The 144,179-nt window shown below is 42.1% G+C and overlaps 1 protein-coding gene across 3 annotated transcripts; it reads right to left on the bottom strand.

Annotated features, from left to right (window-relative positions):
* Positions 1 to 73,186: 73,186 nt before the first annotated feature.
* On the bottom strand, positions 73,187 to 136,410 carry hars (histidyl-tRNA synthetase). Of its 3 annotated transcripts, XM_056273401.1 has the most exons (14): positions 136,274 to 136,410; positions 117,759 to 118,188; positions 117,344 to 117,433; positions 100,272 to 100,391; positions 100,082 to 100,177; positions 95,407 to 95,532; positions 93,270 to 93,377; positions 93,036 to 93,134; positions 91,307 to 91,400; positions 90,212 to 90,339; positions 88,614 to 88,898; positions 88,283 to 88,399; positions 77,063 to 77,209; positions 73,187 to 73,855 (listed from the first exon to the last, which is right to left on the bottom strand). In XM_056273401.1, the coding sequence occupies exons 2-14, from the start codon at positions 117,867 to 117,869 to the stop codon at positions 73,796 to 73,798; spliced, it is 1,581 nt and encodes a 526-aa protein (XP_056129376.1). In that variant the 5' UTR covers positions 117,870 to 118,188; positions 136,274 to 136,410; the 3' UTR covers positions 73,187 to 73,795. The 3 variants fall into 3 exon arrangements, with proteins under 3 accessions (XP_056129376.1, XP_056129385.1, XP_056129392.1); XM_056273410.1 differs by lacking the exon at positions 117,759 to 118,188 and having other exon boundaries at positions 136,274 to 136,404; XM_056273417.1 differs by lacking the exons at positions 117,344 to 117,433; positions 117,759 to 118,188 and having other exon boundaries at positions 136,274 to 136,397.
* Between the last annotated feature and the right edge of the window lie 7,769 nt (positions 136,411 to 144,179).

Raw genomic sequence — 144,179 nt, 5'->3', positions numbered from 1 at the left:
ATCGGTTAAAAACCTATTTTAAGGCTCTGAGTGTTTGCAGACATGTACAACAGGAATGTTTAAACTATAACGTTTTTAATGAAATCATGTTTCTCTCGAGGAGAAAACGCGTTTAAAGCCATAAAAAGGATTCACTGTGTTTTGGCATTGGACCAAGCTACCAACAAGCTAAACAATGATCAGGACTGGTGAAATTACACATTGAAATTGGGTGAAAACACGGAACTCTTAAGGATGTGTTGCAGACTTGTGAAATAGATTCATTTTTCTTGTTTTCTTTTTTTTTGATGAAATTGTGCTTTTCTTGTCGAGAAAATGCGTTTAACGGGATAAAAAGGTTTAGTGCTGTCAACATATGGGCTAGGTTACCAAAAGTAAGAATGTGAACTTAATAAGGCCGGTAGTTGTTTTTATTGTTTAAAACAAGATTTCTAGACCAGAATATGCTTTTTTTTAAAAAGCCTTTTTCCTATGTCGAGAGACCCATTTTCTGTGAGAAAATGTATTTAAAAGGAGGGATTTCATCAGAAACGCTAAAAATACATATTGTACGTGTCTGAAAACGCACAGAACCTTGAAATAGAATGTTTCTCACCAAAAAACACATGGGTGAAAAACCTATTTTAAGGCTCTGAGTGTTTGCAGACATGTACAACAGGTATGTTGTACTTTTAATGAAATCATGTTTCTCTCGAGGAGAAAATGTGTTCAAAGCAATAAAAAGGATTCACTCTGTCTGGCATTGGACCAAGCTACCAACAAGCTAAACAGTGATCAGAACTGGTGAAATTACACGTTTAAATTGGGTGAAAACAGGGAACTCTTAAGGATGTGTTGCAGACTTGTTGAAAGTTTCATGTTTGTTTGTTTGTTTGTTTGTTTGTTTGTTTGTTTTTGACGGAATGTGCTTTTCTCGTCGAGAAAATGTGTTTAAACGCAATAAAGTAGGCTTAGTGCTTTACCCATATGGACTAGGTTACCAAATGTAAAAAATGTGAATTAACAAGACCGGAAGTCGTTTTTATTGTTTAAAACACAATTTCTGGACCAGAATATGCTTTTTTTAATAAAAGCCATTTTCCCATGGCGAGAGACTCATTTTCTGTGAAAAAAATACATTTAAAAGCAGGGATTTCATCAGAAATGCCGAAAATACATATTGTACTTGTCTGGAAACGCACAGAACCTTGAAATAGAAGGTTTCTCGTCAAAAAACACATCGGTTAAAAACCTATTTTAAGGCTCTGAGTGTTTGCAGACATGTACAACAGGAATGTTTAAACTATAACGTTTTTAATGAAATCATGTTTCTCTCGAGCAGAAAACGCGTTTAAAGCCATAAAAAGGATTCACTGTGTTTTGGCATTGGACCAAGCTACCAACAAGCTAAACAATGATCAGGACTGGTGAAATTACACATTGAAATTGGGTGAAAACACGGACCTCTTAAGGATGTGTTGCAGACTTGTGAAATAGATTCATTTTTCTTGTTTTGTTTTTTTTTGATGAAATTGTGCTTTTCTTGTCGAGAAAATGCGTTTAACGGGATAAAAAGGTTTAGTGCTGTCAACATATGGGCTAGGTTACCAAAAGTAAGAATGTGAACTTAATAAGGCCGGTAGTTGTTTTTATTGTTTAAAACAAGATTTCTAGACCAGAATATGCTTTTTTTTTAAAAAGCCTTTTTCCTATGTCGAGAGACCCATTTTCTGTGAGAAAATGTATTTAAAAGGAGGGATTTCATCAGAAACGCTAAAAATACATATTGTACGTGTCTGAAAACGCACAGAACCTTGAAATAGAATGTTTCTCACCAAAAAACACATGGGTGAAAAACCTATTTTAAGGCTCTGAGTGTTTGCAGACATGTACAACAGGTATGTTGTACTTTTAATGAAATCATGTTTCTCTCGAGGAGAAAATGTGTTCAAAGCAATAAAAAGGATTCACTCTGTCTGGCATTGGACCAAGCTACCAACAAGCTAAACAGTGATCAGAACTGGTGAAATTACACGTTTAAATTGGGTGAAAACAGGTAACTCTTAAGGATGTGTTGCAGACTTGTTGAAAGTTTCATGTTTGTTTGTTTGTTTGTTTTTGACGGAATGTGCTTTTCTCGTCGAGAAAATGTGTTTAAACGCAATAAAGTAGGCTTAGTGCTTTACCCATATGGACTAGGTTACCAAATGTAAAAAATGTGAATTAATAAGACCGGAAGTCGTTTTTATTGTTTAAAACACAATTTCTGGACCAGAATATGCTTTTTTTAATAAAAGCCATTTTCCCATGGCGAGAGACTCATTTTCTGTGAAAAAAATACATTTAAAAGCAGGGATTTCATCAGAAATGCCGAAAATACATATTGTACTTGTCTGGAAACGCACAGAACCTTGAAATAGAAGGTTTCTCGTCAAAAAACACATCGGTTAAAAACCTATTTTAAGGCTCTGAGTGTTTGCAGACATGTACAACAGGAATGTTTAAACTATAACGTTTTAATGAAATCATGTTTCTCTCGAGCAGAAAACGCGTTTAGAGCCATAAAAAGGATTCACTGTGTTTTGGCATTGGACCAAGCTACCAACAAGCTAAACAATGATCAGAACTGGTGAAATTACACATTGAAATTGGGTGAAAACACGGAACTCTTAAGGATGTGTTGCAGACTTGTGAAATAGATTCATTTTTCTTGTTTTGTTTGTTTTTGATGAAATCGTGCTTTTCTTGTCGAGAAAATGCGTTTAACGGGATAAAAAGGTTTAGTGCTGTCAACATATGGGCTAGGTTACCAAAAGTAAGAATTGTGAACTAAATAAGGCCGGTAGTTGTTTTTATTGTTTAAAACAAGATTTCTAGACCAGAATATGCTTTTTTTTAAAAAGCCTTTTTCCTATGTCGACAGACTCATTTTCTGTGAGAAAATGTATTTAAAAGGAGGGATTTCATCAGAAACGCTAAAAATACATATTGTACGTGTCTGAAAACGCACAGAACCTTGAAATAGAATGTTTCTCACCAAAAAACACATGGGTGAAAAACCTATTTTAAGGCTCTGAGTGTTTGCAGACATGTACAACAGGTATGTTGTACTTTTAATGAAATCATGTTTCTCTCGAGGAGAAAATGTGTTCAAAGCAATAAAAAGGATTCACTCTGTCTGGCATTGGACCAAGCTACCAACAAGCTAAACAATGATCAGAACTGGTGAAATTACACGTTTAAATTGGGTGAAAACAGGGAACTCTTAAGGATGTGTTGCAGACTTGTTGAAAGTTTCATGTTTGTTTGTTTGTTTGTTTGTTTGTTTGTTTGTTTGTTTTTGACGGAATGTGCTTTTCTCGTCGAGAAAATGTGTTTAAACGCAATAAAGTAGGCTTAGTGCTTTACGCATATGGACTAGGTTACCAAATGTAAAAAATGTGAATTAATAAGACCGGAAGTCGTTTTTATTGTTTAAAACACAATTTCCGGACCAGAATATGCTTTTTTTAATAAAAGCCATTTTCCCATGGTGAGAGACTCATTTTCTGTGAAAGAAAATACATTTAAAAGCAGGGATTTCATCTGAACTGCCGAAAATACATATTGTACTTGTCTGGAAACGCACAGAACCTTGAAATAGAAGGTTTCTCGTCAAAAAACACATCGGTTAAAAACCTATTTTAAGGCTCTGAGTGTTTGCAGACATGTACAACAGGAATGTTTAAACTATAACGTTTTTAATGAAATCATGTTTCTCTCGAGCAGAAAACGCGTTTAAAGCCATAAAAAGGATTCACTGTGTTTTGGCATTGGACCAAGCTACCAACAAGCTAAACAATGATCAGAACTGGTGAAATTACACATTGAAATTGGGTGAAAACACGGAACTCTTAAGGATGTGTTGCAGACTTGTGAAATAGATTCATTTTTCTTGTTTTGTTTTTTTTTGATGAAATTGTGCTTTTCTTGTCGAGAAAATGCGTTTAACGGGATAAAAAGGTTTAGTGCTGTCAACATATGGGCTAGGTTACCAAAAGTAAGAATGTGAACTTAATAAGGCCGGTAGTTGTTTTTATTGTTTAAAACAAGATTTCTAGACCAGAATATGCTTTTTTTTTAAAAAGCCTTTTTCCTGTGTCGAGAGACCCATTTTCTGTGAGAAAATGTATTTAAAAGGAGGGATTTCATCAGAAACGCTAAAAATACATATTGTACGTGTCTGAAAACGCACAGAACCTTGAAATAGAATGTTTCTCACCAAAAAACACATGGGTGAAAAACCTATTTTAAGGCTCTGAGTGTTTGCAGACATGTACAACAGGTATGTTGTACTTTTAATGAAATCATGTTTCTCTCGAGGAGAAAATGTGTTCAAAGCAATAAAAAGGATTCACTCTGTCTGGCATTGGACCAAGCTACCAACAAGCTAAACAGTGATCAGAACTGGTGAAATTACACGTTTAAATTTGGTGAAAACAGGTAACTCTTAAGGATGTGTTGCAGACTTGTTGAAAGTTTCATGTTTGTTTGTTTGTTTGTTTTTGACGGAATGTGCTTTTCTCGTCGAGAAAATGTGTTTAAACGCAATAAAGTAGGCTTAGTGCTTTACCCATATGGACTAGGTTACAAAATGTAAAAAATGTGAATTAACAAGACCGGAAGTCGTTTTTATTGTTTAAAACACAATTTCTGGACCAGAATATGCTTTTTTTAATAAAAGCCATTTTCCCATGGCGAGAGACTCATTTTCTGTGAAAGAAAATACATTTAAAAGCAGGGATTTCATCAGAAATGCCGAAAATACATATTGTACTTGTCTGGAAACGCACAGGACCTTGAAATAGAAGGTTTCTCGTCAAAAAACACATCGGTTAAAAACCTATTTTAAGGCTCTGAGTGTTTGCAGACATGTACAACAGGAATGTTTAAACTATAACGTTTTTAATGAAATCATGTTTCTCTCGAGCAGAAAACGCGTTTAGAGCCATAAAAAGGATTCACTGTGTTTTGGCATTGGACCAAGCTACCAACAAGCTAAACAATGATCAGGACTGGTGAAATTACACATTGAAATTGGGTGAAAACACGGAACTCTTAAGGATGTGTTGCAGACTTGTGAAATAGATTCATTTTTCTTGTTTTGTTTTTTTTTGATGAAATTGTGCTTTTCTTGTCGAGAAAATGCGTTTAACGGGATAAAAAGGTTTAGTGCTGTCAACATATGGGCTAGGTTACCAAAAGTAAGAATGTAAACTTAATAAGGCCGGTAGTTGTTTTTATTGTTTAAAACAAGATTTCTAGACCAGAATATGCTTTTTTTTAAAAAGCCTTTTTCCTATGTCGAGAGACCCATTTTCTGTGAGAAAATGTATTTAAAAGGAGGGATTTCATCAGAAACGCTAAAAATACATATTGTACGTGTCTGAAAACGCACAGAACCTTGAAATAGAATGTTTCTCACCAAAAAACACATGGGTGAAAAACCTATTTTAAGGCTCTGAGTGTTTGCAGACATGTACAACAGGTATGTTGTACTTTTAATGAAATCATGTTTCTCTCGAGGAGAAAATGTGTTCAAAGCAATAAAAAGGATTCACTCTGTCTGGCATTGGACCAAGCTACCAACAAGCTAAACAGTGATCAGAACTGGTGAAATTACACGTTTAAATTGGGTGAAAACAGGGAACTCTTAAGGATGTGTTGCAGACTTGTTGAAAGTTTCATGTTTGTTTGTTTGCTTGTTTTTGACGGAATGTGCTTTTCTCGTCGAGAAAATGTGTTTAAACGCAATAAAGTAGGCTTAGTGCTTTACCCATATGGACTAGGTTACCAAATGTAAAAAATGTGAATTAATAAGACCGGAAGTCGTTTTTATTGTTTAAAACACAATTTCTGGACCAGAATATGCTTTTTTTAATAAAAGCCATTTTCCCATGGCGAGAGACTCATTTTCTGTGAAAAAAATACATTTAAAAGCAGGGATTTCATCAGAAATGCCGAAAATACATATTGTACTTGTCTGGAAACGCACAGAACCTTGAAATAGAAGGTTTGTCGTCAAAAAACACATCGGTTAAAAACCTATTTTAAGGCTCTGAGTGTTTGCAGACATGTACAACAGGAATGTTTAAACTATAACGTTTTTAATGAAATCATGTTTCTCTCGAGCAGAAAACGCGTTTAAAGCCATAAAAAGGATTCACTGTGTTTTGGCATTGGACCAAGCTACCAACAAGCTAAACAATGATCAGGACTGGTGAAATTACACATTGAAATTGGGTGAAAACACGGAACTCTTAAGGATGTGTTGCAGACTTGTGAAATAGATTCATTTTTCTTGTTTTGTTTTTTTTTGATGAAATTGTGCTTTTCTTGTCGAGAAAATGCGTTTAACGGGATAAAAAGGTTTAGTGCTGTCAACATATGGGCTAGGTTACCAAAAGTAAGAGTGTGAACTTAATAAGGCCGGTAGTTGTTTTTATTGTTTAAAACAAGATTTCTAGACCAGAATATGCTTTTTTTTTAAAAAGCCTTTTTCCTGTGTCGAGAGACCCATTTTCTGTGAGAAAATGTATTTAAAAGGAGGGATTTCATCAGAAACGCTAAAAATACATATTGTACGTGTCTGAAAACGCACAGAACCTTGAAATAGAATGTTTCTCACCAAAAAACACATGGGTGAAAAACCTATTTTAAGGCTCTGAGTGTTTGCAGACATGTACAACAGGTATGTTGTACTTTTAATGAAATCATGTTTCTCTCGAGGAGAAAATGTGTTCAAAGCAATAAAAAGGATTCACTCTGTCTGGCATTGGACCAAGCTACCAACAAGCTAAACAGTGATCAGAACTGGTGAAATTACACGTTTAAATTTGGTGAAAACAGGTAACTCTTAAGGATGTGTTGCAGACTTGTTGAAAGTTTCATGTTTGTTTGTTTGTTTGTTTTTGACGGAATGTGCTTTTCTCGTCGAGAAAATGTGTTTAAACGCAATAAAGTAGGCTTAGTGCTTTACCCATATGGACTAGGTTACAAAATGTAAAAAATGTGAATTAACAAGACCGGAAGTCGTTTTTATTGTTTAAAACACAATTTCTGGACCAGAATATGCTTTTTTTAATAAAAGCCATTTTCCCATGGCGAGAGACTCATTTTCTGTGAAAGAAAATACATTTAAAAGCAGGGATTTCATCAGAAATGCCGAAAATACATATTGTACTTGTCTGGAAACGCACAGGACCTTGAAATAGAAGGTTTCTCGTCAAAAAACACATCGGTTAAAAACCTATTTTAAGGCTCTGAGTGTTTGCAGACATGTACAACAGGAATGTTTAAACTATAACGTTTTTAATGAAATCATGTTTCTCTCGAGCAGAAAACGCGTTTAGAGCCATAAAAAGGATTCACTGTGTTTTGGCATTGGACCAAGCTACCAACAAGCTAAACAATGATCAGGACTGGTGAAATTACACATTGAAATTGGGTGAAAACACGGAACTCTTAAGGATGTGTTGCAGACTTGTGAAATAGATTCATTTTTCTTGTTTTGTTTTTTTTTGATGAAATTGTGCTTTTCTTGTCGAGAAAATGCGTTTAACGGGATAAAAAGGTTTAGTGCTGTCAACATATGGGCTAGGTTACCAAAAGTAAGAATGTAAACTTAATAAGGCCGGTAGTTGTTTTTATTGTTTAAAACAAGATTTCTAGACCAGAATATGCTTTTTTTTAAAAAGCCTTTTTCCTATGTCGAGAGACCCATTTTCTGTGAGAAAATGTATTTAAAAGGAGGGATTTCATCAGAAACGCTAAAAATACATATTGTACGTGTCTGAAAACGCACAGAACCTTGAAATAGAATGTTTCTCACCAAAAAACACATGGGTGAAAAACCTATTTTAAGGCTCTGAGTGTTTGCAGACATGTACAACAGGTATGTTGTACTTTTAATGAAATCATGTTTCTCTCGAGGAGAAAATGTGTTCAAAGCAATAAAAAGGATTCACTCTGTCTGGCATTGGACCAAGCTACCAACAAGCTAAACAGTGATCAGAACTGGTGAAATTACACGTTTAAATTGGGTGAAAACAGGGAACTCTTAAGGATGTGTTGCAGACTTGTTGAAAGTTTCATGTTTGTTTGTTTGCTTGTTTTTGACGGAATGTGCTTTTCTCGTCGAGAAAATGTGTTTAAACGCAATAAAGTAGGCTTAGTGCTTTACCCATATGGACTAGGTTACCAAATGTAAAAAATGTGAATTAATAAGACCGGAAGTCGTTTTTATTGTTTAAAACACAATTTCTGGACCAGAATATGCTTTTTTTAATAAAAGCCATTTTCCCATGGCGAGAGACTCATTTTCTGTGAAAAAAATACATTTAAAAGCAGGGATTTCATCAGAAATGCCGAAAATACATATTGTACTTGTCTGGAAACGCACAGAACCTTGAAATAGAAGGTTTGTCGTCAAAAAACACATCGGTTAAAAACCTATTTTAAGGCTCTGAGTGTTTGCAGACATGTACAACAGGAATGTTTAAACTATAACGTTTTTAATGAAATCATGTTTCTCTCGAGCAGAAAACGCGTTTAAAGCCATAAAAAGGATTCACTGTGTTTTGGCATTGGACCAAGCTACCAACAAGCTAAACAATGATCAGGACTGGTGAAATTACACATTGAAATTGGGTGAAAACACGGAACTCTTAAGGATGTGTTGCAGACTTGTGAAATAGATTCATTTTTCTTGTTTTGTTTTTTTTTGATGAAATTGTGCTTTTCTTGTCGAGAAAATGCGTTTAACGGGATAAAAAGGTTTAGTGCTGTCAACATATGGGCTAGGTTACCAAAAGTAAGAATGTGAACTTAATAAGGCCGGTAGTTGTTTTTATTGTTTAAAACAAGATTTCTAGACCAGAATATGCTTTTTTTTAAAAAGCCTTTTTCCTATGTCGAGAGACCCATTTTCTGTGAGAAAATGTATTTAAAAGGAGGGATTTCATCAGAAACGCTAAAAATACATATTGTACGTGTCTGAAAACGCACAGAACCTTGAAATAGAATGTTTCTCACCAAAAAACACATGGGTGAAAAACCTATTTTAAGGCTCTGAGTGTTTGCAGACATGTACAACAGGTATGTTGTACTTTTAATGAAATCATGTTTCTCTCGAGGAGAAAATGTGTTCAAAGCAATAAAAAGGATTCACTCTGTCTGGCATTGGACCAAGCTACCAACAAGCTAAACAGTGATCAGAACTGGTGAAATTACACGTTTAAATTGGGTGAAAACAGGGAACTCTTAAGGATGTGTTGCAGACTTGTTGAAAGTTTCATGTTTGTTTGTTTGCTTGTTTTTGACGGAATGTGCTTTTCTCGTCGAGAAAATGTGTTTAAACGCAATAAAGTAGGCTTAGTGCTTTACCCATATGGACTAGGTTACCAAATGTAAAAAATGTTAATTAACAAGACCGGAAGTCGTTTTTATTGTTTAAAACACAATTTCTGGACCAGAATATGCTTTTTTTAATAAAAGCCATTTTCCCATGGCGAGAGACTCATTTTCTGTGAAAGAAAATACATTTAAAAGCAGGGATTTCATCAGAAATGCCGAAAATACATATTGTACTTGTCTGGAAACGCACAGAACCTTGAAATAGAAGGTTTCTCGTCAAAAAACACATCGGTTAAAAACCTATTTTAAGGCTCTGAGTGTTTGCAGACATGTACAACAGGAATGTTTAAACTATAACGTTTTTAATGAAATCATGTTTCTCTCGAGCAGAAAACGCGTTTAAAGCCATAAAAAGGATTCACTGTGTTTTGGCATTGGACCAAGCTACCAACAAGCTAAACAATGATCAGAACTGGTGAAATTACACATTGAAATTGGGTGAAAACACGGAACTCTTAAGGATGTGTTGCAGACTTGTGAAATAGATTCATTTTTCTTGTTTTGTTTGTTTTTGATGAAATTGTGCTTTTCTTGTCGAGAAAATGCGTTTAACGGGATAAAAAGGTTTAGTGCTGTCAACATATGGGCTAGGTTACCAAAAGTAAGAATGTGAACTTAATAAGGCCGGTAGTTGTTTTTATTGTTTAAAACAAGATTTCTAGACCAGAATATGCTTTTTTTTTAAAAAGCCTTTTTCCTGTGTCGAGAGACCCATTTTCTGTGAGAAAATGTATTTAAAAGGAGGGATTTCATCAGAAACGCTAAAAATACATATTGTACGTGTCTGAAAACGCACAGAACCTTGAAATAGAATGTTTCTCACCAAAAAACACATGGGTGAAAAACCTATTTTAAGGCTCTGAGTGTTTGCAGACATGTACAACAGGTATGTTGTACTTTTAATGAAATCATGTTTCTCTCGAGGAGAAAATGTGTTCAAAGCAATAAAAAGGATTCACTCTGTCTGGCATTGGACCAAGCTACCAACAAGCTAAACAGTGATCAGAACTGGTGAAATTACACGTTTAAATTGGGTGAAAACAGGGAACTCTTAAGGATGTGTTGCAGACTTGTTGAAAGTTTCATGTTTGTTTGTTTGTTTGTTTTTGACGGAATGTGCTTTTCTCGTCGAGAAAATGTGTTTAAACGCAATAAAGTAGGCTTAGTGCTTTACCCATATGGACTAGGTTACCAAATGTAAAAAATGTGAATTAATAAGACCGGAAGTCGTTTTTATTGTTTAAAACACAATTTCTGGACCAGAATATGCTTTTTTTAATAAAAGCCATTTTCCCATGGCGAGAGACTCATTTTCTGTGAAAAAAATACATTTAAAAGCAGGGATTTCATCAGAAATGCCGAAAATACATATTGTACTTGTCTGGAAACGCACAGAACCTTGAAATAGAAGGTTTGTCGTCAAAAAACACATCGGTTAAAAACCTATTTTAAGGCTCTGAGTGTTTGCAGACATGTACAACAGGAATGTTTAAACTATAACGTTTTTAATGAAATCATGTTTCTCTCGAGCAGAAAACGCGTTTAAAGCCATAAAAAGGATTCACTGTGTTTTGGCATTGGACCAAGCTACCAACAAGCTAAACAATGATCAGGACTGGTGAAATTACACATTGAAATTGGGTGAAAACACGGAACTCTTAAGGATGTGTTGCAGACTTGTGAAATAGATTCATTTTTCTTGTTTTGTTTTTTTTTGATGAAATTGTGCTTTTCTTGTCGAGAAAATGCGTTTAACGGGATAAAAAGGTTTAGTGCTGTCAACATATGGGCTAGGTTACCAAAAGTAAGAATGTGAACTTAATAAGGCCGGTAGTTGTTTTTATTGTTTAAAACAAGATTTCTAGACCAGAATATGCTTTTTTTTAAAAAGCCTTTTTCCTATGTCGAGAGACCCATTTTCTGTGAGAAAATGTATTTAAAAGGAGGGATTTCATCAGAAACGCTAAAAATACATATTGTACGTGTCTGAAAACGCACAGAACCTTGAAATAGAATGTTTCTCACCAAAAAACACATGGGTGAAAAACCTATTTTAAGGCTCTGAGTGTTTGCAGACATGTACAACAGGTATGTTGTACTTTTAATGAAATCATGTTTCTCTCGAGGAGAAAATGTGTTCAAAGCAATAAAAAGGATTCACTCTGTCTGGCATTGGACCAAGCTACCAACAAGCTAAACAGTGATCAGAACTGGTGAAATTACACGTTTAAATTGGGTGAAAACAGGGAACTCTTAAGGATGTGTTGCAGACTTGTTGAAAGTTTCATGTTTGTTTGTTTGCTTGTTTTTGACGGAATGTGCTTTTCTCGTCGAGAAAATGTGTTTAAACGCAATAAAGTAGGCTTAGTGCTTTACCCATATGGACTAGGTTACCAAATGTAAAAAATGTTAATTAACAAGACCGGAAGTCGTTTTTATTGTTTAAAACACAATTTCTGGACCAGAATATGCTTTTTTTAATAAAAGCCATTTTCCCATGGCGAGAGACTCATTTTCTGTGAAAGAAAATACATTTAAAAGCAGGGATTTCATCAGAAATGCCGAAAATACATATTGTACTTGTCTGGAAACGCACAGAACCTTGAAATAGAAGGTTTCTCGTCAAAAAACACATCGGTTAAAAACCTATTTTAAGGCTCTGAGTGTTTGCAGACATGTACAACAGGAATGTTTAAACTATAACGTTTTTAATGAAATCATGTTTCTCTCGAGCAGAAAACGCGTTTAAAGCCATAAAAAGGATTCACTGTGTTTTGGCATTGGACCAAGCTACCAACAAGCTAAACAATGATCAGAACTGGTGAAATTACACATTGAAATTGGGTGAAAACACGGAACTCTTAAGGATGTGTTGCAGACTTGTGAAATAGATTCATTTTTCTTGTTTTGTTTGTTTTTGATGAAATTGTGCTTTTCTTGTCGAGAAAATGCGTTTAACGGGATAAAAAGGTTTAGTGCTGTCAACATATGGGCTAGGTTACCAAAAGTAAGAATGTGAACTTAATAAGGCCGGTAGTTGTTTTTATTGTTTAAAACAAGATTTCTAGACCAGAATATGCTTTTTTTTTAAAAAGCCTTTTTCCTATGTCGAGAGACCCATTTTCTGTGAGAAAATGTATTTAAAAGGAGGGATTTCATCAGAAACGCTAAAAATACATATTGTACGTGTCTGAAAACGCACAGAACCTTGAAATAGAATGTTTCTCACCAAAAAACACATGGGTGAAAAACCTATTTTAAGGCTCTGAGTGTTTGCAGACATGTACAACAGGTATGTTGTACTTTTAATGAAATCATGTTTCTCTCGAGGAGAAAATGTGTTCAAAGCAATAAAAAGGATTCACTCTGTCTGGCATTGGACCAAGCTACCAACAAGCTAAACAGTGATCAGAACTGGTGAAATTACACGTTTAAGTTGGGTGAAAACAGGGAACTCTTAAGGATGTGTTGCAGACTTGTTGAAAGTTTCATGTTTGTTTGTTTGTTTGTTTTTGACGGAATGTGCTTTTCTCGTCGAGAAAATGTGTTTAAACGCAATAAAGTAGGCTTAGTGCTTTACCCATATGGACTAGGTTACCAAATGTAAAAAATGTGAATTAATAAGACCGGAAGTCGTTTTTATTGTTTAAAACACAATTTCTGGACCAGAATATGCTTTTTTTAATAAAAGCCATTTTCCCATGGCGAGAGACTCATTTTCTGTGAAAAAAATACATTTAAAAGCAGGGATTTCATCAGAAATGCCAAAAATACATATTGTACTTGTCTGGAAACGCACAGAACCTTGAAATAGAAGGTTTGTCGTCAAAAAACACATCGGTTAAAAACCTATTTTAAGGCTCTGAGTGTTTGCAGACATGTACAACAGGAATGTTTAAACTATAACGTTTTTAATGAAATCATGTTTCTCTCGAGGAGAAAACGCGTTTAAAGCCATAAAAAGGATTCACTGTGTTTTGGCATTGGACCAAGCTACCAACAAGCTAAACAATGATCAGGACTGGTGAAATTACACATTGAAATTGGGTGAAAACACGGAACTCTTAAGGATGTGTTGCAGACTTGTGAAATAGATTCATTTTTCTTGTTTTGTTTTTTTTTGATGAAATTGTGCTTTTCTTGTCGAGAAAATGCGTTTAACGGGATAAAAAGGTTTAGTGCTGTCAACATATGGGCTAGGTTACCAAAAGTAAGAATGTGAACTTAATAAGGCCGGTAGTTGTTTTTATTGTTTAAAACAAGATTTCTAGACCAGAATATGCTTTTTTTTAAAAAGCCTTTTTCCTATGTCGAGAGACCCATTTTCTGTGAGAAAATGTATTTAAAAGGAGGGATTTCATCAGAAACGCTAAAAATACATATTGTACGTGTCTGAAAACGCACAGAACCTTGAAATAGAATGTTTCTCACCAAAAAACACATGGGTGAAAAACCTATTTTAAGGCTCTGAGTGTTTGCAGACATGTACAACAGGTATGTTGTACTTTTAATGAAATCATGTTTCTCTCGAGGAGAAAATGTGTTCAAAGCAATAAAAAGGATTCACTCTGTCTGGCATTGGACCAAGCTACCAACAAGCTAAACAGTGATCAGAACTGGTGAAATTACACGTTTAAATTGGGTGAAAACAGGGAACTCTTAAGGATGTGTTGCAGACTTGTTGAAAGTTTCATGTTTGTTTGTTTGCTTGTTTTTGACGGAATGTTCTTTTCTCGTCGAGAAAATGTGTTTAAACGCAATAAAGTAGGCTTAGTGCTTTACCCATATGGACTAGGTTACCAAATGTAAAAAATGTTAATTAACAAGACCGGAAGTCGTTTTTATTGTTTAAAACACAATTTCTGGACCAGAATATGCTTTTTTTAATAAAAGCCATTTTCCCATGGCGAGAGACTCATTTTCTGTGAAAGAAAATACATTTAAAAGCAGGGATTTCATCAGAAATGCCGAAAATACATATTGTACTTGTCTGGAAACGCACAGAACCTTGAAATAGAAGGTTTCTCGTCAAAAAACACATCGGTTAAAAACCTATTTTAAGGCTCTGAGTGTTTGCAGACATGTACAACAGGAATGTTTAAACTATAACGTTTTTAATGAAATCATGTTTCTCTCGAGCAGAAAACGCGTTTAAAGCCATAAAAAGGATTCACTGTGTTTTGGCATTGGACCAAGCTACCAACAAGCTAAACAATGATCAGAACTGGTGAAATTACACATTGAAATTGGGTGAAAACACGGAACTCTTAAGGATGTGTTGCAGACTTGTGAAATAGATTCATTTTTCTTGTTTTGTTTGTTTTTGATGAAATTGTGCTTTTCTTGTCGAGAAAATGCGTTTAACGGGATAAAAAGGTTTAGTGCTGTCAACATATGGGCTAGGTTACCAAAAGTAAGAATGTGAACTTAATAAGGCCGGTAGTTGTTTTTATTGTTTAAAACAAGATTTCTAGACCAGAATATGCTTTTTTTTTAAAAAGCCTTTTTCCTATGTCGAGAGACCCATTTTCTGTGAGAAAATGTATTTAAAAGGAGGGATTTCATCAGAAACGCTAAAAATACATATTGTACGTGTCTGAAAACGCACAGAACCTTGAAATAGAATGTTTCTCACCAAAAAACACATGGGTGAAAAACCTATTTTAAGGCTCTGAGTGTTTGCAGACATGTACAACAGGTATGTTGTACTTTTAATGAAATCATGTTTCTCTCGAGGAGAAAATGTGTTCAAAGCAATAAAAAGGATTCACTCTGTCTGGCATTGGACCAAGCTACCAACAAGCTAAACAGTGATCAGAACTGGTGAAATTACACGTTTAAATTGGGTGAAAACAGGGAACTCTTAAGGATGTGTTGCAGACTTGTTGAAAGTTTCATGTTTGTTTGTTTGCTTGTTTTTGACGGAATGTGCTTTTCTCGTCGAGAAAATGTGTTTAAACGCAATAAAGTAGGCTTAGTGCTTTACCCATATGGACTAGGTTACCAAATGTAAAAAATGTTAATTAACAAGACCGGAAGTCGTTTTTATTGTTTAAAACACAATTTCTGGACCAGAATATGCTTTTTTTAATAAAAGCCATTTTCCCATGGCGAGAGACTCATTTTCTGTGAAAGAAAATACATTTAAAAGCAGGGATTTCATCAGAAATGCCGAAAATACATATTGTACTTGTCTGGAAACGCACAGAACCTTGAAATAGAAGGTTTCTCGTCAAAAAACACATCGGTTAAAAACCTATTTTAAGGCTCTGAGTGTTTGCAGACATGTACAACAGGAATGTTTAAACTATAACGTTTTTAATGAAATCATGTTTCTCTCGAGCAGAAAACGCGTTTAAAGCCATAAAAAGGATTCACTGTGTTTTGGCATTGGACCAAGCTACCAACAAGCTAAACAATGATCAGAACTGGTGAAATTACACATTGAAATTGGGTGAAAACACGGAACTCTTAAGGATGTGTTGCAGACTTGTGAAATAGATTCATTTTTCTTGTTTTGTTTGTTTTTGATGAAATTGTGCTTTTCTTGTCGAGAAAATGCGTTTAACGGGATAAAAAGGTTTAGTGCTGTCAACATATGGGCTAGGTTACCAAAAGTAAGAATGTGAACTTAATAAGGCCGGTAGTTGTTTTTATTGTTTAAAACAAGATTTCTAGACCAGAATATGCTTTTTTTTTAAAAAGCCTTTTTCCTATGTCGAGAGACCCATTTTCTGTGAGAAAATGTATTTAAAAGGAGGGATTTCATCAGAAACGCTAAAAATACATATTGTACGTGTCTGAAAACGCACAGAACCTTGAAATAGAATGTTTCTCACCAAAAAACACATGGGTGAAAAACCTATTTTAAGGCTCTGAGTGTTTGCAGACATGTACAACAGGTATGTTGTACTTTTAATGAAATCATGTTTCTCTCGAGGAGAAAATGTGTTCAAAGCAATAAAAAGGATTCACTCTGTCTGGCATTGGACCAAGCTACCAACAAGCTAAACAGTGATCAGAACTGGTGAAATTACACGTTTAAGTTGGGTGAAAACAGGGAACTCTTAAGGATGTGTTGCAGACTTGTTGAAAGTTTCATGTTTGTTTGTTTGTTTGTTTTTGACGGAATGTGCTTTTCTCGTCGAGAAAATGTGTTTAAACGCAATAAAGTAGGCTTAGTGCTTTACCCATATGGACTAGGTTACCAAATGTAAAAAATGTGAATTAATAAGACCGGAAGTCGTTTTTATTGTTTAAAACACAATTTCTGGACCAGAATATGCTTTTTTTAATAAAAGCCATTTTCCCATGGCGAGAGACTCATTTTCTGTGAAAAAAATACATTTAAAAGCAGGGATTTCATCAGAAATGCCAAAAATACATATTGTACTTGTCTGGAAACGCACAGAACCTTGAAATAGAAGGTTTGTCGTCAAAAAACACATCGGTTAAAAACCTATTTTAAGGCTCTGAGTGTTTGCAGACATGTACAACAGGAATGTTTAAACTATAACGTTTTTAATGAAATCATGTTTCTCTCGAGGAGAAAACGCGTTTAAAGCCATAAAAAGGATTCACTGTGTTTTGGCATTGGACCAAGCTACCAACAAGCTAAACAATGATCAGGACTGGTGAAATTACACATTGAAATTGGGTGAAAACACGGAACTCTTAAGGATGTGTTGCAGACTTGTGAAATAGATTCATTTTTCTTGTTTTGTTTTTTTTTGATGAAATTGTGCTTTTCTTGTCGAGAAAATGCGTTTAACGGGATAAAAAGGTTTAGTGCTGTCAACATATGGGCTAGGTTACCAAAAGTAAGAATGTGAACTTAATAAGGCCGGTAGTTGTTTTTATTGTTTAAAACAAGATTTCTAGACCAGAATATGCTTTTTTTTAAAAAGCCTTTTTCCTATGTCGAGAGACCCATTTTCTGTGAGAAAATGTATTTAAAAGGAGGGATTTCATCAGAAACGCTAAAAATACATATTGTACGTGTCTGAAAACGCACAGAACCTTGAAATAGAATGTTTCTCACCAAAAAACACATGGGTGAAAAACCTATTTTAAGGCTCTGAGTGTTTGCAGACATGTACAACAGGTATGTTGTACTTTTAATGAAATCATGTTTCTCTCGAGGAGAAAATGTGTTCAAAGCAATAAAAAGGATTCACTCTGTCTGGCATTGGACCAAGCTACCAACAAGCTAAACAGTGATCAGAACTGGTGAAATTACACGTTTAAATTGGGTGAAAACAGGGAACTCTTAAGGATGTGTTGCAGACTTGTTGAAAGTTTCATGTTTGTTTGTTTGCTTGTTTTTGACGGAATGTTCTTTTCTCGTCGAGAAAATGTGTTTAAACGCAATAAAGTAGGCTTAGTGCTTTACCCATATGGACTAGGTTACCAAATGTAAAAAATGTTAATTAACAAGACCGGAAGTCGTTTTTATTGTTTAAAACACAATTTCTGGACCAGAATATGCTTTTTTTAATAAAAGCCATTTTCCCATGGCGAGAGACTCATTTTCTGTGAAAGAAAATACATTTAAAAGCAGGGATTTCATCAGAAATGCCGAAAATACATATTGTACTTGTCTGGAAACGCACAGAACCTTGAAATAGAAGGTTTCTCGTCAAAAAACACATCGGTTAAAAACCTATTTTAAGGCTCTGAGTGTTTGCAGACATGTACAACAGGAATGTTTAAACTATAACGTTTTTAATGAAATCATGTTTCTCTCGAGCAGAAAACGCGTTTAAAGCCATAAAAAGGATTCACTGTGTTTTGGCATTGGACCAAGCTACCAACAAGCTAAACAATGATCAGAACTGGTGAAATTACACATTGAAATTGGGTGAAAACACGGAACTCTTAAGGATGTGTTGCAGACTTGTGAAATAGATTCATTTTTCTTGTTTTGTTTGTTTTTGATGAAATTGTGCTTTTCTTGTCGAGAAAATGCGTTTAACGGGATAAAAAGGTTTAGTGCTGTCAACATATGGGCTAGGTTACCAAAAGTAAGAATGTGAACTTAATAAGGCCGGTAGTTGTTTTTATTGTTTAAAACAAGATTTCTAGACCAGAATATGCTTTTTTTTTAAAAAGCCTTTTTCCTATGTCGAGAGACCCATTTTCTGTGAGAAAATGTATTTAAAAGGAGGGATTTCATCAGAAACGCTAAAAATACATATTGTACGTGTCTGAAAACGCACAGAACCTTGAAATAGAATGTTTCTCACCAAAAAACACATGGGTGAAAAACCTATTTTAAGGCTCTGAGTGTTTGCAGACATGTACAACAGGTATGTTGTACTTTTAATGAAATCATGTTTCTCTCGAGGAGAAAATGTGTTCAAAGCAATAAAAAGGATTCACTCTGTCTGGCATTGGACCAAGCTACCAACAAGCTAAACAGTGATCAGAACTGGTGAAATTACACGTTTAAATTGGGTGAAAACAGGGAACTCTTAAGGATGTGTTGCAGACTTGTTGAAAGTTTCATGTTTGTTTGTTTGCTTGTTTTTGACGGAATGTGCTTTTCTCGTCGAGAAAATGTGTTTAAACGCAATAAAGTAGGCTTAGTGCTTTACCCATATGGACTAGGTTACCAAATGTAAAAAATGTTAATTAACAAGACCGGAAGTCGTTTTTATTGTTTAAAACACAATTTCTGGACCAGAATATGCTTTTTTTAATAAAAGCCATTTTCCCATGGCGAGAGACTCATTTTCTGTGAAAGAAAATACATTTAAAAGCAGGGATTTCATCAGAAATGCCGAAAATACATATTGTACTTGTCTGGAAACGCACAGAACCTTGAAATAGAAGGTTTCTCGTCAAAAAACACATCGGTTAAAAACCTATTTTAAGGCTCTGAGTGTTTGCAGACATGTACAACAGGAATGTTTAAACTATAACGTTTTTAATGAAATCATGTTTCTCTCGAGCAGAAAACGCGTTTAAAGCCATAAAAAGGATTCACTGTGTTTTGGCATTGGACCAAGCTACCAACAAGCTAAACAATGATCAGAACTGGTGAAATTACACATTGAAATTGGGTGAAAACACGGAACTCTTAAGGATGTGTTGCAGACTTGTGAAATAGATTCATTGTTCTTGTTTTGTTTGTTTTTGATGAAATTGTGCTTTTCTTGTCGAGAAAATGCGTTTAACGGGATAAAAAGGTTTAGTGCTGTCAACATATGGGCTAGGTTACCAAAAGTAAGAATGTGAACTAAATAAGGCCGGTAGTTGTTTTTATTGTTTAAAACAAGATTTCTAGACCAGAATATGCTTTTTTTTAAAAAGCCTTTTTCCTATGTCGAGAGACCCATTTTCTGTGAGAAAATGTATTTAAAAGGAGGGATTTCATCAGAAACGCTAAAAATACATATTGTACGTGTCTGAAAACGCACAGAACCTTGAAATAGAATGTTTCTCACCAAAAAACACATGGGTGAAAAACCTATTTTAAGGCTCTGAGTGTTTGCAGACATGTACAACAGGTATGTTGTACTTTTAATGAAATCATGTTTCTCTCGAGGAGAAAATGTGTTCAAAGCAATAAAAAGGATTCACTCTGTCTGGCATTGGACCAAGCTACCAACAAGCTAAACAGTGATCAGAACTGGTGAAATTACACGTTTAAATTGGGTGAAAACAGGGAACTCTTAAGGATGTGTTGCAGACTTGTTGAAAGTTTCATGTTTGTTTGTTTGCTTGTTTTTGACGGAATGTGCTTTTCTCGTCGAGAAAATGTGTTTAAACGCAATAAAGTAGGCTTAGTGCTTTACCCATATGGACTAGGTTACCAAATGTAAAAAATGTGAATTAATAAGACCGGAAGTCGTTTTTATTGTTTAAAACACAATTTCTGGACCAGAATATGCTTTTTTTAATAAAAGCCATTTTCCCATGGCGAGAGACTCATTTTCTGTGAAAAAAATACATTTAAAAGCAGGGATTTCATCAGAAATGCCGAAAATACATATTGTACTTGTCTGGAAACGCACAGAACCTTGAAATAGAAGGTTTGTCGTCAAAAAACACATCGGTTAAAAACCTATTTTAAGGCTCTGAGTGTTTGCAGACATGTACAACAGGAATGTTTAAACTATAACGTTTTTAATGAAATCATGTTTCTCTCGAGCAGAAAACGCGTTTAAAGCCATAAAAAGGATTCACTGTGTTTTGGCATTGGACCAAGCTACCAACAAGCTAAACAATGATCAGGACTGGTGAAATTACACATTGAAATTGGGTGAAAACACGGAACTCTTAAGGATGTGTTGCAGACTTGTGAAATAGATTCATTTTTCTTGTTTTGTTTTTTTTTGATGAAATTGTGCTTTTCTTGTCGAGAAAATGCGTTTAACGGGATAAAAAGGTTTAGTGCTGTCAACATATGGGCTAGGTTACCAAAAGTAAGAATGTGAACTTAATAAGGCCGGTAGTTGTTTTTATTGTTTAAAACAAGATTTCTAGAACAGAATATGCTTTTTTTTAAAAAGCCTTTTTCCTATGTCGAGAGACCCATTTTCTGTGAGAAAATGTATTTAAAAGGAGGGATTTCATCAGAAACGCTAAAAATACATATTGTACGTGTCTGAAAACGCACAGAACCTTGAAATAGAATGTTTCTCACCAAAAAACACATGGGTGAAAAACCTATTTTAAGGCTCTGAGTGTTTGCAGACATGTACAACAGGTATGTTGTACTTTTAATGAAATCATGTTTCTCTCGAGGAGAAAATGTGTTCAAAGCAATAAAAAGGATTCACTCTGTCTGGCATTGGACCAAGCTACCAACAAGCTAAACAGTGATCAGAACTGGTGAAATTACACGTTTAAATTGGGTGAAAACAGGGAACTCTTAAGGATGTGTTGCAGACTTGTTGAAAGTTTCATGTTTGTTTGTTTGCTTGTTTTTGACGGAATGTGCTTTTCTCGTCGAGAAAATGTGTTTAAACGCAATAAAGTAGGCTTAGTGCTTTACCCATATGGACTAGGTTACCAAATGTAAAAAATGTTAATTAACAAGACCGGAAGTCGTTTTTATTGTTTAAAACACAATTTCTGGACCAGAATATGCTTTTTTTAATAAAAGCCATTTTCCCATGGCGAGAGACTCATTTTCTGTGAAAGAAAATACATTTAAAAGCAGGGATTTCATCAGAAATGCCGAAAATACATATTGTACTTGTCTGGAAACGCACAGAACCTTGAAATAGAAGGTTTCTCGTCAAAAAACACATCGGTTAAAAACCTATTTTAAGGCTCTGAGTGTTTGCAGACATGTACAACAGGAATGTTTAAACTATAACGTTTTTAATGAAATCATGTTTCTCTCGAGCAGAAAACGCGTTTAAAGCCATAAAAAGGATTCACTGTGTTTTGGCATTGGACCAAGCTACCAACAAGCTAAACAATGATCAGAACTGGTGAAATTACACATTGAAATTGGGTGAAAACACGGAACTCTTAAGGATGTGTTGCAGACTTGTGAAATAGATTCATTTTTCTTGTTTTGTTTGTTTTTGATGAAATTGTGCTTTTCTTGTCGAGAAAATGCGTTTAACGGGATAAAAAGGTTTAGTGCTGTCAACATATGGGCTAGGTTACCAAAAGTAAGAATGTGAACTTAATAAGGCCGGTAGTTGTTTTTATTGTTTAAAACAAGATTTCTAGACCAGAATATGCTTTTTTTTTAAAAAGCCTTTTTCCTATGTCGAGAGACCCATTTTCTGTGAGAAAATGTATTTAAAAGGAGGGATTTCATCAGAAACGCTAAAAATACATATTGTACGTGTCTGAAAACGCACAGAACCTTGAAATAGAATGTTTCTCACCAAAAAACACATGGGTGAAAAACCTATTTTAAGGCTCTGAGTGTTTGCAGACATGTACAACAGGTATGTTGTACTTTTAATGAAATCATGTTTCTCTCGAGGAGAAAATGTGTTCAAAGCAATAAAAAGGATTCACTCTGTCTGGCATTGGACCAAGCTACCAACAAGCTAAACAGTGATCAGAACTGGTGAAATTACACGTTTAAATTGGGTGAAAACAGGGAACTCTTAAGGATGTGTTGCAGACTTGTTGAAAGTTTCATGTTTGTTTGTTTGCTTGTTTTTGACGGAATGTGCTTTTCTCGTCGAGAAAATGTGTTTAAACGCAATAAAGTAGGCTTAGTGCTTTACCCATATGGACTAGGTTACCAAATGTAAAAAATGTTAATTAACAAGACCGGAAGTCGTTTTTATTGTTTAAAACACAATTTCTGGACCAAAATATGCTTTTTTTAATAAAAGCCATTTTCCCATGGCGAGAGACTCATTTTCTGTGAAAGAAAATACATTTAAAAGCAGGGATTTCATCAGAAATGCCGAAAATACATATTGTACTTGTCTGGAAACGCACAGAACCTTGAAATAGAAGGTTTCTCGTCAAAAAACACATCGGTTAAAAACCTATTTTAAGGCTCTGAGTGTTTGCAGACATGTACAACAGGAATGTTTAAACTATAACGTTTTTAATGAAATCATGTTTCTCTCGAGCAGAAAACGCGTTTAAAGCCATAAAAAGGATTCACTGTGTTTTGGCATTGGACCAAGCTACCAACAAGCTAAACAATGATCAGAACTGGTGAAATTACACATTGAAATTGGGTGAAAACACGGAACTCTTAAGGATGTGTTGCAGACTTGTGAAATAGATTCATTTTTCTTGTTTTGTTTGTTTTTGATGAAATTGTGCTTTTCTTGTCGAGAAAATGCGTTTAACGGGATAAAAAGGTTTAGTGCTGTCAACATATGGGCTAGGTTACCAAAAGTAAGAATGTGAACTTAATAAGGCCGGTAGTTGTTTTTATTGTTTAAAACAAGATTTCTAGAACAGAATATGCTTTTTTTTAAAAAGCCTTTTTCCTATGTCGAGAGACCCATTTTCTGTGAGAAAATGTATTTAAAAGGAGGGATTTCATCAGAAACGCTAAAAATACATATTGTACGTGTCTGAAAACGCACAGAACCTTGAAATAGAATGTTTCTCACCAAAAAACACATGGGTGAAAAACCTATTTTAAGGCTCTGAGTGTTTGCAGACATGTACAACAGGTATGTTGTACTTTTAATGAAATCATGTTTCTCTCGAGGAGAAAATGTGTTCAAAGCAATAAAAAGGATTCACTCTGTCTGGCATTGGACCAAGCTACCAACAAGCTAAACAGTGATCAGAACTGGTGAAATTACACGTTTAAATTGGGTGAAAACAGGGAACTCTTAAGGATGTGTTGCAGACTTGTTGAAAGTTTCATGTTTGTTTGTTTGCTTGTTTTTGACGGAATGTGCTTTTCTCGTCGAGAAAATGTGTTTAAACGCAATAAAGTAGGCTTAGTGCTTTACCCATATGGACTAGGTTACCAAATGTAAAAAATGTTAATTAACAAGACCGGAAGTCGTTTTTATTGTTTAAAACACAATTTCTGGACCAGAATATGCTTTTTTTAATAAAAGCCATTTTCCCATGGCGAGAGACTCATTTTCTGTGAAAGAAAATACATTTAAAAGCAGGGATTTCATCAGAAATGCCGAAAATACATATTGTACTTGTCTGGAAACGCACAGAACCTTGAAATAGAAGGTTTCTCGTCAAAAAACACATCGGTTAAAAACCTATTTTAAGGCTCTGAGTGTTTGCAGACATGTACAACAGGAATGTTTAAACTATAACGTTTTTAATGAAATCATGTTTCTCTCGAGCAGAAAACGCGTTTAAAGCCATAAAAAGGATTCACTGTGTTTTGGCATTGGACCAAGCTACCAACAAGCTAAACAATGATCAGAACTGGTGAAATTACACATTGAAATTGGGTGAAAACACGGAACTCTTAAGGATGTGTTGCAGACTTGTGAAATAGATTCATTTTTCTTGTTTTGTTTGTTTTTGATGAAATTGTGCTTTTCTTGTCGAGAAAATGCGTTTAACGGGATAAAAAGGTTTAGTGCTGTCAACATATGGGCTAGGTTACCAAAAGTAAGAATGTGAACTTAATAAGGCCGGTAGTTGTTTTTATTGTTTAAAACAAGATTTCTAGACCAGAATATGCTTTTTTTTTAAAAAGCCTTTTTCCTATGTCGAGAGACCCATTTTCTGTGAGAAAATGTATTTAAAAGGAGGGATTTCATCAGAAACGCTAAAAATACATATTGTACGTGTCTGAAAACGCACAGAACCTTGAAATAGAATGTTTCTCACCAAAAAACACATGGGTGAAAAACCTATTTTAAGGCTCTGAGTGTTTGCAGACATGTACAACAGGTATGTTGTACTTTTAATGAAATCATGTTTCTCTCGAGGAGAAAATGTGTTCAAAGCAATAAAAAGGATTCACTCTGTCTGGCATTGGACCAAGCTACCAACAAGCTAAACAGTGATCAGAACTGGTGAAATTACACGTTTAAATTGGGTGAAAACAGGGAACTCTTAAGGATGTGTTGCAGACTTGTTGAAAGTTTCATGTTTGTTTGTTTGCTTGTTTTTGACGGAATGTGCTTTTCTCGTCGAGAAAATGTGTTTAAACGCAATAAAGTAGGCTTAGTGCTTTACCCATATGGACTAGGTTACCAAATGTAAAAAATGTTAATTAACAAGACCGGAAGTCGTTTTTATTGTTTAAAACACAATTTCTGGACCAAAATATGCTTTTTTTAATAAAAGCCATTTTCCCATGGCGAGAGACTCATTTTCTGTGAAAGAAAATACATTTAAAAGCAGGGATTTCATCAGAAATGCCGAAAATACATATTGTACTTGTCTGGAAACGCACAGAACCTTGAAATAGAAGGTTTCTCGTCAAAAAACACATCGGTTAAAAACCTATTTTAAGGCTCTGAGTGTTTGCAGACATGTACAACAGGAATGTTTAAACTATAACGTTTTTAATGAAATCATGTTTCTCTCGAGCAGAAAACGCGTTTAAAGCCATAAAAAGGATTCACTGTGTTTTGGCATTGGACCAAGCTACCAACAAGCTAAACAATGATCAGAACTGGTGAAATTACACATTGAAATTGGGTGAAAACACGGAACTCTTAAGGATGTGTTGCAGACTTGTGAAATAGATTCATTTTTCTTGTTTTGTTTGTTTTTGATGAAATTGTGCTTTTCTTGTCGAGAAAATGCGTTTAACGGGATAAAAAGGTTTAGTGCTGTCAACATATGGGCTAGGTTACCAAAAGTAAGAATGTGAACTTAATAAGGCCGGTAGTTGTTTTTATTGTTTAAAACAAGATTTCTAGACCAGAATATGCTTTTTTTTAAAAAGCCTTTTTCCTATGTCGAGAGACCCATTTTCTGTGAGAAAATGTATTTAAAAGGAGGGATTTCATCAGAAACGCTAAAAATACATATTGTACGTGTCTGAAAACGCACAGAACCTTGAAATAGAATGTTTCTCACCAAAAAACACATGGGTGAAAAACCTATTTTAAGGCTCTGAGTGTTTGCAGACATGTACAACAGGTATGTTGTACTTTTAATGAAATCATGTTTCTCTCGAGGAGAAAATGTGTTCAAAGCAATAAAAAGGATTCACTCTGTCTGGCATTGGACCAAGCTACCAACAAGCTAAACAGTGATCAGAACTGGTGAAATTACACGTTTAAATTGGGTGAAAACAGGGAACTCTTAAGGATGTGTTGCAGACTTGTTGAAAGTTTCATGTTTGTTTGTTTGCTTGTTTTTGACGGAATGTGCTTTTCTCGTCGAGAAAATGTGTTTAAACGCAATAAAGTAGGCTTAGTGCTTTACCCATATGGACTAGGTTACCAAATGTAAAAAATGTGAATTAATAAGACCGGAAGTCGTTTTTATTGTTTAAAACACAATTTCTGGACCAGAATATGCTTTTTTTAATAAAAGCCATTTTCCCATGGCGAGAGACTCATTTTCTGTGAAAAAAATACATTTAAAAGCAGGGATTTCATCAGAAATGCCGAAAATACATATTGTACTTGTCTGGAAACGCACAGAACCTTGAAATAGAAGGTTTCTCGTCAAAAAACACATCGGTTAAAAACCTATTTTAAGGCTCTGAGTGTTTGCAGACATGTACAACAGGAATGTTTAAACTATAACGTTTTAATGAAATCATGTTTCTCTCGAGCAGAAAACGCGTTTAGAGCCATAAAAAGGATTCACTGTGTTTTGGCATTGGACCAAGCTACCAACAAGCTAAACAATGATCAGAACTGGTGAAATTACACATTGAAATTGGGTGAAAACACGGAACTCTTAAGGATGTGTTGCAGACTGGTGAAATAGATTCATTTTTCTTGTTTTGTTTGTTTTTGATGAAATTGTGCTTTTCTTGTCGAGAAAATGCGTTTAACGGGATAAAAAGGTTTAGTGCTGTCAACATATGGGCTAGGTTACCAAAAGTAAGAATGTGAACTAAATAAGGCCGGTAGTTGTTTTTATTGTTTAAAACAAGATTTCTAGACGAGAATATGCTTTTTTTTAAAAAGCCTTTTTCCTATGTCGACAGACTCATTTTCTGCGAGAAAATGTATTTAAAAGGAGGGATTTCATCAGAAACGCTAAAAATACATATTGTACGTGTCTGAAAACGCACAGAACCTTGAAATAGAATGTTTCTCACCAAAAAACACATGGGTGAAAAACCTATTTTAAGGCTCTGAGTGTTTGCAGACATGTACAACAGGTATGTTGTACTTTTAATGAAATCATGTTTCTCTCGAGGAGAAAATGTGTTCAAAGCAATAAAAAGGATTCACTCTGTCTGGCATTGGACCAAGCTACCAACAAGCTAAACAATGATCAGAACTGGTGAAATTACACGTTTAAATTGGGTGAAAACAGGGAACTCTTAAGGATGTGTTGCAGACTTGTTGAAAGTTTCATGTTTGTTTGTTTGTTTGTTTGTTTGTTTGTTTGTTTGTTTGTTTTTGACGGAATGTGCTTTTCTCGTCGAGAAAATGTGTTTAAACGCAATAAAGTAGGCTTAGTGCTTTACCCATATGGACTAGGTTACCAAATGTAAAAAATGTGAATTAATAAGACCGGAAGTCGTTTTTATTGTTTAAAACACAATTTCTGGACCAGAATATGCTTTTTTTAATAAAAGCCATTTTCCCATGGCGAGAGACTCATTTTCTGTGAAAAAAATACATTTAAAAGCAGGGATTTCATCAGAAATGCCGAAAATACATATTGTACTTGTCTGGAAACGCACAGAACCTTGAAATAGAAGGTTTCTCGTCAAAAAACACATCGGTTAAAAACCTATTTTAAGGCTCTGAGTGTTTGCAGACATGTACAACAGGAATGTTTAAACTATAACGTTTTTAATGAAATCATGTTTCTCTCGAGCAGAAAACGCGTTTAAAGCCATAAAAAGGATTCACTGTGTTTTGGCATTGGACCAAGCTACCAACAAGCTAAACAATGATCAGAACTGGTGAAATTACACATTGAAATTGGGTGAAAACACGGAACTCTTAAGGATGTGTTGCAGACTTGTGAAATAGATTCATTTTTCTTGTTTTGTTTGTTTTTGATGAAATTGTGCTTTTCTTGTCGAGAAAATGCGTTTAACGGGATAAAAAGGTTTAGTGCTGTCAACATATGGGCTAGGTTACCAAAAGTAAGAATGTGAACTTAATAAGGCCGGTAGTTGTTTTTATTGTTTAAAACAAGATTTCTAGACCAGAATATGCTTTTTTTTTAAAAAGCCTTTTTCCTATGTCGAGAGACCCATTTTCTGTGAGAAAATGTATTTAAAAGGAGGGATTTCATCAGAAACGCTAAAAATACATATTGTACGTGTCTGAAAACGCACAGAACCTTGAAATAGAATGTTTCTCACCAAAAAACACATGGGTGAAAAACCTATTTTAAGGCTCTGAGTGTTTGCAGACATGTACAACAGGTATGTTGTACTTTTAATGAAATCATGTTTCTCTCGAGGAGAAAATGTGTTCAAAGCAATAAAAAGGATTCACTCTGTCTGGCATTGGACCAAGCTACCAACAAGCTAAACAGTGATCAGAACTGGTGAAATTACACGTTTAAATTGGGTGAAAACAGGGAACTCTTAAGGATGTGTTGCAGACTTGTTGAAAGTTTCATGTTTGTTTGTTTGCTTGTTTTTGACGGAATGTGCTTTTCTCGTCGAGAAAATGTGTTTAAACGCAATAAAGTAGGCTTAGTGCTTTACCCATATGGACTAGGTTACCAAATGTAAAAAATGTTAATTAACAAGACCGGAAGTCGTTTTTATTGTTTAAAACACAATTTCTGGACCAGAATATGCTTTTTTTAATAAAAGCCATTTTCCCATGGCGAGAGACTCATTTTCTGTGAAAGAAAATACATTTAAAAGCAGGGATTTCATCAGAAATGCCGAAAATACATATTGTACTTGTCTGGAAACGCACAGAACCTTGAAATAGAAGGTTTCTCGTCAAAAAACACATCGGTTAAAAACCTATTTTAAGGCTCTGAGTGTTTGCAGACATGTACAACAGGAATGTTTAAACTATAACGTTTTTAATGAAATCATGTTTCTCTCGAGCAGAAAACGCGTTTAAAGCCATAAAAAGGATTCACTGTGTTTTGGCATTGGACCAAGCTACCAACAAGCTAAACAATGATCAGAACTGGTGAAATTACACATTGAAATTGGGTGAAAACACGGAACTCTTAAGGATGTGTTGCAGACTTGTGAAATAGATTCATTTTTCTTGTTTTGTTTGTTTTTGATGAAATTGTGCTTTTCTTGTCGAGAAAATGCGTTTAACGGGATAAAAAGGTTTAGTGCTGTCAACATATGGGCTAGGTTACCAAAAGTAAGAATGTGAACTAAATAAGGCCGGTAGTTGTTTTTATTGTTTAAAACAAGATTTCTAGACCAGAATATGCTTTTTTTTAAAAAGCCTTTTTCCTATGTCGACAGACTCATTTTCTGTGAGAAAATGTATTTAAAAGGAGGGATTTCATCAGAAACGCTAAAAATACATATTGTACGTGTCTGAAAACGCACAGAACCTTGAAATAGAATGTTTCTCACCAAAAAACACATGGGTGAAAAACCTATTTTAAGGCTCTGAGTGTTTGCAGACATGTACAACAGGTATGTTGTACTTTTAATGAAATCATGTTTCTCTCGAGGAGAAAATGTGTTCAAAGCAATAAAAAGGATTCACTCTGTCTGGCATTGGACCAAGCTACCAACAAGCTAAACAATGATCAGAACTGGTGAAATTACACGTTTAAATTGGGTGAAAACAGGGAACTCTTAAGGATGTGTTGCAGACTTGTTGAAAGTTTCATGTTTGTTTGTTTGTTTGTTTGTTTGTTTGTTTTTGACGGAATGTGCTTTTCTCGTCGAGAAAATGTGTTTAAACGCAATAAAGTAGGCTTAGTGCTTTACCCATATGGACTAGGTTACCAAATGTAAAAAATGTGAATTAATAAGACCGGAAGTCGTTTTTATTGTTTAAAACACAATTTCTGGACCAGAATATGCTTTTTTTAATAAAAGCCATTTTCCCATGGCGAGAGACTCATTTTCTGTGAAAAAAATACATTTAAAAGCAGGGATTTCATCAGAAATGCCGAAAATACATATTGTACTTGTCTGGAAACGCACAGAACCTTGAAATAGAAGGTTTCTCGTCAAAAAACACATCGGTTAAAAACCTATTTTAAGGCTCTGAGTGTTTGCAGACATGTACAACAGGAATGTTTAAACTATAACGTTTTAATGAAATCATGTTTCTCTCGAGGAGAAAACGCGTTTAGAGCCATAAAAAGGATTCACTGTGTTTTGGCATTGGACCAAGCTACCAACAAGCTAAACAATGATCAGAACTGGTGAAATTACACATTGAAATTGGGTGAAAACACGGAACTCTTAAGGATGTGTTGCAGACTGGTGAAATAGATTCATTTTTCTTGTTTTGTTTGTTTTTGATGAAATTGTGCTTTTCTTGTCGAGAAAATGCGTTTAACGGGATAAAAAGGTTTAGTGCTGTCAACATATGGGCTAGGTTACCAAAAGTAAGAATGTGAACTAAATAAGGCCGGTAGTTGTTTTTATTGTTTAAAACAAGATTTCTAGACCAGAATATGCTTTTTTTTAAAAAGCCTTTTTCCTATGTCGACAGACTCATTTTCTGCGAGAAAATGTATTTAAAAGGAGGGATTTCATCAGAAACGCTAAAAATACATATTGTACGTGTCTGAAAACGCACAGAACCTTGAAATAGAATGTTTCTCACCAAAAAACACATGGGTGAAAAACCTATTTTAAGGCTCTGAGTGTTTGCAGACATGTACAACAGGTATGTTGTACTTTTAATGAAATCATGTTTCTCTCGAGGAGAAAATGTGTTCAAAGCAATAAAAAGGATTCACTCTGTCTGGCATTGGACCAAGCTACCAACAAGCTAAACAATTTTCAGAACTGGTGAAATTACACGTTTAAATTGGGTGAAAACAGGGAACTCTTAAGGATGTGTTGCAGACTTGTTGAAAGTTTCATGTTTGTTTGTTTGTTTGTTTTTGACGGAATGTGCTTTTCTCTTCGAGAAAATGTGTTTAAACGCAATAAAGTAGGCTTAGTGCTTTACCCATATGGACTAGGTTACCAAATGTAAAAAATGTGAATTAATAAGACCGGAAGTCGTTTTTATTGTTTAAAACACAATTTCTGGACCAGAATATGCTTTTTTTAATAAAAGCCATTTTCCCATGGCGAGAGACTCATTTTCTGTGAAAGAAAATACATTTAAAAGCAGGGATTTCATCAGAAATGCCGAAAATACATATTGTACTTGTCTGGAAACGCACAGAACCTTGAAATAGAAGGTTTCTCGTCAAAAAACACATCGGTTAAAAACCTATTTTAAGGCTCTGAGTGTTTGCAGACATGTACAACAGGAATGTTTAAACTATAACGTTTTAATGAAATCATGTTTCTCTCGAGCAGAAAACGCGTTTAGAGCCATAAAAAGGATTCACTGTGTTTTGGCATTGGACCAAGCTACCAACAAGCTAAACAATGATCAGAACTGGTGAAATTACACATTGAAATTGGGTGAAAACACGGAACTCTTAAGGATGTGTTGCAGACTTGTGAAATAGATTCATTTTTCTTGTTTTGTTTGTTTTTGATGAAATTGTGCTTTTCTTGTCGAGAAAATGCGTTTAACGGGATAAAAAGGTTTAGTGCTGTCAACATATGGGCTAGGTTACCAAAAGTAAGAATGTGAACTAAATAAGGCCGGTAGTTGTTTTTATTGTTTAAAACAAGATTTCTAGACCAGAATATGCTTTTTTTTAAAAGCCTTTTTCCTATGTCGACAGACTCATTTTCTGTGAGAAAATGTATTTAAAAGGAGGGATTTCATCAGAAACGCTAAAAATACATATTGTACGTGTCTGAAAACGCACAGAACCTTGAAATAGAATGTTTCTCACCAAAAAACACATGGGTGAAAAACCTATTTTAAGGCTCTGAGTGTTTGCAGACATGTACAACAGGTATGTTGTACTTTTAATGAAATCATGTTTCTCTCGAGGAGAAAATGTGTTCAAAGCAATAAAAAGGATTCACTCTGTCTGGCATTGGACCAAGCTACCAACAAGCTAAACAATGATCAGAACTGGTGAAATTACACGTTTAAATTGGGTGAAAACAGGGAACTCTTAAGGATGTGCTGCAGACTTGTTGAAAATTTCATGTTTGTTTGTTTGTTTGTTTGTTTGTTTTTGACGGAATGTGCTTTTCTCTTCGAGAAAATGTGTTTAAACGCAATAAAGTAGGCTTAGTGCTTTACCCATATGGACTAGGTTACCAAATGTAAAAAATGTGAATTAATAAGACCGGAAGTCGTTTTTATTGTTTAAAACACAATTTCTGGACCAGAATATGCTTTTTTTAATAAAAGCCATTTTCCCATGGCGAGAGACTCATTTTCTGTGAAAAAAATACATTTAAAAGCAGGGATTTCATCAGAAATGCCGAAAATACATATTGTACTTGTCTGGAAACGCACAGAACCTTGAAATAGAAGGTTTCTCGTCAAAAAACACATCGGTTAAAAACCTATTTTAAGGCTCTGAGTGTTTGCAGACATGTACAACAGGAATGTGTAAACTATAACGTTTTTAATGAAATCATGTTTCTCTCGAGCAGAAAACGCGTTTAAAGCCATAAAAAGGATTCACTGTGTTTTGGCATTGGACCAAGCTACCAACAAGCTAAACAATGATCAGAACTGGTGAAATTACACATTGAAATTGGGTGAAAACACGGAACTCTTAAGGATGTGTTGCAGACTTGTGAAATAGATTCATTTTTCTTGTTTTGTTTGTTTTTGATGAAATTGTGCTTTTCTTGTCGAGAAAATGCGTTTAACGGGATAAAAAGGTTTAGTGCTGTCAACATATGGACTAGGTTACCAAAAGTAAGAATGTGAACTAAATAAGGCCGGTAGTTGTTTTTATTGTTTAAAACAAGATTTCTAGACCAGAATATGCTTTTTTTTTAAAAAGCCTTTTTCCTATGTCGACAGACTCATTTTCTGTGAGAAAATGTATTTAAAAGGAGGGATTTCATCAGAAACGCTAAAAATACATATTGTACGTGTCTGAAAACACACAGAACCTTGAAATAGAATGTTTCTCACCAAAAAACAGATGGGTGAAAAACCTATTTTAAGGCTCTGAGTGTTTGCAGACATGTACAACAGGTATGTTGTACTTTTAATGAAATCATGTTTCTCTCGAGGAGAAAATGTGTTCAAAGCAATAAAAAGGATTCACTCTGTCTGGCATTGGACCAAGCTACCAACAAGCTAAACAATGATCAGAACTGGTGAAATTACACGTTTAAATTGGGTGAAAACAGGGAACTCTTAAGGATGTGTTGCAGACTTGTTGAAAGTTTCATGTTTGTTTGTTTGTTTGTTTTTGACGGAATGTGCTTTTCTCGTCGAGAAAATGTGTTTAAACGCAATAAAGTAGGCTTAGTGCTTTACCCATATGGACTAGGTTACCAAATGTAAAAAATGTGAATTAATAAGACCGGAAGTCGTTTTTATTGTTTAAAACACAATTTCTGGACCAGAATATGCTTTTTTTAATAAAAGCCATTTTCCCATGGCGAGAGACTCATTTTCTGTGAAAGAAAATACATTTAAAAGCAGGGATTTCATCAGAAATGCCGAAAATACATATTGTACTTGTCTGGAAACGCACAGAACCTTGAAATAGAAGGTTTCTCGTCAAAAAACACATCGGTTAAAAACCTATTTTAAGGCTCTGAGTGTTTGCAGACATGTACAACAGGAATGTTTAAACTATAACGTTTTTAATGAAATCATGTTTCTCTCGAGCAGAAAACGCGTTTAAAGCCATAAAAAGGATTCACTGTGTTTTGGCATTGGACCAAGCTACCAACAAGCTAAACAATGATCAGAACTGGTGAAATTACACATTGAAATTGGGTGAAAACACGGAACTCTTAAGGATGTGTTGCAGACTTGTGAAATAGATTCATTTTTCTTGTTTTGTCTGTTTTTGATGAAATTGTGCTTTTCTTGTCGAGAAAATGCGTTTAACGGGATAAAAAGGTTTAGTGCTGTCAACATATGGGCTAGGTTACCAAAAGTAAGAAGGTGAACTAAATAAGGCCGGTAGTTGTTTTTATTGTTTAAAACAAGATTTCTAGACCAGAATATGCTTTTTTTTAAAAAGCCTTTTTCCTATGTCGACAGACTCATTTTCTGTGAGAAAATGTATTTAAAAGGAGGGATTTCATCAGAAACGCTAAAAATACATATTGTACGTGTCTGAAAACGCACAGAACCTTGAAATAGAATGTTTCTCACCAAAAAACACATGGGTGAAAAACCTATTTTAAGGCTCTGAGTGTTTGCAGACATGTACAACAGGTATGTTGTACTTTTAATGAAATCATGTTTCTCTCGAGGAGAAAATGTGTTCAAAGCAATAAAAAGGATTCACTCTGTCTGGCATTGGACCAAGCTACCAACAAGCTAAACAATGATCAGAACTGGTGAAATTACACGTTTAAATTGGGTGGAAACAGGTAACTCTTAAGGATGTGTTGCAGACTTGTTGAAAGTTTCATGTTTGTTTGTTTGTTTGTTTTTGACGGAATGTGCTTTTCTCGTCGAGAAAATGTGTTTAAACGCAATAAAGTAGGCTTAGTGCTTTACCCATATGGACTAGGTTACCAAATGTAAAAAATGTGAATTAATAAGACCGGAAGTCGTTTTTATTGTTTAAAACACAATTTCTGGACCAGAATATGCTTTTTTTAATAAAAGCCATTTTCCCATGGCGAGAGACTCATTTTCTGTTAAAGAAAATACATTTAAAAGCAGGGATTTCATCAGAAATGCCGAAAATACATATTGTACTTGTCTGGAAACGCACAGAACCTTGAAATAGAAGGTTTCTCGTCAAAAAACACATCTGTTAAAAACCTATTTTAAGGCTCTGAGTGTTTGCAGACATGTACAACAGCAATGTTTAAACTATAACGTTTTTAATGAAATCATGTTTCTCTCGAGCAGAAAACGCGTTTAAAGCCATAAAAAGGATTCACTGTGTTTTGGCATTGGACCAAGCTACCAACAAGCTAAACAATGATCAGAACTGGTGAAATTACACATTGAAATTGGGTGAAAACACGGAACTCTTAAGGATGTGTTGCAGACTTGTGAAATAGATTCATTTTTCTTGTTTTGTCTGTTTTTGATGAAATTGTGCTTTTCTTGTCGAGAAAATGCGTTTAACGGGATAAAAAGGTTTAGTGCTGTCAACATATGGGCTAGGTTACCAAAAGTAAGAAGGTGAACTAAATAAGGCCGGTAGTTGTTTTTATTGTTTAAAACAAGATTTCTAGACCAGAATATGCTTTTTTTTAAAAAGCCTTTTTCCTATGTCGACAGACTCATTTTCTGTGAGAAAATGTATTTAAAAGGAGGGATTTCATCAGAAACGCTAAAAATACATATTGTACGTGTCTGAAAACGCACAGAACCTTGAAATAGAATGTTTCTCACCAAAAAACACATGGGTGAAAAACCTATTTTAAGGCTCTGAGTGTTTGCAGACATGTACAACAGGTATGTTGTACTTTTAATGAAATCATGTTTCTCTCGAGGAGAAAATGTGTTCAAAGCAATAAAAAGGATTCACTCTGTCTGGCATTGGACCAAGCTACCAACAAGCTAAACAATGATCAGAACTGGTGAAATTACACGTTTAAATTGGGTGGAAACAGGTAACTCTTAAGGATGTGTTGCAGACTTGTTGAAAGTTTCATGTTTGTTTGTTTGTTTGTTTTTGACGGAATGTGCTTTTCTCGTCGAGAAAATGTGTTTAAACGCAATAAAGTAGGCTTAGTGCTTTACCCATATGGACTAGGTTACCAAATGTAAAAAATGTGAATTAATAAGACCGGAAGTCGTTTTTATTGTTTAAAACACAATTTCTGGACCAGAATATGCTTTTTTTAATAAAAGCCATTTTCCCATGGCGAGAGACTCATTTTCTGTTAAAGAAAATACATTTAAAAGCAGGGATTTCATCAGAAATGCCGAAAATACATATTGTACTTGTCTGGAAACGCACAGAACCTTGAAATAGAAGGTTTCTCGTCAAAAAACACATCTGTTAAAAACCTATTTTAAGGCTCTGAGTGTTTGCAGACATGTACAACAGCAATGTTTAAACTATAACGTTTTTAATGAAATCATGTTTCTCTCGAGCAGAAAACGCGTTTAAAGCCATAAAAAGGATTCACTGTGTTTTGGCATTGGACCAAGCTACCAACAAGCTAAACAATGATCAGAACTGGTGAAATTACACATTGAAATTGGGTGAAAACACGGAACTCTTAAGGATGTGTTGCAGACTTGTGAAATAGATTCATTTTTCTTGTTTTGTCTGTTTTTGATGAAATTGTGCTTTTCTTGTCGAGAAAATGCGTTTAACGGGATAAAAAGGTTTAGTGCTGTCAACATATGGGCTAGGTTACCAAAAGTAAGAAGGTGAACTAAATAAGGCCGGTAGTTGTTTTTATTGTTTAAAACAAGATTTCTAGACCAGAATATGCTTTTTTTTAAAAAGCCTTTTTCCTATGTCGACAGACTCATTTTCTGTGAGAAAATGTATTTAAAAGGAGGGATTTCATCAGAAACGCTAAAAATACATATTGTACGTGTCTGAAAACGCACAGAACCTTGAAATAGAATGTTTCTCACCAAAAAACACATGGGTGAAAAACCTATTTTAAGGCTCTGAGTGTTTGCAGACATGTACAACAGGTATGTTGTACTTTTAATGAAATCATGTTTCTCTCGAGGAGAAAATGTGTTCAAAGCAATAAAAAGGATTCACTCTGTCTGGCATTGGACCAAGCTACCAACAAGCTAAACAATGATCAGAACTGGTGAAATTACACGTTTAAATTGGGTGAAAACAGGTAACTCTTAAGGATGTGTTGCAGACTTGTTGAAAGTTTCATGTTTGTTTGTTTGTTTGTTTGTTTGTTTTTGACGGAATGTGCTTTTCTCGTCGAGAAAATGTGTTTAAACGCAATAAAGTAGGCTTAGTGCTTTACCCATATGGACTAGGTTACCAAATGTAAAAAATGTGAATTAATAAGACCGGAAGTCGTTTTTATTGTTTAAAACAATTTCTGGACCAGAATATGCTTTTTTTAATAAAAGCCATTTTCCCATGGCGGGAGACTCATTTTCTGTTAAAGAAAATACATTTAAAAGCAGGGATTTCATCAGAAATGCCGAAAATACATATTGTACTTGTCTGGAAACGCACAGAACCTTGAAATAGAAGGTTTCTCGTCAAAAAACACATCGGTTAAAAACCTATTTTGAGGCTCTGAGTGTTTGCAGACATGTACAACAGGGATGTTTAAACTATAACGTTTTTAATGAAATCATGTTTCTCTCGAGCAGAAAACGCGTTTAGAGCCATAAAAAGGATTCACTGTGTTTTGGCATTGGACCAAGCTACCAACAAGCTAAACAATGATCAGAACTGGTGAAATTACACATTGAAATTGGGTGAAAACACGGAACTCTTAAGGATGTGTTGCAGACTTGTGAAATAGATTCATTTTTCTTGTTTTGTCTGTTTTTGATGAAATTGTGCTTTTCTTGTCGAGAAAATGCGTTTAACGGGATAAAAAGGTTTAGTGCTGTCAACATATGGGCTAGGTTACCAAAAGTAAGAAGGTGAACTAAATAAGGCCGGTAGTTGTTTTTATTGTTTAAAACAAGATTTCTAGACCAGAATATGCTTTTTTTTAAAAAGCCTTTTTCCTATGTCGACAGACTCATTTTCTGTGAGAAAATGTATTTAAAAGGAGGGATTTCATCAGAAACGCTAAAAATACATATTGTACGTGTCTGAAAACGCACAGAACCTTGAAATAGAATGTTTCTCACCAAAAAACACATGGGTGAAAAACCTATTTTAAGGCTCTGAGTGTTTGCAGACATGTACAACAGGTATGTTGTACTTTTAATGAAATCATGTTTCTCTCGAGGAGAAAATGTGTTCAAAGCAATAAAAAGGATTCACTCTGTCTGGCATTGGACCAAGCTACCAACAAGCTAAACAATGATCAGAACTGGTGAAATTACACGTTTAAATTGGGTGAAAACAGGGAACTCTTAAGGATGTGTTGCAGACTTGTTGAAAGTTTCATGTTTGTTTGTTTGTTTGTTTGTTTTTGACGGAATGTGCTTTTCTCGTCGAGAAAATGTGTTTAAACGCAATAAAGTAGGCTTAGTGCTTTACCCATATGGACTAGGTTACCAAATGTAAAAAATGTGAATTAATAAGACCGGAAGTCGTTTTTATTGTTTAAAACACAATTTCTGGACCAGAATATGCTTTTTTTAATAAAAGCCATTTTCCCATGGCGGGAGACTCATTTTCTGTTAAAGAAAATACATTTAAAAGCAGGGATTTCATCAGAAATGCCGAAAATACATATTGTACTTGTCTGGAAACGCACAGAACCTTGAAATAGAAGGTTTCTCGTCAAAAAACACATCGGTTAAAAACCTATTTTGAGGCTCTGAGTGTTTGCAGACATGTACAACAGGGATGTTTAAACTATAACGTTTTTAATGAAATCATGTTTCTCTCGAGCAGAAAACGCGTTTAAAGCCATAAAAAGGATTCACTGCGTTTTGGCATTGGACCAAGCTACCAACAAGCTAAACAATGATCAGAACTGGTGAAATTACACATTGAAATTGGGTGAAAACACGGAACTCTTAAGGATGTGTTGCAGACTTGTGAAATAGATTCATTTTTCTTGTTTTGTTTGTTTTTGATGAAATTGTGCTTTTCTTGTCGAGAAAATGCGTTTAACGGGATAAAAAGGTTTAGTGCTGTCAACATATGGGCTAGGTTACCAAATGTAAAAAATGTGAATTAATAAGACCGGAAGTCGTTTTTATTGTTTAAAACACAATTTCTGGACCAGAATATGCTTTTTTTAATAAAAGCCATTTTCCCATGGCGAGAGACTCATTTTCTGTTAAAGAAAATACATTTAAAAGCAGGGATTTCATCAGAAATGCCGAAAATACATATTGTACTTGTCTGGAAACGCACAGAACCTTGAAATAGAAGGTTGCTCGTCAAAAAACACATCGGTTAAAAACCTATTTTAAGGCTCTGAGTGTTTGCAGACATGTACAACAGGAATGTTTAAACTATAACGTTTTTAATGAAATCATGTTTCTCTCGAGGAGAAAACGCGTTCAAAGCCATAAAAAGGATTCACTGTGTTTTGGCATTGGACCAAGCTACCAACAAGCTAAACAATGATCAGAACTGGTGAAATTACACATTGAAATTGGTTGAAAACACGGAACTCTTAAGGATGTGTTGCAGACTTGTGAAATAGATTCATTTTTCTTGTTTTGTTTGTTTTTGATGAAATTGTGCTTTTCTTGTCGAGAAAATGCGTTTAACGGGATAAAAAGGTTTAGTGCTGTCTACATATGGGCTAGGTTACCAAAAGTAAAAATGCGAACTAAATACACTCACTGGCCACTTTATTAGGTACACCTTGCTAGTACCAGGTTGGATCCCCTTTTGCCGTCAGAACTGCCTTAATCCTTCGTGGCATAGATTCAACAAGGTACTGGAAACATTCCTCAGAGAGTTTGGTCCATATTGACATGATAGCATCACGCTGTTGCTGCAGATTTGTTGGCTGCACATCCATGATGCGAATCTCCCGGTCCACCACATCCCAAAGGTGCTCTATTGGATTGAGATCTGGTGACTGTGGAGACCATTTGAGTACAGTGAACTCATTGTCATGTTCAAGAAACCAGTCTGAGATGATTCGAGCTTTATGACATGGCGCGTTATCCTGCTGGAAGTAGCCATCAGAAGATGGGAACACTGTGGTCATAAAGGGATGGACATGGTCAGCAACAATACTCAGGTAGGCTGTGGCGTTGACACGATGCTCAATTGGTACTAAGGGGCCCAAAGTGTGCCAAGAAAATATCCCCCACACCATTACACCACCACCACCAGCCTGAACCGTTGATACAAGGCAGGATGGATCCATGCTTTCATGTTGACGCCAAATTCTGACCCTACCATCCGACGTCGCAGCAGAAATCGAGACTCATCAGACCAGGCAACGTTTTTCCAATCTTCTATTGTCCAATTTTGGTGAGCCTGTGTGAATTGTAGCCTCAGTTTCCTGTTCTTAGCTGACAGGAGTGGCACCCGGTGTGGTCTTCTGCTGCTGTAGCCCATCTGCCTCAAGGTTCGACGTGTTGTGCGTTCAGAGACGCTCTTCTGCATACCTCGGTTGTAATGAGTGGCTATTTGAGTTACTGTTGCCTTTCTGTCAGCTCGAACCAGTCTGGCCATTCTCCTCTGACCTCCGGCATCAACAAGGCATTTTCGCCAACAGAACTGCCGCTCACTGGATATTTTCTCTTTTTCGGACCATTCTCTGTAAACCCTAGAGATGGTTGTGCGTGAAAATCCCAGTAGATCAGCAGTTTCTGAAATGCTCAGACCAGCCCGTCTGGCACCAACAACCATGCCACGTTCAAAGTCACTTAAATCACCTTTCTTCCCCATTCTGATGCTCGGTTTGAACTGCAGCAGATCGTCTTGACCATGTCTACATGGCTAAATGCATTGCGTTGCTGCCATGTGATTGGCTGATTAGAAATTTGCGTTAACGAGCAGTTGGACAGGTGTGCCTAATAAAGTGGCCGGTGAGTGTAAGGCCGGTAGTCGTTTTTATTGTTTAAAACAAGATTTCTAGACCAGAATATGCTTTTTTTTTTAAAAAAGCATTTTTTTCCTATGTCGAGAGACTCATTTTCTGTGAGAAAATGTATTTAAAAGGAGGGATTTCATCAGAAACGCTAAAAATACATATTGTACGTGTCTGAAAACGCACAGAACCTTGAAATAGAATGTTTCTCACCAAAAAACACATGGGTGAAAAACCTATTTTAAGGCTCTGAGTGTTTGCAGATATGTGCAACAGGTATGTTGTACTTATAATGAAATCATGTTTCTCTCGAGGAGAAAATGCGTTTAAAGCAATAAAAAGGATTCACTCTGTCTGGCATTGGACCAAGCTACCAACAAGCTAAACAATGATCAGAACTGGTTAAATTACACATTGAAATTGTGTGAAAACACAGAACTCTTAAGGATGTGTTGCAGACTTGTTGAATTGATTCATTTTTGTTTGTTTTTGATGAAATTGTGCTTTTCTTGTCGAGAAAATGCGTTTAACGCGATAAAAAGGTTTAGTGCTTTATACATATGGGCTAGGTTGTGGCGGACACTAGGGGCCATGCCTCTCACCCAGCAGGACTGTGAGCTGGGGGTGTGGTTTACGTTCCCGGGATCGCCTGGTGCAGGGTTGTTCCTGCTGCAGTTGGTTTATGGAGTTGAGGAATAAACATCAAACTCGCCTTGGTCTCCTGTTCATTTCCTCATTCCTGCCACAAGGTTACCAAAAGTAAAAATGTGAACTAAATAAGGCCGGGAGTCGTTTTTATTGTTTAAAACACATTTTCTCGACCAGAATATGCCTTTTTTTAAAAAGCCTTTTTCCTATGTCGAGAGACTCATTTTCTTTGAGAAAATCTATTTAAAAGGAGGGATTTCATCAGAAACGCTAAAAATACATGTTGTACTTTTCTGAAAACTCACATAACCTTGAAATAGAAGGTTTCTCACCAAAAAACACATTGGTGAAAAGCCTATTTTAAGGCTCCAAGTGTTTGCAGACATGTACAACAGGTGTGTTTAAACTATAACGTTTTCAATGAAATCATGTTTCTCTCGAGGTGAAAATGCGTTTAAAGCAATAAAAAGGATTCACTCTGTCTGGCATTGGACCAAGCTGCCAACAAGCTAAACAATGATCAGAACTGGTGAAATTACACGTTTAAATTGGGTGAAAACAGGTAACTCTTAAGGATGTGTTGCAGACTTGTTGAAAGTTTCATGTTTGTTTGTTTGTTTGTTTTTGACGGAATGTGCTTTTCTCGTTGAGAAAATGTGTTTAAACGCGATAAAATAGGCTTAGTGCTTTACCCATATGGACTAGGTTACCAAATGTAAAAAATGTGAATTAATAAGACCGGGAGTCGCTTTTATTGTTTAAAACACAATTTCTCGACCAGAATATGCTTTTTTTAATAAAAGCCATTTTCCCATGGCGAGAGACTCATTTTCTGTGAAAAAAAATACGTTTAAAAGCAGGGATTTCATCAGAAATGCCGAAAATACATATTGTACTTGTCTTGAAACGCACAGAACCTTGAAATAGAAGGTTTGTCGTCAAAAAACACATCGGTTAAAAACCTATTTTAAGGCTCTGAGTGTTTGCAGACATGTACAACAGGAATGTTTAAACTATAACGTTTTTAATGAAATCATGTTTTTCTCGAGGAGAAAACGCGTTTAAAGCCATAAAAAGGATTCACTGTGTTTTGGCATTGGACCAAGCTACCAACAAGCTAAACAATGATCAGAACTGGTGAAATTACACATTGAAATTGGGTGAAAACACAGAACTCTTAAGGATGTGTTGCAGACTTGTTGAATAGATTCATTTTTCTTGTTTTGGTTGTTTTTGATGAAATTGTGCTTTTCTTGTCGAGAAAATGCGTTTAACGCGATAAAAAGGTTTAGTGCTTTATACATATGGGCTAGGTTGTGGCGGACACTAGGGGCCATGACTCTCACCCAGCAGCACTGTGAGCTGGGGGCGTGGTTTACGTTCCCGGGATCGCCGGTGCAGGGTTGTTCCTGCTGCAGTTGGTTTATGGAGTTGAGGAATAAACATCAAACTCGCCTTGGTCTCCTGTTTATTTCCTCATTCCTGCCACAAGGTTACCAAAAGTAAAAAATGTGATCTAATAGGACCGGGAGTCGTTTTTATTGTTTAAAACACAATTTCTCGACCATAATATGCTTTTTTAATAAAAGCCATTTTCCCATTGCGAGAGTCTCATTTTCTGTTAAAAAAAACGTTTAAAAGGAGGGATTTCATCAGAAATGCCAAAATACATATTGTACGTGTCTGGAAATGCACAGAACCTTGAAATAGAAGGCTTCTCACCAAAAAACACATTGGTTAAAACCCTATTTTAAGGCTCTGAGTGTTTGCAGACATGTACAACAGGTATTTTCCCACTATAACGTTTTTAATGAAATCATGTTTTGAAGTAATACTTGGGGTAGTATTAGTCGAGGATCAATGACCACACTGGGTTATAGAACTCAGGTTTAATCGTGGCTCAGTAGGCAGACGTAATAACCATACATGGTAGTGGTGTAACAATAATAACAGTCCGGGTAGTACATAACACCTAGTGTAGTTCCAGTGGATATACATGGCGTTATATCACTACACCTTCAGGGGAAGACGTGTCGCGCTGAGCTCTGTTGCGGGGTTTTTTTTCATTGCTAGCTAGCTTAGCTATTTTCTCCATTTTGACAATAGTGCGGTTTTCTCCGTCACTATGGCTGGTGTTAACGTCGACGTCGATGTTCTTCTCGCCGAGTTTTACAGTTGTTGCCACAGGAAGAAGGACGCTGGCGATTTCCATCCTTTTTGCAGCGACCATCCTAGCATGGCTCATGTTCGGGAGACTGCAGCTAGCCTAGAGGCGCCCTCATGCATGGTGTGCGCGTCATGGCCGCTCAGTCGACGGATTAGCTGGGTTTCACACGCCTTTTCCACGCAGGTTGGTGCCGGTCTGTTCGAGATCCCTCCCCGGCCGGGCTCGTTGGTTCCTGCTGTGCTCCCTGGGAGCCAGGACCACATGTGCCCGCCGGCGGTTCCGCAGGCTGCTACTCAAGATGGCGGATCTTGCTCCTACCTAGTCACTGAGGAAGGGTCCGAGGAGGAGGCAAAGTTCGACGACTTTTTCCCTTTTTTCCTCGAGAGGGCCTTGGCTTCGACGGGGACCACAAGGGTGGCCCCAGTCCATGCCTCGGTGACGCCCGGAATGGATCAGGCGTTCTCTGCCTCGGTGGAGGTGCGCAAAGACCCGAAGCACATTCCGCCCTTCCCCCCCATCATGGAGTCCATCAAAGCCACATAGCCGGAACCAGAGAAGGTGCGCTCCACTGTTAAAGTGAACACCAAGAGCCACCTGACGGTTGCCGGCTGGTCTCCTGCTTCTATGCCGCCCCCCACTGTGGAGACATTTCTTTTTCCCCGGCTCTACCCTGGTAAGCTACGCGAACCGGAGAGCAAGGAGGCGGCGATGAAGATCAAACATCCCTCGCCAGACATGGCGTCCATGGATGACCACGCGCGCCAAATCTGGTTCAGTGTCCTCCGCTCCGCAGCGGCCATCTCCACAGCTGGTCTGGCAGCTGGTCATCTGGCGCGGGCGGTGGAGAGTGAGAGCCAGGGGGATGACGACACCGATGCCTCACGCCTGGACGAGGCTTGGAGGGCTTCTCAGATCATCGGCACGTTCCTCCGTGATGCCGCGGTGAACCTGGGTGCGGCTCTGTCCTCCTCAGTCCTGCTGAGGCGCGAGTTCTGGACGAAGGACTGTCGCTTGGAGGACGGGGTCGTTAAGATGATCCGCAAGCTCCCCATCAACACGGACGGCCTTTTCGGTGTGGATGAGCCAGCACTGAAAAAGATCCGTCACGACCTGGCCAACGCGGAGCTGCTGGCTAAGACCTTCAAAGAGAAGAGTCCCGCGCAGCCTCCGACACGGCTCTCCGAAGCCCCAGCCGCAGGGGGGGCGAGGTCGAGCCTCGAAGCGCCGCAAGAACTACGACAAGAGCCAGTCGGCTGGCCCCGCGCCAGCCCCTGGGGCTCACAGTCAGTCCCACCATGCTGGCGGAGGCGGCGCGGGTGGTCCTCAGCCTGACGTGAAGCAGAAGTACGAGCACCAGACCAGGGGTGCCAGCTCGGGAGATCCGCGCCGCCGCTGACGGTGCGCGACAGACCCCCACACCCCCTGTTCGAACATTGCAGGTATTGATGTTATGGCCACTGGTGGCAAGGTTTTACCATGCAATGAGGGGAACATGTTGATGAATAAAGATTTCAGTTCTGCATTTTATCCTTCGTGTTCCTCGTCTGTAGATTATTCTACGGTGGGTGGTCTGTCATATAATGTTGGTGATGTCGATGCTACTTTTATTCCACACGCACATGGTGTAGTGAGTAATGTTGTGTCACATGCCACCGGACTCTGCAAGCAAGTCAGAAGAAACGAAGATGTTCCAGATATGGCAACGGGTTCACTAGCTTCACAGGGTGTAGGCTATGTGAATTATACTGCTGAGATCAGTTCTGTTTCAAACCGTACACAAGGTTATGGGTTGTTGAACTCTGTATCTATGCCTGTCTCGGATAATCATGAGCTGTCAGATGGGAATGAAATTAGTTTATCCCATCGGACAGGCGTCCACAGTTACGCGCTGGGTTTTCCCGTGCGTAAAGCAGGGTTACCGGAGCGCATGACTCACTGTCCGTGGCCAGTCAGAGAGGGTGCTGGGAGCGCGCATGCTGATGCTGATTTTTCCGCGCTCCCACCTTCTGTTGGGCAAAATCCTGCACATATTCGCTCCCCATATGGGACGCGGTCCGCCGTGGGAGCCTCTCAACACTTCCGTGGAGAGCTCGGAGGTTGGACCGGAATGGCAGCGATACAGCCTATTTCTCGACAGCCAGACACAAGGCGTCACGCGCCCTCTGTCTCCCCATTACGCACGCTGGCAGGCGCTGCCGGGTGTACCAGAGTGGATCCTCCGGACGGTCAGGCATGGGCACGAGATTCGGTTCGAGCAGGGTCCTCCCCCTTACACGGGCATACGTCAGACGCTGATCCATTCACCTGCCGAAGCAGAGGTGTTGCGGCAGGAAATATTGGAGATGCTGTCCAAAGACGCGATACAGGTGGTGGAGAGAGGCACAGAGGAAATAGGGGTTTGTTCGAGATATTTCCTCGTGCCCAAGAAATCGGGGGGCATGCGGCTGATTCTAGATCTTAAGTGGTTCAATATTTGGGTGCGCAAAGAATCATTCCACATGTTGACGGTCCCCCAGCTCCTAGCCATGATATCGAGCGGAGCCTGGTTCACATCTGTGGACCTCAAGGACGCATTTTTCCATGTCCCGATAGTGGGTCACCACTGGAAATATCTCAGGTTCGCGTTTCAGGGAACGTGTTACGAGTACAAAGTCCTCCCGTTCGGCTACAGTTTGGCCCCACGGGTCTTTTCGATGTGCGTCCAGGCGGCTCTCACTCCGCTATTCGCCCAGGGTTACGTTATAGCCTACTACTTGGACGATCTGCTTCTGATAGCCCCAGATCACCGGCTGGCTATGGAACGCACGAGTCACCTGGTCTCGCACCTGTCAGACCTGGGTCTCACGGTAAACTGGAAGAAGAGCGCTCCCTGGCCGTCACGCGAAACCACCGATCTGGGATTAGCGTTGGACTCAGGGAGGATGCTGGCTTCCGTCTCGGAGGAGCGGTGGCAGGGGTTAGAGGACCTTCTTGCCAGGTCAACTGCGTCGGCTCCTGGGCATCATGTCCTCTGCTCACCAGGTGGTGCCTCTGGGTCTGCTTTTTATGAGGAGACTCCAGTGTTGGCTTATTTGAGAGGGCCGGCTGCGCCAACGGCACAGGTTAGTGTTCCCGGAGGGGATGAGCTTGGACCTGGATCACTGGGCAGAGGCCTGCAGATCCAGGGTTGGGGTTCCCCTCGGACCCAGATCGGAGGAGGTGATTCTATTCACGGACGCATCCCTGGGAGATTGGGGTGCGATCTGTGGCCACGGCACAATCAGAGGAGTATGGCTCGTGAGTCACAATGCGCACATCAACACGCTGGAGCTGGAGGCAGTGCTGTTGGCGGTGCGTCATTTCGCTCCTCTCCTACGACATCGACACATTCTGGTCAGGTCGGACAGTACCACTACGGTGGCGTATATCAACAGGCAGGGCGGGACGCGGTCGGCTGTATGCCGTGCGTTAGCCTACGACCTGTGGAGTTGGGTGCATCAGAACGTGCAGTCCATTCGGGCAGTTCATGTGCCTGGCAGCCAGAACGAGGCAGCGGACATCATGTCGCGCGGCGGGCCCAGCTGGGATAACTGGTCCCTCAATCCTCTTATCGTGGAGATGATCTGGGCGAGGTTCGGAGTGGCGAAGGTGGACTTGTTTGCGTCCAAGAGGAACGCCAAATGCGCACGATGGTATTCGCTCTGCCCGAGCGACAACCCGCCTATGGGAGTGAATGCGCTGGGCATCGAGCCGTGGCCACGCGAGCTGCTCTATGCTTTTCCCCCTCTGGGTCTGATACCGGCGGTGGTGGAACGGATCAGATGCACGGGCGCGTCGGTGATCCTGGTGGCTCCCAACAACCCAGGCGCGCCGTGGTTTCCGAACATGGTTTCCATGGTGCGCGCGCCACAGTTCCTCCTCCCGATGTGGCTGGACGCTCTGACGCAGGCAGACGGGATTATCCAACAGGAGCCCCCTCTAGCAGGGTTCCAACTGGCGGCCTGGCTTCTGAGAGGGCCAGGCTGAGAGAGGAGGGCTTTGATGAGGCCACGGGGGCCACTATACAAGCCGCGCGCGCTCCGAGCACATCGGCGCAATACGACTCCAAGTGGAGAGTTTTTGCTAGGTGGTGCGTGGGAGAGGGCGTGGAACCTCTGTCTGCATCCTTGGCCCACGTTGCGGGGTTCTTGGAATACAAGAGATCGACTGACAATTTAGCCTACGAATCGATCAAGGGGTACTTGGCAGCGATCTCAGCCTTTATGCCGAGGCTGGGTGGCGACACTGTCTTCTCTCACCCCCGTATGGTGGCATTCCTCAAGGGGGTGAGGAACAGGCAGGGTGTTCGGAACGACCGCACGGCCACTTGGGATTTATCCCTGGTTCTGTCGGCGTTGTGTTCTGCGCCATTCGAGCCTTTGGAATCGGCTGACGTTAAGTGGCTGTCGGCCAAGGTGGCGCTCCTGCTGGCCCTGGTGTCTTTGGGTAGGGTCAGCAAACTGTGCGCGCTCTCCACGGAGGGCATCGAATTTGCCGCGGACAGTTCAAAGGTGATAGTCTACCCGAATCCGTCGTTTCGTCCGAAACATGTCACCGCGCGTTACCAGCGGGTGCCATTGGTGTTGTCGGCCTTTTATCCCTCTCCCTCTTCGGAGGAGGAGAGGAGGCTCCATCTCCTCTGCCCGGTTCGTGCGCTACGGGTTTACCTTGGAGCGCACTGGTCCTTTCAGAAAGACTAAACAGGTCCTTGTCTGCTACGGGGCGACGGGCAGGAAAGGAGAGGCGCTGTCTAGCCAGAAGCTTTCTCATTGGATTTGCTCCGGGATCTCCCAAGCCTATGTGGGGGCTGCAAAAGAAGTACCCAGGTTTAAAGCGCACTCCACGAGGGGCACAGCTGCTTCGGTGGCCCTCTATGCTGGTGTGGCGATGGAGTCTATTATGTCAACGGCAATGTGGTCTTCGCCACATTCGTTCATTAATCATTACTTAACTGACCAGTCTGCTATGACAGTGACCGGTGCTGTGCTTGGCACAGCGAGGCGCACAGATGCGTAATGCGCTCCGGCCATACGCAAGTGTCTCCCGTCGGGAGCGCGGACGTTTGTACATAGTTCATTTAAAAAAAAAGAATATTATATATAGGCTATAGCCTATGTGTATATGTATATGGAAAGTTGGAACGGTTACGTTCCCTTTTCTCTTTTGTCCCGCCCCCTTATGCGAGCCTCCCCTCTACGATATACTAGCCGGCCAAAGGGGGGATTTGAGTACTGGGTGTGAGGTGTTGTTCCCCTTATTGTCCTCAGCGCGGGTGGCAGGCGAGGGGCATTAGTCCGCCGCTACTCCGTAGTTGGGGCAATATGTAAATATAGCTCTACGGAGTAGCGATAATAGAACTCCTGGTTCTGTAGAGAACCTAGGTTCTATGAGCTATGGAGTAGTGCTATATTTCCCTGCTCGCCTGCTGAGGTCCCTTGAAGGAGGCTTTGGTGGGTCGAACTGACGAGTGATGTGGTGACGCATGTCAAGTGCAGTTGTGGGCGGGGCTTAGGGGATGCTGTCGCATGAGCGGTTAATTTGAGAGCCTAGCGTCGCCAGAGGCGAGGTCAGAGGGCAATATGTAAATATAGCACTACTCCGTAGCTCATAGAACCTAGGTTCTCTACGGAACCAGGAGTTTCTGTGGCTTTCCTAACTCCGTCCTGCAGGCCCGCCAGGAAATGTTTGCAGAGGTGAGTTTCCCATGGGCCCCTCACCGTGGACGGGGGAGAGAGAACTGGTGGTGGTTGGGGTGTCGGTGATGGTCCCAGGATCGGTCTCGTGGCGCCGCGTTGTTGGACGGGTTGCTGGACGCACCCGGAGTCGTCGGGGGGGGGGGTGTCCCAGAGACATCGCTGTGAGCTGTGGATATAAAGAAGACAACGGAGAGAGAGGCTGGCTGCCATGAGAGTATGGCGGAGGGGTGGGTGTCAGAGATGGATTAGGAGAGGTGTGTGTGAACGGGTCTTTGGTTGAAACGGGAGCTGTCGTATCTCTGTCTTTGTCTGAGTCGTCACTGCGCGTCATAGTCCTCTGTAGCTTTTTTCTTTCCCTACTTTCACACTCTTTCTCCCACATTCCCAAAATTCTTTCTTGCTCTGCCATATACTCTAACCATTTTGTAGGAATCTTTTTCCTTTCAAAGATCTTCGCTTTTCCCTTTTCCATGGACTGGCGGACTTTCATTAGTTTATTCTTGTTCAAAGTTCCTTCAACAGGAAACCCATGACCCTGTATCCAGTCTAAAACATATTTTACCAAGTCTTCACCATATTTCCTTATCATTATCTGATACATCGGACCCTCCATATCTATCGGGGGCAATTTACTGCCCTTGTTTCCTTTTTTCTTCTCTTCTAGGTTCACTTAATCCTACCAGGTAACCACGTTCATTAGTGCGAGACTGAGGGTGAACAGCCCCTTAGTTGTCAGTGCACAGCCTCATCTGGTTTCAATACAGGCTATAATATGCGTTTTAAATGATCATTTTATCCTTTAAAGAATTATGCTTACCCGATGAATATCCCAGGGTTTTGCCGAGGGATCTCAGCGACACCGACCAAACACACCACCGCCTCTCCCTTACTTCTTCTCAAACCTGGTGAGGTTATGGGAGATCGGTGACTATGTCCTTGTCCCGAGATGATGAGTCAGCCGGTTGTCCGTCTGGCGGGCGACGTGAGATCCCACCTCTGACACCAAAATTGTTGTGGATTTTCGTTTATCCTTTAATGGGCTCTTGCCTCAGCAACCTCTGGGGAGAATAATCACCGCACAAATATTGGAGCAAACAGAGAATCTTTAATGCATCTGCAGATGGAGAGACATAAGGCTACACAGAGGTTCGTCTATGAGGATATGCTCTGCCCCTGAGCTGGAGGTAGTGGTTTCTTATAGAACAGCCCGTCGCGTCATACCCTATGTTTCCTGCATTAACTAAGGTGTAGTCTTACAAAGGAATGCAGTAAAACATCTGCGTTAATCCTGTTCTGTGCCTGGTGAGTGTCTGTAGGTCCATTACCCTTATCTTTGCTGTCCCAGGTGTGGGACGCGGCAAAGGGGAGGCAATCATGATAAAGTTGCTATATGATCCCATGGGGGGCACGCATGAGAACAATGGGTATGTGTGTCTGCAGTGAGTGAGAAGTTTCATACACACAGAGAAGTGGAAAACTACAGAGTACATACAGAGTGCATATGGAGTACATTTTGTACTCCACAGGCGGTGGGACGGCCGTGGGGTAACGAGACTTCGGAGACGGCGGAGACGGCAGCGGGGCAAACTGAACTCGTAGGCGACGGGACGGCCGTGGGGCAGACTGAACTCGCAGGCGGCGGGATGGCCGCGGGGCAGACTGAACTCGGAGGCGGCGGGACGTCCGCGGGGGAAACTGAACCCGGAGGCGGCGGAACGGTCGCGGGGGAGACGGACCTCGGAGGCGGCGTGGCAGCCGCGGGGGAGATGGACTTCGGAGGCGGCATGGCAGCCGGGGGGAAATGGACCTCAGAGGCAGCGTGGCAGCCGTGGGGGAGACGGACCTCGGAGGCGGCGGAACGGTCGCGGGGGAGACGGACCTCGGAGGCGGCATGGCAGCCGCGGGGGAGACGGACCTCGGAGGCGACGGACCTCGGAGGCGGCATGGCAGCCATTGGGGAGACGGACTTCGGAGGCGGCGTGGCAGCCACGGGGGAGACAGACCTCGGAGGCGGCGTGGCAACCGCGGGAGAGACGGACATTGGAGGCGGCGTGGCAGCCCCGGCGGGAGACGGTACTCGGAGGCGGCGTGGCAGCCGGGGGGAAATGGACATCGGAGGCAGCGTGGCAGCCGCGGGGGAGACGGACCTCGGAGGCGGCATGGCAGCAGCGAGGGAGACGGACTTCGGAGGCGGCGTGGCAGCCGCGGGGGAGACGGACCTCGGCGGCGGCGATGCAGCCGCGGGGCAAGCTGAACTCGGAGGCGGCGTGGCAGCTGCGGGGGAAACGGACCTCGGAGGCGGCGCGGCAGCCGCGGGGCAAGCTGAACACGGAGGCGGCGTGGCAGCCGCGGGGGAAACGGACCTCGGAGGCAGCGTGGCAGCCACTCGTGGAGCAGGTTTCGGAGGCGCCCCGCGGACGCTGGGCAGCTGAGGCTCGGGGACACTGGGCAGCGTCCCCGAGCCTGGAAAATCTGGACTCTATGACGCTTCAAATGGGACCCTCTAGAATTACTCACGAAGTGTTCACCACATTAATGGCCGAGGTGACTGCCATTGTGAATTCCAGGCCTCTGATATCTGTCTCTACAGATCTGGAGGACTCGTTCATTCTGACGCCAACAACTCTACTTACACAGAAGTCTGGTCCATGTCCTGTTCCTCCAGGCGAGTTTGATGGTACTGACCTCTACAGGCGCCAATGGTAACAGGTGCAGAGCTTGGCAAGCTCCTTTTGGGACAGGTGGCAGAAACAATACCTGTCTACGCTTCAACCCAGAAGAAAGTGGCAGACTGACAAGGAGAACATCGCAGAAGGGACTGTCGTGCTTAAGAAAGACTCTCAGGAATGATTGGCCATTTGGGTGCATCAGTAAAGTATTCCCGAGTGATGATGGAAAAATCCGTAAGGTGGAAATCAAGGTTGTGGATAAAGGGATGCAGTTTTTCCTGAGACCTACAACTAAAGTAGTGACACTCCTTCCCGCAGAGTAATGATAGGTCAGCTGTTCTTTGTTTGTGTTGTTATAGGCAAAGGTAGTAGTATCTTAGGATACCAGGCGGGGAGTGTGCTGTCAGTATTAGTTAATGTGTACCGTCTCTTAGAAGAGTCTTTTGTTCACTGGTGGCATCATCAGCACCACATCGACAGTACAGGAAGTGTACTAGTCAACAGAAAACTTGGTAAAAGCCTCGAGATGTTTTGGTCACGATATCGCTATTCTCTGCATACATTCCATGCTTTTGGATGCACTGTCGGTATGTATTCTTAACATAAGTGTAAGTCACATTTGTTAGTCATATTAGTTTGGCTTTATTGTGGTTTATACCGATGAGGAGACTGGCGGGTAGTCCTTTTTATGAACTTTATTCAGAAACAAAGAACACCACTCGTGCATGTGTGTACTAACCGACTTCAGTTCTACATACATACACTACCGTTCAAAAGTTTGGGATCACCCAAACAATTTTGTGTTTTCCATGAAAAGTCACACTTATTCACCACCATATGTTGTGAAATGAATAGAAAATAGAGTCAAAACATTGACAAGGTTAGAAATAATGATTTGTATTTGAAATAAGATTTTTTTACATCAAACTTTGCTTTCGTCAAAGAATCCTCCATTTGCAGCAATTACAGCATTGCAGACCTTTGGCATTCTAGCTGTTAATTTGTTGAGGTAATCTGGAGAAATTGCACCCCACGCTTCCAGAAGCAGCTCCCACAAGTTGGATTGGTTGGATGGGCACTTCTTGCGTACCATACGGTCAAGCTGCTCCCACAACAGCTCAATGGGGTTCAGATCTGGTGACTGCGCTGGCCACTCCATTACCGATAGAATACCAGCTGCCTGCTTCTGCTCTAAATAGTTCTTGCACAATTTGGAGGTGTGTTTAGGGTCATTGTCCTGTTGTAGGATGAAATTGGCTCCAATCAAGCGCTGTCCACTGGGTATGGCATGGCGTTGCAAAATGGAGTGATAGCCTTCCTTATTCAGAATCCCTTTTACCCTGTACAAATCTCCCACCTTACCAGCACCAAAGCAACCCCAGACCATCACATTACCTCCACCATGCTTAACAGATGGCGTCAGGCATTCTTCCAGCATCTTTTCATTTGTTCTGCGTCTCACAAACATTCTTCTTTGTGATCCAAACACCTCAAACTTGGATTCATCCGTCCACAACACTTTTTTCCAGTCTTCCTCTGTCCAATGTCTGTGTTCTTTTGCCCATCTTAATCTTTTTCTTTTATTGGTCAGTCTCAGATATGGCTTTTTCTTTGCCACTCTGCCCTGAAGCCCAGAATCCCGCAGCCGCCTCTTCACTGTAGATGTTGACACTGGTGTTTTGCGGGTACTATTTAATGAAGATGCCAGTTGGGGACCTGTGAGGCATCTGTTTCTCAAACTAGAGACTCTAATGTACTTATCTTCTTGCTCAGTTGTGCAACGCGGCCTCCCACTTCTTTTTCTACTCTGGTTAGAGCCTGTTTGTGCTGTCCTCTGAAGGGAGTAGTACACACCGGTGTAGGAAATCTTCAATTTCTTAGCAATTTCTCGCATGGAATAGCCTTCATTTCTAAGAACAAGAATAGACTGTCGAGTTTCAGATGAAAGTTCTCTTTTTCTGGCCATTTTGAGCGTTTAATTGACCCCACAAATGTGATGCTCCAGAAACTCAATCTGCTCAAAGGAAGGTCAGTTTTGTAGCTTCTGTAACGAGCTAAACTGTTTTCAGATGTGTGAACATGATTGCACAAGGGTTTTCTAATCATCAATTAGCCTTCTGAGCCAATGAGCAAACACATTGTACCATTAGAACACTGGAGTGATAGTTGCTTGAAATGGGCCTCTATACACCTATGTAGATATTGCACCAAAAACCAGACATTTGCAGCTAGAATAGTCATTTACCACATTAGCAATGTATAGAGTGTATTTCTTTAAAGTTAAGACTAGTTTAAAGTTATCTTCATTGAACAGTACAGTGCTTTTCCTTCAAAAATATGGACATTTCAATGTGATCCCAAACTTTTGAACGGTAGTGTACATCCACCTGAGAGCGCCACTTCTGGCGTGTTGGCCCTGTGCGTCTGAACAGTTGACAGGTTGTTTCCACATTTCATGTCGCGTCACGTACCCGTGGTTCTGCAGGCTCGCTTGTAGGTGGCTGTTCAGTGATACTGACATTACCGTCCTCAATTTCAGTATCTGTGTCATTCCGAATTGTTCTCAAGTGCCTCCTATTCCTGCTGTACCTTTGTCCTGCAGCCGTCACAACATTATATGACCTCGGCTCCTGTGTCTTCTGTTCTACCAGGGCAGGTTTCCAGCCTTGTGGAGACTCTATACTGACAGCCATTCCTGGTTCGAGCACAGAGAGAGGTCTTGCGTGTTGGTTGTAGTACTCTCCTTGTCTTTGTTGTAGTTTAAGTAGCCACTGCTTGACTCTTTTTTTTATAAATTATTTCTAGCTTTTCCTCTTATCCCACCCGATTAACCCAATGACATATGGCCGGAACTCTTGTCAAATAACTTCCCTGGCTCACGTTTCCATAGGAAGGAGATAGTCGTAACACTAGCTTCCTTCAAACTCGTGTCGGCTGCTCTCACTATTTTACACGCTGAAGCCTCGCATGGATTGCATTACCTTCAGGCCGCGAAGGAGACGTAGGGAAAATGCTTTCGGTTGCTTGGCTGCAGGCGCCCGGATGGGCTAGAGGGGTCGCTGGAGAACGACGAGTCCCTGAACACTACAACGATCTACACTCACTATCCCTCGGGTAAGGGTGGCATAATGAATGCCTTACCCCGTGGACGCTCTGGCCGTGACCGGTTACGGCGAGTCTGGGATACGAACCTCCCAACCACATGACGAGCGGATTGCAAGAACGGTGGTTTATTCCGCTCGGCCATTGCCTCTGCTTGACTCTTGTTGGGTGCCTCGGTTTGAGCACAGCACTGGCTACTGGCAATGTGCTTCTTAGGACCCAACCCATCAGCATTTCTGCAGGAGAGAGCCAAAGTCCAGTCACATGAGTGTTCCTTAACAGAGCCAGGTGGGGGTCTGTCTTAGTCTGCTCCGCCTTCTTCAGCATGAGTTTAATGGCCTTTATTGTGCGTTCTGCCATCCCGTTAGACTGTGGCTAGCCTGGGCTTGAGAATGTCCATGTTATGTCCCAGTCACGTGCAAACTGATTCATCTCAGCACTAGCGAATGGCATGTGGTCACTCACCACTTCCTTCGGAACGCCATGTCTGGAAAACACAGCCTTCAGCTTTGCTATTACTGCATTTGCCGTTTTGTCACGCATTTGTTAGACCTCAGGATATTTTGAGAAATAATCTACTGTGTGGATGAAATATTTGCCTTGTAGCTCAAAAATGTCCACACCATAGTAGCTCTGGCAGCTCATGGCATTTTAGTGGCTCCTCCTGATTCTTCGGTAGGTGTTGTTGACAGGTGAGGCAGCTCCCAACCATTTGCTCTATATCAGCCGATATGCCTGGCCAATATAGATACTTGCGTGCCTTTTCTTTGGTCCGTTGTACTCCTTGGTGAGCTGTGTGCAGTCTCTGTAGCATGTCTGATCTCAACTTTTTAGGGATAATGAATCTGTCTCCTGTCATCAGGACCCCCCCCCCCATTTACTGTGATTGTGTCTCTGATTGGCCAATAGACTTTAAGCTCAGCATCTATTTGTTTTTTGTGCTTTGGCCACCCTCTCTGGTGAATGTCTAGTAGTTTTGTGAGGTCCTGTCCTCCTCAGTTGCGATCTTAAGCCTCTCGTGCATCTCTCTTCCCAGAGCCTCAGTTGCTTCATGGCATAGACTACCTTTTCATCTGTAGTCATGGACTCCTCTTGTGTTTCCACGCCAAACGCTCTGGATAAAGTGTCTGCTAATAACATTTCCTTTCCAGGCATGTACTTGATGTGGAGATCGTAACGCTGAAGCTGTAGGAGCGTTCGTTGTGGTCTGGCAGGTGCCTGTCCTAATCGCTTTGTGAATATAGCCTCCAGAGGCTTGTGGTCTGACTGCACCACCACTTGTGCACCAAACAGGTACTGGTGGAATTTTCGTGTCGCAAACACGATCGCAAACAGTTATTTTTCAATCTGCGCATAGTTGCGCTCGGCCTGCGTTAGGGCTCTGGATGCATATGCCACTGGCTGTCCTCACTGTATGAGGCACGCACCTAGCCCATCTTTTGATGCATCAGCTTGGAGAACTCTCTGCTGTTTTGGGTCAAAGAGTTTAAGCACTGGAGCCTCAGTTAGTGGTGTCTTGAGTTTGTTCAGGGAAGCATCGTGTTCATGTGACCACAGCCACTGCATAGCTTTCCTCAGTAGCTGCCGTAAAGGTGTTGTCACTGCTGCTTCATTGGGTATGTACTGGGACAGGTACTTAGTCATACCTAGTAGCCTTTGTAGACCATTTCTATCTTCTGGTGCTGGTATGTGTGCAATAGCATTTACATTGTCACTGTCTGGCCGTACTCCCTCAGGGTTTATCACGTGTCCCATGTACTTCACCTCCATCACTTTGTACTGCACTTTGTCTGCACTGAACTTGACATTCATCTCTTTGGCTCTCTGTATTACCTTGTGCAGCATCTCGGCATGTTCCTTCTCATCAGCTGCAGCTATGATCATATTGTCAGCTATCACCTCTACACCATCAATGTCACCAAATGTTTCACTGTTCTGCTGGAAGACTTCGCTGGTTGATTTTATACCGAATGGGAGACGCTTGAACCTGTAACACCCCCATGGCGTGTTGAAGGTGCATAACAGTGACGATGCTCTGTCGAGCTTAATTTGCCAGTATCCGTCTTTTTCATCGAGTATTGTAAATATTCTCTTGCGAGACAGTCTGCTTTGCACATCTGTAGGTGTCGGTATGGAGTAGTGCTGTCGTCCGATGGCTTTGTTCAGCTCTCGAGGATCAAGGCAAAGACTGAGTGATCCATTTTTCTTTTCCGTTATTACCAAGCTGTTCACCAACTGTGTCGGTTCTGTTACTGGAGCGATTGTGTGTGTGTGTGACAGCACACAGAGTGTGTGTGATGCGTCAGTGCAGTAGAACTGGGGCAGTAGTGCTTGTAGTTAGTGCATGCTGCATGCTGCTTCTGCTTGCTTCTTTCTGTTTTCAGCTACTGCCGCCAGCTAGCCCTCTTGTAGAGGGTGAAAAGAGGAGCTGAGTGCGTAAGTCTCCTCCTGCCGGTACATAGCCTCTCCATCACCAAGACTTCTGCAGTGCCTCCTCGTGGCCACACATGGTAACTGGGTACTTTGCGGTCCCAGGCCAAACTGCAGGGGATCTCGGAGCAGCAGTGGGCCCCAGAGAGAAGGCGCGCAGGCCCACCGGTGTGTGGACACGCCCTGGTGTCTCTCAACCACTGCCCCAGCTATGAGTTAATAGCAAATAAGCCCTCAACGGCGGAGTGAGCGGAAGATGGTGGCTGTGAGGAGCACCACAACGGCCGCAAAGGTGGAAGAAGGCTGCAGCAAAAAAAGGGCCCCAGTTTTCTTGGTCTCCATGACACTGGATCCTGGTCTTTCTATGCCAAGGACTGTGTGGAGGCTGCCTGTGCACCAGCCTCCTCACATTAAAAGATTCCACGCACAGGCGTCCTCCCGAAAGGGAATCAGACCGTTAACATTCCGGACAAAGTCCTGTGGCGATCAGGAAGTGGTGACGGGGGCAGGACCGTTAAGTATGGCAGCTCCTAGCCACAACCTGACACACAGGCGGTGGGTGTCTGATTCAGTCGCTAAGCTCTTGGGCTGAGGCAAAAAGAGCTTTTCGGCAGCTGTACCCCCGACTAAGCAGCCCTATTTAGGATCCACTCCGCTCACCCCAGTAGGGGAAGGGGCTGGAAAAGGTGCCCTAAAGATAGCCTGCCTCGAAAACTCCTGTCTGGGCTACCGCACCCAGAAGGATCACTACTAAGCGGTCAGAAACATAAACAGAAGAAACTTACATTGGAACCTGGAACGTGCGGACCCTCATGGACAACAAACACAGTGATCGACCCAAAAGGCAAACTGCCGTCATCATCAGGGAGCTAAGGAGATTCTGGATCGATATAGCAGCACTCTCCGAAACCCGACTGGCTAATGAAGGGCAGCTGAGGGAGGAAAAAGGCGGATACACTTTCTTTTGGAAAGGAAAACCTGCTGATGAGCCAAGGATCCACGGTGTGGGTTTTGTTATTAAGAATAGTCTCATCAACCACCTCTCCGAACTGGGCATCAATGAACGCCTAATGTCCATACGCCTGATGCTCGCAGGTGGCCAAAAGGCCACTGTTGTTAGTGCCTACGCTCCAACACTTGATGCACAGGATGAAGTGAAGGAGGCCTTCTATGTTGACCTGGACAACATCTTAACCAAAGTCCCCAAGGAGGACAAGCTAATCCTGCTTGGAGATTTCAATGCGAGGGTGGGACGAAACCACAATCTATGGAGAGGTACTATCAGGAAGGAAGGAGTGGGCAACACGAACTCCAACGGCATATTACTGTTATCAAAGTGCTCAGAACACAGCCTGGTCATCACCAACACACTTTTCCGCCAAAAGAATAAACTCAAAACATCCTGGATGCATCCTTGCTCTAATCTCTGGCACCTCATCGATTACATAGTCGTCCGCGCCAAAGACCGCCATGATGTGCCTAACACCAGAGCGATGACCAGTGCGGATGACTGCTGGACAGACCACCGCCTCATCCACTCCATCATGTCCATCAGTCTTACGCGGAAAAGAAGGGTGCAAAAAAGACAGTGCCAGCCAAAGCTCAACATCGAAAGGCTGGGTGACACCACCTTTCGAGAACAGCTCCAGGCTACTCTCAGCACTGCTCTGCCCAAGCAATACCCAGAAGATATTGATACACACTGGGACCTGCTTAGGTCTATCACCATGAACTCCTGCAAAAGCACTCTTAGTTACAAAACCCGGAAACATCAAGACTGGTACGATGAGAATGGCAACGAAATCCAACAGCTCATTGACATCAAGCGGCAAACCTTCATTGCCCGGCAAAATGACATCAACTGCAAGGCTAAAAGAGTAGCACATGCCATAGCAAAGGCAGCTGTTCAATCTCGGGTTAGGCAACTGAAGAACCAGTGGTGGACAAGGAAGGCTCTGGAGATCCAGCAGCTTGCTGACTGTGGGGATACCAGAGGTTTCTTCGATGCCACAAGAGCGGTATATGGCCCCTGCCACCGTTGTCTAGCCCCCCTTCGCTCCAAAGATGGGCTAATGCTGCTGAAAGACAATGAGTCAATTACCAACAAATGGAAAGAGCACTATGAGGAGCTACTGAACAGGGATACAACTACTGAGATGGAGGCCCTTGACCAACTCCCTCAACAACCCATCAATGAGAATATGGGAGCACCACCCAGTCGGAACGAGGTGCAGGATGCCATAAGGAAGATGAAGAACAACAAGGCCACTGGACCTGACGGCATCCCAGCAGAAATCCTGAAGGATGGTGGGCCGGTTCTCCTTAGTCACATCCACGCCCTGCTCCTCAAAATATGGGAAAAGGAGGAAATCCCTGCACAACTTAGGGATGCCCTCGTTGTCTCCATCTTTAAGAAGGGAGACAAGGCAGACTGCAGAAATTACCGTGGCATTTCCCTCCTATCCACCACTGGTAAAACTCTCGCCCGGGTTTTGGCTAATAGACTCCTCCCCCTGTCAGAAAACATTCTCCCTGAGTCTCAGAGTGGATTTCGCCCAAATAGAGGTACCATGGACATGATTTTCACTGCTCGCCAACTACAGGAAAAATGCCGGGAACAAAATCAACCACTATACATGGCTTTCATAGACCTTACCAAAGCCTTTGACTCTGTGAACCGTCAGGCTCTGTGGCTGGTTCTGGCAAAAATTGGCTGCCCGGACAAATACATCCGGATACTGAGACTATTGCGTGACAATATGTCTGCCACAGCACTCAGTGGCAGTGGAGATGAAACGGAACCCTTCAGGGTTCACACTGGAGTCAAGCAGGGCTGTGTCATTGCTCCTACCCTGTTCTCCATTTTAATTTCTGCTATCCTCAATCTTATGGGTAAACACCTGCCACAAGGAGTCAGAATCATGTACAGAACCGACGGACAACTCCTGAACATCAACAGATTCAGGGCTAAAAGCAGAACCACCACCATATCCATCATGGAGTTGCAGTATGCCGATGACAATGCCCTTGTGGCCCATTCAGAAGAGGACCTACAGTGCATTCTGGATGCTTTTGCCAAGGCATACAATACAAGCAGCTTGGTCTGGCCCTTAAATTAAAAAAGACCCAGATCCTCTACCAGCCACCACCCAACACAAATAACCCTGCTCCACCCCAAACTATCTATGTTGACAAAACCAGACTGGAAAATGTGGACCACTTTACATACCTCGGAAGCCTCCTATCATCCAAAGCTAATATTGATGAGGAAATGCACCACCACTTCAGCTGTGCCAGTGGGGTTTTCTCAAGACTGAGGAAAAGGGTCTTTGAAAAGCGCGACCTCCAGGCCAGAACGAACATTCTGGTCTACAAAGCGGTAGTGTTGCCCACCCTACTGTATGGATCAGAATCCTGGACCACATACAGCAGGCACCTGAAGGCACTAGAGGCACATCATCAGAGGTGCCTCCGAAAGATCCTCAAGATCACCTGGGAAGATAGACGCACCAACACCAGCGTCCTGGAGGAGGCTAACATTCCCGCGATCACTGCCACCATTGCCCAACACCAGCTCAGATGGACTGGCAATGTCATCCGTATGCCTGACTCTCGCCTACCAAAACAAGTCCTATACTCTCAGCTTCTCACAGGACAACGTGCCCCGGTTGGTCAAAAGAAAAGGTATAAGGATAACATCAAAACGAACATCAAAAAATGCCACATAGACCCTAAGACCTGGGAAGACACAGCAACCAACAGGGCGACCTGGAAAAAACTTGTCCGGAAAGGAGCTGCACTTTATAATAAGTGATCTCCGACGTGCTGCAGAAGACAAGCGCAGACTCAGAAAGGAGGGAGTTTCCACCAAAAAAGCCAAAACCAATCCCACAATTACCACCGCCCACCCCTGCCCACACTGCACCAAAATATGCGGCTCCAGGATTGGCCTCTTCGCTCACCTGAAGACCCACAAGGACCAAGAAGGAGAACAGTCATACTCGACCCCGAGTGACCGCCGATGATGATGATATCAACTTTTCAAGCTGACTCAGTGTTGTTTTTTTCAGTTTGTCCATGATGGCAAACGTGATTTTTCTGCAGCCATGGATCATGGGGGTCACTTCTGGGTCAATGTGAATATGATGCTAACCAGGGAACTCCCCAAGCCCCTGGAACACCTCTGGATACTGCCTCACCAGCTCTTCTTTGGTTGCAGGTGAGCTCTCCTTGATTTCATCAACACATCTGACCAAGTTCAACTCCTCACATGCTACTCTTCCAAGATTTGGAGATGATGCTGACTGCTTAATGACACAGAACTGGAGCTTAGATTCTGTTCGTTCAGTACTGCATTTCAGGTAGGTGCTACCAGTTGACTTAATCTGGTTACCTCCATAGGCTCTTAACACTGTGTTTGTGGGACTCAGGGGTACTTTGCCTGGGAGTTTTCTGACCTGTTCTAGAGGGAGAACACTAGCGTCAGCACCCGTGTCTAGTTTAAAGATGATGGGCACTCCTCTAATTGACAAAGTAGCTCGCCACGTCATATCACTAGCTTTACTCAGTGCATTTACCTGGGTGCACTCCAGACTGCCCACAAATAGTGAATCCACTGTCTGCACTGCTTCCACTCCTTTCATTCTGCACATCTCGGCAAAGTGATTGCCCTTCCCACAAGCTCTGCACGTCATTCCATATGCTGGACATGCTTTTGGGCCATGTTTCTTTCCGCATCTGTAGCATACTTTGGTTGTCATATTTCTCCTTTTTATGATTAGCACTGAATGATGTTTCGTTGGCATTAGCTTTATTTTGCCTTATTGGTCTTGTTGCCTCCGTTATTGCATGCACCTCATTTTCCTTCTTTGCGCACACCATTATGCTGATTTGCTCCTTGGCTATCTATGATGCCCTGCAAATATCAATGGCTTTAGTTAAAGACAGGTTAGGTTCTCTCAGCAGTTTCTCTTTCAGATGCTTATCTGTAACACTGAAAACGATTTAGTCTCTCAGCATGTCATTTTCGGTTATACTGAACTCACAGTCTTTGCTCCTGTGTTTTAGCTCTATGACAAATTTGTCAATGTGCATCGGTTGTTGCATTGCAATTCTAATTTGAAGTTATCTCTTGTTTGAGTTGACAAATCATGTTAATTTGTTTTATGTTCTATTTTTTCCATTAGGCCTTTAACTTTCAGTTCTAATTTCCATTAATCTAAGTTACTTAACCAGTAAATCAGAATGCCAAAAGTAACACACAATTGCATTACCCCATGAACAGTATGAATGAGTAATAAACTCAGCCGATACTGCAATTAACAATACAATATCAGATCAAAAATCAAATCAATAATCAATGTAGGCTATAATCCGTCCTTTTTGGAAAGTCCGTTGTTGCTCCAATGAGTCCAACTGCGTTTTGCAGTAACAAACTGGAAATTTCAGTCCTACCACAATCCAGGTGCTCGAATCTGTAGGCTACTGTCCTGAGAATGAGCTGTCTGAAGCCGCAGACAGACCACATGGATTCAGCAGGGCTCCTATAGGTGGCTCGCCATCTTGTTTCCAGCTTGGGGTAAGAAACACCAAGCGCGATCTTCCCAATCCAAGAAAAAACCTGGCCTGCATTATAACAGGCACATCACACATGCAAAGACATTAGTTTACATATCTCTCAATAAAATAATCAAAAGAAAACAACAGAAGTATCGATTGACATAGTCAATCTACCGACTGCTAAAATGTGACGCAGTTTAATTTCTGTGCCAATACACCATGCCGCTGCGGCCCAGCTGGAAGTAGCCAGCCCATCAACTCGGTTTGCACAAAAGAAAAATACATTCTGAATTCGGTTCACAAAAGAAAAACGTAGCTCCTTGGCAGTCTTTACACAAATTATGATCTACAACATAACTGAGCTACTTATAGCTTTAACTAGCCTATGCACACAGACATTGAAAACAGAAAAGTTTGGCTAGTTAGCAATTGACTCACCAAGTCCAGGACGATACTCGGACACAATACAAAACCCAGGGCCCGGAGAATAACGAGACTAACAAAATACTCAACTTGGATAACTAAAGAAACAACTGTAGCTCACTGCTATTTCAAAGCAGAATCTTTTATCTCTCGTTCTAGTGGCTTCTCTCAAGCGTTTGCCTGGCGTTCTGAAACCTAGCTGGTTCTGGGACATCCTCCCTCTTGAGCAAGGCAGCTGATTGGCTAATCAGCACTGCATGCGCTGTGTTCAATAAATAGCAATCTGAACCAACAATATGAATATGAATTTATTGGTACCATGAATTACTTATCTACGGTTTATTATTTTTTTGCAAAATGAATAATTATGATTATTTATTATGATTCAACTGTAATTATATGTAGGTTATTTGAACCTGGGTTATCTTGACCTGGGTTACACCCTCCCCTCTTAATTCTATGCAAGTCCCTATGCATAGTGTACATAGACTATACTATCTCGGGTTCAGGTAAGGGTGTAAGTCTTGGCTCTAGAAGTGAATAAGTAATAGCCGTACTCAAGCTTTGCAGTAAGAATTGGATGACAGCTACTAAGGGGTTTCCTAGCTCAGGATAGGTCAACCTTTTTGTCCTTTCTCTTTGTCTTGAGGATTTCCTCACTGCACATTGGGTTTCACTTTCACCATGTATATCATCCATTTCCACAGACACATAATCACTACATCCCTCTGTGGTGTTTTCATTCTGAATTTCAGGTACCTCTTCAGCATTGGCTGTAAGTGGTTCAGTTTCTGTTTCTTCCACTGGCTCGTCCGATAGATGTTCCGTTAATTTCTCCTTTTCAGGTAGGTCTTCCTCTTCAGGTGTGTCACCTGTAGGTGTCGATTCCTCTTCGGGTGAGTACTCGCTTTCCACAGTTGTTGCATTCTCAGGTGAGTTTTCCTCAGATTTCTCTGGAGCTCTATCAGAATTGGACTGCTCCCTTGGAGATATCCTTATCTCAGATTCCTGAGTTGACCTTGTGGTTTCCACAACTGGAATTTGACAGGGGTATAACGGATAGTCATCCTCTTCATCAGATTTACACTCTGGCTCTTGCTCCTCAGGATCAGGGTCTGGATGTTGACGCGTACTCGGCCTTCGAGGTTTGTTTGACACAGCAGGAGGTTCCTCTTCAAGAGTTGGTAGGAATCCACACAGCAACAAAAGGTCTCTGTGCACAGTTCTGAGGGGACCATCTTTGTTTTCTGGCTTGACTGTGTAAACTGGAAGATCACCTTTCTGACTGACAACAACATGCACAACTGCTTCCCATTTGTCAGCCAGTTTATGTTTTCCTCTTAGGTGCACGTTTCTCACTAATTCGCGGTCACCAACCTCTAAGTTGGATTCAGTGATATGTCTGTTAAACCTCCTTTTGTTCTGTTTACCGGCTTTGGCAGCATTTGCAGTAGCTAGGGAGTAGCTCTCTTGAAGACGGGTTTTTAGAGCTTGAACATACTGGGAATGAGATCTTTTGATGACTGTGTTTCCTGGAACATTGAAAGCAAGATCAATAGGCAACCGGGGCTGGTGCCCAAACATCAGCTCGAACGGCGTGAAACCTGTTGTCTCGTCTTTTGTTCAATTATATGCGTGCACTAACGGCTTCACATAATCTCGCCAGTGATTTTTGTCTTCGTTTTCGAGACTACCAAGCATACTAAGGAGCGTACGGTTGAACCTTTCCACAGGGTTTCCCCTTGGATGGTACGGAGTCGTTCTCACTTTGTGGATACCTGCAAGATCACATAGCTCTTTGATAGTCTTGGACTCAAAATCTGCCCCTTGGTCACTATGACGTTTTGCCATAATGTATTAGAAAGTTTTCCCAGAGGCATTTGGCTACTGTTCTAGCTTTCGGATTAGGAGTGGGAATTGCGACTGCATACTTAGTAAAGAAGTCAGTGATCACAAGGACATCTTTTGTATTACTTCGGTCTGGCTCTATTGATAAGAAGTCTATACAGACTAACTCTAGAAGTCTAGTAACCTGTATGTTTACTAGAGGGGCTGCCTTCTCTGGCAGTGCCTTTCTACGAACACAACGGCTACAACTCTTGATCTTTTTCTCTATATCTGTAGCCATTCTAGGCCAGAAGAATCTGGCTCGTGTGAGGTCAAGTGTCCGCTCAATACCTAAATGACCCATGTCGTCGTGAAGGCTTCACATGACCATGTCTCTCATCTCTTCTGGCAGGACTAGTTGATCGTGAGTTTCCTCACCCACTTGCCTCTTCCTGTAGAGAATATCATTCTGCATCTCGAATTTGTTTAGGTCTCGCAGAAGGATAGGAGGTTCTGGCAGTTCTCTTCTCAGACATGGAGGAGGGGTGTTCCCAGTTACTAACTGACAGATTACTTCACTGATGGCAGGATCTGCTCTCTGCTTTTGTTTCAACTCCTCCTCTGATATGCTAGGAATCACAGGGAGCCCGTTATATTGCTCAAAGCTATCTGGTATAACGTTAGCTGACATAGCAAGAGATGTTATAAGTGGAATGTCGGGACCCTTCTCGTAGGTGTTCACAGGTGAGTAGACTAGATGTTTCTCACAGACCGCACTAACAGCATTACGAGAGACGTGAGTGAAATCGTCAGACTCAGGAAGGTGTTGATGAATGAATTGACGAATTCTCTCCTCTTTCTGGGAAACGAGATCGTTGACAGGCTCACCATGGGGACGTCGTGAAAGTCCATCAGCGTCGAGGTCACGTCTTCCTGCTCGATACTGAAGCTGAAACTGGAAGGTAGAAAGGTCAGACAACCAGCGGAAGCTAGTTGCATCTAACTTAGCTGTGGACAGAAGGTAAGTTAGGGGGTTGCTGTCTGTGACTACTGTAAAAGAGCCTCCATACAAATAGTCACAAAACTTATCTGTCACAGCCCACTTGAGCGCTAGAAACTCAAGTTTGTGAGCTGGATAGCGAGATTCGCCCTTCAACAATCCACGGCTTGCGAATGTGATGACACGCATCTCCCCTTCCTGTTCTTGATAGAGGGCTGCTCCTAACCCAGTCGTACTGGCACCTGTATGTAATACATACGGCAACTTTGGGTCTGCCAACCCTAACACCGGAGCTGTGCTGAGCTTGTCGATGATCGCTTCAAAAGCCTGTTGACACCTGTCTGTCCACCTTCCTCCAAAAGGCTCTTTGGGCTGAAAGTACTGCCCACTGTTCTCTTTCGGTCCACTGGCGCTCTTCCTGAGGGGCGGGTATCCAGCAGTGAGGTTGGTCAGTGGCTTCACTATCTTTGAGTACCCTTCAATGAAGCGCCGATAGTAACCAGCAAACCCTAAGAATGACCGCAGCTCTTTGAGGTTTCTTGGACTTGGCCAGGTTTTTAGGGCTTCAACTTTCTGGGGGTCAGTCTCAACGCCATTCTGTGACACGATGTGTCCTAGGTACCTCACCGACGTTTGGAAGAATTTACATTTCTCCACGGACAGTTTCAGTCCGTATTCCTTGAGACGGTTGAGTACATGGAGAAGGCGGGTTTCATGTTCTTCTAGTGTTTCCGAGAACACTATCAGGTCATCCAAAAACACTAGGACTTCTTTCAGGTTGATGTCACCCATGCACTTCTCCATCAGCCTTTGAAATGTGCCGGGAGCATTTGTGATGCCTTGGGGCATTCTATTGAATTCCTAGAACCCCAATGGACATACAAAAGCTGTCTTGTGTTTGTCATGGGACAGTCTTCGTACACTAAGTCTAAGGTGTTGGTGCCTATCAACAGTGTGGACTGGGCATTAGACCGTGTGTCTGGGACAACTAACGCGAAAGTGGTCACAGTGCTTTCAGAACCGAAATAGTCTTTAGGGAAGGTGATATCTACCTCAATAAAGCCTGAATAAGGTACAGTTTGACCGTTCGCAGCCTCTACCTCTAACAACTCATTTAAAGGATGGATGTCTAAGTTGGAGAGGTGGTTCTCATAAAACGACTGCGATACAGTGGTTACCTGCGATCCTGTATCAAGGAGGCAGTTGCAAGCCAAGCGCACATGAGCAGTGCACTTGGCTCCAATCAGACCATCTGGTATTTCTACAGGGGTGGATATCTTGTGTGAAAACCTTTTTGTTGGCTTTGGGACTGTTACTCTGTTTAGCTCTCATTTGTCCCCCAACAAGAGCTGAACCTAGTTTAAAGACTGGGGAGGGACTGAACCATTTTGACTGTCCCACTGGGACTGTTTCTCCTTTAGTTGCTTCCTTTTAGCAGCTACCAATGATGGATTTGGATCATTGGGACACTCAGATGCAATGTGGCCATCCTCGCCACACTGGAAACAGTACCATGGCTTTGTCCTGTTTCTGGGCTTCTGGTCAACTTTTTGCATAGTTGGATGTTTTGCACTCTTAGCCACTGTGGCCCTTTTCTCTTTCTGTAGTTTATTGCTTGTGAGCTGGCTGTGAAGCTCAGTGATCTGTTTCTTCAATTCAGCAACAGCGCTGTCTCCAGAAGGGACTTTTGACTCGGTTTTCCCTGTGTTTCGTCGGGCTAGTTCACTTTGCAGCTCAGTGACTTGTTTCTTCAGTTCAGTGATGTCACTCTCTGATGACGCATCACTTTCAAAGGAGCTTGCAGTTAGGAGATGTGCATCGACCTTTTGCTTTGATGCACCAAGGTGTTTTTTCATGCGGCTTTCTTTCACAGTGTGCCTATCCTCCTCTATGCGTATCTGTAACAGCAACTCAGCGAACGGAGGTGGGTTGTCTCTCTTACGTTCAAGCTGGAGGTCAGCTATCATCACATTTTCCCAGCATCCTCGACAGAACTGACGCAAAAGATGCTTATCAGCTTCACTAGCAGATACACCGCCTCTTTTCTGTGCTTTGGCAAAGGCTGTCTGCAGACGGTGCAAGTAGTGGGATGGCTTCTCTCCGACATCTTGGAGTATATTGAGGAACTTGGCAAAAAGCTAATCACCATCTTCTATAATGCCGAAAGCTGAGTCTAATAGGTCGAGGTAAGCTGTAGGTAAGGCTTGTGGCCCTAATGGTTTCACAATATCAGTTGCTGGTGATACTAGACTATCAAGAATTTTCCTTGAGCGCTGCAAATCTGATAGAGTTGGGTCCTGAAGAAGGAGCTCAACACTGTTCTACCATGTCTCATAATCTACCTCATGAGAAGGACATGGATTTCTGCCTGAGAAACCTCTGAGTCTGAATGACACATTTGTCTGTGAAGTAGATGGTTCACTTCTAACTATGTGTTCCACAACCATTTGCTGCACCTTTGGAGGATTAACATCGCTTGTGGAAATCCTAGGGGTTTCAGCTCTTCTAGTCTGAATGAATGGCTTGGACTGTGTGGCACTCACAGAGGATTCACCCTGCTCCATTGTCCTAGCTGGACCAGCCTGGTAGGTTACTTGCTGTGGCTCAGTGGCTGGGCTGGTATCTCTGAGGTGGAAGGCTTGTTCGCAGGCTCACTCGAGATTGACTCTGTTTCAGCAGCTGCGGCTTGCCCGCATCTCGACAGCTGCTCCTGCAGGATCTCTTCAAAGGATCTGCCACTCAGTTTCACCACTTTTTGCAGTTCACTGAAATAGCACTGGGTGGCGTAACTGGTCATAACCGGTACATACTCACTCAATAGGGCTCTAATGTGGTATGTGACTTGATTTGGGCTCTCATATTCATATGGAAGTGAAGGCTCAAGAGCGCTTACTGCAGTTTCACTCGCATACTCTACAATTACATTTTTGTGGTATGGAGATTGGGGGTCATCTACCCTAACTGTTCTTTCAATGCGCCCATATCTGCTCAAGAAATCATTTAGATCATCATCTTTCTCTGCGTCAGCGAGTCCACTAACAATAACTGTGTTAGGCACTTTAATGCCCTCTCTATCTACTACTTCCATTTTGTCTTGGCCGGACTTTACTATTTTAGGTCTGGGTGGTCTGAACAAGTAGGCCAATATTCAATTTACTGTCTAATTGTCTTAATTTAGCCATCAACCACTCCTGGCTGGCTCACCAATTTTCTGTAGCACTGTAGATGTTTACAGTTGACTAGGACCAGTTCTAGGTTTGTAGGAGCAGTTTATAACTAGCATCAAATGATTGCAGACCACAGACCAGGGAATAAAGTTTGGACTCCCGGCTTGTTTTTTATATAAAGAATTGTAAACATAGAGAAACATACACAATAACAGTGAGAATGGATAAATTCCTTGAAACCTCTTGTTTTATGATTTAACCCTTATCAAACCACTATTTTGAGTTTCAGATAATTTAGATAGATATTTTAGTTCTAATTTAGGATCCTTTTAATTCTAAGTTGAAGTTATCTCTTGTTTGAGTTAACAAATCATGTTAATTTGTTTTATGTTCTATTTTTTCCATTAGGCCTTTAACTTTCAGTTCTAATTTCCATTAACCTAAGTTACTTAACCAGTAAATCAGAATGCCAAAAGTAACACACAATTGCATTACCCCATGAACAGTATGAATGAGTAATAAACTCAGCCGATACTGCAATTAACAATACAATATCAGATCAAAAATCAAATCAATAATCAATGTAGGCTATAATCCGTCCTTTTTGGAAAGTCCGTTGTTGCTCCAATGAGTCCAACTGCGTTTTGCAGTAACAAACTGGAAATTTCAGTCCTACCACAATCCAGGTACTCGAATCTGTAGGCTACTGTCCTGAGAATGAGCTGTCTGAAGCCGCAGACAGACCACATGGATTCAGCAGGGCTCCTATAGGTGGCTCGCCATCTTGTTTCCAGCTTGGGGTAAGAAACACCAAGCGCGATCTTCCCAATCCAAGAAAAAACCTGGCCTGCATTATAACAGGCACATCACACATGCAAAGACATTAGTTTACATATCTCTCAATAAAATAATCAAAAGAAAACAACAGAAGTATCGATTGACATAGTCAATCTACCGACCGCTAAAATGTGACGCAGTTTAATTTCTGTGCCAATACACCATGCCGCTGCGGCCCAGCTGGAAGTAGCCAGCCCATCAACTCGGTTTGCACAAAAGAAAAATATATTCTGAATTCGGTTCACAAAAGAAAAACGTAGCTCCTCGGCAGTCTTTACACAAATTATGATCTACAACATAACTGAGCTACTTATAGCTTTAACTAGCCTATGCACACAGACATTGAAAACAGAAAACGTTTGGCTAGTTAGCAATTGACTCACCAAGTCCAGGACGATACTCGGACACAATACAAAACCCAGGGCCCGGAGAATGACCAGACCAACAAAATACTCAACTTGGATAACGAAAGAAACAACTGTAGCTCACTGCTATTTCAAAGCAGAATCTTTTATCTCTCGTTCTAGTGGCTTCTCTCAAGCGTTTGCCTGGCGTTCTGAAACCTACCTGGTTCTGGGACATCCTCCCTCTCGAGCAAGGCAGCTGATTGGCTAATCAGCACTGCACGCGCTGCGTTCAAGAAATAGCAATCTGAACCAACAATATGAATATGAATTTATTGGTACCATGAATTACTTATCTACGGTTTACTACTTATTTGCAAAATGAATAATTATTATTATTTATTATGATTCAACTGTAATTATATGTAGGTTATTTGAACCTGGGTTATCTTGACCTGGGTTACACAATAATCGCTGAAAGCCTGCAATATGTGGTCCACCTGCACGTCTTCAGGCTCGGCTCTGGCTATATCAAGTGTGTTGTACACCTCGAGCGCTTCTTCGCCTAGCGTGTGCAGTAATATCGCCACTTTCACCTCTTTTTTCTTCTTCGACATTTCAGTTGCCGTCATGTACAACCTATATTTTTGCTCCTGTAACCCACTCTTGGTTGACGTAGGTGCTCTAGAATAAACTAGGTTCGTAAGGAGTAAGGTATGAGGTAAGTACAATAACCACGACCACACCTGATTTCAAGGTTACTACTTTTACTTTACAACTGTGCAACCTTGTATGTAAATTATGCAACAACATATATACATGTACAACATATAGAAAATAATAAACGGACCAAAAGTAAAATGCTGTGAATGTCTCTTTGTATGAATTTTAAAGTGTCCAAAGTCTGGATTCGAAGGTGGAATCCTAATCTGACCCGTTGGGATCAGATCTAGTCAAATCAGTTTTGTCTAAGAGCTCTTGGAATCTGAGAATGTCTCAGGATGACGTGCACGTATGTGTCACTGTGCCACTCAGTCTGACTGGCACAGTCCTACCACAAGGCCGAGGGTGGTCAAACTCCTGTTCTAGTAGGTTGATCCGCAATCCTGGAAATCCAATTTGGGTAGCTCGCCGTCTATTGAGATCGGAATCGTCCCTGTGGTGGTTCTTGATGGAATCATAAGACCTGACCGAGTCCCAGCAAGGCACACACAAATTAAAAGATGAAACCGAGGTTTCCAACGTCATTGCGTTCTGTGGTTTGTATACTTCACTTTACTATTGAATACAATACTTTCTAATTCGTTTCTCAATCGTTCTGCTCAACTCTGTTGACAGAAATAAACTCGCGTTGATTTCACCAGCAAGCAACACTCTGGTTCAACCAGCTCAAACCGGCTCCGGCATGTTCAACTAGAAAACGTACTTCCTGCTTTCAAAATAAAAGTCCTTCATTATTTATGAAGGTAAAAACGTCTGAAATCAATAAGTAGCTCAGCTATAATGCAACTGGCATAATATAAAATTAAATCACTCCTTTAGTTAATAATTTTATCTTGTTTAACCATTCATTCTGTAAACCCAAATACTTCACTGGGTTACACTCCCATCTGCGCCAGTTTTCACATATGTTGCCTATTAATACTAACGGAGAAGGTGACTAAAATTGTTCCATTTTGATTTCTCTTCCGCGTTAGCGTAACCCCAAACACTTGACTTTAGCGCCGTCGGACCTAACAAGCTTACGTTTAGTCACTGGGACTTTGCAACAAGCTCACCGCTCTCTTCTCTCGGTCTCTCGTTTTCTTCGGCGATTAAACGTCAAACGCCGCCACTTCTGACACCATGTTGTGGCTTATACTGATGAGGAGACTGGCGGGTAGTCCTTTTTATTAACTTTATTCAGGAACAACGAACACCACTCGTGCATGCGTGTACTAACCGACTTCAGTTCTACATACATACATACATACGCCTGAGAGCGCGCCTACTGGCCTCTCGTCGTATTACCTATAGTATAGGCTCACCGCTGTATTACTCCGTTTATATGTTCAAACCCATATACTAAAGGCTTGATGTACATATTTCGTATTTTATTGTATGAGTTCATATTACATGTGCTGTTATTAGTGAATGCTAATGCTAGCGAATTAGTTGGATGTGATAATCCGGTATCATCAGTTTAGCCAAAATACTCACCTTAGTTGGTCAACAATAAGGTGTATGCTAGAAATTGCATAGCAGTAACACACTTGAAACGCAAATGTCATTTCATAGTCATTTTTGTTGATGTGTTGAACTTCGTATACTTGTGTTGTATCTCTTGTAGTTTTACCCTACTTCCAGTCAACCATTAGTGGTGATTGGAGGAGTTGTTTATCTGCCAGTTTATGCAGGGCGGGCGTATAGGGTGGCAGAATAAACGTTTTCTAACAAATTAATTGTGAGTGTATGTTAAAGTGACTATCTAGTTTTCACTGAGGTAGACAATGGTCAAACAAGTATCATCTGATTCTGTTTATTTGGGCCACTGGACAGAACTTGCATGTTTCTTACAGGCAGAGATGAGATTATTTAATGATTCTGACATTTGTAACATTATCTTACAGGTGTTCCTTGTCTCTGGCAGCTCAGATGGGATGCTGCTCTACTACAAGATTTGCTCTTAATAATTTGGATAACACACAAGGCAGACCTGGTCACTGACAGCTCAAATGGTAAAGATAGGATTTAAGTCTTCTTAGAATGAAGAGCTTACGATTTCATTTATGTCTCAGAGGTATTCCCCTGAGCACATGCTTTACACAGCTATAACAAAGTAAATGCATGCATTTCAGACACTTTACAGCCAAGGATATATTTGATTAATTTAATGTACACCGTCATAAAAGCTGTAGTCATATTTACTTAGAATTGTTATTGGCTGCCTGATCTCCTAAATGCCTGGATAGGATTGAAAGAAATAGTTGTCTTTGTATGTGCTGCTGGAGAGGCGATCTGCTGCATGCTGGGTTGAGGACCACCAAAGGATCAGTACCAGGAGCTATAAAGCTTTTCTGTGTTTTAAACCAATTGAGATGCAGCTGGGGTGTCATCAGTATAGATAGGAATGGCTACGCCTCAGTGGTCCTCCTCCTTATTTCCTTTATAAGGTCAGTTCTTGATACATCCATCTGTGGAGGTGAAGCCGGGAAGGAGAAAGAAGAGCAAGTTATTCAACCAAAATACTGAACACTGTTCAGTCAGACATGAGAGAACACGGTGAACATGGTGAACCCATTTCATGAAAATAATCCAATTACAATCATTTTTTTTTTAGTAGTTCCAATGATTTCACCAGTCTTGAGAAAAGTCTGGTCAGAAAATTCTCTCTTAACTAGTGAGTACTTGTAAGGAAGACCTTTTTGATCACTGTGGAAGTGCACAAAGTAGTTGTTTATCTTTTTGTTTCTCTCTGTTTGTAACCCATAATGAGCAATGTCAACATGGAGTCTGAGATACAAAACAGGGCGGAAAAATTCACAGTATTGTCAAAGTATAAGCTTTTGAAAGAGATAGAATTTCTACAAAAACTACTACACTTGGCTTGTATGAAATCAGATGTTTTCAAAAAATAAAAATAAATGGAGGACAGATATATAGATGCAGACAGTGTGATTTACACATTTATATCATGTCTTATGAATAAGTATGGTAAACCATAACCGTCTTCTCAGAGAAACAAAGAAATACCTAAAACCGATGGGAAAGAATTATTACAGGTTAGGCAAGGAGATTTAAATAAGATGGAAATAAGGCCTCCTGCTCTAGTCTCCCTCAGCTGATCTGTCATGTTATGTTCCATTACCCAAACAGAGAATGGCCTTCTCATTGGTTGGGACTCACGACCAAGCCTCGTGAATGAGTGTTGCTACGATATGCCTGACAGCGGTGCTACGATATGCCTGACAGCGGTGATGCGATATGCTTGACAGTGGTGCTACGATATGCCTGACGGCGGTGATGCGATATGCCTGACAGCGGTGATGTGATATGCCTGACAGCGGTGCTACGGTATGCCTGACAGCGGTGCTACAGTATGCCTGACAGTGTTGCTACGATATGCCTGACGGCGGTGATGCAATATGCCTGACAGCGGTGCTGCGATATGCCTGACAGTGTTGCTACGGTATGCCTGACAGCGGTGCAACGGTATGGCTGACAGTGTTGCTACGATATGCCTGACAGTGGTGCTACGATATACCTGACGGCGGTGATGCAATATCCCTGACGATGTTGCTACGATATGCCTGACAGTGGTGCTATGATATGCCTGATGGCGGTGATGCGATATGCCTGACAGCGGTGTTGCGATGATATGCCTGACGGCACTGATGCAATATGCCTGCCAGCGGTGCTGCGGTATGCCTGACAGTGTTGCTATGATATGCCTGACAGTGTTGCTATGATATGCCTGACGGCAGTGATGCGATATGCCTGACAGCAGTGATACGATATGCCTGACAACAGTGCTGCGGTATGCCTGACAGCGGTGCTGCGGTATGCCTGACAGTGGTGCTGCGGTATGCCTGATAGTGTTGCTACGATATGCCTGACAGCAGTGTGAGATTTAAAAAATGGCAACCTGCGAGCGTAGTCTGCTGGCAATAATAAATAAATAAATAAATAAAAATACAGAAAGAAATGGGAAAATTAATACCAATGGCTGTGATGTGTGAGTGAGAAAGTGTACAAGGCAGTAGTCAGAGCTCCTCGGTCTAAGGTCATATAGTCCTTTACATTTGCATTGAATTTATAAAGTACAAACACATGATTTGTATAATATTGAACATTATTTATGTTTAACATTTAGGCTCTCCGGCTACAACAGGGATCACCTTGGTAAAGAGGTTTAATTTGACAAAAGTTATTTAGTTTTAAATTATTGTAGTTGGGTTAGGTTTTATTTATTATGTGAATTTGTATGTCACTTTGTTGTGTTTGGTGTTTACAAGTTTATATATTTAAGTATACTTTAATCTTATAACAGTTAATATATTGTTGGATTTCAAGTTCAAATTTGCCTTAGCAATAAAAAAAGTTGTTCTTTAATGTTGTCTGACATCATCTTGTGGCATGAAGACCGAGGACAAGGCTCGGTTTCATATGCACAGACTTCATCTGTGATTTATGATGTTTGTTTTCCTTGCCCTTTTGTATGTGTTTAAGTGGGAGAGTACTGCTGGCGTCGTGTGTGGCTGCTGCTTCTCCCTCTCGTTGCCCCCTTCCCCATCCACCCCTGTATGTCTGTGTTATGTTTATCTGTCTTCTTGTTTCACCCTGTTTATTGTAAAGCGACTTTGAGTATTAGAAAAGCGCTATGTAAGTTTAATTCATTATTATCTTTTAGGTATCAGTTCAGGCACCGTTCAGGCACCACTACCGTTTTAGAAGAATTGTTTTAGCACCAGTATCGGAAAAATCCCAAATGATACCCAACCTTAGTCACTACTACTGTATCAGAGCACACTTTCAATAATGCTGGATATGTTAGGATGCTATGGCATTCTCTGTCGACATCAGAGGAAGTGTCTACAGATGAGTAGTATAATGGGCTAGTGTGTTTAAAGGCATGTACTTTGCATAATTGTGTAATGACTCAACAAGACTCAAAATCCCTTATTTCCCAAAAGCACAATGTAGTTACTTTACTGTAGCTTCATTGAGCAGAATATTTGTCGTAATAAAAAATACAAACAAAAAACACATGATACAGATGTTGGAATTCTAATTTAAGTCATTGTAGTGTTGCTGAATAGAAACCTGTTGTTTTAAGATCCCTTTTAGAAAGATTATTATTATAATTATGAGCATGTTTTCAACTGAACTCACACAACAACAACAATATTGCACATTGTTATTATTAAATGTGTACTGTTAATAGGGAAACTTTGATATTATCGCCCAAGCCATCAAGTTGTATCTGCAGAATAAATTAAAAAAAAATTTTTTTGTATCTATATTTGTGAATAAAAAAAAAAATCGTGTGCGGAATTAATCATTTAATTACAGTTTTATAGACAAGTGAGCTCAAGTCCACCTATCCCCAAAAAATGCATTGTTTTCAAAGGTACATTCAATTCAGTCAACCACATTACAGTATTTATCCATCCATCACCACCCTGTTCATTCAAGGCAAAGAGGAATACTTACTTATTGTTGTTTCATGATTGAGGTTTTTAAATATAAAATCTGTGTGTAAAATTATATTACCTCTTCAAATTTATTTTTAAACCAGTCAATCAATAACATGCATGCGAAGACTCTACCCCTAACCAGATTAATAGCAGAAGTGTTTGTCTGAGTGCCTTTGTGTGTATGTCAAAGTGTGGGAACCCCACCTCCTCTCTGGTGGCGACAGTACGGAGTTTGACCACCCCGTCTTTAAGCTCCTGTTCTCCGAGGATGGCAACCAGGGGGATTCCTGAATCCTCACAGTACTGTAGCTGACTCAGTAGCTTGGGGTTCTTCTTGTATATCACCTCTGCCTGCACGCACACGCACGCACGCACACACACACACACACACACACAAACACACACACACACACACACACACACACACACACACACACACACACACACACACACACACAAATCTGATGGTTACTGAAGATAACCTGCAACACCTGAACCAAACTGGAGCCCAGACAGTTTCAGTTAGGTCTGAGAAAAAAAAAAATACACAGCTAGCTAGAAGAGAAAGAATTTCCTAAATCTGCAGCATTGAATGGACATAAAATTAACACAATCTGAAGAATGGTGTAGAATATGAAAGTTTATATAATGGCTAATTATATATACACTACCGTTCAAAAGTTTGGGATCACCCAAACAATTTTGTGTTTTCCATGAAAAGTCACACTTATTCACCACCATATGTTGTGAAATGAATAGAAAATAGAGTCAAGACATTGACAAGGTTAGAAATAATGATTTGTATTTGAAATAAGATTTTTTTTACATCAAACTTTGCTTTCGTCAAAGAATCCTCCATTTGCAGCAATTACAGCATTGCAGACCTTTGGCATTCTAGCTGTTAATTTGTTGAGGTAATCTGGAGAAATTGCACCCCACGCTTCCAGAAGCAGCTCCCACAAGTTGGATTGGTTGGATGGGCACTTCTTTGAGCAGATTGAGTTTCTGGAGCATCACATTTGTGGGGTCAATTAAACGCTCGAAATGGCCAGAAAAAGAGAACTTTCATCTGAAACTCGACAGTCTATTCTTGTTCTTCGAAATGAAGGCTATTCCATGCGAGAAATTGCTAAGAAATTGAAGATTTCCTACACCGGTGTGTACTACTCCCTTCAGAGGACAGCACAAACAGGCTCTAACCAGAGTAGAAAAAGAAGTGGGAGGCCGCGTTGCACAACTGAGCAAGAAGATAAGTACATTAGAGTCTCTAGTTTGAGAAACAGACGCCTCACAGGTCCCCAACTGGCATCTTCATTAAATAGTACCTGTTAGAGCCTGTTTGTGCTGTCCTCTGAAGGGAGTAGTACACACCGGTCTGCAATGCTGTAATTGCTGCAAATGGAGGATTCTTTGACGAAAGCAAAGTTTGATGTAAAAAAAATCTTATTTCAAATACAAATCATTATTTCTAACCTTGTCAATGTCTTGACTCTATTTTCTATTCATTTCACAACATATGGTGGTGAATAAGTGTGACTTTTCATGGAAAACACAAAATTGTTTGGGTGATCCCAAACTTTTGAACGGTAGTGTATATTAAAAAACATTAGCAGATTTTGAAAGCACTGTTTGACAGTGATGTCTTATATTGGGCATTAGGGATGCACTGATCAGGGTTTTTGGGGCTGATCGCTAATCACCTGAATCAGAATCGGCCGATACCGAACACCGATCATACGCTGTACAGGGGGGTGGGGATCTTCCATTTAAAGTGTTCTATTTATTGTGTAGCATTATTTACTATTTATAGCAATAAAATTAATTATTCTCAACATCCATCCAGCTATCAGCTGGATAGATGTTGGCAAGCTGCCAAGCTGCCAGCCCATCACAGGGCCGACATACACTAAACAGCATTGCAGAAAAATAATTAAGAGCTGAGAAAGTATCATACATTGACAACTGTTTATTTATTGGAAGGCAACATACGCAACATATTCCATTCTCTTATTAGGCCATGTAGATTATGATGAAACTGAAACCAATATAATAGTCTACGCTTGGCTAAAGAGCAGTTTAGCAAATATTTTAGCCTTCCAATGAAATAAGAGAAAAAGCTAAATGTGCTCAATACTACAATGCACTATGTTTCAAAGCATAAGAAATTATTATAGCCAATATAAGGCAATACAATTCAATTTCAATAGACAGAACAAAATACAGTGCCTTTTACATTTAGGCCTATTACAAATGTAGACAATATAAAACGGCAACAAAGAAAGGCTATATATAGCCAGATACTGTATAAAGCATTCCTCAACATTGCATGTTTTTACAATTTGCCATGGCTACCATTCTTTAGTTTAGCCTACTTCTTAAGCACAACAGCAAGTTTTTCCTTATAAACATTAGCATCTCCACATTTTTGGAAGTCAGCCTGTTCCTCTTCTCATCTACTACATTCGCCACTGTGCTGAAAAGTCGCTCGCTATCTACAGCTGTGCATAGCACGCAGAGGTGGGCTCGTCTTGTTTCTGTCAGTGCAGGAAAGCGGGGTTTATTGTCCTGCCAGAAAGCAAGTGGTGGTCCACTTCGTGGGATAAGTGGCTCTGACAAGTAGAGGTTCATCTGCAATACGACTTCGTTGCTGGTGTCGCCACCATGTTCCACATTTTCATCCAGTAATTCAGTATACATAGCCTGCAAAGAGCCAGCTTGTGGTACTTTCTTTGGGGGCTCGGAGCCACTCGCCTCCAAACTGTTCTCATACTGCCGTTTCTGGCCGGAGCCAGAACAGGCGGCCAGGATACCCGAAAGCAGAACACATTAGGTGTGGCTTGAATGCGTCTGGGAAATATTGGTCTTTATACCTTTTTATTAACAAAAAAAAACAAAACAAACATTAGGTCTATTTTATGCATTTTCATAGGTTAGGGTATTTGCGCTTTTATAGCTTATCTCAGGGGTGGCTAACCATGTGCCATGGAGCACACGTATGCATGTTTTCATTCCAGCCAGACTCCACACCAGGTGATTTCACTGATTAGCAACCCTTCACCCAAAGAGGAAGAATGTATCAGCGAAATCATCTGGTGTGGAGTCGGGTTGGAATGAAAACCTGCATACACATGGCTCTCCATAGCACATGGTTAGCCATCGCTGGCCTATCTTATTAAATTGCACAACTCTTGTAAGTGTTTCTGCTTATTTTCAAAGTAAAGTTTGATTAATTTTAAGAAAATGACACATAGCGCTCCTTATACCAATAGCCTACGTATTTTATATCAGCAGGCCAAATGACCTACATAGCAAAAATATTTACATAGCAGGTCGCTTCATTTTCTCACCTCGGATCGAGAATTGTAGCAGCTGCATACAGGCGCACAGATCCAATGTCACTGAATCGCTTCAGGATTGCTTCCAACAAACAAGTGCCTTATGACGTTTTCATGCCTTGGTCCATCTCTGTTGTTTTCTCAAGGAGACGCGTAAGAGCTCTATTGGATGGTATAACATCTGCAGCCGATGCGGTTGATGAGCTGATCTGTTTTTCTCAGCTCTTTGAATGGTGCGAGCAGGGAAAATCACATTTTTTATTAATTTCCACTGATTGCCGGAGAACACTGAAGGCAAGCCAGAGTCGGCTGCATAAGCAGATAGTGCCCATTTCTGTTCCAGTAGATTCTGTAGCATATACAGGATCGGAACATGTCACTGAATGCGACAGCCAGAGCCTCCACTGTGTGTGACCCTGTGAATTCTTGACAATGAAAAACAACGTTGTGTTGTTTAATGTTTTGATCAATAAAGTGCGCAGTTAAGCTTAACAGGGACATGCACTCAAACTCTAGATATCACTTGTAAAACTAATTGATGTGACGTTGTCCTTTAAAATGCTGTCAATATATGTATACACTGTTTGGTATAACTGTGGCAGGCACAAAAACACATGTATGTAACACATATCCAAAAAACCAAAAAAAAAAATAATCACTGTCCATGGGCTAGCAGTTAGCTTAGCCTGCCCCACTTCCACGACCTGTCAGACCACCCTTGGCGTTTCTTCTTCGGGTGCAGCTCTGGGCAGGGACACGGTCCCTGGGCCCACTAAACACAGCAGACCAGGCTCCCCTTGCCGATCCAACGCCCGCTCTCCCAGCCAGACACCCTCGACACACCTCCCCGCACTCCACACGACGACACCAAAAACACAGTCAACACCAGGCGAGGCCACCGTCAGACCTGCATGGGCTAGCAGTTAGCTTAGCCTACCCGCTTCTGCAACCTGTCAGACTGCCTTTGGTATTGCCTCTTTGGGCGCAGCTCCAGGCAGGGCTGTGGTCCCTGGGCCCACAGGATTCAGCAGACCAAGCTCAGCCATCAAATGATGACAACTTAGACGTAGATGTGGACAAAGACACTGCATGGACGGTACTGGGTGAGGCCTTTGCACTGCCATCTTCCCACACCGGTACTGGGTGAGGCAGCTGCAAATTTGAGTTCACGCTGCTATCTTCCCGCACCAGAAGCGGGTAATGTAATGTAATGACAAGGGGCTGTATCAAGATTTTACTTATTTCCAATCATACAGGACTGTGCTGCCTTTAAAGTTAAGTTAGTAATTTAAATAAATAAGTTAAATAAGTTAGTTAAATAACCGGTCGGATTGGCGGACACTATGGGCAGACTATTTTGGCACCTATGGCGCAGGGGATTGTGGGAATGTGTTGCTACTCTCCGTATCTTCCGCTAGCTTAGCCTTTCTTCAGTCCAGCACAGACAGGCAAGACGTACAGTGATGAATACATGGTGTTGCTGAATGTATTTCAATACGCTTCTGCCTTGGAGACCATTTGTCTGTTAGTAACGTATGTATGTAAATAACTATCAAACACATTTTCTTTTGAAGGTCATGTTAGCAACTTTTTTATCGTTTTGGTAAACATGCACTCTGCTAGTTAGCATGCGCTCTGCTAGTTAGCGGTTACAGCAGTAGTTAGCTCTGTTCACTAATGATGTTTTGATTTGTGGTTGTTGAGCTGTGTTTCCATACAGTAAATTGCTGCTTTATAGTTTGGTAGGAATTGTACATTTATGTAGTTATGTGTATAATACTTACTGTCGATATGACTATGTTGATGTTTGTATACTGATTTATTTTCTTATTTCCGTAATGCTTCAGTTGTACAAAAACAAAAGCAAAAAACCAAAAGGGGAAACAAGACTTCAGTAAAATACAAGAAAAGTCAAGCCTTGTGTGTTTATTGGAGGACTTTTGGATGTTAACTGGCTGTCTAGCTTTGCACAAGAGTACGCGCTGCGAGGGCAGTACAGTAAAAAGACATGAGCACGGTGGGCTTAAGCATTAGAAAACAATACTCAGCAAACATGAGTGTATGCTCAGGGAGAAAATATATCAAGGAAGACACCACTATGCAGCAAAATGAAGCTAGTTGAGAGCAACAAGCAGAGGTTTTAGATCAAGCAGCCAAGAGGCAGGAGCCTCCTTGAGCATTTGATGCTAAGTCAAAGTCATCTAGAGCATCCACCAGACTCTCTCAGCGGTCATCATCAACAGCCTCTTCAGCCACAAAAGCCTATGCTGGGGCAAAAGCTGCTATAGCTCAACTAGCGTATGCTGAAAGTGTGTAATCCCTGCCACATGCTACGTGGATCATTAGCACTTAGTTGTTCCTCGATTTTCCTGCTATATTCTCAATTGTCTGCTTTGATTGTTTTCCAGAGATCATAGAAGGCTTTCTTCTTCTCCACTTTGTCTCCCGTGGCGAAGGCGGTGTCTCGTGCTGCAAGAGCAGACCAAACTGAACTTTTTATCCATGGTTTCTGGTTTGGATACACCCGAACGGTTTTAGTGGGCACCAGCTCCTCAATGCTCTTCTGGATGAATCCAATAACTGCTTCCCTGTACTCATCAATGTTGCCATCCAACGAATCATGGAACATGTCCCAGTCCACTCGATCAAAACAGTCCTATAATACAGCATCCGATTGGTCAGACCAGCAATGTATCATCCTCACAGTGGGTGCTGCTTGCTTCAATTTTTGCGTATAAGTGGGCAGGAGCAGGATAGAGGAGTGTTCCGATTTGCCGAACGGTGGGTGGAGGAGGGGTTTGTAGGCATTGCGGAAAGGAGATTAGCAATGATTAACTAAGCTATCTCCCTGTGTGTTAACATTGATATGTTGTAGGTATTTCAGTAATACTTTCCACAGAGATGCTTTGTTGAAATCCCCAACCACAATAAAAGCAGCCTCTGGGTGCACATCAGTGCAGAAAAACTAGGGTGTTCGGTGTTTGACAGGTCAAAGGATGACAACAAACCAGCACTATCCATAGAAGACAAAGCTTTCCTAGCCATCATGGATGCAGAGGTTTGCCAAGATAAAGGAAACTGCTGGGTGGCACCTCTACCTTTCCGCTCTGTTAGAAGACGCCTTCCAAGCAACAGGGAGCAAGCCTTGAACCGTCTCCACTCACTCCAGAGAACTCTGTAGAAAAAGCCAAAAATGAAAGATCACTATATCAAGTTCATGCAGAATATGCTAGACAATGAACAAATTGAGCCTGCGCCACCTTTAGACAAAAGTAAAGAACTCTGGTACCTGCCAATATTCAGCATGTGCCACCCGCAAAAACCAGACCAGATAAGGGTTGTGTTCGATTCAAGTGCTGAATGTGATGGAACATATCTCAATTATGTGTTCCTCAGTGGACCAGACTTGAACAGTACCTTGTTGGGAGTTCTTTTGCAGTTCCAAAAAGAACCCATAGCCCTTACAGCAGATGTACAGCAAATGTTTTAATGCTTTGTCGTCCGAGAAGACCACAAAGATTATCTCTGGTATGAGGATAATGACATCAGCAAGGACGTGGTCGAGTATAGAATGAAGGTCCATGTATTTGGAAATAGCCCTTCACCTGCTGTAGCTATCTACTGCATGAGAATAGCAGCTTAAATAGTTGAGCAAGGACATGGTTCTGATGCAAGACAGTTTGTTGAGAGGCAGTTTTACATTGATGATGGTCTCACCTCAGTCGCCATACCTGAAGAGGCAATAGATCTCACACGAACCAGTTAGCAGAATCCAATCTACGACTGCACAAAGTGGCATCAAACAGTGGCCAGGCAATGGAAATCTTCCTAGCAGAGGACCGTGCCAAGGATCTTAGGGATCTGGACATGGGAGTGGATCCTCGCCCCCTTCAGAGGAGCTTGGGGCTCTCAGGGAACGTAGAAACAGACAGCTTTACTTACCCGGTGTCCTGTAAAGAGAAGCCATTCACACGAAGAGATATGTTGTCAGCGGTCAACCGTTTGTACGACCCATGGGTTTCGTAACTCCCATAACAATGCAAGCTGATCAGAGATGAGATTGACATTGAGGTGGACGCTGTGAATTTCTTCACTGATGGTAAGATTGTGCTTGGTTACATACACAACTCCACAAGAAGGTTTTAAATGTAAATTTCCAACCGAGTAACTCGGATTAGAAGATCCACACACCATGACCAGTGGCACTATGTGTCGACAGACTTGAACCCTGCAGACCATGCAACCAGGTCTACACTAGCATCCCAGCTCCAACACAGCAACTGATTCTCAGGTCCAGCCTTCCTGTATTGTGACAAAGCAGCAGAGACACCTGAATCCAATCTCTTCACCCTCATTAAGCCTGAAGCTGATGACGAGATTCGTCCTGAGGTTACCACTCTGGCAACCAAGGCACCAGAGTCCCAGTTGGGCTCACAACATTTTGAGTGATGCACGCTATTGAACCATAACCAGACTCATTCATGTTGCAGCATCCTTCAAAGGAAAGACAGACAATGCAGGAAGGAAGGGATGGAAATGTTTCAAAGAAACATCCAGCATAAGTGAGCTGTCGCAAGCGAAAGCTGTGAGCATTCGCTCTGTCCAGCACAAAGCCTGCAAGGAGGAATTTAAATGTCTTGAAGACAGACAGACATGCCCTAAGCAGAACACACTCAAAAAGCTCAATCCGGTCATAGATAAAGATGGTCTGCTTTGTGTTGGAGGTCTTCTTTCTTCTGCTGACCTGTCGGAAGAAGAAAATCACCCACTGATCATTCCACACAACCATCACATTGCCACAGACATTTTCATGAACAAGTAGTTCAACAGTGGTGTCACATTATGGAAGGAGCTATCCGAGTAGATGGATACTGGATAATTGGGAGTAAGTGTATGGTGTCTTCTGTCATCCACAAGTGTGTTACCTGCCGCAAAATGCGAGGGAGGTTGGAGGATCAGAAGATGGCAGATTTGCCTGCTGGCAGACTCACTCCTGAACCTCTGTTCACCACTGTTGGCCTTGATGTCTTTGGGTCATGGTCTATCATGACATGTCGCACAAGAGGAGGAGGTGTGGCGAGCAAACGCTGGGCTGTGCTTTTTACACAGATGTCTACCAGAGCAGTAAATATTGAACTGATTGAAACCATGTCAACAGACAGCTTTGTCAATGCTCTAAGAAGGTTTTTCTCGATTTGTGGTCCAGCTAAACTTTTGTGGTCCGACAGAGGAACCAACTTTGTGGAAGCTTGTAAGCAGTTGGATATAAACACAGATGACACAACAGTCGGGAAGTACCTCCAGGAAAAAGGATGCTCGTGGGTGTTTAATCCTCCTCATGCTTCTCACATAGGTGGCTCCTGGGAGAGGCTCATCGGAGTTGCCAGGTACGTTCTGGATGCCATTCTGCTTGAGACAGGACCAACTCGTCTCACACATAAAATCCTGAGCACTTTCATGGCGGAGGAGATGGCGATCTGGAATGCAAGACCCCTTGTGTCCATATCCACTGACCCAGATATGCCTGCAGTACTCACCCCAATGACGCTTCTTACTCAGAAGATGAGTGCTGTTTTAGCCCCCTCTGGAAACTTTGGCACGGATCAGTACAGAAAGCAGTGGAAGCAAGTTCAGTGTCTTGCTGACACTTTTTGGAAGAGATGAAAAGGAGAGTATCTGTCAACTCTACAGAGCCACAGGAAGTGGACAAAAGACAAGCCGAATATCAAAGAAGAAGATGTTGTCTTACTGAGAGGCAGCCAGGCTCACAGAAATTAATGGCCAATGGGACTGGTCGTTAAGGCTTTGCCAAGCAGTGACAAGAGGGTCCGCAAGGTACAGGTGCGGGTTGTGAAGGAGGGGACAGCCAAGGTGTTTCTAAGGCCGGTCTCAAGAGATTGTAGTCCTTCTTTCAGAGACTCAGTGAAAAGACTCTAAGAATGTAGTTGCCAGTCAATATTCCCCTTCAAGTTTGGTTGTATCTGTAGTGATATAATGTTATTATATCAAGTGTGCTGCCTTTAAAGTTGTTAGTAATTTAAATAAATTAGGTAAAAAAGTAAGTTTAATAACCAGTCGGATTGGCGGACACTATGGGCAGACTATTTTGGCACCTATGGCGCAGGGGCTTAAGGGAATGTATTGTTACTCTCCGTATCGTCCGATAGCTTTGCCTTTCCTCAGTCGAGTACAGACAGGCGAGATGGACAGTGATGAATACATGTTGTTGCTGAATGTATTTCGATACGCTTCTGCCTTGGAGACTATTGGTCTGTAAGTAACATATGTAAATAATTATCAAACACATTTTCTTAAGGAATGTCATGTTAGAAACGTTTTTATCGTTTTGGTAAACATGTGCTCTGCTAGTTAGCATGCACTCTGCTAGTTAGCGGTTACAGCAGTAGTTGGCTCTGTTCACTAATAATTTTTTGATTTGTAGTTGTGGTTGTTGAGCTGTGTTTCTATACAGTACATTGTTGCTTTATATTATGGTAGCAATTGTGCATTTATGTAGTTATGTGTATAATACTGTCAACATGACTATGTTGATGTTTGTATACCGATTTATTTTCTTATTTCTGTAACGTTTCATTATGTTAACACCATCCTTCTCTCCCTCTGCATTCCTAGATCGAGTTGAGCTGTAACGATTACAACCAATTACAAAACCATAGAAATTGTAGAATTCAAATGGAACTGTTCATACTACCGTGTTGAACGCCGTTGTGTTGAATCAAGGGCTGAATCAAATTGTCAACCAGTACCGTCCATGCAGTGTCTTTGTCCACGTCTACGTTTTGTCTTCGTTTGATGGCTGGGAGAGCTGGCGCTGGATCAGCTGGGAAAGCAGAGCAGGCTAAGCTAACTGCTAGCCCATGCAGCCTGGCAGTTCCGATAACACCGAGGGTGGTCTGGCAACAACCTCACCTAGATTTGACTGTGGTGTTTTTAATGTCATTGTGAGGAGTGTGGGGAGGTGTGTCGAGGGTGTCTGGCTGGGAGAGCTAGCGGTGGATCGGCTGGGAGAGCTTGGTCTGGTGGGCCCGGGGACCACGGTCCCTGCCTGGAACTGCACCCGAGGAGGAAACACCAAGGACAGTCTGACAGGACACGGAAGCGGGGCGGGCTAAGCTAACTGCTAGCCCATGCAGACCGGTGGTTCTGACATTCATCCTGGTTGGCGTTCGTTCCCTTGGACAGCGATTTTACTTTTTTAGTTTTGAGATGTGTTTAGATGTGCGTGTTCTTGTAGTTTTTGGATGTGTTTTTGTCTTTGCGTTGTACTGCTGTGGTCTGAGGGAAACGGTATTTTGTTTCATTTCATGTACGCAAGTGCATAAAGGGAAATGACAAATAAAGTGTTCCTGATTCTTGATCTAGAAGCATGGAGTTTATCGAGATAGAAATCAAATTCAGATGGTGAGATGCACACCCCTAGTTGAGCAAGAAAACATGTGACTTAACAGTGATTTCATGCAGATCTTTAGCACTGCCATTCATCAAAGTCAGGCTATGGTTTCTTTCAAGATTCCATCCATCTATTATCCAAGCCACTTATCCGAATTCGGGTCGCGGGATGCTGGAGCCTATTCCAGCAGTCACTGGGTGGCAGGTGGGGAGACACCCTGGATAGGCCGCCAGTCCATCACTGGGCCAACACACACACACACACACACACACACACACACACACATTCACACCTAGGGACAATTTAATATGGCCGATTCACCTGCCCTACATGTCTTTGGACTGTGGGAGGAAACTGGAGCACCTGGAGGAAACCCACGCAGACACGGGGAGAACATGCAAACTCCACACAGAGGACGACCCGGGAAGATCCCCAAGGTTGAACCCCAGGGTTCGAACCCAGGACCTTCTTGCTATGTGGCGACCACGCTAACCACTGTGCCACCATGCTGCTTCTTTCAAGACTAAATGCTCTAAAAAAATACAAAACTTAACTTGCTTGCTCATATTACTCTTCATTTGTAAGCTGACATATAGAGCCAACTCATCAGTTAATTGTTCCAATTGTCAGATAAATTGGTCAAAACAATTTGCTTGTATCTCTATAACACACACATACTTTGATGCCTGAACTCCAAAGCTCATTGGTGAGTTTGAGCCTCTCTTCTAGCAGGTTCTTCTGTGCTGATGCCACCAACACTTGGACCTCTGTGGTGCGCACCTTCTCCGCTGATGCCTTGACAGAACACAACAGTTTCCATGAACATGAATATACATTAGAGGGCCACAAAAAGAATGTATGTCCAAGCAATCAGCACCATTGATATGGGTTACCTATAGTGCACAATGAAAGAAACAACATACTGACAAAGTGAATGTGAGGCCTACAGTTTTTCTTTGGCTTCTTGCTAAATTTTCCTCTCCCCATACACACTACAGCATAGCCTTACCTCAGCCTTCTGCTCCATTATGGAAAAGATTCTCTCTATGCCGATGCTGACACCCACACAGGGCACCTTCCTGCCCTTTGGGTCGAACATGCCCACAAGGCCATCATAGCGTCCCCCGCCCGCCACACTACCAACGCTCACTCTCTCTTCTGCAGCCCCTGCTGGCCCATTCTGAGCTTCCATGGAAACAGGGGCTGGTGGCACATCTGCTTGGGGCAACACGGCCTCATAAATGATGCCAGTGTAATAGTCTAAACCACGGGCCAGACTAAGATCGAAGACTACCTGGAGATGAGGATGAGAAAGTGCAAGGGGAGAGATTTCAAAAGAAGCAGACAAGAAACAAAGCAGATGGAGCAGTGCATCTTTTGTTTTGGGCAGGTGTCTCACAGACTGGCCAGTCCAATTGAAATGCTGGGCCCACTCTATGTCTGACTATTTATATGCATACTGCTTAACACAATTCAAACAAGTTTTCTGAGAAACTATATTTTGGGAGTTATTTCAGAAAATAGTGGTCAGTTATAAAGATTGGATGTTCTGATTGACCAGGTTTTTTTTCTTTTGTGAGCACATTTAGGGCCCACAACCAGACTGGCTGTCTAGCAAGTTAAGATTAAGCAGGAATGGATCATGTGCATTAGGAATGCTGATCGGCAGTGCAAAATACATACTTGAACATGGGGGAATCCTACAATCCTACATAATGCAGCCAACTGGTTCAGATTCTTAGTGGCACACCTACCTCAAAAGATACTGAAGGAAATGGAAATTATGAAGAAGACATGGCCTTGACATGCTTAACATAGCTGATATTTATGAAACAGCAGAAATGGAGTTCAATATGCTATAGTGCATATAAATGCACGCCCACTGCAGCCACAGTAAAGACCATGATGATAGGCCACAGTTATTCAAGCAAGACAAGATGCACACTTCCGAATATTTGTGAATTTTTAAGTAACATGTCTTAAACATAAATATGATTACATCCGGCAACTCCACTCTCAAAAAATAAGTAAATAAATCTATTCAAGATACTGAACATATGACCTTGGTTTTACCAACTTTTCTGCTCGACACTGAAAGCAAAAGAGCCCTGTCCTTCATACATAATAACCAAGCACCTCATCATCTCCTTGGTCTTTCACCTGCTGAATGTAACTTTACCACATGCTTCACCTTGTCTATAACATTGTTCCTTTACCACGTGCCTCACCTTGTCTACCTTGTCTACAACACTGTTCCTTTACCACGTGCCTCACCTTGTCTACAACATTGTTCCTTCACCACGTGCCTCATCTTGTCTACAACATTGTTCCTTCACCACATGCCTCACCTTGTCTACAACATTGTTCCTTTACCACGTGCCTCACCTTGTCTACAACATTGTTCCTTCACCACATGCCTCACCTTGTCTACACCATTGTTCCTTCACCACGTGCCTCACCTTGTCTACAACATTTTTCCTTCACCACGTGCCTCACCTTGTCTACCACATTGTTCCTTCACCATGTACCTCTCCTTGTCTACAACATTGTTCCTTTACCACGTTCCTCACCTTGTCTACAACACTGTTCCTTCACCATATGCCTCACCTTGTCTACAACATTGAATAATTGCAAGTAGCTGAAAAGCTGCTTAATGTCAGTCAGGCCGGCGCAGGCTTGTTTGTTTTGGGACATCTTTGGGTCCTGGAGTAGGTGCTCTGCTAGGTCCATTCCGCCTACAACAGGACACACATACAAACAAACAAAGATTTCATAGTTAATATGGCACCCATGAGTTAACACAATAACAGGTTACAGGATGTTCAAATTAGAAACAGAGACTTCATTTCAGACAACAGGCCTGGTGAAAGATAAAGTGTCACTGCCAGAACTGACATAAAAACTACAATAGCTGTATGTCTATATAGTATGTCAGTTATGCAAGAGCACACTGATTTTCTTAGCTTTACGCATTTCCGACTTATTGCATCTGCAGCAAACGGTTTGTAAAAACCTTTTAGGAACAGCCCTGTGTGCATGAACAGTTATTGTCCATCAGGGTCAGTGTAATTTCATGTAGCTCTATCTTTCCAGTCCCACAAACTCTTGAACTGACAGGGGTCAAATAACATTCAAATTCACAAACTCCACTGAATTTAATTCAGACAGAGCACTGGTTTCAGGGTTGTTCATTTTCACAGCTTGTGTTCTAATAAGCCACATGTTAGCTTGGCCTGGCCACCTGCCAACAAATATGAAATCTATGAGCTTTTTAATTTAACTAAAAAAACAAAACTGAAATGACAAGGTAACGTCTTACCTGTTTCCAATAAATTAGTCAATTTCCTGGTCATGTACTACGGTTCATGTCTTAAACTCCTTTGCTGGTAAAACTTCCCAAACGTTTAGTCTGAAGAGATGGGGCTTGGGTTGAATCTAGACAGGATGGGGCTGGGGTTGACTCTACACAGGATGGGGTTGGGTTTGAGTCTAGACAAAATGGGGCTGGGGTTGAGTCTAGACAGGATGGGGATGGGGTTGAGTCTAGACTGGATGGGGCTGGGGTTGAGTTTAGAGGCTGGAGGAACGAACCCAGAAACCTCTGAACGAGGTCGGTGTTAGGCAGGATGACCAGACACTCCTTAGCGGTGACTGAACTTCTGTTTGTGGTGACATGTATTAAGTTATGACTTATGATCTCACCCTGCTTGCTTACATACTCCCCAATCTGATCAGCAGCTTCCTCCGATAACCCCTTCTCGTTCATCATCTCATTCTTCACATCCTCCCAGGACATCTAGCAGAGAGGCACATGAGACAAGGTGGGGGAGATACCAGTGAGAGCCAAGTATAATCACAGCTGTTTTGACATTCTGACATGGAAACAATACGCTAGGCGATATGGCTTGACAATAATATCTCTATTTTAGCCCTGGTAGCAATGCAAACCTGTCTGGCTGCAACAGCCTGACAACAGCCCCTTTTACACAACTGGACAACTGGAGCCATGTAATTCATGTGAAACGATGTAAAAGGGTAATTCTGGTATTTTTAAACCTGGGCCTTATTTTTCCATGATTTGGGGTCTAAATGACTAATAGCGATATTTTTTTTGTAATTGGTCCAGTATTGAGTGAGAATAATTCAGCCGGCAGTCGCAGAACAGGCTGCAATGTACTCCTTGGGGGCAAGTGTGCCCGTCAATGTATGTCCGCTAAAAGTGCTTGTTTTTGCCATTGACAGGCTAAGATTGTTATAATAAGTGTCTGACAACATTATGGAAATGATCCCTGCAGCGATGGAACTTTTTCTTTACATTTCACTTCTTCCGGTGTCTGTTGTAACATCCCTTTCTACCAGCTGCATGCAGGGGCGTGGTTTTGGATGTTTACAAAAAGTCATGCTGAATCTTATCAGAGCTGACCTATTTCTCCATTTCTCAGGCTATGCTATCCATTTGAGGTAGCATAGCCTGAGAAACAGAGGAACTACTAGCAATCATTTATCTCTAATGTCATGGCTGAATATTTAGCTGATTTCGACACTGTGAATAAGGCATTTGAATTTGATGGCCGCCCTTATTTATTTAAGTATACGGATGAAGAGCTCCTTGACACTGAACAGAGAAAAAGGAAAGAGAGGGGGCAACAGGCAGAGGACTGTGAACCAGTGTCTTTGGCTGGCAGTAGTCACCACAGTCAAAATGGTCATTGCTAACCCGTTGTTCATTTTCACAGTTTGTGTTCCAATATCAAGCCAAACATTTTTTGTTCCTCCCCAATTGTACTTGGCCAATTATCCCCACGCTCCCGAGCGATCCCGGTCGCTGCTCCACCCCGTCTGCCGATCCGGGGAGGGCCGCAGACTACCACGTCTCCTCCGAGACATGTGCCAGTTGCCAGCCGCCTCTTTTCACCAGGAGGAGTTTCACCAGGGGGACGTAGCATGTGGGAGTTTCACGCTATTCCCCCAGTTCCCCCTCCCCCCCGAACAGGCGCCCCGACCGACCAGAGGAGACACTAGTGCAGCGACAAGGACACATACCCACATCTGGCTTCCCACCCGCAGACACAGCCAATTGTGTCTGTAGGGACACCCGACCAAGCTGGAGGTAACATGGGGATTTGAATCGCCAATCCTCGTGTTGGTAGGCAACGGAATGGACTGCCATGCTAGCCGGGCGCCCCAAAACTTAAGCATTTTTATTTATTGCATTTGCAACTGTAGTAATAACACTCAGCATTGTATTGCCTTACAAAAATACATTGACAATTTTATGAATATTATCCAGCAGTAATACTGGATTACGGTGACACATGTGTGAGCGGCTCACATTTCAATTATTTTGCCTTGAGTTAAAGAAAACCCTTATATTGCTGACTTTCACATTTTGGTTTGATAAAACAATGTCCACAGTGGTTTGTCTCTGTACCTTATCCAATTTGTCCACTGTTGAACAGATGGTACGGAACTTTTCATCTGGAACACCACACACGGCAAACATCCCATCCAGAATTCTTCTGTCATTGACCTAAAAATCCAGGGAAGGTGGCCACAGCATTAAACAAAATGGGACAATGGAAGAACAATTCAACATCTTTCATCAATAGATTCACTGTAATGGATATCTAACTGTGGAAACTGTGTATTTTTATGAGTGGGAGACCTTGATGCGGAAGTCTCCCAGATTCAGCTCACTAAGGATTTCATGGATGATTTTCAGGCACTCGGCATCTGGAATCATGGGGTCATATTGCCCTGCTATGTCGAAATCCTAGGGGACACAGATTTTGAAAGAGTCTTGCATAGAAAAGGCATTTGAGTGCAATTTTCCTCATTGAAATACTGTGGTAAAATCAGTAGTGATGTCACTGGTACAAAAAGAAGGAAAACAACCCTTTGGCCATGGCTGTCACAGATCGTAGTCTCTGGGACATAGTCCATGTCCTGATTTGAGACAGTTTTTAAGTTGAATATGCAATGAAAGGTGATACAATATGCCAACAAAAAGCAGAGCACAGAGGCTATGGACCTTGGTTACACTGGCTGCTATCACAATGCACCGGACTCACAAAATGACCTGAAAAGTAGTTTAGATTTTACATTACAAAAATTGTGAAGTGCTTTGAGTGGCTGTTGCAGCGAGAAAAGCACTTTATAAAATGCAACTTGAGTGACTGATACACTATATGAACAAAAGTATTGGGACACCTGGCCATTACACCTACAGGAGCTTTTATGACATCCCATTCTAAATTCATAGGCATTAATACGGGATTGGTCCCCCTTTGCAGCTATAACAGCTTCCACTCTTCTGGGAAGGCTTTCCACAAGATTTTGGAGTGTGTCTGTGGGAATCTTTGCCCATTCATTCAGAAGAGCATTTGTGAGGTCAGGCACTGATGTTGGACGAGAAGACCTGGCTCACAATCTCCATTCTAGTTCATCCCAAAGGTGTTCGATGAGGTTGAGGTCAGGGCTGTGTGCGGGCCAGTCAAGTTCTTCCACACCAAACTCACCCAACCATGTCTTAATGGACCTTGCTTTGTGCACTGGGGCACAGTCATGCTGGCACAGAAAAGAGCCCTTCCCAAACTGTTCCCAAAATGTCTTGGTATTCTGAAGCATTAAGATTTCCCTTCACTGGAACTAAGGGGCTTAGCCCAACCCCTGAAAAACAACCCCATACCATTATCCCTCCTCCACCAAACTTTACAGTTGGCACAATGCAGTTAGGCAGGTAACGTTCTCCTGGCATCCGCCAAACCCAGACTCGTCCATCAGACTGCTAGACAGAGAAGTGTAATTCGTCACTCTACAGAACATGTTTCCACTGCTACAGAGTCCAGTGGCAGCATGCTTTACACCACTCCATCCAACGCTTGGCATTGTGCTTGGTGATGTAAGTCTTGCATGCAGCTACTCAGCCATGGAAACCCATTCCATGAAGCTCCTGGCGCAGTTTTTGTGCTGATGTTAATGCCAGAGGAAGTTTGGAACGCTGCAGTTACTGACTCAACAGTGCATTGGCGACTTGTATGCACTATACGCCTCAGCACTTGTTGACCCTGCTGTGTGACTTTGCGTAGTCTGCCACTTCGTGGCTGAGTTGCTGTTGTTCTTAAACGCTTCCACTTTTCAATAATACCACTTACAGTTGACCGTGAAATATCTAGCAGGGAAGAAATTTCACGAACTGACTTATTGCAAAGGTGGCATCCTATGACAGTACTACGCTTGAATTCACTGACCTCTTCAGAATGACCCATTCTTTCACAAATGTTTGTAAATGCAGACTGCATGGCTAGCTGCTTGATTTTATACACCTGTGGCAATGGGTCTGAAAGAAACACCTAAATTCAATGATTAAGATGTGGGTCCCAATACTTTTGTACATATAGTATATATTAAGGAAATCTGACAAATATACTTCATATATATGACATTTTTGTATAGATATCGTATTTTGATATATTGTATTGTATATATTGTAAACATTGTATTGTATTTTGTATATATCAAATAAATCTCGATAACTTATTGAATATTATGTGGAAACAGTATTAAAATGTTGTTTTATATCCTGAAGGCCTGATGAGTAGAGCTTAACACTGAGGAGTAAATGTGCCAAAAAAGTTATAACAAGAGGAATGAAAACCGAAGTTATGCTTTTTCTTTAAACATGTCTGATACCTAAAATTTCCCATAATGTTGAGGAAATTCCTATCTATCTCATGCTCTACGCAGGTCAAAAGATTATTTCATAATAGAAAACCATGAACACTCATCTTGAGATCACTCACACATTGGTAGAATTCCCTGTATCGACCACGGGTCATGGCTGGGTTGTCACGGCGATAGACCTTGGCGATGTGGTATCGCTTGATGTTGGTGATCTTGTTCATGGCAAGGTAGCGGGCAAACGGTACCTGAGAGCAAGCTGGTCAAGGAACCACTGGCATTTCAAATCGAGGAACTACATTGTAAATTTTCTCAAAAATGTCAGCATAATTAACTCTGGAAATGGGAAAAAAAAAATTAGGAAGAAAAAACTATTAAGAGTAAAATACTGCAACTAAAGCAAAAGTACTACAAGATGTTTTGAAAGCAGAATCCTAGTATTACTGGATTTCAAATCCTGGAACAGTTGATAAGTCCCATTTTCATGCTGCCAAGTTGATTCCAGCATTCTCCTCATCAGCCTTACTCGACACACTACTCAGCTAATCCCAGCAATTTACCTACATCCCTCCCCATTCTCCTCATCAGCCCTACTCGACACAGTAACCAGCTAATCCCTGCAATTTACTTACGTCCCTCCCCATTCTTTAATGATTCGCTCCGTACTAAACATTTGTTCATCTTGAGCTTGGAAAAAAAAAGTCAAGTGGACTACATTAATCCAATTGTTACATTATTTCAATTGCACAACATGCAGTTACATTATGCAGTTGTTAATACACCAGCGGCGCTACACAGCAGCTGAACGGGGGGGGGGGGGTGTATTTGACCAGTACAATGTGAGGCATTTGCTTTGCAGAAGCATATATCCAGACTGCAGATTTGCATTTACATTGGTTGCATGTTTGACACAATGTATTAAACAAAACATGTTGAATATCTGATTGCTGATTCAGAAACAAATGTACTACTGAAAAGCAGATTATTCTAACTACTTCTAAACCTTAAACATTATGGCAGACAAAGTCATCACTGGTGAAAATGAGATGAAAAAGAATGACAACATTCAAACTTCTCTACAAGGCATAATGTATGTAATATCACTGAAGCTGAAAAGACTACAAGCTCTTTCAATGATTATTTTGTTACATCTGTTAAGAACTGGCATCTAACTTCCCTCCCTCTTACCCCCCCCTCGTTTTTTCTTCTACATCCCACCAGTTCTTTCTCTGAGACTACACAGAATGAACTGGCTGACATTTTGAACTCTTTACAAAATTCTCATGCTTGTGATATGTACATTTTTTTTAAATTAAATTAAAATTCTTATTTTTTTCTAAACTCATGCTGGTAGCTTTATGCCTCTCCTCTATCACCTGATGTCATAAACTCAAAACTCTCCTGACCTTCAATACATACATGAGTGGTTGAAATCTAATCATCTATCAATGTGAAGAAAACAGAACTGATGTATCTCCATTCCCCTACCAAATCTTGATCTAATGTAGTATTGAATATCATCATTTAGCGAAGCTCAACAAGAAATTATATCTTTAAAACACGATCAGACCATATCTCACCCATACTGTCTCAGACACACATCTACATGCCATCAATCTTTCAACAGTATCCTACTGTCTCCCAATCTGGTCCCTCGCCACCAAGAAACCACTGAACCAGCAGCAAGATTCTACAATAAAGCTTCTAAGATCCATGGCAACCTTACCCCTTGGACTCACCGCTGAACTACACTTTCACATTCTAATGCCCTGACTTTTCAGAACTACGCCAATCATTTGGCAATCAAATTGTACTTTCAGATTCAAAACAATAACTCCTCTCCCAACACTTACTGCTCTATTTACAAGACAAAACAACACAAGAACATACCACTAGATTAATCACACCATGTACTTATTCCAGTACCAGCTTACAAAAACTATGGTCAGAGATCATTTTTCATACATACACTAACATTTGGTATGAGATCCCATATTACATTAGAGCAATAAACTCTTACTATATAATTCAATAAGGCATATAAACACTATCTCATGGAAGGACACACCTGTACCCACTGATTCAACTCACATACACCATCTTGGGTCCATCCCTTTGTAGTCTCTGTGTAGCTGATGATGTTTTGCTTCGGTAATTTTTGGTTTTTATTTTGTATTGTAATGTGGTTCTGTCTTATGTGCTGTAGAACAGGAACCTGCTGTAAACCAGTTTTAAGTAAGTCAGGCCAGTCTAAATATAATCAATTTATGTAATGCATGTACTGTTACTTTTAATACTTTCCTGTATACTAATAAAGCAAGTACTTAATTAAGTAAGTAAGTAATTAAGTAATGTAGTGATGTACCAATGTAGCAAACTCAGGGGGCAGCCGGGAATCCACCGCAGCCGGGAATCAAACCCGGGTAGCGCGGACCACGGGTTACTGCGCTAACCAGTCAACTAACGGGTCCAATACTAATTCCTGAAGTAAGGCTCCGCCGGCTGTGAGCCATCTAATCTGCTGGATAACAGAAGAAGTGTTTCAGTCTGTTAATACATTTTTCAAGATGGACTCACATCATGTCCTTTGGAACAATATTTGGATTTCTGCTGTTCTTTCTAATTAAGAAGTAATTGTGAACAGCAAACAGGGGAAAATCAGCTGAATAATGTTACACAATTTCACACAGGACATTACACAATATCAGTTCATAAAGAACGCAGTACAAGGCTTATTACACACACTGATGTTTGTGTAATAGGTTAACAGGAAGATCGCGGTGCAAATTCACATTTGCAGTGGCCTCACCCAGTACCGGTGTGGGAAGATGGCAGCGCAAATTCAGGTTTGTGGCAGCTTCACCCAGTACAGTCCATGCAGTGTCTTTGCCCACATCTGCGTCTAAGTTTGTCTTCATTTGATGGCTGGGGGAGCTGGCTCTGGATTGGTAGGGAGAGCTTGATCTGCTGCGTCCTGTGAGCCCAGAGACCACGGCCATGCCTGGAGCTGTGCCCGAAGAGGTAACACCGAGGGCAGTCTGACAGGACATGGAAGTGGGGCAGGCTAAGCTAACTGCTAGCCCATGCAGACCGGCAGTTCCAATAACACTAAGGGCAGTCTGGTGGCGGCCTCACCAAGCCTTGACTGTTTTTTCAGTGTCGTCGTGTGGAGTGCGGGGATGTGTGTCGAAGGCATCTGGCTGGGAGAGCTAGTGTTGGATCAGCTGAGGGAGCTTGGTCTGCTGTGTCCTGTGGGCCCAAGGACCATGGCCCTGACCGGAGCTGCCCCCGAAGAGGAAACACCAAGAGCGGTTTGACAGGACGCGGAAGCAGGGCAGGCTAAGCTAACTGCTAGCCCATGCAGACCGGCAGTTCCAACAGTCATCCTGGCTGGCGTTCGTTCTCCTGGACAGTGATTTTTTTGTTTTGTTTAGCTATATGTGTTAGTTTAGGTATATGTGTTCTTGTAGTTCTTGGATATGTGTTTTTGTTTTGTCTTTGTGTTGCACTGCTGTGGGGCTGTGGGCTGAGGGAAACAATGTTTCATTTCATTTCATGTGCACAAGTGCATGAAATGAAATGACAAATAAGGTGTTTCTGATTCTGAGATACACAGTGATATCACTCCATCATCTGAACACAGGTGTCTTCTATTTCTTTCAGCTTGTTCCCCATTTCTCAGGTGTCACCACAGCGAATTGTATAGTTTCCATCGGTACCCTGTGAGGGCACAGTACCAATGGCAGTTATTGTTAACCCGGGCCTTGACCGGTAGTGAGCCTCAATCAATGATCCGTATGGTTTTGTCAATACACATAACGATATGGCAAAATTTTATGTCGGATGCCCTTCCTGACATAACCACTAACCCTATGGATGGGGGCACAGGTAAAGCACTGGATGCCATCCCAGTATTTATGGACTTGTGCCAATGACAGTCACCTTAACATAGGTGAAACATTAACATTGTGAAAAATTAAGGTGGACAATTCAACAAAGATGATTGAAACAAGGCCGTGACCGAAAAAAGCAAACAGACAGCATGTCCTCGCATAGTCACGAACAGCGGCAACAGCATGCACAAGCTGGTTAAACATCAGTGCTGTATTGGATCTTACGCTTGTTAAAGCCAGGCTGTGCAGTCTGACAGGGTGCAAAACAAGCTTCCATCCACACGTTTTCACCCCAACATGTGATGAGAGAAGAATGAGCTGGTCAGTCAGAGGTTGCGGTGCATCGTTACATTTATAGTGCAGGAACAAACTCATTCACGTCACCTAATGTTACCCCCATGTGGGGCAGACATACGCAGAAAGAATATATTGATTCCAGCCAGAGAGAAATGGTCAGATTTAGCTTTTACATAGTTATTACACACGCTAATATTTTCCAATTGAACGGAATATACAAGGGTCACACCACCCTGCTCAACCAGTCGGGTTGAGCGGGTCCTTCCGATCGGGTCCATCTCTTCTGATTGAGGTTGTTACATGAGGTAATTTTATTTTGATTGGGCTTTTATTCCGATTATTAGTGGAATATTAGGGTAGATGTATCTATATCACGTGTTTAAACAAAGAAAAAAAAAAGACTGTTGGGTGAAGAAAAGTGACCATGTTCACAGGCTAATAATGTCATCTGCATATTGCTACAAACATTTTGTTAAAAACAAAGATCACTTCTATAACTTTTGAGAGGCACGTAACAGAAACATTTGCTGATAGTCACAGTGTAAAAGAGGAAAGGCAGTAAAGTATTTTTCACTTAGTGGTGTAACACAGTTGTGTGTTAGGATACAGTAAGGTCATATCTGAGGGACAGAAGTTCTCCTCCTTGATCCTTGAGGTCATAGATGAGCTTGGAGTCTTCTCCATACTTTCCTGTCAGTGTTTCCTAAAACATCCCATGGGACAGGACATAGCATCAAATTCATACAAACTCAACTGACAGTTTGTTCAAATGTGTGCACACAATACTTTCTGCCTGCCTTCAGTTCAAAGACAGGTGTGTCGATGGTTTCAGCTCCATGGCGTTTGAAACAGCCAATGATGATGTTGAAGACCCTCTCTCGGATAGCCATCTGCTTGGGGTTGTAGTCCCTTGTTCCCTGATAGGAGTAGGTGTAGTCACAGAAAGAGAAAGCAAATGTATTGAAGAAGTAATGTTTCTATCCAATTTACCAATACCTTTCACACAAATCATTTTCATCAGATATGCTGAAGCAAATAAAGTCTGAACATAGGCCTATGCAGCCTACAACTTCTAGCCATACTTTGACACCCATGAGAATGGTGGACAGTCTTATTAAGAACTGATAATTACTGGAATAGTTTGTGCTGCTCTTTTGGTTCAGTGGAAGGCCACATTTTTTTCTCCCTTTTTCTCCGCAATTGTACTTGGCCAATTACCCCACTCTTCCTAGCCGTCCCAGTCGCTGCTCCACCCCCTCTGCTGATCCAGGGAGGGCTGCAGACTACCACATGCATCCTCCGATACATGTGGAGTCACCAGCCGCTTCTTTTCACCTGACAGTGAGGAGTTTCACCAGGGGGACGTAGCGTGTGGCAGGATCACACTATTCCTCCCAGTTCCCTCTCCCCCATGAACAGGTGCCCCGACTGACCAGAGGAGGCACTACTGCAGCGACCAGGACACATACCCACATCTGGCTTTCCACCCGCAAACATGGCCAACTGTGTCTGTAGGGATGCCCAACCAAGCCGGAAGTAACATGGGGATTCAGTCCGGCAATCCCCGTTTTGGTAGGCAACGGAATAGACCGCCACGCTACCTGGACCATTTATCTTTCAAATGTGGCCATGAGTAAGGCCACATTTAAAAGATAACCAGTTATATTGCACTGCCATTTCCCATCGAATATTACTTATGTTGTTTTTTTTTGTATATAAGATAAAGAAAGGTCGGGTGTCTGGGTAGCATAGTGGTCTATTCCGTTGCCTACCAACACGGTATCGCCAGGTCAAACCCCCGTGTTACCTACACCTTGGTCAGGCATCCCTACAGACACAATTGGCCGTGTCTGCGGGTGGGAAGTCAGATGTGGGTATGTGTCCTGGTCACTGCTCCTCTGGTCAGTCGGGGCATCCCCCGGATCGGCAGAGAGGGGTGGATGCAGCGACCGGGTCGGCTCAAAAAGAGCGGGGTAATTGGCCAGATACAATTGGGGAGAATCTCATCTCATCTTCAGCTGCTTTTCCGGGGTCAGGTCGTGGTGGCAGCAAGCTAAGTAGGGCACGCCAGACGTCCCTCTCCCCAGCAAAGCCCTCCAGCTCCTCCTGGGGGATCCCAAGGCATTCCCAGGCCAGATATGTCCTTTCAGCAAGTTCTGGGTCTACCCAGGGGTCTCCTCCCAGTTGGCCGTGCATGGTAAGCCTCCAAAGGAAGGCGCCCGGGAGGCATCCTAATCAGATGCCCAAACCATCTCAACTGGCTCCTTTCTATGCGAAGGAGCAGCGGCTCTACTCCAAGCTCCCTCCACAATTGGGGAGAAAAATTGGGAAAATTTGAGAAAAAAAAAAGAAAGAAAGGTTTTTATTTTCTCCTCTGTCCACCTGTATCGGCTACCATGTGCCATTGCTAGTCTTGGGTGATGTAAGGTTAATATTGTTCAGAGAAATATAATAGTTGTCATTCTGCCCAAAAAGATGACAAACAGCTCAGCAAAGAACTTTTTTCTGCCAAACTTATCAAGAGGTTTAGAGAAGCAGATGGCATATTAATATGTACACATTCTTCCCCTATCATGGAGGAAAGAAGGCAAATCTCGTTAATAAACATCTGCTCTTATTTGGCATTACTTTGGTTTCTAACCAAATGAGAAAGGAGAGCCTTCGAATGTGGATGAATGAATATAAATACTTTGTTAAACAAATGTTGCAATAAACGCTAGACACATGTGCAACTTCATCTAGTGAACCAGCACCATTGGCGTTCCCTCAGTTGTCTCCACTGCTGTCAAGAAGCCGTTGTTACACCAAAACTTACGACTTTCAAAAATTGTGACCATGGGTGTCCAAAATGTACAAGTAAGCACCACGTCCACAGTTGTAACTACTAGACAGCAACGCCAAGGGACGAGCACCCTTCCAGTTCCTTATCCTGACCTTCGCCACACCACATGCATCCCTAACCACCAGGAGCTGGAAGTGTCTGTGAATCTACTGCAAAAACCTCTTGGACTGATCCCCAGTTTTTGTGTAACATAACTATGATTAACATTTTGTGTAGTATAACTATGGTCAACATTCTAAGTAGCATAACTATGGTCAACATTTCGTGAAGCATACCTATGGTCAGCATTTTGTGTAGTATAACTATGGTCAACATTCTGAGTAGCATAACTATGGTCAACATTTCGTGAAGCATAACTATGGTCAACATTTTGAGTAGCATAACTATGGTCAACATTTTGTGAAGCATAACTATGGTCTACACTTTGTGTAGCATAACTATGGTCAGCATTTTGTGTAGTATAACTATGGTCAACATTCTGAGTAGCATAACTATGGTCAACATTTCGTGAAGCATAACTATGGTCAACATTTTGAGTAGCATAACTATGGTCAACATTTTGTGAAGCATAACTATGGTCAACATTTTGAGTAGTATAACTATGGTCAACATTTTGTGTAGCATAACTATGGTCAACATTTTGTATAGCATAACTATGGTCAACATTTTGTGTCGCATAACTACTATGGTCAACATTTTGATGGTCACAGATGTTGTTGTAACACAGACCTTCAACATAAAGCCACCGTATCCCTGGCTACCCTTCATTAGCTACTATATTCTTGATTCTACATGAAAATAAAGGATAAATCATTGCTAATGATGGCACAAATTGCTCAAATATAATACTGCATGAATGCCACTAGTCCTACATTATTTGTTTCAGAAAAGTAAGTTAATCGCACTCAGTTGAAGCCAGAGAAAGTGGACAAGCTCAGTTTTTAGGCCAAACATGCAAGTGGACCACACATCATTGAGATTATTTGTGATTATTTAGGCAGTCTTTCATTTAAGTTGGTCTCATTGGCATGTCTGTGAATGTTCTCATTGGCATAGTTTAGCCTATCATTTAAATCAGTTCTCTTTTGATAACCTAAGCATTCACTTGTCTGTCATCTTATAGCTTGGGTTCAACACAGATAAGGCTAAAAAAAAGTAAAATGCATTATTTTGATTTAAGCCACAGAAGTTGGTTTATACCTCATCTGTTTTCCACATGGCTCGTGGGCCAGTACGTTCACTGAATGTTGTGTTGGAATGGAATGTGCAATGCATCTTACGATGCTTCATTTATTTATTTATTTATTCTATTCTTATAACTTATGTGAATTTGTATCCTTCGCCTGATCCTCGTGTGAGTCTGCATGCATGGCCACATTGGTGCCCACCAGTGTGTTATCGCTTGCCCATATACTATTCTGTATTGTCTCTGACATACTGCTGATTGCTGCTCGTCAGTGAGTTGTGCATGTTCTGGGTAGACTGTGTATGGTCTGGGTAGATTGTGAGTTGTGTATAGTCTGGGTAGATTGTGTATGGTCTGGGTAGGTTGTGTATGGTCTGGATAGCTTGTGATTTGTGTATGGTCTGTGTAGATTGTAGATGGTCTGGCTAGATTGTGTACGGTATGCATAGACTGTATATGGTCTGGGTAGATTGGGTAGATTGTGTATGGCAAGGATGGCTAACCATGTGCCATGGAGCGCCATGTGTATGCAGGTTTTCATTCCAGCCAGACTCCACACCAGGTGATTTCACTAATTAGCAACGCTTCAACCAAAGAGGAAGAATGTATCAGTGAAATCACCTGGTGTGGAGTCGGGTTGGAATGAAAACCTGCATACACATGGCTCTCCATGGCACATGGTTAGCCACTGCTGGCTGGTGTATGGTCTGGGTAGATTGCGAGTTGTGTATGGCCTGGGTAGATTGTGTATGGTCAGGGTAGACTGTGGAACTGAATTGCTCTTCTGGGATAAATAAAGTTGTCTGAATCTGAAATGATCAAATGTGATGGATTTATTTGTGTCTACTGATGAGCAGTATAACACAATATTGATTGATTTATTAGTGTCTATTGATGAGCAGTATAACACAATATTGATTGATTTATTAGTGTCTACTGAGTAGTATAACAGAAAACTGTGCTTAGAGACATGTGCTTTGCATAATTGTGTAATAGGCTGAACTTAATAAAAATCACCTTCATCCTCCAACAAGCACAACAGTGGTTCTTCATTGAAACTTGGTTGAGAAAGAAATTAGGCAAAATAAAAAAAGACATGGTGCAGACTTAAGAGAACTCTAATTTAGAGCAAACCATTGTTTTGCTGTTAAATAGAAGCCTGTTGTATAAAGGCCACACACAGTCAGATAGTCTATGTGCATGTTTTCACCTGAACTCAAATATCAATGATAACATCATATACCAGTATCATTATTTAACATATATTGTCCATTGGGAATTTTTTGATAATGCTCTAGGCTCGCCATGGCATAGCTGAAGTTCAAATCAAGAAACAACTGATCATTAAGGATTTGCAAAAGTTTATTTTTTCCAAGTTGAATATTTGAGAGGTTGTCTGGACAAATGGTCGACTAGTCCGACTCAAGGGAGCCCTATTAATGAAGATTTACTTTTCCTGGAACATCTTGTTTTGGTGAAGGTATGTGATTGTTATCTAGCCTATACACAATCACAATAAGCAGATGCATATATATATATATATATATATATATATATATATATATATATATATATATACAGTGGTGTGAAAAAGTGTTTGCCCCCTTCCTGATTTCTTATTTTTTTGCATGTTTGTCACACTTAAATGTTTCAGATCATCAAACAAATTTAAATGTTAGACAAAGATAACACAAGTAAACACAAGATGCAGTTTCTTCATGAAGGTTTTTATTATTAAGGGAAAAGAAAAATCCAAACCTACATGGCCCTGTGTGAAAAAGTGATTGCCCCCCCCCCCTGTTAAAACATAAATTAAGTGTGGTTTATCACATCTTTGGAAAGCTGAGTTCAATTTCTCTAGCCATACCCAGGCCTGATTACTGCCACACCTCTTCTCAATCAAGAAATCACTTAAATAGGACCTGCCTGACAAAGTGAAGTAGACCAAAAGATCCTCAAAAGCTAGACATCATGCTGCGATCCAAAGACATTCAGGAACAAATGAGAAACAAAGTAATTGAAATCTATCAGTCTGGAAAAGGTTATAAAGCCATTTCTAAAGCTTTGGGACTCCAGCGAACCACAGTAAGAGCCATTATCCACAAATGGCGAAAACATGGAACAGTGGTGAACCTTCCCAGGAGTGGCCGGCCGACCAATTTACCCCAAGAGCGCAGCAACGACTCATCCAAGAGGTCACAAAAGACCCCACAACAACATCCAAAGAACTGCAGGCCTCACTTGCCTTAGTTAAGGTCAGTGTTCATGACTCCACCATAAGAAAGAGACTGGGCAAAAATGGCCTGCATGGCAGAGTTCCAAGACGAAAACCACTGCTGAGCAAAAAGAACATAAAGGCTCATCTGTTTTGCCAGAAAACATCTTGATGATCCCCAAGACTTTTGGGAAAATACTCTGTGGACTGACGAGACAAAAGTTGAACTTTTTGGAAGGTGTGTGTCCCATTACATCTGGCGTAAAAGTAACACAACATTTCAGAAAAGGAACATCATACCAACAGTAAAATATGGTGGTGGTAGTGTGATTGTCTGGGGCTGTTTTGCTGCTTCAGGACCTGGAAGACTTGCTGTGGTAAATGGAACCATGAATTCTGCTATCTACCAAAAAATCCTGAAGGAGAATGTCCGGCTATCTGTTCGTGACCTCAAGCTGAAGCACACTTGGGTTCTGCAGCAGGACAATGATCCAAAACACACCAGCAAGTCCACCTCTGAATGGCTTAAGAAAAACAAAATGAAGACTTTGGAGTAGCCTAGTCAAAGTCCTGACCTGAATCCGATTGAGATGCTGTGGCATGACCTTAAAAAGGCGGTTCATGTGGCTGAATTACAACAATTCTGCAAAGATGAGTGGGCCAAAATTCCTCCACAGCGCTGTAAAAGACTCACTGCCAGTTATCACAAATGCTTGATTGCAGTTGTTGCTGCTAAGGGTGGCCCAACCAGTTATTAGGTTTAGGGGGCAATCACTTTTTCACAAAGGACCATGTAGCTTTGGATTTTTTTTCCCCTTAATAATAAAAACCTTCATTTAAAAACTGCATTTTGTGTTTACTTGTGTTATCTTTGTCTAATATCTAAATTTGTTTGATGATCTGAAACATTTAAGTGTGACAAACATGCAAAAAAATAAGAAATCAGGAAGGGGGCAAACACTTTTTCACACCACTGAATATATATATATATATATATATATATATATATATATATATATATATACACTACCGTTCAAAAGTTTGGGATCACATTGAAATGTCCATATTTTTGAAGGAAAAGCACTGTACTTTTCAATGAAGATAACTTTAAACTAGTCTTAACTTTAAAGAAATACACTCTATACATTGCTAATGTGGTAAATGACTATTCTAGCTGCAAATGTCTGGTTTTTGGTGCAATATCTACATAGGTGTATAGAGGCCCATTTCAAGCAACTATCACTCCAGTGTTCTAATGGTACAATGTGTTTGCTCATTGGCTCAGAAGGCTAATTGATGATTAGAAAACCCTTGTGCAATCATGTTCACACATCTGAAAACAGTTTAGCTCGTTACAGAAGCTACAAAACTGACCTTCCTTTGAGCAGATTGAGTTTCTGGAGCATCACATTTGTGGGGTCAATTAAACGCTCAAAATGGCCAGAAAAAGAGAACTTTCATCTGAAACTCGACAGTCTATTCTTGTTCTTAGAAATGAAGGCTATTCCATGCGAGAAATTGCTAAGAAATTGAAGATTTCCTACACCGGTGTGTACTACTTCCTTCAGAGGACAGCACAAACAGGCTCTAACCAGAGTAGAAAAAGAAGTGGGAGGCCGCGTTGCACAACTGAGCAAGAAGATAAGTACATTAGAGTCTCTAGTTTGAGAAACAGACGCCTCACAGGTCCCCAACTGGCATCTTCATTAAATAGTACCCGCAAAACACCAGTGTCAACATCTACAGTGAAGAGGCGGCTGCGGGATTCTGGGCTTCAGGGCAGAGTGGCAAAGAAAAAGCCATATCTGAGACTGACCAATAAAAGAAAAAGATTAAGATGGGCAAAAGAACACAGACATTGGACAGAGGAAGACTGGAAAAAAGTGTTGTGGACGGATGAATCCAAGCTTGAGGTGTTTGGATCACAAAGAAGAACGTTTGTGAGACGCAGAACAAATGAAAAGATGCTGGAAGAATGCCTGACGCCATCTGTTAAGCATGGTGGAGGTAATGTGAGGTCTGGGGTTGCTTTGGTGCTGGTAAGGTGGGAGATTTGTACAGGGTAAAAGGGATTCTGAATAAGGAAGGCTATCACTCCATTTTGCAACGCCATGCCATACCCAGTGGACAGCGCTTGATTAGAGCCAATTTCATCCTACAACAGGACAATGACCCTAAACACACCTCCAAATTGTGCAAGAACTATTTAGAGCAGAAGCAGGCAGCTGGTATTCTATCGGTAATGGAGTGGCCAGCGCAGTCACCAGATCTGAACCCCATTGAGCTGTTGTGGGAGCAGCTTGACCGTATGGTACGCAAGAAGTGCCCATCCAACCAATCCAACTTGTGGGAGCTGCTTCTGGAAGCGTGGGGTGCAATTTCTCCAGATTACCTCAACAAATTAACAGCTAGAATGCCAAAGGTCTGCAATGCTGTAATTGCTGCAAATGGTGGATTCTTTGACGAAAGCAAAGTTTGATGTAAAAAAAATCTTATTTCAAATACAAATCATTATTTCTAACCTTGTCAATGTCTTGACTCTATTTTCTATTCATTTCACAACATATGGTGGTGAATAAGTGTGACTTTTCATGGAAAACACAAAATTGTTTGGGTGATCCCAAACTTTTGAACGGTAGTGTATATATATATATATATATATATATATATATATATATATATATATATATATATATATACACTACCGTTCAAAAGTAGAACAAGAATAGACTGTCGAGTTTCAGATGAAAGTTCTCTTTTTCTGGCCATTTTGAGCGTTTAATTGACCCCACAAATGTGATGCTCCAGAAACTCAATCTGCTCAAAGGAAGGTCAGTTTTGTAGCTTCTGTAACGAGCTAAACTGTTTTCAGATGTGTGAACATGATTGCACAAGGGTTTTCTAATCATCAATTAGCCTTCTGAGCCAATGAGCAAACACATTGTACCATTAGAACACTGGAGTGATAGTTGCTTGAAATGGGCCTCTATACACCTATGTAGATATTGCACCAAAAACCAGACATTTGCAGCTAGAATAGTCATTTACCACATTAGCAATGTATAGAGTGTATTTCTTTAAAGTTAAGACTAGTTTAAAGTTATCTTCATTGAAAAGTACAGTGCTTTTCCTTCAAAAATATGGACATTTCAATGTGACCCCAAACTTTTGAACGGTAGTGTATGTATTAGGGCTGGGCAAGTTACTGCATTATTATCGTGTTAACGCCGACAATTATTTTATCGCGGATTAACACAGTTTTTTTTATTATTATTATTTTGAAAGTCTGTTGCTCACTGGTTGTGAATACACATACAGACAAACCATGGGTCACAGGAGGGGTGGGATGTTGATCAGTATTGGCTTGGGGTGGGCCAATGAGAGCATTTGGGGTGGGCCTAAGACTGCTGCAGCGCTCACATGAACCGGTACAGAAAAGAATTGGCGTGGAGAGAAAGAAAATATAGAAAGGTAACAAACTATTACATGGACATTTTCATTTTAAATCAATTCCAGACGGCGGAGTTGATAGAACGAAAGTTATTTGTAACTACTGTAATGTTGAATTTTCCTATCACCGGAGTACTTCGAGTCTGAATTATCACCTAAATGCAAAACACACCGTTGATGCAAGCAAATCACCCACCAAAAGGAGGCTTCGCCAGACTACGTTAGATATGTTTGGGAGAAGTATAGGTAAAAAGAAGCAAGACAAGCTAACCAATGCCACAGCGAAGTGGATAGCTACAAACTGCAGGCCGGTTAGTATTGTGGAAGATGTCGGTCTGAGGAATATTCTTAGGATCGCAACGAATGATGGCACGTATGAGCCTCCCTCAAGACGCACTATCACGAGAAGAATACACGAGTTTTACGAAAAGGAGAGGACTACAAAAGCGATGGCGTTACAACGTGCAGCAACTGTTGCTCTCCCTGGAGACTATTGGACATCGCTGGGTAACCATAGTTACCTCGGAGTTACAGTGCACTATATTGATGAACAGTGGGAGCTGCATTCACATGTTCTGACTGTAATGAAAACAGAAGAGACATTTTGCTGAAACATTTCAAATAAAGTCAGCACACTTAGCACAGATAGTGCAAGAAATATGATCGCTGCTGCGAGACATCTGCCTTTTGAACACGTTCCCTGCGTCGCGCACAATCTCCAGCGTTCTGTCACAGTATCTCTGCAGAACAGAGATATGGCCATGTTGAAAAGTTGTGGGCCACTTTAAACACAGTCCAGTAAGTGCTGCAGAATTAGAACAACAACAAATTGAACATGGACAAAAGAAGGAGTCGCTTATACAAGACATTCCAATCAGATGGAATTCGACTCTGGACATGATAAAAAGCGTCCGCAGAAACGAACAGCCACTGAGGGATGTCCTCACCACACACAACACCAAGATTGCCATGCCAACTACAGCTGAAATGGACAAACTACAGAGGTTAGAAACACTACTGGAGCCCTGCAGGTATATTTTACATCATATATATTTCTCACTGTCCTGTCTGAGTGCATGTGAGAGAAATAGTGTCTGTATGTAAATATAGCATGAATATGTAGAGGACATTTTAGTAAGTGAATGCAATACATTTTGACTGAAATGAGTTTGATTTTTTTTTGCAGGTATGTGACTGAACTTCTGGGAGGAGAAAAGTATGTTTCATGCTCTGTGGTTCTGCCTGCTTTTTGCCATCTCTCTCAGGTGATGGAGAGCTCAGATGATGACCCTGCCTACGTGGTCAAATTCAAGTCTACATTCAGAACAGACATGGAGACACGCAAGGAAAATACCAACATTGCATATCTGAAGATTGCTACTGCATTGGACCCGAGATTCAAGTACCTCAAGTGTATACCCAGAGCTGAGAGGGGTGAGGTGTGGGCCTAAGTCACCAACTTACTCAAGGAACAGAGGGTTGTTGCAGAGAAACCTGTGGAAGCAACAACATCTGAGCCACCAAAGAAAAAGTTAGCCCTATTGGCTGCTTCATCAGAGTCTGATTCTGAACAGGAGGAAGACTCAGTTGAGAACTGTGTGCGTCGATACAGAGCGGAGCCCACCATCAGTACAGAGGCCTGTCCGTTAGAGTGGTGGTCCAAACAGGCAGGCTCACACAGCAGGCTGGCCTCCATTGCACAGAAGTACTTGGCCACACCTGCAACAGCCGTACCCTGTGAAAGGTTGTTTTCTCTTGCTGGTCATATTGTACAGAAGAAGAGAGTTTCTTTATCGTCTGAAAATGTAAATGACCTTGTGTGTCTTAGCAACTGGCTTGGTGAAAAGGAGTAAGAAAATGTAAAGTTGGAGGAATGGATAAATGCAGTTGTGGCAGACTAGGGGGAGGGAGTGGGTGAGGCGTGGGCTGGGTCCAGGTGAGAGTCGAGTCAGTGGACTGATTCGCCCCTGGGCCCAGGTTCATATAGCACCTTATTTGTTAGTGTTTGCAAATCAAATGTTATTGCACTTTTGTTCATATAGCAGTACTTTTAAAATAAAAGTGTGCGATACACTACTTTTGAATTCATTATTGAATTTTGCGCATAACAATGCGATTAATCACGATTAATCGCAGAAAATATGCGACTAATCGTGATTAAAAAAATGTAATCGTTGCCCAGCACTCATATATACACTCACTGGCCACTTTATTAGGTACACCTTGCTAGTACCGGGTTGGACCCCCTTTTGCCTTCAGAACTGCCTTAATCCTTCGTGGCATAGATTCAACAAGGTACTGGAAACATTCCTCAGAGAGTTTGGTCCATATTGACATGATAGCATCACGCAGTTGCTGCAGATTTGTCGGCTGCACATCCATGATGCAAATCTCCCGGTCCACCACATCCCAAAGGTGCTCTATTGGATTGAGATCTGGTGACTGTGGAGGCCATTTGAGTACAGTGAACTCATTGTCATGTTCAAGAAACCAGTCTGAGATGATTCGAGCTTTATGACATGGCGCGTTATCCTGCTGGAAGTAGCCATCAGAAGATAGGAACACTGTGGTCATAAAGGGATGGACATGGTCAGCAACAATACTCAGGTAGGCTGTGGCATTGACACGATGCTCAATTGGTACTAAGGGGCCCAAAGTGTGCCAAGAAAATATCCCCCACACCATTACACCACCACCACCAGCCTGAACCGTTGATACAAGGCAGGATGGATCCATGCTTTCACGTTGTTGACGCCAAATTCTGACCCTACCATCCGAATGTCGCAGCAGAAATCAAGACTCATCAGACCAGGCAACGTTTTTCCAATCTTCTATTGTCCAATTTTGGTGAGCCTGTGCGAATTGTAGCCTCAGTTTCCTGTTCTTAGCTGACAGGAGTGGCACCCGGTGTGGTCTTCTTGCTGCTGTAGCCCATCTGCCTCAAGGTTCGACGTGTTGTGCGTTCAGAGATGTTCTTCTGCATACCTCGGTTGTAATGAGTGGTTATTTGAGTTACTGTTGCCTTTCTATCAGCTCGAACCAGTCTGGCCATTCTCCTCTGACCTCTGGCATCAACAAGGCATTTTCGCCCACCTTTCACCTTTCTTCCCCATTCTGATGCTCGGTTTTAACTGCAGCAGCTTGTCTTGACCATGTCTACATGCCTAAATGCATTGAGTTGCTGCCATGTGATTGGCTGATTAGAAATTTGCGTTAATGAGCAGTTGGACAGGTGTGCCTAATAAAGTGGCCGGTGAGTGTATATATATATATAATATATACTAGAAGAACCCCACTAGAATGTAGCGGTTTGGTTATCCACCCGTCTAAAACTCCCTCCTCTTCATCCTGCCAGCTAACTGCCTTCCCCCTGCCCCTAAACCCCCCCCACTCCAACTCCCTCCCCCCAAATGCTCAGAATCATCTGAAACGCCGAGAAAAGTGATTCCCCCCCCTCCAACTCCCTCCCCCCAAATGCTCAGAATCATCTGAAATGCCGAGAAAAGTGGTTTTAGCCATTTTTAGAAAATGCATATTTTGCATAAATATGCATAATTATTATAATTATATTTTAATGTTCTGCTATTTTTCTGGTCCTCTCTGGAACAATACCTACCACCTCCAAAAAAAATTAGGATCATAAGTGCATTTTTGCAAAAATGCATTTATTTTGCACAATGCCAAAACATTTCTAAGTCCCAGAAATTTTTTTTTTATATACAGTGCATCCGGAAAGTATTCACACCCCTTCACTTTCCCCACATTTTGTTATATTACAGCCTTATTCCAAAATGGATTAAATTCCTTTTTTTTCCTCATCAATCTACATACAATACCCCATAATGACAAATCGAAAAAGGTTTTGTAGAAATTTTTGCAAATTTATTAAAAATAAAAAACTGAAATATTGCTTGTACGTAGTAAGTATCCACACCCTTTACTCAGTACTTGGTTGAGGCACCCTTGTCAGCGATTACAGCCTCAAGTCTTCTTGGGTATGAAGCTACAAGCTTGGCACACCTATATTTGGGGTATTTCTCCCATTCTTCTCGGCAGATCCTCTCAAACTCTGTAAGGTTAGATGGGGAGCGTCGCTGCACAGCTATTTTCAGGTCTTTCCAGAGATGTTCAATGGGGTTCAAGTCTGGGCTCTGGCTGGGCCACTCAAGGACATTCACAGACTTGTCCCGAAGCCACTCCTTCGTTGTCTTGGCTGTGTGCTTAGGGTCGTTGTCGTGTTGAAAGGTAAACCTTCGTCCCAGTCTGAGGTCCTGAGTGCTCTGGAGCAGGTTTTCCTCAAGGATCTCTCTGTACTTTGCTCCATTCATCTTTCCCTTGATCCTGACTAGTCTCCCAGTTCCTGCCGCTGAAAAACATCCCCACAGCATGATGCTGCCACCACCATGCTTCACTGTAGGGATGGTATTAGCAAGGTGATGAGAGGTGCCTGGTTTCCTCCAGATGTGACGTTTGGCATTCAGGCCAAAGAGTTCAATCTTGGTTTCATCAGACCAGAGAATCTTTTTTCTCGTGGTCTGAGAGTCCTTTAGGTGCTTTCTGGCAAACTCCAAGCGGTCTGTCATGTGCCTTTTACTGAGCAGAGGCTTCTGTCTGGCCACTCTACCATAAAGGCCTGATTGGTGGAGTGCTGCAGAGATGGTTGTCCTTCTGGAAGTTCTCCCATCTCCACAGAGGAAAGCTGGAGCTCTGTCAGAGTGACCATCGGGTTCTTGGTCACCTCCCTGACCAAGGCCCTTCTCCCCTGATTGCTCAGTTTGGCTGGGCGGCCAGCTCTAGGAAGAGTCCTGGTGGATCCAAACTTCTTAGATTTACGAATGATGGAGACCACTGTGCTCTTCGGGACCTTCAAAGCTCTAGAAATGTTTTTGTACCCTTACCCAGATCTGTGCCTCGATACAATCCTGTCTTGGAGGTCCACAGACAATTCCTTTGACTTCATGGCTTGGTTTCTGCTCTGACATGCACTGTCAACAGTGGGACCTTATATAGATAGGTGTGTGCCTTTCCAAATCATGTCCAGTCAATTGAATTTACTACAGGTGGACTCCAATCAAGATGTAGAAACATCTCAAGGATGATCAGTAGAAACAGGATGAACCTGAGCTCAATGTTATGTGTCATAGCAAAGGGTGTGAATACTTATGTACGTGCAATATTTCAGTTTTTTATTTTTAATAAATTTGCAAAAATTTCTACAAAACATTTTTCACTTTGTCATTATGGGGTATTGTGTGTAGATTGATGAGAAAAAAAGGAATTTAATCAATTTTGGAATAGGGCTGAAACATAACAAAATGTGGGGAAAGTGAAGGGGTGTGAATACTTTCCGGATGCACTGTAGGTGAAAAAATCAAAGATGCTCAGAGTCATCTGAAATGCCGAGAAAAGTGGTTTTTAGCCATTTTTAGAAAAATGCATATTTTGCATATTTATGCATAATTATGCATAATTTTAATTTTCTGGGATTTTTCCCTTACTCTCTGAGACAATACCTACCACCTCCAAAAATAATTAGGATCATAAGTGCTTTAGTTTTCGGTCCCGCTATCTACACTAACTAACACACACACACTAACACCACACACACACACATTACGAAAATAAATGAGTAGATAATTTTATTTGCAGCATAATGCGTCACAGTGAGTAATGCGATGCTACAAACAAGTGTTTCAATCTCAAAAAAGTGATGTTTAGTACAGCTCCTACTGTTTTTAAGGGACATAAAACTTGCATGAGCTACAAAAATGTCTAATTGGAAGACTATCAAAAACATGTCCACTTTTTGATAAAGTCTAACAGGTGTTAATTTACAGCCAGCAGGGTGGTGGTGGTGAGCTGGGCTGTTTCTAAAGTACCGGGGGGGGGGGAATCCACTCTATTTGAAGGTGCACTGGTGAAGTCCACTAAATTTAACAAGACAGTGGAGAACATGTGGAATCAAACATGCCTTGTAGACGCGCTACCCTTTAACACCACTAGTGGCAGCACTGAGAATAAGGTACTTTATTTTCACTGTACATGCATGCAGTGAAATGTATTCTCTGCATTTAACCTGTCGTCTGTACACACACTAGAATCAGTGAGCAGCTGTGTACACTAGGAGCAGGCATGTACACTAGGAGCAGTTGTGTACACTAGGAGCAGGCGTGTACACTAGCAGCAAGCGTGTGCACTAGACGCAGCTGTGTACACTAGGAGCAGGCGTGTACACTAGGAGCGTGTGAGTACACTAGGAGCAGCCGCGTACACTAGGAGCAGCTGCGTACAATAGGAGCAGACATATACACTAGGATCAGCTGTGTACACTAAGAGCAGGCGTGTACTAGGAGCAGGCGTGTACACTAGGAGCAGCTGTGTATACTAGGAGCAGGCATGTACACTAGGAGTAGCTGTGTACATTAGCAGTAGGCGTGTACACTACGAACAGCTGTGTACACTAGGAGCAGGCATGTACACTAGTAGCAGGCATGTACACTAAGAGCAGCTGTGTACACTAGGAGCAGGCGTGTACAATAGGAGCAGTCGTGTACACTAGGATCAGCTGTGTACACTAGGAGCAGCTGTGTACACTAACAGCAGGCGTGTATTAGGAGCAGGTGTGTACACTAGGAGCAGCTGTGTATACTAGGAGCAGGCATGTACACTAGGAGTAGCTGTGTACATTAGCAGTAGGCGTGTACACTACGAACAGCTGTGTACACTAGGAGCAGGCATGTACACTAGTAGCAGGCATGTACACTAAGAGCAGCTGTGTACACTAGGAGCAGGCGTGTACACTAGGAGCAGTCGTGTACACTAGGATCAGCTGTGTACACTAGGAGCAGCTGTGTACACTAACAGCAGGCGTGTATTAGGAGCAGGTGTGTACACTAGGAGCAGCTGTGTATACTAGGAGCAGGCATGTACACTAGGGGTAGCTGTGTACACTAGGAGCAGGCGTGTACACTATGAACAGCTGTGTACACTAGTAGCAGGCATGTACACTAGTAGCAGGCGTGTACACTAGTAGCAGCTGTGTACACTAGGAGCAGTTGTGTACACTAGGAGCAGCTGTGTACACTAGGAGCAGGCATGTACACTACGAACAGCTGTGTACACTAGTAGCAGGCATGTACACTAGGAAAAGGCGTGTACACTGGGAGCAGACCTGTGCACTAGGAGCAGGCGTGTGCACTAGGAGCAGGCGTGTACACTGGGAGCAGTCGTGTACACTAGGAGCAGCCGGGTACACTAGGAGCAGCCGCGTACACTCGGAACAGGGGGCAGCCCTGGTGCAGCGCCCGGGGACCAACTCCAGGGCTTTGTATTGGCCGTGGTCAGGGGTGCAGGCAGGAGTATTAAGCTTAACGTGCACATCTTTTCACCAAACAGTGGTAAAATCAGCACCATGTCAGAGCAGCACTCCCGCAAGGAAGACTGTGTGTCACCTCTAATTTTACATGTTCTCTGCTGGCTATGTTAAATATAGTACATTTCATCAGCACACCCTGAAATAAAGTGAACCAAGTATAGAACACAAGTTGGTCTGACAAAAAGTGAACATATTTTGGATAGTTGTCCGAACATTTCGGGAGCTCTTGCAAGATTTTAAACCCTGAAAAAAACAGTAGGAGCTCCACGGACTGGGGTTTCGATCAGAAGCAGCGATGGTAGTCAAACTGACCTAGGATTAACCTTCATATATTTGACATCTATTTAATTGCTTAAATGTAAGGGATTAAGACAAAAAAAGTCAGAGACATCCAAAAAATTTGAAACAATTAAAGAAAAAAAAGAGGTTGACACAGTAGTCGACTAGCTGCCTGGTGGTTGACTATTACATTACTCTGATCTGTCCCTAGTGATCATATAATTAAATTATTTTTGCATTTCATTTTTTATTTGGAAAATACGTTTTCCATTACAATTCATCACATTTCTTTCAATCAAGTGAAAAGTTTAACCACTTTGAGTGAGCGTAAAAAAGTTTAAGTGAATTGTGGGGATTTGATTTGCTAATTGACATTTCCATCAAGCGTTTTTTTTTTCAAAATGACAGAGTTTGAATAAAAATGTTTGATGGAAGCACAGCTAGTGTCATTAGTCATACTCAAAAAATATGCAATTTATGATTCTTGATGTGTGCTCATCTTGGTCAATTGTCTTTTCTTACCTTTGCAGTCTTGAGGACAAACTGGTGTTTTCCATCATCTTCCCCCAATTGAGCCTTTAGCTGCAGCAGTTTGGCTACTTCCTCATCAATCTGTCTCACACACACACACACACACACACACACCAGGAGAAGCATTGTGTGAAAACATACCAGGAGTGGCCTTGTGTGAAAACATACCAGAAGTGGCACTGTGTGAAAACACTAAATCTTTTGTAAATGTTAAACAAGAGAACAGTTTAACAGTAAAGATTTATGTGCCAATTATCAAGCAACTTGGCTAACTTTTTTGACCAACTTTACATTACATCTTCGTACATTTCATTCTCCCTGTGACCCACCCCTTTGGTGTGTGCGTACACACACACACACACACACAGACACACACACATCATCCAACCAACTTCTAGACACTTACCTGGGCCACAGTCATCCCAGAGAAGGAATGCAGATATCGGACACATGTGCCAGCCCGACGACCGAACAAACCAGAATGTGTGTGTAGGAAAAAGGAGCCCAGTGTATTCATCCCAGCAGAGTGACAAAAGGTTAAATTAAAAAAGTTTGGTTGTTGGTGAACCAACGTTTTTTCAGCGGTATATTCCAGAAGGACAATGTCCAACGGTATTGTCCAGGAGCCAGCAGCAACCCATCAAAAAAGTCAGAGGTGGCAGAACCAGGAAGGGAGTTGCAAAAAATGTCCAATGTATTCCCAGGTGTGATGCAAACAAGTTTGTAGCAGGTGATGGTGTTGATGAACGAAATGGGAGGCCGGTTCAGTTATGTTGGTGGTGATCATCCAGAGCCCGGCAGGGAGAACAGGAGAAAAGTGGTAAGCAACCCTAGCACTAGGGGAAGGCGGGGCATGATGCATCATCATCATCATCATCACAGCGTGGAAAACAGAACATGAGATGCAAGGGTCAATCAAACTAAACAGCCCAATCACAGCTCAGATAGAAGGACATGGTAGGATCAGACGAGATGACAACGGTTTGAGTTGGGAAAATAAATAGGAAGCTTCGCTACTGAATACAGAAGCAAAAAAATGTTGAGGCAAAGTATAATGGAATAGAAGTAGGGGTGAAATGGTTCACATATGAATTCACACTTTAACCACTCAGTGCAGGCCTTGTTTAGTGTAACATGGTACACCTTTTAATGGACTGCGGAGCTATGGAGAAAGTGTGTGAATCAACTTGAGATGTATGTGTGCATTCCCAATTAAGCTATAGCCTATATATGATTTCAGGTTTTACTTTGAACTGTCTGTGGCCTTAGAACTAAACTCGAAAATTGTACAGACAGCAACTACGCACAAATGGCCAGGAAACAAAATCTGAGTCCGAAATTGCTCACTGTACCACATTTCCCGGACTACCATTGCACTCAGCAAAAAGAATGCAAGGTTGCGAGGAAAAAAACATTTCTAAATCGCTTCGGTGTATAAGTTACATTTATAAGGTGGTAGTTTTTCAATTGAGCCTCAATATTAAACAGTGCCATCTAGTGGCTTTGGTTAAGAATGCAGGAGGTCCGCGGTGGTGTAGCGGTCTAAGCATCGGCTTTGTGTCGATGCAGTTGCACACTGGGGACCGGGGTTCGCGCCTCGGTCTCGTCAGATCCGACTATGGCCGGACTCAATGAAGCAGCAATAATTGGCAACGCTGTCTTCGGGAGGGGGGCGGAGTCGGCTTGTGTTCGTCACATGAATGTGTCTGTGTGTGTCAGAAAAAGCAGTGGTTTGGCCTGGGTTCGCCTTGTCACTAAAGCGGCAAGGAGTCTCCTTCGAGACTGCCGGCCGGAGAGATGCAGTTGGTGAATGCATGCAGTATGAGAGTGGGTGTTTGAACTAGAATAGGGATCGATTGACCACTAAATTGAGAGAAAATTAGAAATATATATAAATAAAAAAGCGGTGTATTCGTCCGACAAAATTATGTTTAAGTTACTTTGGAATATAAGTCGCAGGACCAGCCAGACGAGTAAAAAAACAGCAACTTATAGTCTGAGAAATACGGTATTCACTATCAAATCTGACTGATCAGTTTTGTTTTATTTTACCAGACCACGTCAATGCCAAACCGACATGCTTGATCTGCAGCAGATGATCTCAAGCGGTGCTTCAACACTATGCATGGTGCCAGTTTTAATGCCAACTAGCCTACAAAATCAGATCACCGCAAACAAAAAATAGCCAATATGATAACAAAATACAAGCACTCCGTTTCTACTAACTGTAAATCATAATCGGTACAAGAGAGTGCAACAGCTGCATCACTGCATGTTTCATGGAGCCTTGCTAAAGCTAAGAAGCGGACTAAAATTTTTGCAACTGATATGATTGGCAAAGTTTTAAGTCATGATGAGAAAAACAAGAAAACGGTTGTGGAGCTATTAAAGCAGGTGCCATTGTTGGCTAACACAGCAACAAGAAGAGGAGAACTTTTAGTGGAGGAGTGTTTTTCCAATCTACTCACTGATTTGAAGAAGGGAGAAGCCATATCACTAGCCATAGACTCGTCCTGTGACCGAACCAATATGGAACAGCGATCTGTGTTTGCAAGAGTTTTTGATGGGAAGACCTTTCGGGAAGAGCTGCTTTGTTTGCTTCCTCTGCCTAGGCGCAAAACTGGGGAAATCATCCTTAACACTAGAACGACCGGGATTTCACTCCTACCTAGAACGACCATGGGTGGTCAAAATGACGGCCGGTTTTTAAACTCTATATTCTGTCAAAATACCCAATTGAGATATTAATGCATTGCATATGTTAGTATGTCTGTTATGAAACGACTGACACCACAAATAACATTTTAACATTTTAATAACTGTAATACTATTTATAAACAATTTAAACTTCAGAGAGACGCAGCCGAACTTTTAATAGCAAAATTTAAAAAGTGAAAATAAACCGGCCGTGAAAATAAAACGACTGTGGGCGTTCTATTTTCACTTTTGCTTCATAATGATATTCGCTGGCTGAGGAAATGCCATGTGTTGGAGAGAGTGTGCGACCTGCGCGATGAGCTTCTGTTATTTTTATCCAGACTACGGAGCCAAAACGTCCAAGAATATCAGAGGTTTTTAAATAACAATAAGGTGATGGCATGTGATTTTTTTTGTGTGACATCACATCTCATCTAAATCGCCTCAAGCTGCAATTACAAGGCAAGAATGACACTGTTGCAGACATGTGCGACAGTGCGAGGCGGTTGAAGCTTTCCAGTCAAAGCTGAGCCTTTTAGAGAGAGACATTAATGGAAGAAAGCTGCACTTACCACATCTGCGAGAGCATTGTGAAAACAACAAAATGGGGGAGGATCCAGCAATGAAGGATTTTGTGATAAGCCAGGCAGAAAAACTTAGGAGGAACAATTTGAAAGCTCCTCTAAACGCTCAGGTGACATCCTCTTCTTCCTAAGACAGCCGTTCTCCATTTTGGTTACTGCGGTCTTGGAGATGGAAACATCAGATTTGCTCAACACCACCACACAAGGATGTTGGGTGAGTGAATTTTGGATCAACTTGGTTCCCCAAGCTTGATTCAAAAACATGAGAGCTACTGCAATGCTCCTACTCACAATTTCCCTCTCCACGTACATATGTAAGTCATTGTTTTCTCCAATGAACTCGATCAAGGACCAGAAAAGAAACAGACTCTCCAATGCACATCTTGGCCAGTGCCTCAGGCTTGCCCCAACAGAACACAGGCCCGACATCAGAAGGATTGCCTCATCCCGTCGCTCTCACTTCTCTCACTGATTGGTGAATGAACATCAATTTATTTTTGACCATTTGTCCATAGTTAAATTGTTGGTTTTGGACTTTTGTTTCAAGAGTGATTTTTTTTCTCCATGTGTGACCCTCAACACTGGCTTTGAGAATCTCAGGCCTAAATTATTACTACTACTACAACTAATTTTAAAAATAATGATAAGAGCAGCAACAACATCCATCCATTATCCAAACCGCTTATCCTGCTGTTAGGGTCACAGGGATGCTGGAGGCTATCCCAGCAGTCATTGGGCAGCAGGCAGGGAGACACCATGGACAGGCCGCCAGGCCATCACAGAGCTGACACACTCCATGTTAGCCCTAATTCTAATTAGATACAAACAAAAGCTGCTGAATTACTCTTCAACTTGTAAAGATCCAAAGCACAAGTAAAGCTGAAAAAGATGAAAGCAGCAAGAACATCTGCACATAAACAACTTTTGCTGGCACAATGAAGAAAAAAAAACCAAAACAACAAAAAACAGATGTTTTGGCCCTTGGTTTGGCATGCATGACATAATTTGGCCCTTGGGGAAACTTGGGGAACACTGATGTACTATGTCTTGATGCATGCTCAATAATCCAGGTAAGCGTATCCCAGAAAGTTGAATCAGTTCATCTGGACACTAAGTTTAGTTGGAGAAACGTTTCATCACTCCTTTAAGTGAATTCATCAGTCTCAACTGAGCTGATGAGCTGCAGGATAAGCTGCAGTCAACTCTGTGCCTTGACATGATCCCCCCCCCCCCAGCATGGTGAAGGAAGGACCATGATTACTGTTTGGGTGAGAATGACAGACGCTTGAAATCATCCAATCACTGAGCAATAAGGAAACATCCAAATCAAAGCGGATTTAGGATTAAGTTTGGATAGTGGTTAAGTTCAAGGTTAAAGGGAAAATTCACCAATTTTCAACTTTATCTTTGTCTATCTGTGATAGGGCTAGCACATGAAAAACACCTGCAGTTTTCCCCCAATCATTTCTGCATCACTGAAATGATGCAGAAATGGCAGTGAACCAGTTTGAAATGATGCAGAAATGATTGTGAAACAGTTTTTTTCTGGCTCCCAAGTGATGTATCGTGACATCATTTGGTGGCCAGAAAAACTACAGCCTAGCAGGGCTTCTTATATTCTAATCTAAACACGCTGTTCAAAAAACATATCCTCCTTCTATCAGCTAAGCTACATTTCCACTGGCGTAAATGATGAACCACAGCACTAGCGCAAAGGTTTTTATGGACAACAATAGAGGCTTGCGTGCAATGCATTCTGGCATGTGTAGGCGCTGTGGGAAAGACTTTGAGCAGTAAAGCAATATAGTACACATCGAGGACTTTATTGTTTCAATCGACTACATTACTCAGCAGTACTGATTGCACATACACAAAACCATTGGTGAAATGTCCCTTTAAGGTCTGATAGTGGTTATATTTATAATGCCACACACATCTCCCGGGACCTCACATGGACTGTCAATACAACTTCCCTAATGAAGAAGGCACAGCAGCGGCTTTACTTTCTAAGGACACTGAGGAGAGCTAATATGTCCCAGCCACTGCCCTATTACTGCTCCATAGAAAGCATACTCACTAATGGCATCTTAAGGCCAATCCATAGTCTTTCTAAAATGTATTTCTGATTTTTCCCTTTTTCTCTCAATTTAGTGGCCAATCGATCCCTATTTTAATTCAAACACCCACCCTCGTACTGCATGCGTTCGCCAACTGCATCTCTCCGGCCGGCAGTCTCGAAGGAGACGCCGCCCCACTTTCGTGACAAGGCGACTCCAGGCCGAACCACTGCTTTTTCCGACACACCCAGAAACGCATTCACGTGACGAACACAAGCCGACTCCGCCCCCCTCCCGAAGACAGCGCTGCCAATTATTGCTGCTTCGTCGAGTCCGGCCATAGTCGGATCTGACGAGACCGGGGCGCGAACCCTGGTCCCCAGTGGGCAACTGCATCGACACAAAGCCGATGCTTAGACCACTACACCACCGCGGACCCTGGCCAATCCATAGTCTTGACGTACGATACACGGACCGTACTCTGCTGGGGTCCGCGCGGATTAAAATGACACAATGGCGGACCTCAGCATACGTCCGCCTGCCGATGTCCATGCAAATCAATTTTCGTGACCGCGCGTACCTAGCGCGGTGCATGAAACTGTTTCATATCAACATGCATTGGGTGGGGCACCAGAAACCTTTTTTAGTTTCTTCTCCATGGCTTTACAACTTTTATACAGTATGGAGACAACGTTTTTCCTCATCCATACTTCTCATATCCCTCACCAACATGCTGAACTCCCCGTCTCTATCCTTCCCTTCATTAAGTGGTTGAACCTCCGCGAGGCTTTTCTTTCCAAAACAGCCTGGCAACAGAGCAGCTCTTCTTCCTCATTCGTGAACAGCGCCATGTTGTTTACAGTCTGTAACTTCCGGCGGAAAAAGGAAAACGACGCTCTGTGATTTATGGCCTGACCGCCTATCTATTCGCGTCTTAAGCTATGACGTAGGCATGTCCCTGTTGCGTAGGCGCGCGCGCGCGAATTTGCTTCCGGCTCCATCGACTTGTTGACATTATGCCTCACTGCTGTGTCCCCCTTTGTTTAAATCGATCAGAGAGTAAAACTGAGACCAAACTGTCTTTCTATCGCTTTCCTCCGAAAGACAAAGATAAGAAGAGGTGGCTGCAGTTAATACGGTAAGTTGCTATTGAAGAAATGCATTGAAAATCGAAGTTTGGCGCCGACTTTTGTGCTAAGTGCAGACTAGCTACCCTGCACTGCAGACTAGCTACTACCGGTAGCTACCCTCTTGTTACCGAAATCCACGTTACATACTAGACAGGTATTTAGATTTTTAGCTAATTCAACAAGCGAGGATCAATATATTTGCTTTTCCATATGTTTTTCTGCTCAATAAGGCTTTAATCAGAGTGTAGTGGAGGGTAAACAAGCATCGGTTAGCCACTTATGTTGTTACTACTACAACCCTGTCTGTGAAGACATACAGTTACTGTAAGCAAGCATTATGTCAGCTACACACTCGGAAAACTGCATTATTCTATGCATTCTTAGCCCATGATTATCTAAAACGAGATGATGCATCTCAAGGGGATTATCATTAAAGAGACTTGGAGTAAATGCATGAATAAGCAGGGGTACATAACGTTAGATAGTCCAGGTGAATGTGCTGTTTCTGCCTGTTTTGTTACAGTAGTTTCACTTCTGACTTTTCCCATATAAATCAAACAATGAAACTTCATATCTACAAAAAATAATGTTTCTGTAGGGAGACTGACATCTAATTCTAAAGCCTTACTATGTAACCTTTCCTTTATGAAAAGGCTATGAAAAGGCTATAATATTTGCCCCCCCCAAAAAAAAAAATCTGTATTGTATAGTATGTGAATACAATATAACTTGCCCAATCTGTATGGTAGACTGTTTGTATAATATCATTATACAATCTTTACAGTAGAGTATGTTAACACAATAGAAATTGTGTTTTAAATAATTGATGGTTAAAGTGGCATTCTTTAACTTTTTTGATAAAAAATAAAGTTGATTTTGGTCACAATTTACCACTATCTTTCACTGAAGGAGGTAACAGAGGACTGATTTAGCCTATTTCCCATTCACAAATCCTTCACCATCTGTTACAATGCCCATGTTTGTGACTGTGTCTAACCAGACAAGATAGTGGTAAATCTTGACCAAAATCAACTTTATTTTTATCGAAAAAAGTTAAAGAATGCCACTTTAATTGTTCAAATCCAGGGCAGACGATAAGTTACAATGCAGCTTCAAGTTTTCATTGCCAATCATTTCTAAATCTCTCATTCTTTTTTTTTTACAGGCGTGATGGCTTTACACCAAGCCCGTGCTCAAGGGTGTGCAGTTGGCATTTTCCAAATGGCAAAGCTGCTGGCCCATCACGTTTTACTTGGAACGAGGGGAAGACTTTCCCAGGCCACCTCAGCCTTCCACACAAGAGAAAAACAGTACCACTCCCTCCCAGTGGTGAAGAAGGGACAAATGAACTTGAATTACAAAATTCAGACATTGCAACCGCAGAGCCCCCTAGTACTTCAGACAACCCAACCGCAGAGACCCCTAGTACTTCAGACAACCCAACCGCAGACACCCCTAATACTTCAGACAACCCAACCGCAGACACCCCTGGTACTTCAGACAACCCAACCGCAGACACCCCTAGTACTTCAGACAACCCAACCGCAGACACCCCTAATACTTCAGACAACCCAACCGCAGACACCCCTGGTACTTCAGAAAACCCAACCGCAGACACCCCTAGTACTTCAGACAACCCAACCGCAGACACCCCTCGTACTTCAGACAACCCTTTTAACAGTGTTGCGCTGCTAGAGATAGAGGTTGACATGTTGAGAAGAGAGAATGAAAAATTGAAAAGAGAATTGGAGAAACAAAAACAGACCTTTTCCTTCAGCCAAATATCTTCCAATCGTGTCAAAGTAAAATATTTCACTGGCTTACTAGATGTTGCTACCGTCCTGGTTTTGGAAGCACTCTTATCTAAGTTTGAGCTACAATATCATTCGAATTGGACAGTCCAGTCTATGCCACTAGTCGATCAGTTGCTACTGACTTTGATGAAGCTCAAACTTAATTCTGGTCATGAAGACCTTGCAACCAGGTTTAATTGCAGTACAGCCACAGTTACCAACATTTTTATCACCATTGTCAGTGCCCTGTATGACATTTTATATGTTGGTATGCTTGAGAACAACATCCCCTCCATAGAGAAGAACCAGGCATCGTTGCCAGAGTGTTTCCGTCCGTTTCCTAACTGTAGGATTGTGCTCGATTGCACAGAGTTAGCAGTCTCCAGGACAGAGAGGCTTGACAAACAGAATCATTTATGGAGCCAGTACAAAAAACGGACCACACACAAAGCCTTAATAGGTGTGGCTCCTAATGGAGTGATAACATTTGTCAGTGACTATTATGGTGGAAGTGCCTCAGACAAGGCTATTACATTAGATTCTGGAGTTCTCAATCATCTACGCCCAGGAGACATGGTGATGGCAGATAAAGGCTTCACAATCCGGGACATCTTGCCAGAAGGGGTTTCACTCAACATCCCGTCTTTCCTTGTTAATGGACAGTTCGCACAAGAAGAAGTTAAGAAAAACAAACTCATATCCAGTGCTAGGATCCATGTGGAGCGCTCCATTCAGAGGTTGAAATTGTTCAACATTTTGGACAATATCCCATATCAGTTCACTAAAAACATAAACAAAATACTGAAAGTGTGCGTGTGTCTTACCAACCTACAAACACCAATTCTTCGGGAAATAGCATGAAATGACTTGAATAAATGTAAGCAGAATCAGATTCATGTATTTATACTTTTAATAAAGTAATACTGAATTAAGAACACTGCTTGATTTTTTTAATCAAAACACATTTGTAACAAAATGCATAGTGCAAAAACTAATGTCACTGTAAAAAGTATAAAGTGCAAAACATCAACATTGGTAACAAAATGCATAGTGCAAAAACTACTGTCAACGTAAAATGTATAAAGTGCAAAACATCAACATTGGTAACAAAATGCATAGTGCAAAAACTACTGTCAACGTAAAGAAGAGGATCACCATATGATGAATACAACATTTAAATATGCAAATTTGCATATTTAAATGATAATGATGTACCGTGCATGTTCACATCATGTATACTTTACATTACTTAACCACTTATCCAACCCATATGTTTGGACAGAGTCCTTCAGGGCTCTAACTAAGTGTCTTGTGTTTTATGTTATTATGTTATGCTCTCCTCGAACCATCACCTTAACGTGGTGGAGAGGTTTGAGTGACCCCATGAATCCCGAGAGCTATGTTGTCTGTAGCCTTGCGCTACTGTAGGGTCACACATGGCAAACTGGTCTAGGAGGGAACAGACTAAGAATGGTTCAAGAGCTGTGAGGAGTTGTGCCCCACAGTCCTTAAATACGCACAAAGGTTTAAATTTGATTAATTTGATTAATTGAATTTAATTAAAACCCTTGGCAAACTCGTCTGAGGATGACTAAATGAATGCTGGGGTTCATGTGGTTAAGACCATTCTTCTAATATTACATGTTTCCAAACATTTTGGACAAAATAGAACATTTTACATCAAGGTGCCCAGAGATTTCCTGGTGCCCAGCTGACCTGTATCCAACGTGGCCTATAACGTTAATAAGAAACAGATCGTAGCACACATGGTAGCCCTAAAATGGCTGTGATCTTACATGTAAGTCTATATTTCATTAATTCCTAATATGTATTTTAAATTCATTAAACCTTTACAGCGTTACAGTATGTACGATCATAGCCATTCTGGAGTTAGACACATGAAAAGCTAGCCTTGGATCCAAGAACGTCAGAGTTATTTTAACAAGTCAAACGTCGGAAAACAATTATCTACCGACAAAATAAAGCACTGGCAGTCTTTATCCAAGGCTTATGAATCGCCAGTAAACGTGGGATATAACATCAGAAGCCAGAATACCCAACATTACCAAGCTAACGCTAGCTAACCCTGTTAGCTCACTCACCTCAACCTGATAAACTTTCTGTTTCATGGAAGCCTGTACCTTGCCTTTTATAATGCCCCCTGAAACATTTACGTTCACAACTCTATCTGAATTGAAAGCATTGAGACCCTTTTTCACCCTGAGAGGTTCATCTTTAAAAAAAGACGTTAATGTAAATATATTTACGGGTTCAGACATATTGTTTTGAGTGGAAAATAATGCAGTGAGATTCCCCAAGGCACCGGAAGTATAACTCCGCCCACACGTGACGTCGCGTCGTGACGTCGTGCTTAAGAGCCGAATAGTGTCTCCCCGCCTGCCGCCCAAATGACTGCTGGGATAGGCTCCAGCATCCCCGTGACCCTGACAGCAGGATAAGCGGTTTAGATAATGAATGGAAGGAAAATGACACGCAAAGATTATGGGAAATGTAGGCCTTGGGTATGACTGGACTTTGAAAAGGTGCGGTCTGTCCGCAGAGTGTACGCGCCCTGTACTTATAGACTATGTGAGCGCCTTTAGTGTGGTGTGCCAGCTGCACTGTGGCTGATAAGAAAGCTCTGCAGAGTGATGAAGTCCGCACAGGAAACCACTGGCACACAGCTACCTTCACTTGAGGACATATACAGACCCCGCTGCCTACGTCGGACCACAAACATGGACTCATCTCACCCAGGCAACAACCTTTGCACTCTGCTGCCCTCCAGGAGGCACTATAGGTCTTTCAAGACCCATACTTCCAGACTTTTCAACAGTTTCTACCCAAGTGCCATTAAAGAACTGAATTCTGTTAACAAACTCTAAGGTTGCAATAATATCCTGAAACTGTGCAATAACATCTGTACATCTGGCATGTGCCATAAAATATGCTGACTCGGGTTAGTGCGATACACAGACTATTTATCTAGTGTAATAGATATTACACTTGTTTTTACAGTTATGTATGCACCATCCATAATGTTGATTGTGCTGCAAATGTGTGTCTTTTTTTCTATTTGTATAGATTGTATTTGTTAATTTAATTTATTTTTTAAATCTTGTTTCTACCACTGGGGAGTTGCACTTAATTTCGTTGTACAGGTGTGCAATGACAAATAAAGGCATTCATTCATTCATTCAGTTAGGGTTAGGGTATGCCGTCATCATATTGAACATACAATGTATTGGAATAGTGACGATGGGTGGAGAAAAATAAAAACGGCACTCACACTGGTGAATCCTTCAAGATCCTTCCTTCACCATCCTTAGAAATACACTTTGCACCCGAGACCACACGTTGCAGCAAAATCGGATGGCTGTGAGTAAACAGGTGAATGTTGTTTTCTTTTCCACCCATGCAAGAGGTTTTCCTAATTACATCCTATCAGTGTAATATCTACAACAGTGCAGATAAGATTCGTACTTTTTTTTGTTTAGTGTTCGTGAGCATGATGAAGACAGAAAGTGAAAAGACAGAGCAACATCACACAATCTTATTAGCAATTAGCCTACCGGTAATTTAAATGCAGAATTCAAGTTACTAACAAGAAGCGGTAAATGTCAGGTCTGAAAGTGAACACGCCTGAAGGCAAGACGACAATGTTATTTATGGCTCTGTTGCCACATTATGAAACGGATATGCCCGGTTTTTTACATGATTTGATCCCACTTTTTTATTGTCTTTCCCAAAACTTTGAATAAACAGAGCCAGTGGTTTTGACACTCAGTGAAGGTAGGGCAACATTTTTTCACGGCATACCAATTTGTTTACATTGTAGGCGTTCACTGTGTTTAGTTTAGTTATTTATTTGTTTACTCATTGTTAAATTAAAACAACTAATGCTACATAATTGCAGTTTTCCTCAAACATTTTGCCTCATTTTCTGCCAGGGAAAACCCTGTTGTGTCTGGCTGACTTGCTCAGTGTTGTTTTATTTGAAGGGGTAAGGACAACATACAGTGCAGCAAGCTATCGTGATGTTTTCAAACGCTAACACTGTGATATTGTGTTTAGACACATAACCCAGCCCTAGCCACTATACAACCGGAGGGTTTCTCTGTGCACCATGGACCGTTCAATGTGGACTACTGGCAAGGTAAAGGGAGGTGGTGTATGCTTCTTTGTTAATGTATGGTGCACTGATGTGGAAATAGTCTCTCAGCCCTGTTCTCTGGTTGTAATAACTATAAGGTGCAGACCATTCTATCTCCTACAGGAATTCCCCTGCGTGTTAACTGCTGTCTACATACTGCCACAAGCTTCTGCCAAAGCGGTGCTGGATGAACTGTATAGAGCCATTAGTAGGCAGGAGAACTTGCACCCTGAGGCCATTTCAATTGTGGTGGGGGACTTTAACCACTGTAACCTGAAATCTGTGTGACCAAAATTCTACCAACATGTCGCCTGCCCAATCAGAGGCAATAAGACCCAACTACTGTTACTTCACGGTCAAGGCAGCTTACAGGTCTATCCCATGATCTCCCTTTGGGAAAGCAGACCATCTGTCAGTGCTCTTGCTTCCGGTCTACAAACACAAAGTGAAGTGTATGCAGCCCACTGTGAGGACAGTACAGTGCTGGACTACAGAACACGAATCCAAACTTCAGGGGTGTTTTGAATCAACAGACTGGTCAATCTTTACGGATTTAGCTTCAAGTTTGGATGAGTATCATCAGTAAATCAGTCACAGACTATGGTCGATTCTGTGTGGATAACTGTATCCCAGTATGGTCTATTCACTCCTACCCCAACAACTGGATTAACAGCAACATTCGTCTAAGGTTGTGTGAGCGTAACACTACTTATAAATCGGCAGAGAAGAATGCTACAGAAAATCCAGGTATGACTCAAGAAGAACCATCAAAGCCACTAAATGATAATATAGGGACAAACTGGAAAATTACTACAGTGGCTGTGGCTCACGCCACATGAGGAGGAGGCTGCAGGCGATTACGGACTATAAATCTAAACCCGGTGTGGCTATCAACACCTCTGCCTCTCTCCCAGATGAGCTTAAAAATATTTATGCTCGCTTTGAAGCTTATAACTTGGACCCAGTAACCGCAGCAAAGTGCCCGCCCGATGAAGTCAATCTACAGGTGACTGAGACTTATGTGTAGATCTTTTAAAAAGAGTTAGAGCTCGTAAATTTGCTGGCCCAGACAGCATCCTTCCGTTGTCCTCAAGGCATGGTACTCTCAGCTATCTCAGGTTTTTACTGAGATTTTTAACCTGTCCCTGTCATTGTGTGTGGTTTTACTGTGTGTAAAGAAAACCCCCATTGTGCCTGTACCTAAGAAAACAAATGTCTCTTACCTCAATGATTACCAAACTGTTACTTTGACCTCAGTTATTATAAAGCGTATGGAAAGATTGGAAATATCATATATAAAATGTAACATTCCTGCTACCCTTGACCCATTACAGTTAGCCTACGATTCCAACAGATCAGTAGAGGACACTATCTCACTTGCTCTGCAGACTGCTTTAGTACACCTTGAAATGAAAAATACCTATGTCAGAATGTTGTTTATTGATTACAGTTCTGCTGAACCTCAGAGGTCTTGGTCTGGACAACTATCTGTAATTGGCTATTTGATTTCCTGACAGACAGGCCCCAGACTGTGAGAATAAGTAAAACATTCTCATCCACATTAGTAAAACATAATTGTCCACATTAGTTCTTAGGAACTAATGCCCTGTGATGGCCTGGCGGCCTGTCCAGGGTGTCTCCCTGCCTGTTGCCCAATGACTGCTGCGATAGGCTCCAGCATCCCCGGGACCCTGAGAGCAGGATAAGCGGTTTGGATAATGGATGGATAGTTCTTAGGACCGGTGTACCTAAGGGCTGCTGACTCAGTCCCCTATTGTACAGTCTCTTTACACATGGCTGTGTTGTCAAATATGATGACAGCAGCCTCATTAAATTCACAGATGACACCACAGTGATTTGACTAATAAGTGACAGTGATGAGAGGGCCTAAAGAAGGTAAGTGGAAGACTTAACCATATAGCCTCTCTCTACATGTCAATAAGACACAATAAATCATTGTGACTTTAGAAGGATCAGTTTCAGATTCAGACAACTTGGCAAAAGTGACAAATACAAAAAACCCCAAAAAAACAAAAATGGAAATCACATTCCTATCTCCATCAATGGGTCATCTGTTGAAAAGTTTTTGATTTCTCAGCTTACACATCACAGACACCCTCACATGGTCTCTCAACACAGCTGGATCCTCAAAAAGGCACAGCAGAGACTGTATTATCTGAGTTGTCTCAAAAGTTTTGGTATGAGTACCAAAACACTTGTGAACTTTTAAGTCAGTACCATGGAGTGTCTTAACAGGCTGTATCAAAGTGTGATTTGGAAACCTGACTGCTCAAGACTGCAGACTGCTTCAAAGGACTGTAAAGACAGCAGCAAAAATCATTGGCATGGACCTACAACTTCATAATCTTTATATCACTCAAATGTATATATATATATATATATATATATATATATATATATATACACTACCGTTCAAAAGTTTGGGATCACCCAAACAATTTTGTGTTTTCCATGAAAAGTCACACTTATTCACCACCATATGTTGTGAAATGAATAGAAAATAGAGTCAAGACATTGACAAGGTTAGAAATAATGATTTGTATTTGAAATAAGATTTTTTTTTACATCAAACTTTGCTTTCGTCAAAGAATCCTCCATTTGCAGCAATTACAGCATTGCAGACCTTTGGCATTCTAGCTGTTAATTTGTTGAGGTAATCTGGAGAAATTGCACCCCACGCTTCCAGAAGCAGCTCCCACAAGTTGGATTGGTTGGATGGGCACTTCTTTGAGCAGATTGAGTTTCTGGAGCATCACATTTGTGGGGTCAATTAAACGCTCAAAATGGCCAGAAAAAGAGAACTTTCATCTGAAACTCGACAGTCTATTCTTGTTCTTAGAAATGAAGGCTATTCCATGCGAGAAATTGCTAAGAAATTGAAGATTTCCTACACCGGTGTGTACTACTCCCTTCAGAGGACAGCACAAACAGGCTCTAACCAGAGTAGAAAAAGAAGTGGGAGGCCGCGTTGCACAACTGAGCAAGAAGATAAGTACATTAGAGTCTCTAGTTTGAGAAACAGACGCCTCACAGGTCCCCAACTGGCATCTTCATTAAATAGTACCTGTTAGAGCCTGTTTGTGCTGTCCTCTGAAGGGAGTAGTACACACCGGTGTAGGAAATCTTCAATTTCTTAGCAATTTCTCACATGGAATAGCCTTCATTTCTAAGAACAAGAATAGACTGTCGAGTTTCAGATGAAAGTTCTCTTTTTCTGGCCATTTTGAGCGTTTAATTGACCCCACAAATGTGATGCTCCAGAAACTCAATCTGCTCAAAGAAGTGCCCATCCAACCAATCCAACTTGTGGGAGCTGCTTCTGGAAGCGTGGGGTGCAATTTCTCCAGATTACCTCAACAAATTAACAGCTAGAATGCCAAAGGTCTGCAATGCTGTAATTGCTGCAAATGGAGGATTCTTTGACGAAAGCAAAGTTTGATGTAAAAAAAATCTTATTTCAAATACAAATCATTATTTCTAACCTTGTCAATGTCTTGACTCTATTTTCTATTCATTTCACAACATATGGTGGTGGATAAGTGTGACTTTTCATGGAAAACACGAAATTGTTTGGGTGATCCCAAACTTTTGAACGGTAGTGTATATATATACACTACCGTTCAAAAGTTTGGGATCACCCAAACAATTTCGTGTTTTCCATGAAAAGTCACACTTATCCACCACCATATGTTGTGAAATGAATAGAAAATAGAGTCAAGACATTGACAAGGTTAGAAATAATGATTTGTATTTGAAATAAGATTTTTTTTACATCAAACTTTGCTTTCGTCAAAGAATCCTCCATTTGCAGCAATTACAGCATTGCAGACCTTTGGCATTCTAGCTGTTAATTTGTTGAGGTAATCTGGAGAAATTGCAGCCCACGCTTCCAGAAGCAGCTCCCACAAGTTGGATTGGTTGGATGGGCACTTCTTTGAGCAGATTGAGTTTCTGGAGCATCACATTTGTGGGGTCAATTAAACGCTCAAAATGGCCAGAAAAAGAGAACTTTCATCTGAAACTCGACAGTCTATTCTTGTTCTTAGAAATGAAGGCTATTCCATGCGAGAAATTGCTAAGAAATTGAAGATTTCCTACACCGGTGTGTACTACTCCCTTCAGAGGACAGCACAAACAGGCTCTAACAGGTACTATTTAATGAAGATGCCAGTTGGGGACCTGTGAGGCATCTGTTTCTCAAACTAGAGACTCTAATGTACTTATCTTCTTGCTCAGTTGTGCAACGCGGCCTCCCACTTCTTTTTCTACTCTGGTTAGAGCCTGTTTGTGCTGTCCTCTGAAGGGAGTAGTACACACCGGTGTAGGAAATCTTCAATTTCTTAGCAATTTCTCGCATGGAATAGCCTTCATTTCTAAGAACAAGAATAGACTGTCGAGTTTCAGATGAAAGTTCTCTTTTTCTGGCCATTTTGAGCGTTTAATTGACCCCACAAATGTGATGCTCCAGAAACTCAATCTGCTCAAAGAAGTGCCCATCCAACCAATCCAACTTGTGGGAGCTGCTTCTGGAAGCGTGGGGTGCAATTTCTCCAGATTACCTCAACAAATTAACAGCTAGAATGCCAAAGGTCTGCAATGCTGTAATTGCTGCAAATGGAGGATTCTTTGACGAAAGCAAAGTTTGATGTAAAAAAAAATCTTATTTCAAATACAAATCATTATTTCTAACCTTGTCAATGTCTTGACTCTATTTTCTATTCATTTCACAACATATGGTGGTGAATAAGTGTGACTTTTCATGGAAAACACAAAATTGTTTGGGTGATCCCAAACTTTTGAACGGTAGTGTATATATAACCAAAGCATGATTAAGGACACCAGCCAAACTGCTCATGTTCTGTTCTCACTCTTTCCATCTAAAAAACGCCACTAGAGCATCAAATCACACACCGCGTCTCAGTAATAGTTTCTTTCCACAGGCAGACAGGTTGCTGAACAGCTGACACACCCATATGCACCTTACATGTTGGGTTACCGTGTAATGATATAGTGCATATAATGTATGAATTCACTGTGTACATAGTCTGTTTTTTTGGGGTTTTTTTCAGATGGGATGTCCTTGTGTTGTTTTTTTTTGTCCTTGTGTCTCTTGTGAAAAGGCAAATAGAGCCAGACCACAAGAATTTAATTGTATTCTAAATACATATGAAAATAATGTTGAACTCGAACTTTTCCATGACAGAGAAAGACAACGAACAGTGATCCAAAAACTGAGGGATAGTGATCAGTTACACCCGTAATGTCAAGTCAACAAACAACCTCGTCATAATGCAGGCTACATCCAATAGCTGCAGAGGAAGACCATAAAAAATGTTTCAAATTTTTGCATAAACCAATTGATTTTAAATACTTGAACAGCTATGTAATTCGACCATTGTCTTGATTAATATAACCCCCAAAATGGTGATCTCTGGTCAGCCAGCCACAGAGAACTGAGGAATACACAACTGTATTTGATGGTTTGTGGGCCATGAGGATAGCCTCAATTCTCCAGAAGTCTATGCTGCCAGTAACTAACAGCATCTATTCTGGTAACAACGACTCAATGAACTAGTCTAGTCATAGACTGTTCTTAAAACCTGGACTTTGGAGAAAGCAGAAAAGAGAATGACAGACACTTTATGAATGCCCATCTGGGGTCTAGTCTGGGGTCTAGTCTCAAGTGCAACTGGACTTGGTCCAGTTGCACTTGATTCAACTCCTTTGGATAACCATGACCTGGATGAATGAGAACACTCATAGACAAGTCAGGACAATATTATCTAGATGCTGTTCAAGCCAAACGTGATAAACACGTATGTAAAAACCTACTTATCTACCGATTAAATGCTGACAGTAGGAAAACCTTACTTTTAGGCGTTGAGGATATCGACGGATAAAAACTGGTGCGATTCAAAATAACACTATATGAATTGCACGAATGTTGCGTTAAGCTGTATTGCACGGATGTTGCGTCAGCTGTCACGGCAGGTGATTCAGAACCAGACTGCTGCCTGCACGGCTTCCACCTGCACAGCATGTGCAGTATTTGTAACAGGTCGTCAAACCAAATGGTATGCCTATATCGCCACACGTCGATGGGAAGAAAAGAAACATTACAAGCGTGTTGATTTCATTTCACTCCCGCTAAACAATATCGTGCTCCACTAGTTTGGGGAGCGCTTCCCTTAAATCTGCATCCTGAACCGGACCTCGACTGAGGCAGCAAGCTCGTGTCAGCCGAAGAGCTAGTTTGCTAAACCTTCTAACTGATAAGCCTTGTTGCGTTAAAACCTGCTCAGGATACTGAAATCTGAAATAACAAGCAGAGCAACACGCTTGACATGGAAGTATACTTGTGCATTAACCGTTTTCCTTAAGTGTATCTCATCAGAGCGGCCGAAAGCTAGCGTTAGCTGACTAGATGGCAAGCACGGTGTCGGCATGAGCCTCTGCTGCATGCAGGGAAGTTTTTCTAGTACCGACCTGGTCTTTACTGGCCTTCTCTGCCTTCAACTTCCGAACCACTTCGCCTTGGGCTTTGATCGCTTCACATATCACTGCTTTTTCGGCCATGGCGTCTTCACAATGTGTCAAACCGTCAAATGAACCCACGAACCGCAGCAGGAAGGGAAAAAAAGCAACTTCCGGTATATTTTGGTTTTCAAAATAAAACCGTCCATGAAAAGTCAAAGCGTCTCGGGAGTATATGGAACTACTAATGAAGTAGTAGGTATTCCAATTAAAGAACAAGTTTCATACCTGGGCATTAATCCATCCATACATCCATTCATTATCCAAACCGCTGTGGTGATGCAAAGGGACCACTCCAAGACGCACTTCTGTTTTTTTGTTTTTATTCACAAATTGTTGGCAAACAATAGTATTGCAAGTTACGAAAATAACATAACACAAACAACAACAAGAACAATTAGGATAACATTGGGGGATCGTAATAAAAATGAAATTAAAATTAAAATAAAGCAAATCAGCTCTGAAAAATGTCGAACTGAGTACAAAGATTTATAGTTTTAATGGCTTTGTAGAGCCGAAGTAACGGAGAAGACCGTAGGTTCACACTTTAGCCGTGTAGGCAACTTTCTTTAATCCACGGTAAATCAGCGAGACAAACAAAACCCCAGCTCGACTGAGCGGAGGTGGCAAGAATAACCAGAAAACTGGCTGGACAACCATAACTTAACCCTGCGTTAACCTGCCAGGGCAACCATGACTTAACCCTTAGTTCCTGGGTTGAATTCTGTCCCCAATACGTGTCCACCACATGAGCCCCCCCAGAATTCGCCCTAGTAATCGAAGTCAGGCAGGCGCGGGTGGACGACAGGCCGTCCGCGGCGGCTCCGGATAACAGGGGCCGGAGTGTCTCTGGGAGGCATTGACGCGGGCCTGTGGAGGTCGGCCTGAGGAGCAGACGAGGCAGCTCGGGCCTCCACGGGGGGAGGAGGCGGAGCCGGGGGACGACCGCGACGAGGAGGTTGGGCTAACTCCAACGGCTGCGTCAAGTCCAGGTGTGCGGGTTTAACTCGGTCCACTGAAACATGCTCGGCCGTGCCCCCAAAATCCACCACCAGGTGCTTAGTTCCCCGTTCCAGGACGCGGAAGGGGCCGTCATAAAGGGGTTGCAGAGGGGGGCGGTGTGCGTCGTGACGGATGAACACGTAGTCCGCTGACTGCAGACCTGGGGGCACCTGGGACACCGGAGCGCCGTGTTGGGCGGTAGGGACGGGTGTGAAAGCTCTGACCCCGTCCAGCAAGGAGGCTCGTTGGTCCACAGCTGACCAGGGACGCGTTGCATTGGGCATGAAATCGCCTGGGACTCGCAGCGGCGTGCCGTACACCAGCTCCGCAGAGGAGGCTTGTAGGTCTTCCTTCGGGGCGGTCCGCAGGCCCAGCATGACCCATGGGAGCTTGTCAACCCAGTTGCAGTCCTTGAGAGTAGCCCGAAGCGCAGCCTTCATGGACCGGTGGAAGCGCTCACATAGGCCGTTCGCCTGAGGGTGGTAGGCGGTAGTGCGATGAAGCTTGACGCCCAGAGCCTCACCCACAGCATTCCATAGCTCTGAGGTAAACTGTGGCCCACGGTCAGATGAAAGGTCGGAAGGCGTACCGAAACGTGAGACCCACGACCCAATAAAAGCCCGGGCCACATCAGCAGACGTCGTGGATGCCAGGGGAACAGCTTCAGGCCAGCGCGTAGTCCTGTCCACCACAGTGAAGAGGTAGGTGAACCCATGGGAGGGGGGTAGGGGACCAACCAGGTCGACGTGGACATGGTCAAATCGTCTCTCCGGCACTGCGAAGCGTTCCAGGGGCGCCTTAATGTGGCGGTGTATCTTAGCCCGCTGACAGGCAACACACGAGTCGGCCCACGCTTTCACGTCTCTCTTAAGTCCCTCCCACACAAACTTAGCAGAGGTCAGGCGCACGGATGGCTTACCGCCTGGATGAGAGAGGCCGTGCACAGCTTCAAATACGGGGCGTCTCCAGCTGTGCGGGACGATGGGCCTGGGCTGTCCTGTGGAGACGTCACACAGGAGGGTGACACCTGTGTCGCTGAAAGGAACGTCCTGCAGGCGGAGCCCCGTGTCGGAGGCCCGGAGACGGAGGATGCTCGGGTCCGTGGCCTGGTCAGCAGCCATCTGTGCATAGTCAAGGCCTAGGTGGACTGCTCCAATCACTGCCCTAGACAGGCAGTCAGCTACCTGGTTAGACTTACCAGCGACGTGCTGGATGTCGGTAGTGAATTCCGAAATGTAGGAGAGTTGTCGCTGCTGGCGAGCGGACCATGGCTCGGCCGTCTTGGACATGGCAAACGTGAGGGGCTTGTGGTCCACGTACGCAGTAAACTCGCGGCCCTCTAGCAGGAAACGGAAATGCCGGACAGCGAGCCAGAGACCGAGGAGTTCCCTGTCAAAAGTACTATACTTGCGCTCTCGGGGTGTAAGCTGGCGACTGAAAAAGGCCAAAGGCTGCCAAGCCCCCCCCACCCACTGTTCGTGAACCGCACCAACAGCATAGTCCGATGCATCCGTGGTTATGGAAATAGGCGCTGTAGGTGAAGGATGCGCTAGCAGGGTAGCCTGGGAGAGCGCAGCTTTAGTCTCGGTGAACGCACGGTCCCGCTCTGCTGTCCAGTCGACCGCCTGGTTGGGGGACATGCCTTTCAGCGCCTCGTACAGTGGCCGGATGATAAAGGCGGCTCGAGGAATGAAGCGGTGGTAGAATGTCACCATCCCGATGAACTCCCTGAGCGCACGAGCTGTTTGGGGGCGCGGAAAGGCCGCCACCGCTTCCACCTTTGAGGGCAGGGGGACTGCCCCGTCCCCAGTGATGCGGTGCCCGAGGAAATCCATGGCTGTCAGCCCGAACCGGCACTTCGCCGGGTTGACAATCAGCCCATGCTGGCTGAGGCGTGTGAAGAGGGCATGAAGATGGGACAGGTGTTCTTCCTCGGAGGCGCTGGCGATGAGTATGTCGTCCAAATAGACGAAGATGAAAGGAAGGCCACGGAGCACTGAATCCATCAGCCGCTGAAAGGACTGGGCCGCGTTTTTGAGTCCAAATGGCATTCGTAGGAATTCAAATAGGCCGAATGGGGTTGTCACCGCTGTCTTGGGGATGTCTGAGGGGTGCACGGGAACTTGATGATAACCACGGACCAGGTCGACTTTTGAGAAGACGCATTTGCCAGACAGGTTTGCAGAAAAGTCCTGGATATGCGGGACAGGATAGCGGTCAGGCGTGGTGGCGTCATTTAGTCGGCGGTAGTCCCCGCATGGGCGCCAACCTCCATCAGGCTTAGCGACGATGTGGAGTGGGGACGCCCACGGGCTGTCAGAGCGGCGGATGATCCCCATGCGTTCCAGGTGCTTGAACTCAGACTTGGCAATGGCGAGTTTGGCGGGGTCGAGACGCCTGGCTCTGGCGTAGACCGGGGGCCCCTTCGTAGCAATGTGATGCTCCACCCCATGCTTAGCGGTGGGTGCAGAGAAGGTAGGCTGGGTGAGGTCAGGGAACTCAGCGAGGAGGCGGGTGAACTTGTCTGCCTCTGAGAGAGAGTTGGCTAGACCTGCATAGGCCGCTTCCCTCCGCGTACATGCGAAGGAGGAGAAGGTTAAGGCATCGACCAGACGGCTGTTCTGAATGTCCACTAGTAAACCGTAAGCGCACAAAAAATCAGCTCCGAGGAGGGGAAGCGTTACATTGGCCATGACGAACTCCCACGTGAAACGTTGTCCACCAAAACACAGTTCTACAGACCGCACGCCGTAGGTGTGGATAGGGCTGCCGTCAGCCGTCGCCAACTGGGGGCCCCGCTCCCCGCCCATGATGTCGACGTCAGTAGCAGGGAGCACGCTTCTCTGTGCGCCCGTGTCACAAAGAAATCGCCGACCGGAGATGGTGTCGAGGATGAAGAGTAGCCTGCTCGTATCGCCAACACTCATGGCCACTACTGAGTGTTGGCCCTCTCGTTTCCCGTCGGCCTGTAGTTGCAGGGGGAACGGCACCGTTTAGCTTTCGCACCAAATCGAGCGTGGTACATACAGAGTCCAGAGGGCTTGTAGCGGTCTGATGCTGTGGCGCCACCGTCGGGCCACGCCCGCGATGTCGGCGGGGGGCCAGTGAAGGTAGGAGCCAGCACCCCGGCATGGGAGGAACGTTGTGTAGCGACGAAGAATCGGTCAGCCTCCTTTGCCAGCTCACGGGGATCAGTGATGGTGGAGTTAGCGAGCGCAGTCTGGACGTGGGGCGGCATGTTGCGCAGAAACAGCTCCATAAACAGGAAACATGGCTTTTCTTGACCCAGTAGGTTTAACATCCTGCTCATTAGCTCCGATGGTTTGCCATCTCCCAAGCCCTGAATTGCGAAGAGGCGACGTGCTCTCTCCGTTGCAGACAGTTCAAAAGTGTCAAGGAGGAGATGTTTAAGTGCGGCGTATTTACCATCGGCCGGTGGGTTGGTTATGAAACCGCTAATCCTGGAAGCCGTAGCGCACCCCAGCGCTGCCAATACGTAGTAGTACCTGGTCTCGTCTGCTGTTATGTCTCTGAGCGCGAACTGTGCCTCAGCCTGCGCGAACCATGTAGCCGCGGAAGACTCCCAAAACTCCGGCAGTTTAATTGCAACGGCGTTCGTAGCCATAATGTGTGTGGTTTCAGAAAACTTATCCGAAAACCGACGTCGGGGTCACCAGTGTAGAGCCGAAGTAACGGAGAAGACCGTAGGTTCACACTTTAGCCGTGTAGGCAACTTTCTTTAATCCACGGTAAATCAGCGAGACAAACAAAACCCCAGCTCGACTGAGCGGAGGTGGCAAGAATAACCAGAAAACTGGCTGGACAACCATAACTTAACCCTGCGTTAACCTGCCAGGGCAACCATGACTTAACCCTTAGTTCCTGGGTTGAATTCTGTCCCCAATACGTGTCCACCACAGCTTCCCTATTCTTAGAATATAGAATTGTCGAAATACATTGTTTGACTTAATTCACAAATATTAAGAAAAGGAGTTTTACGACTGGATAATTTACACTTATGGATATGTGATTTGGCAAGTAATAGAATCAGATTGATTATATAGTAGTTATTTGTTTTAGAAGGTGAGTAAGTAAAAAAGTCAAACAACATATTTTCATAAGAAAGGGAAAATCAGGGTCAATATTATGGGTAATAAAAGTAGAAACATCTTGCCACACGCGTCTTATTATGGGTAACAAAAGTAGAAACATTTTGTCACACACGTCTGATAGCATACGCTTCTTTACTTGAACCCACGTCACACTCCTTTTTCCATCTTACATTCGCTTACATCCCATCTTGCCCTCTATCTCCCCCTACTGTCCTCCAACTGCATCAACTCAAGACATCGCATATCCCCTTTGCAAAAGATAACATTTACATCACCAAATATACAATCACTGCGGTGCTTATGCTGAACTGTATAAGCTATGAACAGTCTTACAATAACAACAGAATGCCCTGACCATAAAGAAATAACAGTTTCGAAATAACAGTCTCATGCAGACACTACTAGGTCATTAAAAAGATAACAGTTTTGAAATAGCAGTTTCATACAGAAAATACTAGGTCTATAAGAAATAACAGTCTCGAAGTAACAGTTTCATACCAACAATAGGCTACTCTTGCTTTAGTTCACCGTCCTCACATAACATAGTCCTGTCCTGTGCCCAAGCGGGCAGCCTCCTGACCCTGACCTCTCACAGAGGGGGCTGAGCATGTAGTGGGTCAGGCTGGACTCAGCTACAGACTATGTCAGGCCCCTCGGGAGGAAGGGCCTGCCCAGGGTCCGTGTGACCCTGAAGGGATAAGGCTGGCACGAGATAAGATGCATTCCAGGTGCGCCCATCAGACAGTCTGTAAGTGTACTGGCATCTTTGCTTGTGCACCTGAAGAGGGCAAGAGTACTTTGACTGTATCTTGCGTAGTATACCTGGTCTCCTATCTCTGACCCAAGACTCAGGAGGAAAGTGTACTGCTTTTGCCCCTCTCTTCTTGTCTGTGTAACCCGCACTTTGCGTTCGGCCGTCGTCTCCCTACACGCCCTGGGACTCTGCGTTGTGTTTGTTGTAGTATGTTTGCGTGGAAAAGGAAGGAGGCGGAGGCTTGTGATCGTGGCTGAGACCTGGACACTTTATTGGCACTCGCTTACACGTCACCTCTCATCAATCAGCTGGCCGCTGGTCTCCTCATACTCACAGCTTCCGGCAGAAGAAACAAAAAAAACATTTTTCTTTCTCAATAAAATTAAAATAAAAAGTGCAAATGTGCAAATAAACACATCTCATATCAAAATGCTACCTTACGGCAAAACCACAGCAAATGTCATCCATTATAAATTAAATAAGGCACTTATTACCCATAAAATTAAACAAAAAAACCATGGATAATCTGCTCAAATAATACTGCATCCTGCGTTATATGCCATGCTAATGCTCAACAGGCTAGCCAACACTTTTTGTCACATTTCTCTTGCCAAATACAATGTTCGACATCAAACTTTAACTAGGTTATAAGCAAACTTGTCTATTAACACCACAGAATAAACAGTTAGACAATATGTGCGATATAAATCAACATTTTTATGATAATGCAGACCGCCAGTAACACTGCTCACCTTCCGGCAGAAGAAAAAAAAAACATTTGATCAGCGTAGCCTTTTGCCCGGGACAAGACTTAGGGGTGAAGTGTTGCAAAAGGGACAAACATCGCCATTTGCGGCATTCCCAGGGGAACATACAGCGTAACAGTGCCACCCTGTGGCGGATTTACATTACTACCTTACATCTGCGTATGTCGGTAGGGGGAACCAGGGGGAACCAGTGTAGGGAAGTGGGAGTGAACTTCCGAATGTGAGTAGGGAAGGGTAGGGAATGACGGACACACAACAGGCGCCGCTCGTACAGAAGCGAGAAGAGAAAGCCTCTTGTTCTGCCGCGGCGAAACCCCGGAAACTTGGGACTGCTAGCTAACAAGCTAACGCTAGCTAGCTTTTTGTTGACAGTGAGCGTGCCTGTCAGACGTGGGGGCTGACCCAATCTAAACTTTCCTCCGCCGTCGTGGTCTCGGGTTTTAAAGCCGCCAGTGTCACTCGGAAGTCGACCTCGGAGCCGAACCGTGGAAGTCGCGGCCGCCGCCGAACCACTTGTAGCTCCGGCAGATGGCTTCGATGGGAGGGTTTTCGCCCCCCCCCCCCCCGTTAATCAGAACGTGAACCGGACGGCAGCAGCCATGGAGCGGAGTCCACCGGAGGCCTGGAAGCATCAGCGGAGGGGTAGGGATTTGCCCCCCCCCTTCCTTCAAGATAAGTGCCTATCCTTGTCTATGGTTGATCTGACGCCGGGAGAATCGTATGGCTAGCCTGGAACCCTCTGGTGTAGCTGGAACCAGTGGTTGAATTGTGTTTTGTTTCTGTCTTCCTCCGCCGACCGCCTGGATAACGCCGGAGAGACCCGTCCCCGAACCGGACCCACAGTATAGCCCACGGCCCAGTCAACAGAGCGCGCCGCGGGGAGTCGGAGGGACCTCGTCGCGCAGGGAACCAAGCGCTTCACCGAGGAAAGGAGATACATTCATTTGAGTTAAGCTGGCGCCCAATAGCCTTCTAGATAGTTAGCCTCTGCCGGCCGAGCTCAGTGGTGGAGTGGGCGGCCCGGGCCTTAAGCCTTCCAAGTACCCTAGTGCAGTGTTTCTCAACCGGGGGTCCGTGGTGTAATTGCAAGGGGTCCGTGAAAATAAAATATCTTTAAAAAAAGATCCTATGACATTTATAGAAATAGGATTATTTTACTCAAATGTGACTGAGACCTTTATCTACCTAAACTATAAAGGGTAACAGGACTTTTTTCTCTAATT

This window comes from Lampris incognitus, chromosome 1, assembly GCF_029633865.1.
Source record: "Lampris incognitus isolate fLamInc1 chromosome 1, fLamInc1.hap2, whole genome shotgun sequence".
Classification (NCBI taxonomy): Eukaryota; Metazoa; Chordata; class Actinopteri; order Lampriformes; family Lampridae; genus Lampris; species Lampris incognitus.
This window is presented reverse-complemented; position numbering and strand designations above follow the sequence as displayed.

Excerpts from the sequence above, each read along its gene's own strand:
- hars (XM_056273401.1), bottom strand. The coding sequence starts at position 117,869 with ATGAATACACTGGGCTCCTTTTTCCTACACACACATTCTGGTTTGTTC. Across the intron at positions 100,178-100,271 it reads CACCTGTCTTTGAACTGAAG|GAAACACTGACAGGAAAGTA; the intron begins GCAGGCAGAAAG and ends GGGATGTTTTAG. Across the intron at positions 88,899-90,211 it reads TATTCAATGTTGTAGACAAG|GTAGTCTTCGATCTTAGTCT; the intron begins GTGAGGCATATG and ends CCTCATCTCCAG.